This window comes from Pongo pygmaeus, chromosome 5 (genome assembly GCF_028885625.2).
Source record: "Pongo pygmaeus isolate AG05252 chromosome 5, NHGRI_mPonPyg2-v2.0_pri, whole genome shotgun sequence".
In the NCBI taxonomy this organism is placed as follows: domain Eukaryota; kingdom Metazoa; phylum Chordata; class Mammalia; order Primates; family Hominidae; genus Pongo; species Pongo pygmaeus.
Window position 1 is genome coordinate 34,809,359 of NC_072378.2, and position 126,816 is coordinate 34,936,174.

At 52.5% G+C, this 126,816-nt stretch overlaps 2 protein-coding genes across 4 annotated transcripts; one reads left to right on the forward strand and one right to left on the reverse strand.

The window, feature by feature from the left end:
- Positions 1 to 21,949: 21,949 nt before the first annotated feature.
- PACSIN1 (protein kinase C and casein kinase substrate in neurons 1) lies at positions 21,950 to 91,713 on the forward strand. 2 transcript variants are annotated; one of them, XM_054492773.2, is made up of 10 exons: positions 21,950 to 22,162; positions 82,730 to 82,855; positions 83,822 to 83,978; positions 85,132 to 85,367; positions 85,887 to 86,042; positions 86,155 to 86,330; positions 86,732 to 86,852; positions 86,949 to 87,076; positions 88,089 to 88,276; positions 88,915 to 91,713. In XM_054492773.2, the coding sequence occupies exons 2-10, from the start codon at positions 82,793 to 82,795 to the stop codon at positions 89,022 to 89,024; spliced, it is 1,335 nt and encodes a 444-aa protein (XP_054348748.1). In that variant the 5' UTR covers positions 21,950 to 22,162; positions 82,730 to 82,792; the 3' UTR covers positions 89,025 to 91,713. The 2 variants fall into 2 exon arrangements, with proteins under 2 accessions (XP_054348748.1, XP_054348747.1); XM_054492772.2 differs by lacking the exon at positions 21,950 to 22,162 and adding an exon at positions 71,280 to 71,506.
- Positions 91,714 to 94,253: 2,540 nt separating this feature from the next.
- On the reverse strand, positions 94,254 to 112,848 carry SPDEF (SAM pointed domain containing ETS transcription factor). Of its 2 annotated transcripts, XM_054491725.2 has the most exons (6): positions 112,447 to 112,848; positions 100,439 to 100,903; positions 97,431 to 97,628; positions 95,964 to 96,011; positions 95,700 to 95,846; positions 94,254 to 94,906 (listed from the first exon to the last, which is right to left on the reverse strand). In XM_054491725.2, the coding sequence occupies exons 2-6, from the start codon at positions 100,872 to 100,874 to the stop codon at positions 94,728 to 94,730; spliced, it is 1,008 nt and encodes a 335-aa protein (XP_054347700.1). In that variant the 5' UTR covers positions 100,875 to 100,903; positions 112,447 to 112,848; the 3' UTR covers positions 94,254 to 94,727. The 2 variants fall into 2 exon arrangements, with proteins under 2 accessions (XP_054347700.1, XP_063522212.1); XM_063666142.1 differs by lacking the exon at positions 112,447 to 112,848 and having other exon boundaries at positions 94,271 to 94,906; positions 100,439 to 101,068.
- Positions 112,849 to 126,816: the final 13,968 nt, after the last annotated feature.

Consider the following 126,816-nt stretch of genomic DNA (forward strand, 5'->3'; position numbering starts at 1 on the left):
ATGGGAGGATGGCTTGAGCCTGAGAGGTAGAGGTTGCAATGGGCTGAGATCGTGCCACTGCACTCTAGCCTGGGCGACAGAGTGAGATCCTGTTTCAATAATAATAATAACATTGGCCCGGCGCGGTGGCTCACACCTGTAATCCCAGCACTTTGGGAGGCCGAGGCAGGCAGATCATGAGGTCAGGGGTTCAAGACAAGCCTGGCCAATATGGTGAAACCCCATCTCTACTAAAAATACAAAAATTAGCCTGGCGTGGTGGCACACGTCTGTAATTCCAGCTACTAGGGAGGCTGAGGCAGGAAAATCACTTGAACTCGGGAGGTGTAGGTTGTAGCAAGCCAAGATCACACCACCACACTCTAGCCTGGGCAACAGAGCAAGATTCTGTCTCTAATAATAATAATAATAATAATAATAATAATAATGTACTAATATTAACTTCCGATTTTTGGTTATATAAGATACTAGATATTAATACTAAGCAAGCAGGTTGAAAGACATAAGGAAACTCTACTATGCTTGCAACTTTTCTCTAACTGAAAAACTAGCTCAGGCTGGGTGCAGTGGCTCACACCTATAATCCCAGCACTTTGGGAGGCCAAGGCGGGTGGATCACCTGAGGTCAGGAGTTGGAGACAGCCTGGCTAACAGGCTGTACTAAAAATACAAAAAGTATCTGGGTGTGGGGCACATGCCTGTAATCCCAGCTGCTCAGGAAGCTGAGACAGGAGAATCGCTTGAACCTGGGAGGCAGAGGTTGCAGTGAGCCGAGATCGCGCCATTGCACTCCAACCTGGGCAACAGAGAGAGACTCTGTTTCAAAATAAACAAACAAACAAAAGAAAAAACAAAAAGTCGTTCAAATAAAGTTTTTGAAATTCACAAGGCCGAGCATGTCTGTAAACCCAGCACTTTGTGGGGCCTGCGTGGAAGGATCGCTTGAGCCCAGGAGTTGGAGACCAGCCTGGGCAAAAGAGCGAGACCCTGTCTGAATTAAAACAAACAAACAAACCACAATTGTCATCTCAAAGCTTCCATGGGTCAAAAAGCTGTGGCACAGCTTAGCTAGATCCTCTGCTCAGGAACTTACAGGCTGAAATTAACCTGTTATCTGGGTTGCATTCTCATCTAGAGGTTTCACGAGGGGAAGAATCTACTTCCGAACCCATTCAGGTTGTTGACAGAATGAATTTCCTTGTAGTTGGATGACTGACGACAGCCAAATGTTTGCTGGCTGTTGGTTGGAGGCTACCCTCAGGTCCCAGAGTCCTAGAAGCCACCCACAGTTCCCTGCTGCATGGCCCTCCCCATAAGCTGGTCATGGCATGGCTGTTTGCTTCTTCAAGACTAGCAGGAGCATCTCTCCCCACAGTCGGTTAAGATGAAATCTATAAAAAAAGTGAGCACGTGAGTCACATCCCATCACATATGCCCTACTCTGTGAGCCAGGAGCAACTCACAGTTCCTGCCCATACTCAAGAGGAAGGGATTACACAAGGGCAGGATCCACTGGGGGTCAGTTAGGGTGTGTTGGTCACACTCTTCATTCCCTCCATTCTTTACAACAAATTTGTCAAAGTACCTGGGCTGTATAACCTGTAGAGTTTCCTATAGTCTGGATTTTGCTAATTGTACACTCCTGGTGCAATTCAGCATGTTCCTCTGTTCTCTGCATTTCTGGTGAATTGGCAGCTGGACACAGAGAACTGATCAGGCTCAGGTTGGATCCTGTTAGCAACATTTTAGGTGGTGGTGTGTGGTCTTCATGCAGGAGGCACATAGCATCTGTCTTTTGGTGATGTTAGTGGCTATTAAGACTTAATGCCTACATTAGTTAATTAACTAGGGGCAGCAAAATTATGGTATTCTAATTCTATTCTTTCTTTTTCTTTTATTCATTTTATTTATTTATTTATTTATTTATTTATTTATTTTGAGATGGAGTCTTGCTCTGTCACCCAGGCTGGAGTGCAGTGAAGTGATCTTGGCTCACTGCAACTTCTGCCTCCCGGGTACAAGCAATTCTCCTGACTCAGCCTTGTGAGTAGCAGGGACTACAGGTGCCCTCCCGAGTAGCTGAGACTAGAGGTGCACACCACCACGCCTGGCTAAATTGTGTATTTTTAGTAGAGACGGGGTTTCATCATATTGGTCAGGCTGGTCTCGAACTCCTGACCTCAGGTGATCCACCCGCCTCGGCCTCCCAAAATGCTGGGATTACAGGTATGAGACACTGCGCCCAGCCTGTAATATTTTTATAAGATGATGCTTTCCTTCATCTATTATTTAAGTCTAGTTCATATAGGGAAGGAAGGATAAATGTTTGATTCACTTATTTACCAGTTTTCAAGATAAATATATTGGTGACCAGTTGTTTTTTAACAGCATTGTGAACCCATGGATTTAAACCTCTTTGATTGACTTGAACTCATTGCAATTCTTGCCCTTATTAAAGCTCACATGGTCTAGTGGGAGCCTCTTCAAACTGGCTTCTGAGTCTTTTTGACGTTATCCTATTAGTCTTTGAGAGCTGCCTTGCAAGCTGGTATGTAAAGGTGATCCTGCTCTAGACTTGAAGCAAAGCATTTTGCCAAGAAGCCCTGATTGTTTTTTTTTTCTTAAGAGATGGGATCTTGCTCTGTTGCCCAGGCTTTAGGACATTATAGCTCACTGCAAACTTGAACTCCTGGCTTCAAGCAATCCTCTCACCAGGGCCTCCCAAAGTGCTGGGATTACAGGCGTGCCACTGTGCCCAGCCCCCAATTGAAACAATATTTCAAGACTACAATCCAGGCTCTGGGGATGCTACTGTCATTGGGTTAGCCTTTTTGGTGGACAAAAGTAGGAAATATAGGCCAGGCACGGTGGCTTATACCTGTAATCTCAGCACTTTGGGAGGCCAAGGTGGGAGGATCACCTCAAGTCAGGAGTTAGAGACCAGCCTGGTCAACATGGAGAAACCCCGTCTCTACGAAAAAATTACAAAAATTAGTGGGGTGTGATGGCGTGCACCTGTAGTCCCAGCTACTTGGGAGACTGAGGCAGGAGAATCACTTGAACCCCCGGGGTGGGGGGCAGAGGTTGCAGTGAGCTAAGATCGCACTGTCGCACTCCAGCCTGGGCGACTCTGTTTCAAAAAAAAAAAAAAAAAAGTAGGAAATACATATAATGTAATTATTTGGGAGCTCATCTGATATGAGGAAGAAGAGGGAGAGGTTGAAACCGAGAGGCAATAAATAACTGACACATCCACTGTTTTCTGGCCTTTCTGGCCTCCGTTTCTATGGTCCCCTTTCTGCTACTTAATTTTATTCCATGGCCAGCGGTTTCTGCCGGGTCCTGTCTGCACAGAACAGGGAGCCCTGGAGGGTCTGTTTCAGGATGTAGAGAAGCTTGATCAAGCCCATATGCTGCCTCAGCCCCTCCAAGCTCCCTGTGCTTGGCTGCACCCAGTTTCAGCTGCTCTTCGCAAACTCGCTGCATGTCTGCTGCCTATTTTAGGATCCTCCTGTTTTCAGGTCCACCTGATGCTACCCTGGTTGCCTCCCTCTCCTTCCTCCCCCACAAGTCTTGTGACTGTCAGTGTTTTGTCCTCATTCACTCATATTTTAGGCTTCGCGGACATAGCTTGTCACCAGTTGTGTTATAAACCTTGTCCAGTGGTTTCTGGAGACAGCTAGGCTCATTCACTCAGCTGGTCATTGGGTCAGGCTGGAAGGGCCACAAAAACTTCACTCAGCTTTCCCTGTCATGCAGTAATCTGAGCTTTTTAAAAGCATGGCGGTGGCTTTCCCTGAAAGCACAAAAGCAGAAGCTTCTGTTTCCTAAAGGTCAGGCGGTCACTCCCACCGCCTTCTGGTACTGAGAACAAGTGGCAAGACCAGCCCAGAGTCAAGGGCAGGGACACAGACTCCGCCTCCCAGTAGGAGGAGCCACAGGTGCACATAGGCAGAAAGGGGTGGATAGTGTCATCTTCAGAGATGCCAGCTCAGCCTTGTCTGACCCAGAGCCCAAGCAGGTGCCATCCCTTAGGAAGCTTGCTGCAAGACAAATCAACACTATACCTTAGCTGTTGCTAAGGGGTGGGGTGAGGGAGGGAAAGGATTCCTGGTGTGTCCACTACGGGATTCCACGTAGGTATGGAGTTTCCACCTGGGGCTATAGGGAGCACAGGGGTTGGCACAGGACTGGCACTGTGGAAAGGGATTAACTTCCATCTTTCCTCTCCACCCTTGTTGCTTGCAGGCCCTCCCAGGGCTGGCAGGGCATACGGCCCTATCGGTGGTAAGTCAAGCCGGGAGCCCTGCCAGGGAGGGCCAGATGGAGAAGGAGGAAAGCACAAATCAGCCCTGTGGCCGGTACCATAAATAATGCTCCTGGGTGTGGGTGGCAGCTCTGCAGACCCATTTGATCAGCCGTGGAGTGTCAGGGCCTCAGCCCTCCCTGTCTCTGGCCTGAAAGTCTTAATCCGCCTGGCATAACGGCTCCCTGCAGCCTGCGGTGGGAAGACAGATAATCTGACGTATCAGGGCCACTCCAAAAGCCATTCTTTTGTTCCCTCCTTGCTGGGGGGAGGTGCATGGGTGCCTGTGGGGAAGAGCCATCGCCTGGGGCCTTGACATTCTGATGGACCGAAGGGCAGGCATTTTCCTCTCTGATGCCTCAGCTCTTTTTCTGGGGCTGGCTAGGAGCACTGGCAAGGCTGATGCCATATGGCAGTTCTACTTCCTCAGCCACGGAACTGGATCTTTGCAAATTGGAGAGCAGGCGCTGAGCCTCACTCCTGCTGTCTTCTGTGCCTGACTGTCTCCCTTCAAGATGGAGATTTGACTTTCTGCCTCAGGTCAAATTCCACAGTCTGTCCCTTTTATCCTTAGGAAGCAGAAACAGGGAGTTCCACCTGCCAGAACTCCCCAGATATTTTTGCTGTCAGGCTCCCAGTGAGCCAGAGCGGATCAGAGGGCGCAAAGATGAGAGAGGATGAGGGAAGAAGTCGAGAGCTCTGTGCTGCTGGCATCTTGTAGTCCCCGTTCTCCCTGTATTTGGTGTCACTGCATTTTTTTGAACAGGAAAACATTTTAGAGCTCTGATTGTCAAAGTGTAGCCTGGGTCCCATCTGAGAATCACCTGGGGGAAGCTTTAAAAAATGGCAGGTTCCTGGGCTTCGGCAAGACCTGACTAATTCTAATCCCTAGAGAAGAGGCGCGCTGGAAGCTGCATTTTAAACAAGCCCTCTGGCGATTCCTTAACCTTTCTTGTCTTTGATGGCATTAAGAAAATGAGCTCCAAAACCAAACTGCCTAGCATGCAAACCAGCCTAGAAAAGCAACTAGTGTGGCCAGGTGGCTCATGCCTATAATCCCAGCCCTTTGGGAGGCCGATGCAGGAGGATTGCTTGAGCCTAGGAGTTTGAGCCAAACCTGGGCAACATACAGAGGTCCCTGTCTCTATTTAAAAAAATAATAAATAGGCCGAGCACAGCGGCTCATGCCTGTAATCCCAGCACTTTGGGAGGCTGGGGCAGGCAGATCACCTGAGATTGGGAGTTTGAGACCAGCCTGACCAACATGGAGAAACCCCGTCTCTACTAAAAATACAAAATTGGCCGGGCTTGGTGGCACAAGCCTGTAATTCCAGCTACTCGGGACGCTGAGGCAGGAGAATTGCTTGAACCCGGGAGGCAGAGGTTGCGGTGAGCTGAGATCGTGCCATTGCACTCCAGCCTGGGCAACAATAGCGAAACTCCATCTCAAAATAATAATAATAATAATAATAATAAATAGGCCAGGCGCAGTGGCTCACGCCTGTAATTCCAACACTTTGAGAGGCCAAGACGGGCAGATCACCTGAGGTCAGGAATTCAAGACCAGCCTGGCCTACATGGTGAAACCCCATCTCTACTAAAAATACAAAATTAGCTGGGCATGGTGGTGCACACCTGTAATCCCAGCTACTCAGGAGGCTGAGGCAGGAGAATCACTTGAACCCAGGAGGCAGAGTTGGTCATGAGCCGAGATGGTGCCATTGCACTCCAGCCCGTGCGACAAGAGCAAAACCTCGTCTCAAAAACAAAACAAATTAATTAATTAATAAGTTATATATATATTAAAAAGAAAAGCAATTTGTTGTTTCTGTGTGCCAATTTTCTCATCTACACAATGAGGATGATAACAGCACTTACCCACAGTGTGGTAAGGGTTAAATGTAGATAACAATCGTATATTATCATTATAATGGTCAAGCACTTTGTTTTGTCCAAAGGCGGAAGGAGGAGGCCAGGAGAGGGGCAGTGCCCGTCTAAGTTCTCTCATCAGTGTGGTGCCAGAGTCAGAGGAGGGCCCAGACACAGGTCAGGTGCCCGGCTCACCTGCCATGTGTGCTGTCCTGGGCCTCAGTCCCTCAGGGCCCAGCCTGGACTGGGTGGTGACAATGACAAACTGCAGAAAGACACAAACTGAACTCACTTGCCTTTCCCCAGGATGCTTCCAAAGTAACCCTGCATTAGCCCATTTCCCTGGCAGACAGAGCAAGGGCTTACTTTAGGAAAGTCGGGGACACTGGCGGTGGGGCTGGAGGTGCTGTGGGTATGTTGCCTGATGTCCTGGCTACTAGGGATGGTGTCAGCAGCATGGGATGGCACTGGTACAGAAGTATATGGAGCACAGCCTTCTGGGAGGCTCCCTGGTCCCATGGAATAACTGTACAAACAAATGCAACCTAAGGAAAGTTTAGTATAACACTAAGAACAACAACAGAACAGGTTGCCTGTATATTATATGCCAGCTCTGTTATGGTTATAATCCCATTTTACAGATGGTGAAACTGAGACATAAAGAGTTTAAGCAATTCACACCAAGCCATAAAGCTGGTAAAGTGCAATAAGCCTGGGCAGCATCCTGAGGCCTGGGTTTGGTTCCATCTTTACCTTGAGTAGGGGTGCAGTGAGGTCTATTGGAATGGCCTGTGTCCAAACCCCAGCTATGTTACTCACCACCTGTGTGACCTTGGGAAAACCACTTAGCTTCCCTGAGCCTTGGTTTCTCCATCTGTTAGATGGAAATAACCGTTACCTTGCAAGGCTGATGCAAGACTTAGAGTCTAGCATGGTGTATTAATTTCCTACTGCTGCTACAATAATTACCACAAATTTAGTGACTAGAAACAGTGTACATTCCCCTACAGTTCTGGAGGACAGATGTCCAAAATAAGTCCTACAGGGCTAAAATCAAGGCGTCAGCAGGGTTGGCTCCTTCTGACAGCTCCAGGGAAGAATCTGTTCTTTGCCCTTTCTGGCTTCTACAGACCTCTTGCATTCCTTGGGCACAGGCCACATCACTCCAGTCTCTGCTTCTGTTGTCACATTGCCATACTCTCTTCTGTACTCAGTCTCCCCCTGCACCCTTTACGAGGACACTTGTGATTACACTGCCCCCGCCCCGATAATCTGGGATAATCTCCCCATATCAAAATCCTTCACTCAATCATGTCTGAAAAAATTTTTTACCATGCAACATAACATATTCACAGGTTCTGGGGATTCGGACATGAACATCTTTGGGGGTCACCATCTGGCCCACTGCACAGGAACTAGCAAAAAGGAGAGTGAGACAGGTGGTCATTTTATATTCTAGCCTCAGGTCACTGCCAACTAGTATTGATTCTGGGCAAGGCATTTTACTTCCCTGAGTCTCAGCATCCTCCTCTGTAAAGTAGGGGCAATGATAGAGGCTGTCAAATGAGGGAACTGCATTCAGAGGTGAAGATGGCCAGTGGATATAATTTGCATGAGTTTGGGGAATGATGCTCAGACTCTGAGGTCCCTGTGCTTCTTAGTATATCCCCCTGGACGGAGAAGGGGATGCCTCAGAAGGGAGGCACACTCCATAGCATGGAAGAAAGGGGAAGGAACAGGGTGAATCAGAGGCCCTACTTCTGGAGGTGCATTTGGAGTGGTGGACATTGTCATTGCAAACCTGCTCCTGGTGCTTGTGATGGGGGCACAGTCAGGCACCGCCGGGTCTGATGGTTCTTGGCCCCTTGTGGTCTGATGGGTCTGGGAACTTAGCCACAGCACACCCCTGGTCTGGCTTGGTTTTTTTGTTGTTGCTTTGTTTTTTTTTAGATGGAGTCTCGCTCTGTTGCCCAGGCTGGAGTGCAGTGGTGTGATCTTGGTTCACTGCAACCTCCGCCTCCTGGATTCAAGCGATTCTCCTGCCTCAGCTTCCTGAATAGCTGGGACTACAGGCACGTGCCACCACGCCGTCTAATTTTTTGTGTTTTTAGTAGAAACAGGGTTTCACCGTGTTAGCCAGGATGGTCTCTATCTCCTGAGCTCGTGATGCGTCCGCCTCAGCCTCCCAAAGTGCTGGGATTACAGGTGTGAGCCACAGTGCCTGGCCGCGCTTCCTGATTTCAAAACTATGGGACCAGGTGCGGTGACTAACACATGTAATTCCAGCACTTTGGGAGGCTGAGGCAGGAGCATCACTTGAGCCCAGGAGTTTGAAACCAACCTGGGCAACAAAGGGAGATCCCGTATCAGCAAAAATAAAAAATAAAAAAATTAGCCAGGCATGGTGGCAGGCTCCTGTGGTCCCATCTATTAGGGAGGCTAAGGTGGGAGGATTTCTTGAGCCCAGGAAATCAAGGCTGCAGTGAGCCGTGATTAGTGCCACTGCAGTCCAGCCGGGACGACAAAGGAAACTCCATCTCAAAAATAAATAAATAAATAAAAATTAATTAAATTAAAATGCATACAATTCTCCAGGACGGTGGCTTACGCTTGTAATCTCAGTGCTTTGGGGGACCAAAGGGGAGGACTCCTTGAGGCCACAAGCTTGAGACCAGCCTGGGCAACATAGGGAGACCCCGTCTCTACCAAAACTAGGAAAAAATTAGCTGGGTGTAGTGGCACACAACTGTAGTTTCAGTTACTCAGGAGGCTGAGGTAGGAGGATTGCTTGAGCCAGGGAGGTTGAGGCTGAAGCGAGCCACGATGGCGCCACTGCCCTCCAGCTTGGGTGATTGAGTGAGGCCCTGTCTCAAAAAAAAAAAAAGTGTACAATTCAGTAGCATTTATTACATTCAGAATGTTGTGCAACAATCACCACTACCTGATTCCAGAACATTTCTATCCCCCCAAAAGAAACCCCATATTCACAGTCACTTCCTGTTCACCCCTCCCCTTAGCCCTTGGCAATTATGAATCCACTTTCTGTCTCTATGGATTTGCCTATTGACCCCATTTTTTTTTTTTTTTTTTTTTTTGAGATGGAGTCTCACTCTGTCGCCCAGGCTGGAATGCAGTAGCGCGATCTCGGCTCACTGCAACCTCCGCCTCTCTGGTTCAAGTGATTCTCCTGCCTCAGCCTCCTGAGTAGCTGGGATTACAGGTGCGCCCACACCTGGCTAATTTTTGTATGTTTAGTAGAGACGGGGTTTCATCATGTTGGTCAGGCTGGTCTTGAACTCCTGACCTCGTGATCCGCCCACCTCGGCCTCCCAAAGTGTTGGGATTACAGGCGTGAGCCACCGCGCCTGGCCTCTATTGACCCCATTTTTAAAAGTAGAATTTCAATCAGATTTATTTTCATTATCAATTTTCATTGAGAAAATATTTTCTAGAGTGAATAGTATTAAACAAGATAATTCCTTAAGTAATTTTCTATAGCATGCAGTAACTTTTTTTCCATTTTGATTTTTACCTTGCTGAGATTATTGTCACTAGGATCGATTCTTTTCTAACAAATTTTAAAATCCTATGTGACTTATTGACTTTTTGGGGGGCCTGGGGGGAGAGTACAGAGCAAGTTTCATTGTTTAAATTTCCTCTAATTGTGAGTATTTTTTGTGGCCATTATTTTTACCAGGTATCATTTCTCCAATCAAATTTTGCAGATTTGAATTTCTTTGAGATGTTTTGATTCTTTCTTCTGGCCATTTTCAATTTTAATGTTTTTATTTATTTATTTATTTATTTATTGAGGACAGAGTCTCGTGCTGTCATCCAGGCTGGAGTGCAGTGGTGCTACCTCGGCTCACTGCAACCTCCGCCTCCCAGGTTCAAGCAATTCTTGTCCCTCAGTTTCCCAAGTAGCTCAGACTACAGGTGTGTGCCACCACACACCGCTAATTTTTTGTATTTTAGTAGAGACGAGGTTTCACCATATTGCCCAGGCTAGTTTTGAACTCCTGAGCTCAGAGGCAATCCACCTGCCTTGGCTTCCCAAAGTGCAGGAGTTATAGGTGTGAGCCACCATGCCCGGCTCTTCCGGTCATTTTTATGTTGTATTGATGATTTCTTGGGAGCATTCACTGACTTCCCACTAAAGAATATCTCCTATTATTCTCTAGCTCTCCAATCCCCTGTTATGCTTTGTAGCATTTATCACCAGCTGATGTTATTTTATATTTATTTGTTTATCTGCTTATCATCTTTCTTTCCTTCCAGTCTGTGAGCCCCATGAGGGCAGGGATTTTGTCTGTCTTGTTCATGGCCATATTCCCAGCACTTAGAACAGTGCCTGGGACACAGTGGGCTCTCAGTACATGAAAAGAATGTACTGAATTGAATGACTTGAATAGAACACTGATGGTCTGAATTTGTCCGTTGGTTGGTCCATGGGTAAAATCACGAGGAAACTTCTTAGACACACAGAGAGAAACAATGCCAGACAGAGAAGGGTCCAGGGCCCAAATGATGGGGCCAAGCCATCCCACTGCACACTGAGGATGAGCCAAGTTCCTAGGAGTTCCAGTTTTGCTGGGGAGACACAGGTAGCCAGCAGAGCAGCTTCGGCTTTTGTATTTGATTTACTGATGCTACAAAATGGTGACTTATGGCTTAAGGGCAGCAGAGAACATTGTCAGTATGACCAGAAATGGTGTTAATGGTGCTACACAGACCATCAGGGCAAAAGGAGAGACCAAAACAGACAAGGAGGCGGAGCTTTGACAACATTTGAGCCAGCACCTTACAATAGCTGTTGTTGCTGGAGGTCGACACTGAACAGCCTGGCTGGGGTCTCTGCTTTCTCTCCCACCATTTTGCCCAGTTGAACACTATTAACCAACAGAACCACAGCCAAGACTTGGGACCCACAATGAGTGATCTCATTTTAAAAAAAATTTAGGTGGCCGGGTGTGGTGGCTCACACCTGTAATCTCAGCACTTTGGGAGGCCGAGGCAGGTGGATCACGATGTTAGGAGATCGAGAACAACCTGGCCAACATGGTGAAACCCCATCTCTACTAACAATACAAAAATTAGCTAGGTATGGTGGCATGTGCCTGTAGTCCCAGCTACTCAGGAGGCTGAGGCAGGATAATCGCTTGAACCTGGGAGGCGGAGGTTGCAATGAGCCAAGGTCGTGCCACTGCACTCCAGCCTGGGTGACAGAGTGAGTGTATGTCTCAAAAAAAAAAAAAAAAATTAGGGACAAGATCTCATTATGTTACCCAGGCTGGTCTCGAACTCCTACGCTCAAGTGATCCTCCCACCTCGGCCACCTGAGTAACTGAGATTATATGTGCTAGCCACCATGCCCAGTAAGTCACTTCACTTTAAAGCCTCCGTTTGGGCTGTCCCTTGCTGCATAACAAACCACCCCAAAGTTTAGTGGCATCAAACAACAATGTATGAGTATCTCTCCTGATTCTGTGGGTTGACCCAGCTCAGCTGGGTGGAGTCTCTTGTGTTTTTGCAGTTAGGTTACTGCTGGGGCTGGAGTCTCTGAAGGCCTGATGGGGCTGGAAGTCTAGGACAGCCCTCTCTCTGTCACAGTTGCTGGTTGGTGGTGGCTGTCAGAGGGCTGCTGAAAGGAGTATCCACATGAAGCAGGAAGCAAAAACTGCCAGCTGGTTAAGGGCTAGGCTGAGAACTAGCACAACATCACTCTGCCATCTTCTGTTGGTCAAAGTAGTCACAGCACCCTACTTGAAAGGGATGGAGAACAGAGAGAACAGACCCTCCTCTTTTTTTTTTTTTTTTTGAGACGGAGTCTCACTCTGTTGCCCAGGCTGGAGTGCAGTGGCACAATCTTGGCTCACTGCAACTCCCGCCTCCTGGGTTCAAGCGATTCTCCCAAGTCGCTGGGATTACAGGTGCGTGCCACCACACCCGGCTAATTTTTGTATTTTTAGTAGAGACAGGGTCTCACCATGTTGACCAGCCTGGTCTCCAACTCCTGACCTCAGGTAATCCACCTACTTCGGCCTCCCAAAGTGCTGGGATTATAGGCATGAGCCACCACACCCAGCCCAAAGTGACTTATTTTTATTTTTAATTAATTAATTAATTTATTTATTTATTTTTGAGACTGAGTTTCACGCTTGTTGCCCAGGCTGGAGTGCAATGGCGTGATCTCGGCTCACTGCAATACCTTTGCCTCCCGGTTTCAAGCAATTCTCCTGCCTCAGCATCCCAAGGAGCTGGGATTAATTATAGGTGTGTGTCACCACGCCCAGCCAATTTTTGTATCTTTAGTAGAGACAGGGTTTCACCATGTTGGCCAGGCTGGTCTCGAACTCCTGACCTCAGGTTATCTGCCCGCCTTGGCCTCCCAAAGTGCTGGGAATTACAGGTCTGAGCCACCACGCCTGTCCCTAGGTGGTTTTCAGGCTTCAGCTCCAACATATCATGCTGTGATCCACCTTCACTGCGTTGGTGAGGAAACCAAGGCTGAGAGGTGGTGTCCCATCCCAGGTCACGTGGTGAGTTGGCGGCAGAACCAGAATCAGAAGCAGCCCCTGGCTGTAAACTCTGTGATGTATTCCATCTCATCTGGGCTGGGCCCTCCTGGTTCTGAGAAGACGGGGAGCATGAAAAAGGGACAGAAGGCAGAAGGGCCAGGGCATGAGCAGGCTGATCTGCCTGAACTGTGGTTTTCTCCTCCTTGGCCTAATGCTTGGCTGCATGATGAAAGAGGCCCAGCTGGAAAGAAGACCCTGTGCTCCCAGACTGAAAAGCAGCAAAGAGATTGTGGGCCGGAAGGGGTGCTCTGCAGCTGTGAGCCTTGTAGGAGCAGACAGGTGTGATCTCTTTCCTCACCCATCCTAGGAATCAGGCCAACACTCTATAACAAAAGACAGGTTAACAAGACAAAAGCATACCACATTTATTTAATCAAGGTTTTATGTGACATAAAACTTTGTCACATAAAGTGACAAAGCCTTCAGACATGAAGGGCCAAAGACCCCCGGAAAATGGTCTGTTTTTAAGCTTAGGTAGAAAAATGGACAGCCGTGTAGAAATGGGATTGGACAAAGGGGCACGATCTAGTGGTAACAGACTGAAAGGGGAAGCCCAGTGATGGCAGTGGCTGCTGCCCTCACACTGGCTGCAGCAGGGAGGCACGGCTGGGGCTGCACACTCCATGGAGTTGGTGGGGTCCTACCCTTTCTGAGTTGTGGGGGGAGTTACCTGGGTGACACTGCAGCTGCCCAAACCGTGGCTGCAGACCCAGGCCTCCTGCTCTACGGAGCAGGCAGGAGTCCTTGCCCTCCTGGGCGGGGCTACAGTTACCCAAACTGCGGCTGTGGATCCCAGCCTCCCTGTGCTCTTGGAGGGGGCCAGGAACAGGCAAGATCTGCCCTCCTGGGTGCAGCTGCAGCCCCCTGACCAACAGCTGCAGACCTGGGCCTCCCGCTCCATGGAGCAGGCAGGAGCTGGGGACAAGCAGGAGCCCCGCCCCTTCCGAGCTGGTGAGGTGGGAGCTCCAGGGTGCAGCTGCAGCTGCTGCCCTCTCAGGCACAGGACCTGGGAGTCTCTGCAGCCTGCATCCTCAGGGGCTCCAGGAAGGCCCCCCAACCTCGCCCTGTCCCTGCAGGCTCAAGGGTGTCTGCTGCTTCCACTGCCTGGCCTCTCTCCTCTCCCAGCACCTGCTCTGGTCTCAGAGCAGGGTTGGGGCTGAGCCCGAGGGCCACGAATGGCAGCAGGAGGCCTGGGCAGAAGGGGGCAGGTTCCTGGTAAGGCCCTACCTTCAGGCTAGGGAGGGCCTGAAGGCTGGAGGCCAGGCTGCCGGTCCCTGCAAACTGGAGTGGAGACTCATGGTGCCTCTTCCGGCCTGCCCATGGCCACCCTTGGACCAATCGGCAGGCGCTTCCTCCCTTCTGAGGTCGGTAAAAGCCCTGGGCTCAGCCAGAGCAGGGCAGAGGACAGCCAGAGAACAAAGAGGGCAGAGATATTATGGGACACAACCAGCTGCAGAAAGGAGCTACCCTCTCTACTTACAGCTGGAGACAAGAGGAACTACCCTCTCAGCTGATAGCTGGAGATGACTCGATGACCAGCTGCAGAGAGGCGCTCCTCTCTCTGCTGAAAGCTGCTACCCCCTCCAGGGCCTCCTGTCTGCTTAGAACTGAACACTTGACTGAGGGATGCCCCGCCTACAGAGAGGAGCTACCCACTGCGGGTCTCTTCTGAGCTGTTGTAATACTCAGTAAAGCTCATCTTCGTCTCGTTCACCCTTCACTTGTCTGTGTACTGCAGGAGGAGAACTTGGGCAAAGGCACCATGTCTGGCCAGAAAATCAACACCCCCCAAAGATCCTGTAACACCAGCAAGTCCCTTCTGTTCAGATTCATCTTTGTCTCTCTGTGTAGCCTTCCTTCCCCCAGGGTCTGGGGCAGGACTTTTCTGGAAGGAGGGTCTTCAGGAGAGAAGGGAGAGAGTGACCTTTCTAGCTGTTACAGCTTGCTTTGGGGGAAAGGGGTTCTAGTTTCTATGTCTCACCTTGGAGAAGAGGAATTCTGGTTTCTATGACTTCCCTCAGGGGAGAAAGAGGGGAGACAGACGAGCGCACGAGAGGAGAGCGAGAGACAGGAGCGCCACAAAAGGAGGGCGAGAGATGTTGTTTCTGAGGCTGCTTTGGAGGCCTTTCCTTTAGTTCAAAGTACTTACCCTGCCAATGTGTCATACTCTGGGGTATCATTTGCTCAGCCCAACGACCTCATGGCAGTGCCTCTGCTTAACTCTTGTTTTCTTCTTGGGTGCATTTGCTTTGGAGGAAGCAAATGCTTCCTCCAAAAGGAGTAGAAGTAGAAGCTGAAACACAGCCCAGGATTGGAGAGGAACTCAGCCCTAAAATTCTGGAGACCAGGGCTTGAGGCCTAAGCCTGCCATGGACTCACTGGGACCCTTGGGCAGCTCACCCAGCCTCTCTGGGCCTGGGACATGGGAGCTTGACCCAGTGGGACCTCTCCAGTTACAAGATACCGGTTCTGGCCATCAGGCTTGAGTTCAAAGACCAGCTCAATTGATGCCCCTTGGATGAGTCATTTTCTCATTAAAAAAAAAAACAAGTAGGAGTCAAAGTAATGTTTGGCATGGTAAGAGTCAAAGGTAACAATGCACGTGGAGGCTCTTGGAAAACTGAAAAATCAATACTTTGTACAGATTCTCCCCTGCCACCCCACCATTAATTTTGAGGATGACATTACTAATGATGAACTCTGCCCAAGATCACATCTTAAATGTAAAAGATGATTATCGGCCAGGCACAGTGGCTCGCACTTGTAATCCCAGCACTTCGGGAGGCTGAGGGGGGTGGATGGCTTGAGGCCAGGAGTTTGAGACTGGTCTGGTTCACATGACAAAATCCCGTCTCTACTGAAAATACAAAAATTAGCCAGGCATGGTGGTGCATGCCTGTAGTCCCAGCTACTCGCGGGGGTGAGGCGGGAGGATTGCTTGAGCCTGGAAGGCGAAGGTTGCAACAAGCCATGATTGTGCCACTGCACTCAAGGCTAGGAGACAGAGCAGGACCTCGTTTCAAAAAAAAAAAAAAAGAAAAGAAAAGAAAAGAAAGTTAAAATTAACTGGCATCCTAAACAAGCAAACAAAAATTACAAAATCTGTCACATGTTGAACCTGCCGGCCAGCCTTCACTTAGGTATTCTGCTTGCGTTTAAGGGACAACGCCACTAGGTGGCGATGGTATCTGGGCCATGGAGGCTTGTTCCAGAGCTGTTACCCCAGGACAATCTCAAGCGTCCTCTCTTTTTATACTTGGAGAGAGGCACCCCTGAAGGACCCACTAAGCCTCAGTTTCCTCAGTTGTAAAATGAGGATAAGAGTACCTACATGAGGGAAAGTATGTAAACTCCTCCTGTGCATAGTAATGCCTTTAGTAAATATTTGCTTCTTTCCTAGCTGTATGATTAGGGACACGGCTTTTGGAACAAGACGGACTGGGTTTGAATCCCAGCTCTATCACCCACCAGTTTTGTGACCTCAGGCAAGTTATCTAACCTCTGTGGGCCTCCATTTTCCTGTCTGTGAAATGGGGGCTGGTAATCAGACTCATCCCTGTAGTTTCCATGTGTAAAGCTTAGAAAGTATCAAGGCTGGGTGCAGTGGCTCATGCCTGTAATCCCAGCACTTTGGGAGGCTGAGGTGGGCAGAACACCTGAGGTCGGGAGTTTGAGACCAGCCTGACCAACATGCAGAAACCCCTATCTCTACTAAAAATACAAAATTAGCCGGACGTGGTGGCACATGCCTGTAATCCCAGCTACTTGGGAGGCTGAGGCAGGAGAATCGCTTGAACCCAGGGGGCAGAGATTGCGGTGAGCTGAGATCATGCCATTGCACTCCAGCCTGGGCAACAAGAGTGAAACTCCGTCTCAAAAAAAAAAGAAAGAAAGTACCTGGTCCAGGAAAAGTGCTATGTTTGCCACAGTGTCTGTATGTCCTGGGGTGAGTAGCCTGGGTCTGGGTCTTAACTCTGGGCACCTTCCAAGACTGAGGGCCTTGTCAAGGTGAGATGTCATCTTCAGGGAGTTTTTAACTTCCCAGGCATGAGTCATGGACTGAGGAAGGCCCAATTCTGAGGCTCCTGACATCCTGGTTCAGGATTCAGGACACAGCTGGCAACAGCCTCTGTCCACCAGGCAGGTGATGGCACTCAATTTGCAAGTGTGAAGCCAGCTGGTGGGAGGATAAGGCGAGGGCAGAAGGAGCTGTAAGACTGTTTTTAAAGTACGTTTGTGCCACGGGGGTGTCCTGCTCACGACACTACGTGCTGCTGAAAGGCAGCTCATAAAATAAAACACCGCTGGGCCAATAGCTTTCCACGCTCTGACCTGCCCACCTCCATGCAGGTTTGCAGGGGAGGAATCATGTGGCAAAGACAGCACCTGACCAGAAGTCAGGAGATCTGTTTTTAGCCCCAGCTCTGTCACGGATGTGCTGTGTGACCTTGAATGAGTCACTTTCCCTCTCTGGGCTTCAGAGTCCTGCTCTGGCAAAATTCGGGAAAAAAATCCATGTCCTTTCTTTTTAACCCTCTGGTTAAATGTGGTAAGAATAGAGAAACTCCTCAAAACCCCATCTCCTCCTTGAAGCCTTTCATGTTGGATGGAACAAAAGGGAACCCACAGCGTTACCACCACCTCCTGCTCTCCTAGGCTAAACATGCAATATTAATTAGCATCCATTATTCATTTATTGGTTGGTTGATTTCACAGGCTTGTCCAGTGCTGGTCTGTCCTTTCCACAAGTTATATCTGCACGTGAAAACTCCTCTGGGGAGGTCTGTAGGCCTGCCTCATTGCCCTCTATGGTACAGACAGCCTAACAGAGGAGGCTTCTGATGGAGGGAGGGCTCGAAGCTGTCAGTGGGAAGGAAAGTACCATGGAAACTGAGGCTGGTAAGATCTTAATGAGAAAAAGTGCACTGAGGCCAGGTACGGTGGCTCACGCCTGTAATCCCAGCACTTTGGGAGGCCAAGGTGGGCGGATCATGAGGTCAGGAGTTCGAGACCAGCGTGGCCAACATGGTGAAACCGTATTTCTATTAAAAATACAAAAATTAGCCGAGCGTGGTGGTGAGTGCCTGCAATCCCAGCTACTCCAGAGGTTGAGGCAGGAGAATTGCTTGAACCTGGAAGGCAGAGGCTGCTGTTAGCCGAGATCGTGCCACTGCATTCCAGCCTGGGCAACAGAGCAAGACTTTGTCTCGGAAAAAAGAAAAAAAAAAGTGCATTGAGGAGAAAAAAGATGTGAAAAGTGCTTTGAAAAGTGAAAAGTGCTGTGCAAAAGGGAGAAAGTCTTATTCTCTGAGCGGGGCACAAAACAATAAGAGAAAGAGGTGAGAGGAGAGAGAGAGGGAGAGAGAAAGTTTATCTTTGATGAACGTAAGTTTTGCCGACAGAAAATCTAGAAGAAAGCTAGTTTAATTTTAGGAAGCATGGAAGTTGTGTCAATTCCTAAAATAACAGTTTATTTTAGATTACACAGGACAGGGGTGTGTGTGTGTGTGTGTGTTCCACTCTCATTTTTTCAGGGCTTGAGGCTGCTAAGGTCTGAATTCAGCTTTAGGGAAGCCTCAACTCCTAAAGGAGTAAGCCCAGCTCAGTCTTCTCCCTCACCCCTCTCCCCACCCACCTCCTCCCTCTCCCTACCTCTGCCCAATCAGGTCTGACCAGCCATTGCCCTTCCACACTGTCCCCAAGTGGCTCCGCCCCTGTGAAGGCAGAGTCCTCTCTGTGCCCTCTGCATTACACCCTGTCCCCTGTGAACATCCTCTTCCTGCTCTTGCCATCCTCCACCGAATGCCTGCTGCCGAGGAACAGCGAGTGTCCTCTCTCAGTCAGTGTCCTGGTGCTCTGGACTTCACTGCCTTTTCAAAACCTTCCAGGCCTGGGCTTCATTCCATCTACATCAAAGCTCCTGATTGACACACTGAGCCAGGCTAATGTATTAGTAGGGGAGGGGCCAATTGTTAGTCTATCCATCCTAGATTGTCCTTTAAGAGCCTCTTGGGGAATTAGCTTCTTTACATTAAGAAAGTCCTTGTAGGCCAAGCACGGTGGCTCATGTCTGTAATCCCTGCACTTTGGGAGGCTGAGGTGGGGGGCTCACTTGAGCCCAAGAGTTCGAGACCAGCCTGGGCAACATAGGGAGACCCTGTCTCTACAAATAATTTTTAAAAATTAGCTAGGTGTGGTGGCATGCGCCTGTAGTCCCAGCTATCCGGGAAACTGAGGTGGAAGAGGATCGTTTGAGCCTAGGAAGTTGATGCTGCAGTGAACTGTGATTTCAGCACTTTATTCCAGCCTGGTCGAAAGAGCAAGACCCTGTCTGAAAAAAGAAAAAAAAAAAGCTCTGTCTAAAGAGGGGTATTTCATACCACTGTGGTAGACCAAAAACGGAGAAATTTTGGGGTGCATGTAGTTGATGATAATAATAATACCATTATTTTGGCACACCTACTAAGTCCCAGGCACTATGCTAGGTGACTTACGTTCTTTGTCTAATTGCAATAACCCTATGAGGCAAGTGTAATTATCATCATCATCATCATAAATACAACAAAATTAACTGAGTACGTATGTGCTAAGCAGTTCACCTAATTGTCTTGTGAGGTAGGTGCTGTTGCCATGCCCATTTTCCAAGCCGGGGAACCAAGGAACAGATCAAGTAAGCAACTTGCCACACAGCTATTAAGATGAAAAGGCTGAATCTCAAGGGGTTGAGTTACCTGTCCATGTTCACCCAGCAAGCAAGCAACTGAGTGAAGTCAATGTTCCCCCGCCGCACCCACATGCTCATCACACCTCCTTCTGGGGCTACCGGGAAATTCTAGGTTGGGGTAAGGGCAGTTAGGACCAGGACCTGCTGGAGTGGGAGTGGGGGGTGGGGCTTCACCAGCCTGAAACAAACAGCATACCCCTTGCACAGAGGGTGTCCAGCAGTGCTCCACGACCCAGCCCTAGCCACTTGCCAAATGTTCCCTGGCCTTGCTGACCTTTCCCAGCAATCCATCCCTGCCTCTTGCCCTGTCTGGCTCATCAGAATCCCAATTAACCTTTGGCACCCTGTTGGAATGCTGCCTCCTCCAGGAAGCCTTCCTGGATGGCCCTAAACCAGAGCCTTATACTGACCTTCTCCAGAACATTGTCCACTCACTTGGCCGTCCTAGTCAACCTTGAGGTACATACTACCATCTGGCCTCCCCAGCTAGGTGTTGAGTTCCCCCAGGCTCCAATACCTAACATGCAGTCAGTGCTCAGAGAATTCTTATTGCACAAATAAATACTGCATTCAGGCATTGCCCTGGGTCACTGGGGCATGAATTTCAGTGCCTCTGGTGAAGTGTGTGGAGAGGGAAGTCAGGAAGTATAAACATGTGATTATCCCAGGCTCAAACAACGGGAGTAGTAAACTCTGTGGCAAACTAGAGTCTGCATGCCTACCTGAGGGGCTCACATTCAAATTCAGCCACCACCCCCACCCCCACCCCCCCAATCCCTACACATGTAAAGGGCAGGGACCCATTCTGGTCCTGAGCAATCTCACTTCTTTTCCCTTCCTCCAGCTTTATTTTTATTTTTATTTATTTATTTTTTCTTTTCTTTCTTTCTTTTTTTTTTTTTTTTTGTGTGAGATGGAGTTTCGCTCTGTGGCCCAGGCTGGAGTGCAGTGGCGCGATCTCGGCTCACTGCAAGCTCCGCCTCCCGGGTTCACGCCATTCTCCTGCCTCAGCCTCCAGAGTAGCTGAGGCAGGAGCTCACGCCCGCGACCACGACCCGCGACCACGCCCAGCTAATTTTTTGTTTTAGTAGAGACGGGGTTCCACCGTGTTAGCCAGGATGGTCTCGATCTCCTGACCTGGTGATCCGCCCGCCTCGGCCTCCCAAAGTGCTGGGATTACAGGAGTGAGCCACCGCTCTTGGCTCCGGCTTTATTTTTCTACTGTGTGCATACCACTTTAAAATACACTCTTGGTCCTGCGCAGTGGTTCACGCCCGTAATCCCAGCACTTTGGGAGGCCGAGGCAGGCAGATCACCTGAGGGCGGGAGTTCGAGACCAGTCTGACCAACATGGAGAAACCCCATCTTTACTAAAAATACAAAATTAGCTGGGTGTGGTGACTCGCGCCTGTAATCCCAGCTGCTCTGGAGGCTGAGGCAGGAGAATCGCTTGAACCCGGGAGGCGGAGGTTGCGGTGAGCCGAGATCGTGCCATTGCACTCCAGCCTGGGCAACAAGAGCGAAACTCCGTCTCAAAACAAAACAAAACAACAAAGCAACAAAAACAAAACAAAACAAAACACTCTTAGCTGCTGATATTGAGTATCTATCTTCCCTCACACATGTGAACTATAAGACCGCAGAGTTTTGGTCTGTTCTGTCCTCTGCTGAAGCGCAGCCCCTCATCAGTGCCTGATACAGAACAGGCCTTCAATAGGTATGTGCCCCGCTCCTCCCTGCAGCGTCCAGGCTCCAGGCAGCATTCAGGGCTCAAGTTCGGAAGAGTGAAGGCCGTTGAGGGTCCCGTTAGGCCCCAAGCGCCCTAGAGAGCTCCAACGACATGGCCTGCAGTTTGCTTTGGCGACAGCCGGTCCTGCTGGAACTAGGACATGAGGGTTAGCGACCCTGCCCCATGGGGTCACAGGTCAGAAGCTGCGGGCAGGGGTGGGCATCAGTGGGCGACCCTGCCCCATGGGGTCACAGGGCAGAAGCTGCGGGCAGGGGTGGGCATCAGTGGGGCGGTGGTGCAGGGGGTGTCCCTCCCAAGTCAGCTCACACGCACATCTTCAACACACCCACCACACAGGCACCCGCACGCACCAAGGGACGCCGAGGCTTGGGAGAGGAGGAAAGGCCAAGGCGATGGGGAGAGAGGCAGGGACCAATATCCCGGGCTCCGAGCGCACCAGCTGGGAGGGCTGGGGAGGAGGGCGCACGGGAGGGCTCCCGGCACGCGCGGGGCCGCGGGCAGCCCCCAGAAGAGGGAGCCAGGCAAGACTGCTGGGGCAGGGGTCGACTGAAGCAGCGGGGAGCCGGACCCCACCCGCCACCCGCCACCCGCCATCCCCGGCGCCTGCCAAACTGGTTGCTGCCTCCCCGGCAGCCGCGGCGCGTCCACCTGCGCAGCCACCGCGCCGCCCTGCCCGCGCTACCATTGGCTCGCTAAAAATGCCTCTCTAATCTGCGCTGCTCTGTGCACGCCTCCTCCTCATCCTTTCCCCCTCTCCGCCTCGGCTCTGACCTTCCTCCTTCCCGCAGCCCCGGCGAGATCCCAGAGCGACGCGGTGGCGGCGGCAGCGCCAGCCCCCTCCTCCCCCGGGAAGTCGGCCGGACTTGAGGCCGGGCCCCAGACGCCCCGCTTCGCCCCGAGGCGCCGCCGATGGTGCCCGGAGCTCCTGCCCCCAGGTAGGGGGTCTGGCCCTTGAATAGAGGGCGGGGGGGTTGTGTGTGCGGGTGTCCAGTTAGGGAGTGCGTGTTGGAAGTGGGCGCCGGGACTGACATCTCCCTGGGCCAGAGCCCGGCCAGGGTTAGGCAGTTGCCTGGAGAGAAGCGGGTGCGCGTCCGGGGATGACTTCAGGGGACGGAGTTCGCGGGCATCACCCAGGCAGTGCCAGGATGCCCCTGCGCTGGGTCCCTTGGGGGAGCGAGCCGGCAACAGAGGCCCTTACCCCAGGAAAAGAGCCGGAAATAGGTTCCTTGGGAAGCTGGGGCCTGGGCCCGGGCGGTCCGGGTCTCTGGACTGCTACCAGAAGGGGTGGGTGGGCTGGTGCCAGCTTGGTGCATAGGCTATTTATGGATCAGAGTGGGCTGGGGAGAAACACAGCAGCTGATGCCTGTCTGGCTTATGATTAAAGGTATTTCCTTCTGTCCCCTACCCCTTCCCCCACAGCTGGGATGGGAGCGGGGAGAGGGGAGGAGGCAAGAAGGAGGCGATGATGCTAAAAGACCCGCAGATACAGAAGCCATGGGCTGCTGGGCACTGCCCTCCCCTGCAAGCCCCAGGCCACTTGCTGCCTGTTGGAGCCGTCTCTGCCCCTTATTTTCACCTTACAAGAGGCTGTGAAAAGGTTAAAGGGTCATCAGGGTGTAGGAGACATGGTGGCAAACCCAGGAGCTTGGCCAGACCCAGCTTCAAGCCCCAGCTGCCCCTACCCACAACAGCCCAGCTCTGCACCACATAGGCAGTGACACATATGGCCGCTTATTTCTAGGCACAACCATAAATAACCCACATTGCCCCAGCCCCTGGCACAGCTGGGGTGCAAACAGGACTGTCTGTCAGTGATTTTGCTTCCATCCTCCATCCTGGCCTTTCATCACAAGTCCAAATCATCACTCTCAAGCCACCCCCTCCAGCAGCTTCCCTGATACCCCAGGTGAGATCCTTGCCCCCTGCCCTATGTTCTTGGACTGCCTTGTGGCTGGGTTATTTGTCTTGTTCATCTCCTTCTAGACCAGAAGTACCTTCAGGCTGGGAATGTGATTCATCTCTGTCACTGCCCCTGCACCAAAGCAGGGTTTGGCACCAAGAAAATAATTTGTGGAATGAATGACTTAGTGAATGAGTGAAGGTGAACTCTGGGAAATAGCTGGCAACCTGAGGGAGGGGGTTGAGCCCCCTTTTGGGCTTTCTCTCTATTCCCCAGGACCAAAGAGCCACTCAAACCAGGTGGTTCTCTTTAGTAGGCCCTTCCTTTTTTTTTTTTTTTTTTTTTTTGAGAGAGAGTTTCACTCTTGTTGCCCAGGCTGGAGTGCAATGGCACGATCTCAGCTCACCACAACCTCTGCCTCCCGGGTTCAAGCGACTCTCCTGCCTCAGCCTCCCGAGTAGCTGAAATTACAGGCATGCACCACCACACCCAGCTAATTTTATATTTTTAGTAGAGAGGGGGTTTCTCCATGTTGGTCAGGCTGGTCTCGAACTCCCGACCTCAGGTGATCTGCCCACCGTGGCCTCCCAAAGTGCTAGGATTACAGGCCTGAGCCACCACGCCCGGCTAGGCCCTTCCTAAGCCTGGAGTTGATGGGCAGCTATGCCTTTTGGAGGTAGTGTTGCAACCTGCTGGCTCCAGAGGGTCTTATGGGCCCCTGGTTTGAGTGTCCAGGCCTGGTCCTGGCTTGGGGGAAAGCCTGATGTGAAGGTCTGGCTCTCCTCAGGCCGCTGGGTTGGCACTTTCTTCCCGGGGTGCCAACTTTAGACCAGAGTCTCTGCCTCTGTCCCAGCCCTTAGGAAAATCCAGGTCAACGTCAGGGAAGCTGGGAAGGCCCAAGCCAGGCCTTCCTCAGCCTCTAGGGTCTTCATAGCAAGCTCTCAGGGGTCTCATGACCCTAGTGTGTGGAGGAGCAAACCCACTTCAGAGGAAGAGGCTGCCAACAAGGGTTCTGGCCTAGCCACAGGCCTGTGTCTATGAAGGACATAAAGATTTCCAGGCTTAGGAGGGGCTTAAAGAGAACTGTCTGGTTTGGGTGGCTCTTTGGTCCTGGGGAATAGAGGGAAAGCCCAAGAGGGGACTCAACCCCTTCTGTCAGGTTGCCAGCTATTTCCCAGAATTCACATTCAGTCATTCAATCGTTCATTCATTCCACAATGGCCCGCGTTGCTATTTGACAGCCATGCAGTCTCCGTAACGTGGCTCTGCCACCATTCCCACACCCAGGCTGACTCTCCCTTCTTGCTCTCCCTCTGCCCCCTGGCTGCCCTGAGCTGCTTTCAGTTCCTCAAGCAAGTGGGGCTTCTGTCACCTGCAGGCCTTTGCACAGGCTGTTCCTGTCTCCTCCTCTCCCTCTTCCTTCCCACCCGAATCTCTCACCCTCGGGAGTCCATTGAGACTCCTTTTCCCCCCAGAAGCTTCCCCAGCTTGGGCTGGGAGCCCCACCCATGATCCCCTCCCCACAGCCTGGCTGCCTCCCCTGGGAACCCTCCTATCATGCAGTGTCCTCTCCCTGCTGGGCTGTGGGATCTGTGGGGGCAGAGTCTGTGTGCTGTTTCCGGTGGCCCCATGGCCTGGCACAGAGTAGACCCAGCTCTGGCTTGTGGAGTGAGTGAGTGACTCTTGGTCCCATCATCTCCTTTCTCTCCTCACCAATATCAGGACATATTTTGCATTCTTCTCCCATTAGGAGATGAGGGACCCATTCAGAAGTTTGCAGGTATCCCCACAGCAAGAATGAGTTGGTGGTAGAAAGCCTTCCCTGGAGAAGTGAAACTGGCTACAGGTCTGGAAGGACAGAAGGGACAGGAGAGGACATTAGGGGAGGGGGCATTCACTGATTTGGGGGGCCCTCCCTAGGGAACCAGGTGGAGGGGTTGGGGGAGGAGTGGGTATACCAGATAAGAAGGATGCTGCTTGGTTTGGTTTTACATTTTTCTTAAAGAAAAATAGCTTTTATTATTTTTCTTATTACCAAAGTAATATAGGTTTGCTGTGGGCAATTTAGAATATACTGGAAAGCCGAATGAAGGAAGTCCATTAGCCACATCAGACCCACCTACCATGGGCACTTCGTAGCTGGTTTCCAGCCAGGGGCAGGATGGACCAGAGGGCAGGGCTGGGCTGGGGACTTGGGAGGCAGGTCAGAGTCCCAGGAAGTAGCCGTGAGGATTGGCAGGCAGGCAGAGGAGGGGTCCCGGAGCTTCACTGTGGAAAGCAGGGAAGGAAGTGGGATTGGATGAAGGGGAAGTGGACTCTGATGCAGTCCCAACAGGCAACAGGGTGCCCTGGGGCTACAGTGGCCTTTCAGGTCATGCCCATTTGCCTGTGAGAGTCAGGCCCTAGACCCCAGCATCCTGTGCCCATCAGGCACTGGGTTTGGGCGTGCCTTCCTGCAGGTGGCTCTGTAGTAGCAGCAGTCCCTGAAGCATCTGCCCACTGAGGTCGCCTGCTGACAGCACCCACCCCCTGGGGCAACAGATAGTGTTCACCACCAGGAAAGATGGGTTGGGAGGAACCCAGAGGTGGGCTGAAGGGACAAGATCATCTGGAGCCTGGCCTCAGCTGGCTCTGGGGAGACATGACCTCTAATGCCAGGGAAGTTGCTGGTGCCGTTTCCCAAAAGGGAGCGTGTCTGTGGGGAGCAATTTAGAATGTACTGGAAAGCCAAATGAAGAAAACCTATTAGCTGCTTCAGACCCACCTGCTGTGGACACTTTGTGGCTGGTTTCCAGCCAGGGGCAGGGTGGCCTGGAGGGGAGGGCTGGGCTGGAGGCTGGGGTCGGGGGCTCCCCTCCACCCTCCCCTGGGTGCTTACTCTGAAGACTTCAACCTTGGGTGTGAGGGGCTGCAGGATACCTGAAAACTGGGAGGGCAGGGGAGGCCTTGGCTATTATTATTATTATTATTATTATTATTATTTTGAGACGGAGTCTCACTCTGTTGCCCAGGCTGGAGTGCAGTGGCGCGATCTCGGCTCATTGCAACCCCCACCTCCCGGGTTCAAGCAATTCCCTGCCTCAGCCTCCTGGGTAGGTGGGATTACAGGCGCCCACCACCACGCCCGGCTAATTTTTGTATTTTTAGTAAAGACGGGGTTCCACCATCTTGGCCAGGCTGGTCTTGAACTCCTGTCCTCGTGATCCACCTGCCTCGGCCTCCCAAAGTGCTGGGATTACAGGCGTGAGCCACCGCGCCCAGCCTATCTTGGCTATTGTTTTAAAATCACTTGATATTGTTATTATTATTTTCTTTTTAGAGGCAGGGTCTTGCTCTCTCACCCAGGCTGGAGTGAGTGACACCATCATAGCTTGCTGCAGCCTTGACCTCCCGGGCCCAAGGGATCCTCCCACCTCAGCCTCCTGAGTAGCTGAGTGCTACCATGCCCGGCTAATTTTTCAATTTTATTGTAGAGATGGGGTCTTACTATGTTGCCCAGGCTAAAAATAACTTGATATTAAAATGCTGGGTAGGGGCTAGGGTAGTCTTTCTATATAAAATGCAGGATACTCAGGTAATTTTAAATTTCAGAAAAACAACAAATGTGTTTTTGTTGTTTTTTAGTCTAAGTATGTCCCAAACATTGCATAGGACATATTTTTAATAAAAAACTGTATTTGTCATTTATCTGAAATTCAGATTTAACTAGGTGTCCTGAATTTTTATTTTATTTTATTTTTATTTATTTATTTTTGAGATGAAGTTTTGCTCTTGTCTCCCAGGCTTGAGTGCAAGGCTGCAATCTAGGCTCACTGCAACCTCCGCCTCCCAGGTTCAAGCGATTCTCCTGCCTCAGCCTCCTGAATATCTGAGATTACAGGTGCCCACCACCACACTCAGCTACTTTTTTTGTATTTTTAGTAGAGATGGAGTTTCGCCATGTTGGCCAGGATGGTCTCAAACTCCTGACCTCAAGTGATCTGCCTGCCTCAGCCTTGCAAAGTGCTGGGGTTACAGGCATGAGCCACCGCGCCTGGCCCTGAATTTTTATTGACTAAATGTGGCCACTGTAGGCTGGGATAGGGAGGAGTGAAAAGAGAGGGTGAGAATTTTCTCTTCTTGAGTGTGGGGGAAGAATCAATAGATACTTGTTTGAAGTCGACAGTTTTAAAACATTAACACATCCATTTTTAGAAACAGGTGAGATGTTCCAAATTTCCCATCTGTTAACTTTCTATACTGGCTAGAGAGTAGCCCCTTATTTGTGGATTTTGGCTCCTTAGTGCTGCTGAGAAATAATAAAACAATAGTTTTCTCATTTATACAGGTGGGACAAAGGAAGATGTGGTGATCAAGGGTGGAATCACTAAATAGGGTTAATCCATTTAAGAAATAAAAGTCCTCCTCCTAAGAAAGCTCTCATTTGGCAGAGGGCGTGGGAAACTAGAACTCTCACATCAGTCGGGGAGCATACGTTAGCACTGTGTTTTTGGCAACAGCGGTCACAGTTTTGACTTGGCAATTCCACTTTTTGGGACTTTATCCCACAGGTACATTCTGAGCAGGGTGCAAAGATTAGCTGGGCAGAGACAGTCAGTGCAGCGAAGCTAGATGTCTGTCAGGAGGACCAGTGACAAAGTCAAGACCTCTTTGTACGCTGTGATTTCAGGCAGTTGTTCGTTCTGGGATTTAATCAACGGATCTCTGAATGTCGCTGCCTGCCAGGCACCACTTTAGGTGCTTGGGGACACTGAGACAAGATGGGGCAGAGCTTATTACCAGTGTGGAAAGATAGTCACCATGTACTGATAAGTTAAAGCAAGTGGCTTTGTAGAACAATGTGTGTAGTATGATACAATTTTTAAAGTACATGTACATATGTTCCTCTCTGTTCATATTTACATAACAATGTGTAGAAGGCTGCATACCTGATTGTGATTAGATCTTACCTCTGGGGGGAGGCCTATAGCCGGGATGGAGGGAGAATGCGTCCTCTTTATTTCAGCCATTCTGTGCTGTTTGCATTTTATAAACAAATATCATTACTCATGAAGAAAAAAATTAAAACTGCACTTGATGATACTGGGAATCTTTTTCTTAGAAAGCTAAAAAAATGAGTACGTAAACTCCATTCCCCTTAATCTGATGGCATTTGAGTCACATGCTGCCACGTGTGTTTGGAGAGTTTTTATTTGTGGCTGGTTCCTAACTGGTCCCCCTCATGGGCTTATTTCCCCTCTCCCTCCTCCCAGACCTGTGGTGCCTGAAACCTGGCGGGATGGGAAAGGGGGTAAGGTAAGGTAACATCTGGGTATCAGAAGGGCTGCAGAAGGAGTATGGCAGAAGTGGGGTATCTGGCAAAGTGGTGGTTGCATAGCACTGGGGAGTCTTGTAGGGGCACAAAGCAGGGGCCAGGGATCCCTGACATGTGCCAGGCACTCTTTTGTTTATCCATATTTATTAACTCATTTAGTCCTCTTAGTAACCTCATGGGGTTATCCCCATTTTACAGATGGGGCAACTGAGGTTAAGTGACTTGCCTGAGGTCACACAGTGAGTAAGTGGCTAAGCCAGATTCACAGCCATGCAGTCTGGCTCCAGAAGCTGTGCTTGTGAGCCTCTGTGCCTCAGCACCTGTCGTCGAGGAATGGGGATAATCTCTTGTCTCAGAGACTGGAGGCAGGTGTGTTCTGGAAGACTGAAGGAGGGTTGTCTTCTGCAGAAGGCAGACCTGGAAGGAAAGGCTGGTCAGATCCAGAGATGGGGAGGGGGGGTACATTCCAGGCAGAGTGACAGCAGTGACAAAGATGCAAAGGCTAGAATGTGAGTGGTGGGCTCAGGGGCTGGGGAGGAAATCAGCACAGGAACACGAGGGAGGACATGGACCATGAGGCTGGTGGGGCAGCCAGCTTGGATTGCTGCTGCAGGGCATTTTAAATGATTAGCCTCATTGGACCTTGTGGGACAGGTGGCCCAGGGCTGCTTCTCCTTGCAGAGCCTGGCAAAGACCCTGCATCCCTCAGCCCCACTCTGCCCAATCTGGGCATTCCCTGAGGTCACACATTTCATCACTGAGTTCCCGGGGTCTAGCCTTGACCAGCCACTGAGGACAAGAGGGGCTGGAGGGCTGGGGGTTGGGGGTCCAGGCTGAGGTCCTGGCCCTGACACTGACTCACTGAGGGGCCTAGGGCCACTCAACCCCCTCCCTTGGATTCTGTTTCCTCTTCTGTCTTTTATTTGCAAACTTTTTATTGTGAAACATTATAAGCATTTACAGAAGTACAGAAAATGTTATATAACAGTCATATACTCATGGCTTAGCATCAACAGATACCAACATATGTCCAATCTCATCTCAATCAAGATATTTCTCTAAAAGATAAGGACTTTTTCTAACGTAATCACAATACCATTATTATACCTAAGAAGTATTAATTCCTTTATATAGTCAAATATTCACTTAGTATTCACATTCCCTGTTGTCTCAGACATGTCTTTTTGTTTTTTAAATAGTTTGTTTAAATCAAGTTCCAGGTAAGGTTCACACGTTGTGATTGGTTGATATGTCTTAGTCTCTTTCAATCCACAGTTCTCCTCTCCATCTTTTCTTATTCTTTTGCAGTTTATCTATGGGAGAAAGCAGGTGGTTTGTCCTGCTGTGTTTCCTGCAGACTGGATTTTGTTGATTGCATCTCTGTGGTGTTATTTAGTATGTTCTTCTGTCCTCTCTGTAAATTGGGAGTTGCATTTGTCTGTCTCTGACACCTCATCTAGTCATCAACAAGTCCTTCAATTCTACATTCAAAACACCCAGAATCCACCCACTTCTTGTCACCTCCATTGCTGCCTTCCCTTCTCAGCCTCTACTATCCTCTCCTAGATGTTTGCAGCAGCCTCTACCTGGTCTTTCTGCCCCGTCCTTGCCTCACCAGCCAAAGGTCCTTTAAAACTTTAATCAGATCACATCTTTCCTCTGCTAAAGCTCTTCAACGACTCCCCTCCCATTCAGAATAAAGCCCAGAATCCTATAACAGGCTAGATGTGGTGGCTCACACCTGTAATCCCAGCACTTTGGGAGGCCGAGGCGGGCGGATCACCTGAGGTCAGGGGTTTGAGACCAGCCTGGCCAACATGGTGAAACCCCATCTGTACTAAAATTACAAAAATTAGCCAGGTGTGATGGCACACACCTGTAGTCCCAGCTACTCGTGAGCCTGAGGCAGGAGAATCCCTCAAACCTGGGAGGTGGCGGTTGCGGTGAGCTGAGATCATACCACTGCACTCTGGCCTGGGCAACAGAGCAAGACTCTGTCTCAGAAAAAAAAAAAAAAGCCCTATAATTGCCTACAAGGCCCTATGTGATCTGGCTGCCCAATACCTCAGACCTGCTCTCATACATCCCAGCCTCACTGATCCCCAGGTCATTTCTTGGACCCATCAAACACCCTGCCCCAGGGCCTTTGCACTCCTATTCCCTATGCCTGGAATTCTCTTCCCCAAAGGCCTGCATGGCTCATGATGTTCACATCTCCACCCACATCACCCCCTCAGAGAGGCCTCCCAGACCACCTCATCAAAAACAGCCCTCGTTGTCCCCCATCCCCTGATTCTACTTTATCATCTTCATAGCACTTATCCCTGACATTATGTTCTTGTTGGTTTCTTGTCTGTCTCCCTTACCTGCCCAAGCATTCCAGGAAGGCAGAGTTTGGGTGGGGGCAAAGCAGCATGACTGGCCTTCCCCTCCCCCTCACCCCCGCCCACAGAGCTGACCGCCTCCTCCTCTCACATTGCTAGCTCCTCTACTTTCAATGTTTCCTAAAATTAAAAAAAAAAAATTTTAAAAAACACGTATTTGTGCCTAGTGTGTCATTGTTTACAAAATACTTCCTGTCTCAGGTCTGGTCTTCTAGAAGCAGAGCTGAAACAAGGATTCCCAGGCAAATGATTTATTGCAGGCATGCTCATATTAGAGCAGGAAAAGTTTGCTTACAGCTAGGATCCCACGGAGAGTTCTAGATTATGAACAGCCAGTCTCACAGGGTTACCTTCCTCCAGACAAGGGGTCAGGCCTTTGTAGCCCCTTAGCGGGTGGTCATTGTCTGCAAGCTGCTCCCCGGGAAGGGCCTAGCCTCCCCCTGCATCTCCAGATGAGGCAGCTCCTATAAGCCGAGGGCAGCTCTCAGGGGAAGAGGGCAGCTGTGAGCTGTTATCAGCCAGCACCCACAGCTGCTGAGAGATGGGTACCCCACCTGATAGAACGACACTGGCAGTACCCCCTCTACTTCCATATCCATTTCTGCTTTGAGCCTTGCCACAAGCCTGTGGGGATGGTATTAATTAATGATCATTATTCCCATTTCCTAGAGGAGGAAGCTGAGGTTCTTAGGGCTGAAATGACTTGCTTGAGGTTGCACAGCCAGGAAAGGGTTAGATTTAAGATCAAATTCTTACTCGGGATCCTCTGATTAGCTGACAAATCGTCTTAGTGGCTGCCGGTTTGTAGTTTTACTCTCACGCATTTATCCTTTTGAATGTTAAATGAATATGTATTGCATGTGGTGTGCTGTGTGCTGAACTAGGCACCAGGCCATTCAGCAGTGAATGACATACACTTTGTCCTTGTCCCTGGAGTTGCCAGTCGGTGTATCTGACCAGTATTTAGCCGCCACCACCATGATTACCCCTACTGAGCCCTCAGGAGTCCCAGCTTCCATAATGACAACACGATGTCTGTTGAGCATGAACTATGTGCTAGCACTGTGCCAGGCTCCCCTTTACCTTCACAGCACCCCATCTTCAGATGGGTAAGCTGAGGCTGCAGAGGGACTTGCAGCTCCCAGCAGCTGATGTCTCTCGGCAAGCATGTGATAGAGCTGGGATTCGAAAGCACGGGGCTGAATTTGGCTCTCCCACTTCCTGCGGCCCCTTCCCCAGCCTTCCCCACACTCCCTCCCCCATCCACCAGCAGGATATCTGGTGTCACCTCTATCATCAGCTCCATCGGACACTAGGCTGCCACTGCTGCCTGCTCCCCGGGTGTTGGATGACTGGCCGCCATCTCACCTGCCCCACTTGGCCCTGCCCCAGATGGGGCACCTCTGATAGGAGGCTTCCCCTACCCTACAGGGCCCAGGATCCCTGCCTCTGCCCCCTTGCCAGCCCCTTGTCATTGGCCCTGACAGCTGGGTGGGCCTTTCTGCCAGCCCCAGCATGGCCTGGGTGTTGGTGGCCCCTCCCCCTTGCACCAGCTGGCCTGGTAAGCTGCAAAGATGGCTTGGCTCGGCTTGGGGGCCCCTGGACAGGGCCGGGGGCAGGTGGCAAATCACAGCAGACTTCCTTCTTTCCTGCCAAACAGGGCCAAGACAATCCTGACAGGGAGCAACCAAATCACAAAATTGCCACCTGAGGAATGTAAGGGTGGAGAGGGCACCCCCCAGGACTGCCTTGGTAATGGGCATCTATGAGGCAGTAGCTCAGGGGTGGGCACTCCAGGCCTGTGTCAGCTCGGGATTTCCCTCTTCTCCCTAGGACCCCCTCGTTCCCTGGCCCTCAGGCCTCTCTGACCATTGCTCATTTGGGCTGTGGCAGAGGAGGCCAGCACTCTGTTCCAAACCTCAGCCCTGAGGGCTTCCTCCAGGGGCTGCACTGAGGGACTGTGCCTCTCTTGGCAGAACTTCAGGAATCTTTGTGTGAATTTTGTATGCGAAACATATGCAAATAAGCATGTCCAGGCCAGGCATGGTGGCTCATGCCTGTAATCCCAGCACTTTGGGAGGCCAAAGCGGGAGGATCGCTTGAGTCCAGGAGTTCATGACCAACCTGGGCAACATAGGGAGATGCTGTCTCTATTTAAAAAAAAAAAAAAAGAAAAAGAAGAAAGAAAGAAAAAGAAAGAAAGAAAGAAATCAAGAAAGAAAGAAAGAAGAAAGAAAGAAAATCATGTCCATCTCACTGTGGGTGTGGCCTGCTGGGGTGCTGTGGTCCGCAGGGAACAGGCATTCCCTGCAACAGCTGGGGGACCAGGGGCACAGAAAGATGAGGACCCCTGAGGGCTCTGGCCATCTCATCTTTACTGCAAGCTCAAATCCGATTTCCATCATATTTTCTCCTCTCTAGATGGTTTTTTTTTTCTAATTTGATCATTTTGTTTGCATTTATGAGCTAGACTTCTACAAAGAACTATTCCTCTTCACCTATTTTGTTGTTCTGAAACATGGTGCATACTGGAGGATAAAAGCTCCATTCCTTTGCTTTATCCTTTTTTTCTTTGTTTGCTTTTTGAGACAGGGTCTCACTCTGTTGCCCAGGCTGGAGTGCAGTGGCATGATCTTGGCTTACCGCAGCCTCAACCTCCTGGGTTTGAGCAATCCTCACAACTCAGCCTCCCCAGTAGCTGGGACTACAGCTGTGTGCCACCAAGCCTGGCCATTTTTTTTTTTGTAGAGACAGGGTCTTCCCATGTTGCTCAGGCTGGTCTTGAACTCCTGGGCTCAAGCAATCCTCCCGCCTCAGCCTCCCAAAGTCCTGGGATTACAGGCATGAGCCACCATGCCTGGCCCCTTTATCCTTTTTTTTTTTTTTTTTTTTTTTTTTTTTTGAGACAAAGTCTCGCTCTGTTGCCCAGGCTGGAGCTCAGTGGCGTGATCTTGGCTCACTGCAACCTCCGGCTCCCGGGTTCCAGCGATTCTCCTGCCTCAGCCTCCCGAGTAGCTGGGACTACAGGTGCATGCCACCGTGCTCAGCTAATTTTTTGTATTTTTAGTAGAGATGGAGTTTCAGTATGTTGGCCAGGGTGGTCTTGAACTCTTGACCTCATGATCCACCCTCCTCGGCCTCCCAAAGTGCTGGGATTACAGGCACGAGCCACCACGCCGAGCCTATATATCTTCTTTTTTTTTCTGAGATGGAGTCTCACTCCGTCACCCAGGCTGGAGTGCAGTGGCATGATCTCAGCTCACTTCAACCTCCGCCTCCTGGGTTCAAGTGATTCCCCTGCCTCAGGCTCCTGAGTAGCTGGGATTGCAGGCACGCGCCACCACACCTGGCTAATTTTTGTATTTTTAATAAAGATGGGGTCTCACTATGTTGGTCAGGCTGGTCTCAAACTCCTGACCTTGTGATCCTCCTGCCTCGGCCTCCCGAAGTGCTGGGATTACAGGCATGAGCCACCACGCTCAGCCTATTTATCCATTTTTAAAGAAATGAGTTGGTGCTGTAGCAACCTCCAATGGTGACCAGTGAATATTTTTTTAAAAATATAAACATATATAAAATAGGTTGTACATTTGTCTTAGTCTTTTTTATGTTGCTATAACAGAATACCTGAGCCCAGGTAAATTAAAAGGACAAGGAGCTTATTTGGCTCACAATTCTGGAGGGTGAGAAGTCCAAGCAGCATGGGGCTGGGTCTGCTCGTCTTCTGGTGAGGACCACCTGGCTACATTCTAATACAGCAGGAGCAGGTGCCAGAGCGACAAGTGGGCAAGTGCAAAAGAGACACAGACGAGAGGCTGGGCTCACTTTATAATAGCCTGCTCTCATGGGAACTAATCCGTTCCCACAGCGCTCCAGCAAGGTGGCATTAACCTAGTCATGAGGGCAGTGCCCCGTAATCCAGACACCTCTCACTAGGCCCTACCTCCCAACACAGCCACATTGGGAATCAGATTTCAACATGTGTTTTGGAGGGACACACTCAAACCATGGCAACATTTTAACAAATTTAATACAAAGCCAATGTCTCCATCATGTAGGTAAAAAAAATCAGAACATTGCCACAGCACCAAAGGACCCCCTCAGACCTTTTCCCGTCACAAGCCCCTCCCTCCCCGACTGGAACCCAGCATTCTAAATAGTTAGGGTTATTCACTGCTCTGTTTTTTTTTTTTTTTTAACCAGGTAAGTATGCATCCAAAACCAAAGAGTTCTGTTTCTTTTTGAATTTTCTGATTTTTCTTTCTTTCTTTTTTGAGACAGGGTCTTGCTCAGGCTGGAGTGCAATGGCACGATCTTGGCCCATTTAGGCTCAACCTCCTGGGCTCAAGCGATCCTCCCATCTCAGCCTTCTGAGAAGCTGGGACCACAGGAGTGCACCACCATGCCCAGCTATCTTTTAAATTTATTTTTATTTTATTTTATTTTTTAGAGAGATGGGGATTCCCTCTGTTGCCCAGGCTGGACTTGAACTCCTGGGCTCAAGTGATCCTCCTGCTTCAGCCTCTCAAAGTGCTGGGATTACAGGCAGGAGCCACCACACTTGGTTTTTTTGAATTTTAAGTAATGAATTATGTATTCATTAAAGTCTGTTCTTTTTTATTTTATTTTTAATTTTATTATTATTATTACTTTTTGAGACAGAGTCTTGCTCTGTCGCCCAGGCTGGAGTGCAGTGGTGCAGCCTCAGCTCACTGCAACCTCTGCCTCCTGGGCTCAAGTGATTTTCCTGCCTCAGCCTCCATAGTAGCTGGGACCACAGGCGCACGCCACCACACCCAGTAAATTTTTGTATTTTTAATGGAGATGGGGTTTCACCATGTTGGCCAGGCTGGTCTCGAACTCCTGACCTCAGGTGATCCACCCACCTTGGCCTCCCAAAGTGCTGGGATTACAGGCATGAGCCACCCCTCCTGGCATCTAAAGTTTGTTCTTTTTTTAAACTAACATTTTCTTTTTACCAGGATCCAGGTTGTTATTTGTAGCATCAGTCCTTTCATTTTCTTTTCTTTCGTTTTTTTTTTTTTTTTTTTTTTTTTGAGAAAGGATCTCACTCTGTCATCCAGGCTGGGGTGCAGTAGTACCATCACAGCTCAGTGTAACCTCTGCCTCCCGGGCTCAAATGATCCTCCCACCTCAGCCTCTCGAGTGGCTGGGACCACAGGTGTACACCACCACACCCAGCTAATTTTTAAACTTTTTGTAGAGATGGGGCGCTCCCTATTTTGCCCAGGCTGGTCTTGAACTCCCGGGCTCAAGCAATCTGCCCACCTCGGCCTCCCAAAGTGCCGGGATTACAGGCATGAGCCACTGTACCTGGCTCATTTTTCATTATATAGAATAGTTTCTAATATGTGAATAAACCATGTTATACTTGTCCAGTCTGTTTACAGACATCAGGGTTTTTTTCTGATTTGTGTCTACTATGAAAAGTTCTGCTGGCTTCCATGAAGGGATAAGATAAGAAGTACTTAAAAAAAAAAGTTTCTGCTCTATACATATCCCCAGGTAAACATATGCATGCAGTTCTCCAGGGTTTATGCAAAGGAATGGAATCACTAGGTCAGAGGGTATGTGATCTTCAACCTTATAGATAATGTGAAACTGTTTTCCAGAGTGCTTGTACCAAATCACACCTACACAAAGCAGTGTGTGCAGAATCCCAATGGTCCACATTCTTGCAGGTATGTGGTTACTAGCAGACTTTTTTTCTTTTCTTTTTTTTTTTTAGAATTTAGTTTTCATTATCATTATGGATTATTATAAATTTGATGTGTTTTAGCACTTGCAGTCATTATTCTCAGTAATGCTCAAATTGTCTCATCTTTGGCCAGTGGGAACTTCTTCAAGTGGACTCTTTTTTTTTTAGACAAGGTCTCACTCTGTTGCCCAGGCTGGAGTGCAGTGGCCTGATCTCAGCTCACTGCAACCTCCACCTCCTCGGGTTCAAGTGATTCTTCTGCCTCAGCCCCCCGATTAGCTGGGACTATAGGCGTGCATCACCATGCCTGGCTAATTTTTGTGTCTTTAGTATCTTTAGATGGGATTTCACTATGTTGGCCAGGTTGGTCTCAAACTCCTGATCTCAAGGGATCCAGCCTCCTTGGCTTCCCAAAGTGCTGCGATTACATGCGCAAGCCACCTCGCCCGGCCTCTGACATCTTTTTCATATGTTCACACGGGTCTTTGAAAATGCCCTTGCTTGGCCGGGCGCGGTGGCTCACGCCTGTAATCCCAGCACTTTGGGAGGCCGAGGAGGGCGGATCACGAGGTCAGGAGATTGAGACCACGACGAAACCCCGTCTCTACTAAAAATACAAAAAATTTGCCAGGCATGTTGGCGAGCGCCTGTAGTCCCAGCTACTAGGGAGGCTGAGGCAGGAGAATGGCGTGAACCCGGGAGGCGGAGCTTGCAGTAAGCCGAGATCGCGCCACTGCACTCCAGCCTGGGCGACAGAGCGAGACTCCATCTAAAAAAAAAAAAAAAGAAAAAAAAGAAAAAAGAAAATACCCTTGCTTTCTGGTGTGAAGATGTTCCACGTTCCTCAGAGAGCTGGACTCAGCCAGCTCTCCAAGGAACTGTGGATCTTTTATATAAACACATTTTTTTATTGAAATACGATTCATATACCATAATATTTACTCTTTTCAAATGTACACGTCAGTGGCTTTTAGTATATTTACACAGTTGGGTAACCACTATCTAATTCCAGAATATTCCATAACTCCAAAAAGAAACTCCATATCCATTAACAGCTACTTCCCAATTCCCCCTCCCTCAGCTCTGGAAACCACCAAACAACCTTCTGTCTCTATAAATTTGCTTATTCTGGAAGATTCATATAAATTGAATCATATAAGCCTTTTGTGACTGGCTTGTTTTTTTGTTTTTTTTGTTTTTTTTTTTTGTTTGTTTTTTGTTTTGAGATGGAGTTTCACTCTTCTTGCCCAGGCTGGAGTGCAATGGCATGACCTCGGCTCACCACAACCTCTGCCTCTTGGATTCAAGCGATTCTCCTACCTCAGCCTCCTGAGTAGCTGAGATTACAGGCGCCAGCCACCATGCCCGGCTAATTTTGTGTTTTTAGTAGAGACGGGGTTTCTCCATGTTAGTCAGGCTGGTCTCGAACTCCCGACCTCAGGTGATCTGCCCACCTCGGCCTCCCAAAGTGCTGGGATTATAGGCATGAGCCATTGCGCCTGGCCTGTGTTTTTGCGTTTTTGAGAAGGAGTCTTGCTCTGTTGCCCAGGCTGGAGTGCAGTGGTGTGATCTCAGCTCACTGCCATCTCCACCTCCTGGGTTCAAGAGATTCTCCTGCCTCAGCCTCCCAAGTAGCTGGGATTACAGGCACGCACCACCCTGCCTGGCTAATTTTTGTATTTTTGGTAGAGATGGGGTTTCACCACGTTGGGCAGGCTAGTCTTGAACCCCTGACCTCAGCTGATCTGCCTGCCTCGGCCTCCCAAAGTGCTGGGATTACAGGTGTGAGCCACCGCACCCAGCCTTGGCTTCTTTCACTTAGTATAATGTTTTTAAGGTTCATCCCCCTTTGTAGCATGTAACTACTGCATTCCTTTTTATGGCTGAATCATATTCCATTGTATGAATATACTACATTTTGTTTATCCACTCATCCATTGATGGACATTTGAGTTGTTTCCACTTTTTTGGGTTTTTATGAATAATGCTTCTAAGAACATTTCTATGTAAGTTTTTGTGTGAACATATGTTTTCATTTCTCTTGGATATATACCTAGGAGTAGAATTGCTGGGTCATATGGTAACTCTATGTTTTTTTGTTTGTTTGTTTGTTTGTTTTTTTGAGACAGAGTTGTTGCCCAGTCTGGAATGCAATGACATGATATCGGCTCACTGCAACATTCCCCACCTCCCGGATTCAGTCAGTTCTCCCTACCTCAGCCTCCCGAGTAGCTGGGATTACAGGCACCTGCCACCACGCCCAGCTAATTTTTGTATTTTTTAGTAGAGACGGGGTTTCACCATGTTGGCCAGGCTGGTCTTGAACTCCTGACCTCAGGTGGTCTGCCCAGTTTGGCTTTCCAAAGTGCTGGGATTACAGATGTGAGCCACCGCGCCCAGCCAACTCCACGTTTAACCTTTTTTTTTTTTTTTTTTTTTTGAAACAAAGTCTCACTTGGTGGCCAGGCTGGTCTTGAACTCCTGACCTCAGGTGGTCTGCCCAGTTTGGCTTTCCAAAGTGCTGGGATTACAGATGTGAGCCACTGCGCCCAGCCAACTCCACGTTTAACCTTTTTTTTTTTTGAAACAAAGTCTCACTTGGTGCCCAGGCTGGAGTGCAGTGGCACGATCATGGCTCACTGCAGCCTCGACTTCCTGGGCTCAAGTGATTCTCCCACCTCAGCCTCCCAAGTAGCTGGGACTACAGGCGTGAGCAACCACGTATTTTTAGTAGATACGGAGTTTTGCCATGTTATCCAGGCTGATCTCGAACTCCTGGGCTCAAGTAATCTGCCCACTTTGGCCTCCCAAAGTGCTGGGATTACAGGCGTGAGCCACCACGCCCGGCCCAGACTTTTTGAATTCTAGAAGTCAGCCTAAGGTCCCATCCAATAGCCTCTGAAGCTCTGGACAAAGGACCTTGGGATGTAGGACCAACCTTGCCCAATCCCTTCATCTTACAGTAATGCTGCGGGACAGAGGAGGGGAGTGGCTTGTGCAGGGCCACGTAGCCGGTGGGCACCAGAGTTGGGTCCCAGTTCAGTTCCTACTGCTCCTCTAGGGGTCCTCACCCCAGCTGGTCGCATGTGCTCCAACCTCCAAACTCCACCGCTCCCTTTACGTGGTTTCTGGCGCCCGGATCTGTGGCTCTTAGCCACAGTCTCTCTCCTTCAAGGACTTTTTTTTTTTTGAGACAGAGCTTCACTCTTGTTGCCCAGGCTGGAGTGCAATGGTGCAATCTTGGCTCACTACAACCTCCGCCTCCTGGGTTCAAGTGATTCTCCTGCCTCAACCTCCCGAGTAGCTGGGATTACAGGCATGTGCCACCATGCCCGGCTAATTTTGTATTTTTAGTAGAGACGGGGTTTCTGCATGTTGGTCAGGCTGGTCTCAAACTCCCAACCTCAGGTGATCCACCTGCCTCAGCCTCCCAAAGTGTTGGGATTACAGGTGTTAGCCACCGCACTCAGCCCCTTCAAGGACTTTATGGGCTGCCCCAGCTGAGAGAGGGGACTTGTCCTCCTAGTATGAGCTCCTGTGGCACTCAGGAGGTGGGAGGTGGCACCTGGACAGATTGTCTATGGTCAAATTTGGGAAATTTGCTTTTGAGTTCAACTCAGGTAAAGGGTGCTCTTTAGGGTAGGCCTCATCAGGGCCTTTAACATGCTGCTGTGTCCTGTGAACGTCAAGACATTTCATTGCCAACATTTAGAAGCAATCAAGATGTCCTTCAATAGGCAAATGGTTATATAAACTGTGGCACATCCTGGCAATGGAATATTATTCAGTGTTCAAAATAAATGAGCTATCAAGCCATGAAAAGGCAAGGAGGAACCTTAAATGCATTTTACTAAGTGAAAGAAGCCAATATGAAAAGGCCTCACACTGTATGATTCCAACTAGATAACATTCTGGAAAAGGAAAAACTATGGAGATAGTGAAAAGATCAGTAGTTATCAGAGATTGGGGTGGGCAGGGAGAGGTAAATAGGTAGAAAGCACAGAGGATTTTTAGGGCAGGGCAACTTTTCTGTATGATACTACAATGGTAGATACATGTCATCAACATGAGTCAAAACCTATAGAATATACACCACCGAGAGTGAACCCTAATGTAAACTATGGACTCTGGGTGATAATGACGTATCAATGTAGGTTCATCGGTGCTAACAAATGTACCACACAGATGCACGGTATGGACAGTAAGGGTGGCTACTGTGTGGGTGGGAGGGGGTGTATGGGAACTCTCTGTACTTTCTGGTCAATTTTTCTAGGAGCCTAAAACTGCTCTAAAAAATAAAATCTATTAATTAAAAAAATATATATATATCCTACACACACATATATATTAGGAAGTGATAAGTGTTACAAAGGAAAAATAAAGCAGGGGTGAGGGTTTAAGTAAGGGGTGAGGGGCATGGGCTGGCTGTTCTGGATGGGGCAAAAGTGGGGGTCAGGATCATGAATCAGAGACTTAAAGCAAAGGAAATGCACCCTGCAGATGTCAAGGGAGGAGCATCTCGGGACAGGAAGCTGCAGGTGCTAGCCCCGACTCAGGGAAGAGGAAGCACAGGGGGTCTGGAGTGGAGTGAGGTGTGGGGAGTGGTTGGAGGTGAGGATGAGTCAACAGGTTGGGGCCCAGAGGCACGGTGATCCTGTTCTCAGATTGGTGAGTCACTCGCTGGAGGGTTTCAGCAGGGGTGTGATGTGTCAAAATTATATTTATGTTTTTATTTTTCAATTTTAAAAAAAGCCAGTCAAATTTAGCAGTGGGGGGTTGTGTATCAACTTTAGTGACATTATTTATGTTTTAAAAAGATGACTGCAGCTGCCGTCTGGCAGATAGACAGTAGGGGGCGAGGGTGGAAGCAGGGGGCTCATTAGGAGGCCACGTAGCCTTCTGGGTGGGAGAGGGGCTGGGGCAGACCCTGGCATCTGTGGCCGACAGGTGAGAGGTGGCTGGATTCTGGGTATATTTTGAAGGGAGAGTCAGCAGGGTGTGGGGTGTGGGAGATTCCTGAGTTCTTGGGTGAACAGTGGTGTTGTGTCCTGAGATGGCGAAGGCCAGCGTTGGAGCAGGCTAGGGGGCAGTCATCTGGAGACATGTTAAGTTGGCCTGTCCCACATCCAAGTGGGGCCGTTGAGGAGGTGGGTGGATTTGTGAGGCTGGAGTTCAGGGGGATCTAAGGCCACTGCCCCGATGAGATCCCAGAGGGAGTAGACGTGAGTGGAGAAGAGGCCCCAGACCTGAGCCCTGGCCATGTGAGGGCCCACCCAGGGAGACGGAGGTGTGACACAGAGTGGGAGTGTGGTGTCTGAGGAGCCTAGAGGCGGACAGCATGCTGCCAAGGAGGAGGACTGGAGACTGGCCATGGAGGTCAGTGGTGGCTGGTGAGGGCCAGAGGCCGACTGGAAAGGCTTCGGAGGGAGTGGAGATGGAGAGGATGGACAGGCCTTTCCAGGAGTGTCCTCTGCCACCAGAGGGAGGAGACACATGGGCCTGCAACGTGGCGGGCACTGGATGGTCTACAGGGCCCTTTTGACTTTCTCTTAAATGAGAGAAACAACAGCATGATTCTCTCTGGATGGGAAAGATTCCCATGTGAGGGAAAACCCATCATTCGGGAGAGGGGAGAGCACATCCCAGCCCTGCAGCAGGAGTGCCCAGACTAGGGGGTGAGGGATGGAGGGACAGGGGGCTTGGGAACCCAGGAGGAGGGAGGCAGGGCCTAGGGGTGGGGTGAGGTGGGTTTGGGGCCACAGTGTCTCTAGGTGCCTCCCTTTTTCTCAGAGCCCAGCTGTCAGCTGAGAGGGAGGGAGGAGGAGGTGTTGTAAAATATTTGTCTCCAATGTGGTTCTCACAGCTACGGGTGAAGTAGGTGCCATCACCCCCTCTTTGCAGGTGACAAAACAGGAAGGGGGCCAGGTAAGTTGCCAGCTAGGGCAGGACTGAGGTTTGAACGGGGCCTGGAGGGCACGGGGTATGGAACTGGGATTCGACTACATCCTGCCCCTCCCGCTTCCCATTTCAGTCCAGTGCTGCACTAGCAGGGAGGACACTGGGGTCCAAACAGGGAAAGTGATGTCCCAAGGCCAGACCGCGAAAAGGTGACGCTGCCATCACTGGTCCTCTTCCTCCCTCCCCTAAGTTCTATGGGCACAACACACCTGAGCCACTCTGTTCCCACCCCTACCCCTGTCACCCCTGCAGGGCTGCCTTCCAAGGCCCTCCTCTGTGGGCCCCTCTCTTTCTTCCTGCCTTGGAGCCTTGGTTCAGTTGCTCTGCATGTTAGGACAGTGCCTCTTCCCCACGCCAGCAGACCCCAGCCTAGGGTCTTCCGGATCCTGGTGAGGACAGTGCCTCTTCCCCACGTCAGCAGACCCCAGCCCAGGGTCTTCCGGATCCTGGTTAGGACAGTGCCTCTTCCCCACGTCAGCAGACCCCAGCCCAGGGTCTTCCGGATCCTGGTTAGGACAGTGCCTCTTCCCCACGTCAGCAGACCCCAGCCCAGGGTCTTCTGGATCCTGGTTAGGACAGTGCCTCTTCCCCACGTCAGCAGACCCCAGCCCAGGGTCTTCTGGATCCTGGTTAGGACAGTGCCTCTTCCCCACGTCAGCAGACCCCAGGCTAGGGTGTTCTGGATCCTGGCTGCGTATTAGGATTTTCTGATTTAACTGGGCTTGGGCCTGTTTTAAATTGAGATATAGTGGGGTGTGGTGGCTCAGGCCTATAATTCCAGCACTTTGGGAGGCTGAGGCAGCCAACTTACTTGAACTCAGGAGTTTGAGACCAGTGTGGGCAACATGGCGAAACCCCATGTCTACCAAAAAAAAAAAAAAAAAAAAAAAAAAAAAAAAAAAAAAAATTAGCTGGCTGTGGTCGTGCATGCCTGTAATCCCAGCTGCTTAGGAGGCTGAGGTGGGAGGATCAGCTAAGCCCAGGGAGGTCGAGGCTGCAGTGAGCTATGATTGTACCACTGCACTCCAGCCTGGGTGATGGAGTGAGACCCTGTCTCAATCAATCAATCAGTTAATCAATTAACTAAAATACAAAGTGCACGTCAGTGAACATGAGCCACTACACAGAACAAGATATACAACACTTCCCACATCCCGGAAGGTTCCCTCCTGCCCCCTCCCAGTTAATGTCTGCTCCTGGTAACCACTCTCCTGACTGTCAGGATCAGGTTTACCTGTTATGGAACTTCATAGACATGGAATCATGTGGAATGTGCTGTTTGGCGCTCAGTGCTCCATCTGTGAGAGTCCCCCGTGCTCCGGTGGGCTGAGTGGTTTGCCCTTCTCCACCAATGTGTAGTTGGCGTAGGTCTAGTCTCCGGAAAAATAGTCTGAGCTGAAGGTTTGGATGCAGGAGGTTGCTCTCGGAATCAACAGGATTGAAGGATGGAGGACTGGGCTGAAGGAGAAGTCACAGTAGAGGCCTCAGCTGACCCCACATGGAACCCTGAAGCTGGGGTGACTCTTGAACATCATACCATATTAAGACAAGGGCCTCGGCTTTGCACCCCCGCATTGACCAGTCACTGGATGCAGGCTGTCTCTGGGGAGGAGGCATAACCTTGGACGAGATGGCTCCCTTCAGCCAAGGGCAATGGCCAGAGAGGGACTCAGCCGTGGACCATGAGCAGGCAACACTCTCAACAGCTGGGGTCAAAAGTGACCTCACCCTGGGGAGGTGGCAAACCTACAGCATCCACTGCAGCCTGCCCCTCATGCTACTTGGAAATCTGAGCCCTTATAATAATTCATCCCACCTGGGAACAGCTTCTTCAGGGTCCTAGTTGGTCTCTTTTCCTGGGGAGGCTTATAGGGGGAAGGTCAGTGAGATGAGCGACAGTCCCGCTGCTGCAGCAGGACTCTGGGCCACAACAGACACTTGCAATCTCCCTCTTCAATGACCCTGACCTTGGCTAGCACCTACGTTGGTCTAGGTGGCTTCCCTTGTGAGGGGACCTGGCCCCTCACATCTGAGGGAGTCTGAGTCTCTGGCCATCCTGCTCTCCTCAGACCCTGACCATTGCCCTTGCCCATTTCCCATCAATACCAGGCAAGGGAGCACCAAGAGATGTCCCAGGGAATTACCTGGCTGCCAAGGCTATTACTCTTCCCTGCCCCTTGCCATACAAACAGTGTGAGGCTTTTACAGAAGGCCCCTGTGGATGATCAGGGCCAGTTATTCCTGCCAGGATGGTGACTCCGTGTTGTTGTTTTTTCCCTGCTGGTTTCTTGCCACAAGGGACCTGAAGGGAAGTGGTGGCAGTTACAGCTGAAAGTTTAATGTGACTCTTGCTGTCTCTTGGTGGAACGATTTCCCCTTTGGGAACCAGGATTTCTAAACTTGCAGTGCCCAGAGTTGTCCCTGGGTGTGGTGGTGAGTGGGGCTGCTCCTACTTCTACCTCGTAGTTCTTAGATGCATGTATTCTAGTCCCGTTAGGGATTCAGCACCATACAGTAGTCATTAGAGTGTGTGCCGTGTTCCAGAAGACAGCTCACCATCCTTGCAGGAGATCAGCTCCAAGCTGGCACCTCATCTGCATCTTTTTATTATTATTTATTTGATTGATTGATTTGTTGCCCAGGCTGGTCTTGAGCTCCTGGGCTCAAGCAATCTTCCCTCCTTTGCCTCCCAAAATGCTGGGATTACAGGCGTGAGCCACCTCACCCGGCCTATTATTTTTTAAAGTGACAAATAAAAATTGTCTATATTGGCTGTGCGCAGTGGCTCACACCCGTAATCCTAATACTTCGGGAGGCCGAGGCAGGCGGATCACTTGAGCCCAGAAGTTCGAGACCAGCCTGGGCAACATGGTGAAACCCTGTCTCTACTAAAAATACAAAAATGAGCCAGGTGTGGTGGCATGCACCTGTAGTTCCAGCTACTTGGGGGGCTGAGGCAGGGGGATCGCTTGAACCAGGGAGGAGGAGGTTGTAGTGAGCCAAGATGGTGCCACTGCACACCAGCCTGGGTGATAGAGTGAGTTTGTCTCAAAAAAAAAAAAAAAAAGTATATTTTTATGGTGTGCAACGTGATGTTTTGAAATTGTGGAATGGCTAAATCAAGCTAATTAACATATGCATGACCTCACATATTTTTATGGTGAGAACACTTAAAATCTATTCTTGTAGCAATGCTCAACAATACAGCACATTGTCATGAATTACAGCCACCATCCTGTACAGTAGAGCTCTTGGTTAGCTGCAACCAAAAGGCTATTGCATCACCCCATCCAGCAGCAGTGCTGGGTGGTGCGGTGTATGGTGAGACCGGCAGGCCCCCACGTCGAAAACCCACAGCCACACCTCCTTCGATGGCAGGTAGTTTCACAGGCAGACAGTTTCAGAGGCTTCCAAGAGCTATCATAGTAGCTGTTGTCCCGCAGGCCAAAGCACCAGTGTGGGGGTTCTGCAATGTGTGTCTATTCCAGTTATACACTCAGGGACCAGCGAGACCACCACTGGATGTCCTGTGGATCCACTGGACTCCCTGTGAGCCGAAGTTGGGCCAGGACTCCACTCATCACCTGCCCCCATATGCTTCCGCCCTAACAGGGGGCCATGATGCCTCTTTGGGTCCCCAGACCAATGTTCATGTGGACCCTATGTCTGACAGTCTTTGAAATGCCCGAGTATTCATCTTTCTCCCACATATGGTTACTCACGTAAAAGGCATGTAAGCCCTTCTTGGGAGGGACTGATGGAATCATCATCACATGTGCTGATTCTGGGGTTGCAGGGTCCTTCCTTCTGGGGACCTGGTCTCTCCTTCAGTCAGTTGGATCTGAAACCTTACTCAGGTCTGGGAACTTCTCAAAGGATCAGGACTTTCCATTGGGTTGCTGCCCTTAACCCCCATCATCAAGCCTTGGATGTTCTCTCTTTTTTGTTTTTTTTTGTCACCCAGGCTGGAGTGCAGTAGTGTGATTAGGGCTCACTGATGGCAGCCTCGACATCTGGGTTCAAGTGAGCCTCCCGCCCCAGCCTCTTGAGTAGCTGGGACCACAGGCATGCACCACCACACCTGGCTAATTTAAAAACTTCTTCTTTTTTTTTTTTTTTTGTAGAGACAGGGTCACCCTATGTTGCCCAGGCTGATCTCAAACTCCTAGGCTCAAGGGATCCTCCCACTTAGGCCTCCCAAAGTGCCGGGATTACAGGTGTCAGCCACCATGCCCAGCTCTTGGACTCTTTCGATTGCATTGAGTGGGCAGTGTCCTTGTTGGCTGTCCATCTGGCTTGCCCTGGGACACAGAGTCTATGAACCATTTCCATGGTTTGGCGGGTCCGGCAGCTCTGACCCAGCTGCTAACGGTGGTAACTGCCTCCACCTCATGACTCCTGAGCCTGCCCTTCTGATGACCAAGCGCCACCACCGGGCCTCTTTCTTCGGGATCCTGTCATCCGCACTATTGTCAGGGCACCCAGTTCTGTAACTGCAGCTCCAACTAGCAGGTCTTCAGAGGACATTCACCCGGGCTTCTTAGGGGCTTTCCCGTTGGCCCTGGTAAATGAGGTGCCTGCCCGGCCTTCCTGCAGAAGACAGATAGTGAGTGGGTTTCTGGCCAGACATGGCAGAAACCCAAGCATGCCCTCTTCTCCAGGCCTTTGGATCCTTTCTTCCACTGCCTGACATGGCAGCCCTGGTGTTTCTGCTTCTACTGTGGGCTTTCGTTTTCTCCAAGCAGCATGTTAAGGCCCTCTTGCCAGGGTGTTAATTCTCGTATTATGGGATTGACTCTCTTTTATCCCACTTGATGTCCCACCCCCGCCCTTGGGCCAGCCCCTGATCCTCTGCATAGTCTTTGAGTAGGGGGAGTGCTCGCCAGAGGTCATTTCTGCACCTCAGTCTTTCCCAAGCAGGTTCTGACCTCGACGCAGCCGACTCATCGTGGGCTGAGCATTGAACTTCTTCTGTTTTACGCTCCACTCATGACTGCGCCCTGGGCCCGCTCCTCAGCTTTTTCCTCTCCAGCTGCAGGAGAGGAGGATCTATTTGCTGCTAAGGAGGCCCTTGGCTTTCTCACTTGGCCTTAAATTAGTGATGAGTCACACTCAGCCTTGCGTTGTCTTTCTCTAGTGCACGCAGGCCCCAGCACAGCCATCTCCTTCCACAGGCTTTATAATTAATTACCACTCCCCCAGCCTCTCCAATTCGGGAGCTCTTGTCCCCGCAGTGCGGTTCCTTCCCTGCTACCTGCTGGGTTCCAGCTCTCCTAGCACCAGTGACAGTGGGCGACCCAGCTTCTGGGTCCCAGTGTTCAGAGGCTGCTTCCTAGAATCAGTCCTGACACCAACTGGGGTAGGTTAGGTTCTGACTTGGAGACTTGTGTGCAGGAGGGTCGCTGCTGGGAAGTGCTCCTTGGAACACCACGTATAAGAGAGGGCTGTGTGCTCCATGGTGTAAATGCACCACATTTTCTTTTCTTTTCTTTTTTTTTTTTTTTGAGGCGAAGTTTCGCTCTTGTTGCCCAGGCTGGAGTGCAACGACGTGATCTCGGCTCACTGCAACCTCCACCTCCCGGATTCAAATGATTCTCCTTCCTCAGCTTCCTGGGTAGCTGGGATTACAGGCACCCGCCACCATGCCCAGCTAATTTTTGTATATTTGGTAGAGACGGGGTTTCACCATGTTGACCAGGCTGGTCTTGAACTTCTGACCTCAGGTGATCCACCTGCCTCGGCCTCCCAAAGTGCTGGGATTACAGATGTGAGCCACCGTGCCCGGCCCCCACATTTTCTTTAATCCACCACGTTGATTCCCTTTTTTTGCTATTGTGACTAGTGTAAAGATGAACATACAAGTGCATGTTCTTTTTGGTAGAATGATGTGTTTTTCTCTGGGTATATACCCCAGTAATGGGATTGCGGGTCAAATGGTAATTCTGTTTTCAGTTCTCTGAGAAATTTCTAAACTGCTCTCCATAGTGGCTGAACTCATTTACATTCCCACCAACAGTGTATATGTGTTCCCTTTTGTCTGCAGCCTTGCCTGCATCTGTTCTTTTTATAATAGCCATTCTGACTGGTGTGAGATGTGGTATCTCACTGTGGAATACTATGCAACCATAAAAAAGAATAAAATCATGTCCTTTGCAGCAACATGGATGGAGCTGGAGACCATAATTTTTTTTTTTTTTTTTTTTGAGACAGAGTCTCACTCTGTTGCCCAGGCTGGAGTGCAGTGGCGCAATTTCTGCTCATTGCAACCTCCACCTCCTGGGTTCAGCAATTCTCCTGCCTCAGCCTCCCTAGTAGCTGTAGCTACAGGCACGCATCACCATGCCCAGCTAATTTTTATTTATTTTTATATTTTTGAGACAGAGTTTCGCTCTTGTTGCCCAGGCTGGAGTGCAATGGCACTATCTCAGCTCACCACAACCTCTGCCTCCTGGGTTCAAGCGATTCTCCTGCCTCAGCCTCCGCAGTAGCTGGGATTACAGGCACATGCTACCATGCCCAGCTAATTTTGTATTTTTGTAGACATGGGGTTTTGCCATGTTGGTCAGGCTGGTCTCGAACCCCTGACCTCAAGTGATCCACTCACCTCAGCCTCCCAAAGTGCTGGGATTACAGGCATGAGCCACTACGCCTGGCCTGGAGGCCACAATTCTAGTGAATTAATGCATGAACGGAAAACCAAATAGTGCGTGCTCACTTATAAGTGGGAGCTAAACATTGAGCACCCAAGGATATAAACATGGGAATAGCAGACAACATGGACTTCTAGAGGAGGGAAGGAGGGAGCTGTGGGTCATGAAACTACCTATTGGATAGTATGCTCACTACCTGGGTGCAATATATACCCATGTAACAAACCTGCACATGTACTCCTGTATCTAAAATAAAAGTTAGAAATAAATAAAAACCACACACATGAGAAAAGAGCATAGGGAAGTGGAATAGGGCAGAGAGTGGGAGAGGGTGAGCTAAGATGCCCTTTTAACACAGGCCTCAGTTGATCCCATATGGAGCGCTGGGGCTGGGAGGACACTTCAGAGTTGTCCCAAATCAAGCAAGGGATCCAGGCCGGGGTCAAGCACTTGTTGGATATGAGTTGCCCCTGGGAGGCGGCCAGCAAGAGCAGGGCAATTCTTGGAAAAGAACTCTCAGAATTGTCAGCAGTGAATACCCCCTGCAGCTGGGGGATGGAGTGTCTTCACCCTGATGCTGGGCTTTGGGGTGGCACAGGGCATAACATTGTACACAATTTATCTGCTTAGTCTTTCAGCTATTGGTGGACACGTGGGTTGTTTGGGGGCTACTATGAATATGGTTGCTGCAAGCATTCATCTGCCTGACTTTTGGTGGCCTGGGCACTCATTTCTGCTGCATGTAAACCCAAGGGTGGAAGTGCTGGTCTAAGGGATATGTGTGCTGAACTTCAGAGATTGCTGCATAGTTTTCAACATGGCTGATCCCATTTTACAATCCCACCAGCAGTGTTTGAGAGTTGTGATTACTCTGCATCCTCGTCAACACTTGATATTATCTGTCTTTTCATTTTAGCCACCCTGATGGTCCAGACATCACTGATTCTGTTGTGAAGCCTAGTGGGGAACCAGTGCTCCCCAATGGGTAGGAGGACGTGAGATGTGGGGAGCCCTTGGACCACCCCCACTTGACTACCTGATTCTAATCCCAAGGGTGTTCAAAACCAAATCCTGGCAGACACATTAAAGTATTATCAGATCGTAACATCCTCAAGTGCCCAGGCTTATCCAGCTCCTTTCAGCATGGGATTCCAGCTGTCAGATGTGGGAAGGGAGCAGGGGTAAGCTTTGCTGCCTGGGAGGCCAGGCTTCTGTGGACACTAGGAAGCAGCTGCTTTGACTTGCCCTGTCCAGCGTTTCATGGCCTCCAATGCACTTTCTCATCTTAGCTCCTTTGGTTCTCATAATAGCTCTAAAGGCAGCAAGAGAACAGAATATCAGCTCTATTTGACAGAAGACAAAACTGAGGCCAGTTACTTAGGCAAAGTCATACAGAAATCAGTAAAAGTGAGCCTGAAACCAGGCTGTAGATTCCAAGTCTGGGACACAAAATTTACCTACTTGTTAGTTTTATTGGCCTATCTTACCCTCCCCTTCCTTTAGAAAGCAACTCAGGCTGGCTCCTTGGTAGAGTTAACCTTTTCTGCCCATTTCCCCAGTGCCCACCCCCATTCTTTGTTTCATGGTATGCCCCTACCTCTTGCTCATCAATGTTCTCTTAGAAGCAGGTCATTCCCAGAGCTCTCTGTGCTTAAATGTTAGACCAGAGCTTCTCCAACTTTAATGCACACAGGTGTCTCCTGGGGGCCTTTTAAAAAGATTCTGATTCAGTAGGTCTGGTGGTCCTAAGAGCCTGCATTTCTTTTCTTTGTTCTTTTTTGAGACAGAGTCTTGCTGTGTTGCCCAGGCCTGAGTGCAGTGACGCATTCATAGCTCACTGCAGCCTCAACCTCTTGGGCTCCAGCAATCCTCCTACCTCAGCCTTCCAAGTAGCTGGAACCACAGGTGTGCACCACCATGCCTGGCTAATTTTTAAATTTTTTGTAGAGATGGTGTCTGGCTGTGTTGCCTGGGCTGCTCTTGAACTTCTGGGCTCAAGCAGTCCTCCCACCTTGGTCACCCAAAGTGCTAGGCTATGAGCCACCAAGCCCAGCCACAGCCTGCATTTCTAACAAACTCCCAGGTCATGCCAGTGCTGCTGGTCCTTGGACCATACTTTGAGTATCGAGGCATTAGATCACTCCCCCAGCTATCGGCTGTATAGGCAGGTTTTTATGCTGTACTCATCCCCTCCCTCAGAGCTCAGGCAAACACCGGTTGGTTGCTGTCTGAACTCTGGCACTAGTGCTAGTTACTGTAAGTCCAAGCCTCTCTCTGGTTTTCCCATTATGGTATTTGCCATTCAAGTCATTTGGCTCAGTTCAAGGCGCCTCACTCTTAACACCTCTCTCAGAAGCACCTCTGTTCCCTCCCTCTTCCGGCTCGCTTCTCTTTCCTCATCCATCAACACTCCTAATTCCTATCTTCTCCTCCTCCAAAATGGGCAGGATCTCAGCTAGGCATTAGGCAAAAAGCTAGCTGAGTGAGCTTATTTATACTAAAGTGTGAATGACTCACATCTCTTCCCTTAGCTCTCCCAGTGGTTATTTAGATGTGCAAAAGAAGGAGCTTTTGGTTGTTGGAAATGGTGACAGTGAAGGAAAGAACAAGAAATATTCAGGAATTCTTTCCTTTTCCACCTAACATTTCCCATATATGGGCTAATGATTGGAATCACGTGAAGGAACTTTACAAGTCAAAACTAAAATAGGGACACTTGGATTTTACCCTAGATCAGCAGAATCAGAATCTCCAACGTGGGGATCAGGAATATGCTTTTTTTTTTTTCTAGACGGAGTCTCACTCTGTCACCCAGGCTAAAGTGCAATGGCACTATCTTGGCTCACTGCAGCCTCCACCTCCCAGGTTCAAGTAATTCCCCTGCCTCAGCCTCCTGTGTAGCTGGAATTACAGGCGCACACCACCACGACCGGCTAATTTTTGTATTTTTAGTAGAGACAGGGTTTCACCCTGTTGGCCAGGCTGGTCTTGAACTCCTGATCTCAGGTGATCCGCCCACCTCGGCCTCCTAAAGTGCTGGGATTACAGGGGTGAGCCACCGTGCCCGGCCAGGAATGTGCATTTTTTAAAGGATATTTTGTTGCACATACAGGTTTAGAAACTACTTCCCTAAATCATACCAGTTGTGTTTCCATCTCCCCCGTTTCTAAAGGAGAGATTACTCAAAGGGTCCCTCTGTCTCGCCCAGGCCCAGGAGAATGTAGAGTGGGAAGAAATGGGGCGTAGGTGAGGTGTTAAGGTCTAACTCCTATCAGAACTCAACTGTTTACAGGCCCCTTATCCTTGGTGAGGATGAGCCTCAGTTTCCCCATCCCTACAACAGGGATGAAGCCAGCTGCCTGCTGCTCCCCTGTGTGGTTGTAGCTGGAGAGCAGAGAGGCAGCAAGTTGTGCAGATGCAGGTGATTGTGCCACAGGACTAAAGGCAGCCTATGATGGGGAGGGTGAGGGACCAAAACCTGGCTGGAGAGGCCCAGCACCTGGGCTGAGTGAAGCCTTGCTCACAATGGCTCATTGGGGATAATTGCTGCAGTAATTATGAAGATTACACAGGCAAATGGATTCTAGTTTACATTCTGCTCTCCTGCAAAGGTCATCTGTAATTGCCTGATTTCCTCCCCACAGCAGGGAGGAGGCTGCAGTGGGAGCCTGTCAGAGGGTCACTGGGCTGCAGGCCCAGGCTGAGGGGGGTGGGGGCTGGGGTCTTCTGGGGTGATCTCTGCCAGCCTGAGGCGGGAGGCAGATGGGTGAGCTCTTGGAGCAGACGCTGCTCGGCCTCCTCCTCCTGGATGGTACCCCAGCTCCTTAGTGCGCCTTCAGCTGCGCTGGCTGGAGATGGGAGAGGCAGAGCTTGCTGACTCCTGGGGAGACTGATGCTGAGGCTGAGGTCATGGCTTGTCCTGCCTGTCAGTCTGTTTAGAAGCCGCAGCTCCACACCCTCCTCCATCTGACATGCTCCCTTCTCTGGTCATCTTTCTGTACAAATGAAATGGTTAGACCAGACAAAATGGCTTTGAGTGGCCCCTTCCAACTCTGGATTCCTGGATTCCAGGACTCCAGCCTGTGGTCCCCAAGTTTTGTGGAAGATTTGCACATGGGCTTTGGAGCTGGATACAATAGAGTCTGAATCCTGGCTCATTCCTACTGTGTGACATTAGACAATTGACTTTACCTCTCTGAGCTCCAGTTTCAACTTAAAAAAAAATAGAGATAATGATATGCATCTCTTTCTCTCTCTCTCTTTTTTTTTTTTTTTCGCGACGGAGTCTCATCTTGCTCTGTCGCCCAGGTTGGAGTGCAATGGTGCAATCTCGGCTCACTGCATCCTCCACCTCCTGGGTTCAAGCAATTCTCATGGTTCAGCCTCCCAAGTAGCTAGGAATACAGGCGCCCGCCACCACGCCTGGCTAATTTTTTTTATTTTTAGTAGAGACAGGGTATCACCATGTTGGCCAGGCTGGTTTCGAACTCCTGAGCTCAGGTGATCCTCCCGCCTCAGCCTCCCAACGTGCTGGGATTACAGGCTGAGCCCCGTGCCCAGCCAATGGTATGCATCTCTTAGGGTTGTTGAGATTAAAGGAGATAATGATGGAATATACACCTGACATTATTGAGTGCTTGCTGTGTGTCAGGCACTGTTCCAGGTACTTTTCATGCCTTAGCCCAGGTATCCTCCCAGTCGCCTTGTGAGGTAGGTGCTGCTATCATCCCCGGTTAAAGATGAGGAGGCACCATGGAAAGCATGGGCAGATAGGCTTTCCGCAGAAGTCAGCTGCTGCAACAATTGGGAAGCTTCTCCAACGAGGCTCCTCACAGCCTCACCTCAAGCTCTTCCTCCTTCTTGGAATCCCCTCCAAGGGTGTGTGTGCCCCAGCCCTGCCCCCAGGCAGCCACACCTCTCTAATTCTGTGAACAGACAACCTGCCCCACACTGTCCATCACTCTGTTGCCATCCATTGTCTCTCTTGATCCCTCCCACGCTCTGCTGGGGCTGAACCCATGGTCAGTTCTTGTTCATCTTCTTGAATGCACCTGTCAAAGCAGTGGGCATGGCATGGTGCTAGGAGGCCCATTTATTTGAGAATTTCTAGGGCTAGAATCTCCCAAAGTCCTCACTGGGCCCAGTGTACACCCTATGCTATGTGTCCATGGGCCATGCCTCGTGCTAGAAACTGAGAATACAGAGACTAATACAATTGGGACTAAGATTTCAGTGTAGTAGACAATGGTTTCATTCCGGGCTGCCCATGGGAATCACCTGGGGAACCTTGAGTTCTGATGCCTGTGCCCCACCACAGAGATTCTGGGGTGCAGAAAAGTCCTTTGCCTGTTTTTTGTTTGTTTGTTTTGTTTGTTTGTTTTGAGACATAGTCTCCCTCTGTCACCAGGCTGGAGTGCTATGGCACGATCTCGGCTCATTGCAACCTCTGCCTCCCGGGTTCAAGCAATGTTTCTGCCTCAGCCTCCCAAGTAGCTGGGACTATAGATGTGTACTGCCAAGCCTGGCTAATTTTTGTATTTTTAGTAGAAACGGAGTTTCACCATATTGGCCAGGCTGGTCTCGATCTCCTGACCTCATGATCCGCCTGCCTCAGCCTCCCAAAGTGCTAGGATTATAGGCACGAGCCACCGCGCCGGCCCTTTTGCCTGTTTTTTAACTGGGTTGTTTGGTATTTTGTTATTGAGTTGTAGAAGTTCTGTATATATTCTGAATATTAATCCCTCATCAGATATATGATTTGCAAGTACTTTTTCCCATGCAGCAGCCTGATCTTGAGGAGTTTTAAAAGTGTCCCGGCTGGGCAGAGTGGCTCACACCTGTAATCCCAGCACTTCGGGAGGCCAAGGCGGGTGGATTGCTTGAGCCCAGAAGTTTAAGACCAGTCTGGGCAACATGGCAAAACCTTGTCTTGACTAAATACACAAAAAAATTAGTCAGGCATGGTGGCACACACCTATAGTCCCAGCTACTCTGCAGGCTGAGGTGGGAGGATCACCTGAGCCCGGGAAAGTCATGGCTGCAGTGAGCTGTGATTGCACCACTGCACTCCAGCCTAGGCCACAAAGCAAGACTTTGTCTCAAAAAAAAAAAAAAAAAAAAAAAAGTTTCCCAGGTAAGAAAACTGGATATCCACATTCAAAAGAATGAAATTGGATCCATACCTTGTACCACAGCAGTCCCCAACATTTTTGGCACCAGGGACTGGTTTCGTGGAAGACAGTTTTTTCACAGACTGAGGTTGGGGGGTGGTTTTCCACAGACCAGGTTTAGGGGAGGGTTGGGGGATGATTCAAGTACACTACAATTATAGGGTACTTTATTTCCATTATTATTACATTATAATATATAATGAAATAATTATACAACTGGCCATAATATAGAATCAGTGGGAGCCCTGAGCTTTTCCTACAACTAGACAGTCCCATCTGGGGGTGATGGGAGACAGTGACAGATCATCAGGCATTAGATTCTCATAAGGAGTATGCAACCTAGATCCCTCGCATTCACAGTTCACAGTAGGGTTTGTGCTCCCATCAGAATCTAATGCTGCCAGACAGGAAGCAGAGCTTAGGCGGTAATGTGAGTGAGAGGGAGTGGCTAAATACAAGGTTCCTTGCTCACCACTTACCTCCTGGTGTGCAGCCTGGTTTCTAACAGGCCACAGACTAGTAGCAATCTGTGGCCCAGGGGTGGGGGACTCCTGTTATACTATATACAAAAATTAACTCAAAAATGAATCAAAGACATAAATATAAGAACTAAATTTTTAAAATTCTTGGAAGAATATATAGGGACAGGCTGGACCCAGTGGCTCACGCCTGTAATCCCAGCACTTTGGGAGGCTGAGGCAGAAGGATAACTTGAGGTCAGGAGTTTGAGACCAGCCTGGCCAACATGGTGAAACCCCATCCCTACTAAAAATACAAAAAAATTATGCAGGCATGGTGACGGGCGCCTGTAATCCCAGGTACTCAGGAGGATGAGGCAGGAGAATTGCTTGAACTCGGGAAGTGGAGGTTGCAGTGAGCTGAGACGGTGCCACTGCACTCCAGCCTGGGCGACACAGTGAAACTTCATCTCAATTAAAAAAAAAAAAAAAAGAAAAGAAAATATAGGGAAGAATCTTTATGACATTGGATTTGGCAATAGTTTCTTGGATATAACACCAAAAGCACAGGCAACAAAAGGAAAAAAATAAATTGAACTTCATTAAAATTTAAAACTTTTGTACATCAGAGAACACTACCAAAAGGGTGAAAAGCAGCCCACAAAGTGGGAGAAAATATTTGCAAATCCTATATCTAATTAGGGGTTAATATCCAGACTATGTATAGAACTTCTACAACTCAATAGCAAAAAAGACAAACAACCCAGTTAAAAAACAGGTAAAGGACTTTTCTCCAAAGAAGATATACAGTTGGTCAATAAGCACAGGAAAAGATGTTCAACATCCCTGATCATTAGGGAAATGCAAATAAAAAACACAATGAGATACCACTTCACAACCATTATGATGGCCATTATAAAAACAGAAAGTAACAAGTGTTGGGAGTCTCTGAGCCTACTCTGGTTTGCGAGGCTGCCTGATTCGCAAATAAAAATAATAAAATAAAATTTAAAAAAGAGTGTTGCAGGGAAGTGTAGAAATTGAAACACTTGTATATTGCTGATGGGAATGTAAACTGGTACAGCCACTGTGGAATTGTCAATAAGCAGCAATATTTTGAAAGGAACCTTTTTTTCTGAGCAGTAGGTCTCAACAGTAGGCTTAAAACATTCAGTAAACTGTGGCATCAACCTGGATGTGCTGTCATCCAGGCTTCCAGGCTTTGTTGTTCCATTTACAGACACAGGCAGAATAGATTTAGCATAATTCTCAAGGGCCTTAGCATTTCAGGAACGGTAAATGAGCACTAGCTTCAACTTAAAATCACCAGCTGCTTTAGCCCCTAACAAGAGAGTCAGCCTGTCCTTTGAAGCACTGAAGCCAGGCATTGACTTCCCTCTAGCTATGAAAGTCCAAGATTGCATCTACTTCCATTTTTCATGGGCATGGAAAAATCTGTTGTTTAGTGTAGCCACCTTCCACAGTGATCTTAGCTAGATCTGGATAACTTGCTGCAGCTTCTACATCAGCACTTGCTGTTTCACCATGCACTTTGCTGTTATGGAAATGGCTTCCAACCTCTGCTAGCTTCAACCTTTTCTTCTGCAGCTTCTTCACCTCTCTCAGACTTCATAGAACTGAAAAGCATTGCAGTCTTGGATTAGGTTTTGGCTTAAGGGAATGTTGTAGCTGTTTCATCTTCTATTTAGACTACTAAACCCTTCTCCCTGTCAGCAATAAGGCTGTTTTGTTTTCTTATCATTTGTGTGTTCACTGGAGGAGCACTTCTAATTTCCTTCAAGAACTTTTTCTTTGTGTTAACAACTTGGCTGCACTCCAGCCTGGGTGCCTCCACTTCTCAAAGTGCCAGGATTACAGGCATGAGCCACTGAGGCTGGCCTCCAATTTTTAAAAAAATTACTTAGCATCTATAGTTTGGTAGACAAAAATCTTTTTCAAGACAGGGGATTCCTTGGGTGAAGAAATACCTAAAGGGTCCCATGGTGGTGAAGAGGTTAGAAATTGCTAATCTGGTTCAACCCCCTCAGTTTGAGGGGAGCAGACCTACACCCAGAGAGGGGAGTCACCAGACCAGGCAGCCTACCTAGGAGCAGATGAGGTCAGAGCTAGAAGCCAGGACCCGGGCTTGAAGAAGCCAGTTCTGGGCAGGTTTCTTGGGTCCCAATGTGTGCATGTCTGCCCCAAGCTGTCAGCTCCCCCAGGATGGTGACAGTGTCTGTAGCATTTTTTTTGATCAGTGACCAGAACAGGTGGGGAGGTTTAAAAGTCTCTTTGGTGGTGGTGTGATAAGATAGGACCTGTTCTCAAGGTATAGTCAATAGAACACCAATATCAGCATGGGGAACTTTCAGAAAGGTAGGTTATTAAAAAATGCAAATTCAGGTGGGTGCAGTGGCTCATGCCTGTAATCCAGCACTTTGGGAGGCCGAGGAGGGCGGATCAAGAGGTCAGGAGATCAAGGCCATCCTGGCTAACACTGTGAAACCCCACCCCTACTAAAAATACAAAAAAATTAGCCAGGTGTGGTGGCACACACCTGTAATCCCAGCTATTCAGGAGGCTGAGGCAGAAGAGTTGCTTGAACCCAGGAGGCAGAGGTTGCAGTGAGCCGAGATCACACCATTGCACTCCAGCCCAGGAGACAGTGCAAGACTCTGTCTCAAAAAAAAAAAAAAAAAAGCAAATTATTGGGGCCCACTACAAACTTGCTGGGATGGAGAAGTACATTGGTGTTTCTCACACCCACCCATGAACCCTATCACCCTGGTGCAGCATTTTCCACAGTGACACTAGGCTTGGCAATATGACTTGGTCTTGCCAGTAAGACACTGGCAAGCATGACACAGGTAGAGGCTTGACAGAGAAATGCTCACACACTGGAACTTGTCCTTTGGAATGCTCACTTTTGGAGCCCTGAGTTACCATCTAAGTGGGTCCAGCTATTGTGCTGGAGAGACCACAATGAAGGAGAAACAGAGAGGGAAACAGGGGAAGGGGCAGGGACAAGCATCCAGCCAACTGCCAGCTACTGCAGCCATCCCAGCTGAAGATAACTCATGTAAATGAAGAAGCCATCTTGGACATTTTAGCCCCAGCTGAGGGCATGTGGAAGAGAAGAGCCACCCAGCTGAGCCCAGTCAATCCACGGAGTCATCATAAATCTTCGTTGTTTTAAGTCACTCAAATCTGGTGAGCTTTGCTATGCAGCAATAGACAACTGAAACCCCTGCTGAATCAGAATATCTGTGGCTGTGGCCTGAATCTCCATTTTGTACAAACCTCCAGTTGGTCCTGGTGCTTACTAAAGTCTGAAGACCCCTGGAAGGGGCACTGCATATGGAATCCAAAAGCTTGATTCAGGCCAGGCACAGGGCAACATAGTGAGACACTATCGCTACAAAAAAACAAACCCAAAAATGAGCCCCGCGTGGTGGCACGCACCTGTAGTCCCAGCTACTCTGGAGGCTGTCCGTAGGAGGATTGCCTGAGGCCAGGAGTTCAAGGCTGCAGTGAGCTATGACTGTGCCACTGCACTCCAGCCTGAGCATCAGAGTGAGATCCTGTCAAAAAAAAAAAAAAGAAAGAAAGAAAAAGAAAAAAAAAGCCTGATTGAAATTCCCAGGAGCTGTGTGACTTTGGACAATTCCTTAGCTTCTTTCATACTCCAGTGCTTTGTGTGAGATGAGTAAAGACTCCAGAGAGCAATGGGGAGAAAAGTGCTTTGTGAATCGGAAACACCAGATGGAAGTGAAAGTGAGTATCGTCAGCACCGTTAGCCACACTGAAGCATGCATTGAACACTGCTGCATGCCCAGCCTGGTGCAGGCTGCTATGTTGGACTGTGGTTGCGAGTACCCTTGCCCTATTTAATTCCCCTCAGGTACCAGAGGTGAGAATGTGGGCTGGGGGTGCTCATAGAATTTGGGCTGGGAGTGCTCATGGAAGTCACTCCATCCACCTTACAGCAAACCCTGTGGCTCCATCTCCAGAGGGTGCCCTGAATCCACCCTTTGCCACTGTACTATCATTGCTCTCACGGACTGTTGCAACAGCCTCTTTTTTGTTGTTTTTAATTGAAGTGCAACTTATAATGTTATATTTTTAAAATTGAAGTATAACACATCTTAGCCATGCAATTCAATGAACTTTACACCCGTGAATACTGCCACTCAGATCAGAATAGAAAATATTTCCAGTGCCCCAGAGGCGTGCTCCTGCCTGTTGACATCTCCCAGAAGCAACTGCTGTTCTGACCTCAATCTCTATGAATTAGATTTGCCTGTCCCGGATTTATCTGTAGTGTTTTTGAGTGTATCTCTTTGTATAGATTTTTTTTAGTATTTGCTCTAGGTATTACCATACATATCTACATACCTATATCTATTTGTCTATATCCATGTCCATCTACCCATCCATCCATCCATTCACAGCCTGCTGGTGTCAGTGTTTTACCAGTTCAAGTGAAGTGCAGAAAACTTATTTCTCCTTAAGTTCCTTTACCCTCCCATTTATGGTCTAATTGTCATCAATATTTCCTCTGCATGTTTTGAGAAGCACATCAGACAATGTTATGTGTGTGTGTGTGTGTGTGTGTGTATATATATATATATATATTTTTTTTTTTTTTTAAACGGAGTTTTGCTTTTGTCACCCAGGCTGGAGTGCAGTGGTGCAATCTAGGCTCACTGCAACCTCTGCCTCCGGGTTTAAGCAATTCTGCCTCAGACTCCCGAGTAGCTAGGATTACAGGTGCCCAACACCGCACCCAGATAATTTTTGTATTTTTAGTAGAGACAGGGTTTTGCCCTGTTGGCTTGGCTGATCTCGAACTCCTGACCTCAAGAGATCCACCTGCCTCGGCCTCCCCAAGTGTTGGGATTACAGGCGTGAGCCACCACTCCCGGCCGTAATGTTATAATTTTTGCTTCAACCCTCAAACATAATTTGGAAAGCTCAAGAGAAGGAAAGTTGATCATATTTACCCATATTTTTACTCTTTCCATTTTTCTTTCCTCCTCCCCAATGTTCCAGGAGGATTCCTTCTTTTATCTTTCCTTTCAGTTTCAAGAACTTCCTTTAACTATTCTTTTAGGGTAGGTCTGCTAACAAAAAATTCTCTTAGTTTTCCTTTATCTGAGAATACCTTGATTTTCCTTCATTCCTGAAGGATATTTTGTCTGGATACATGGTTCTGGGCTGGCAGTTCTTTTCTGTCAGCACTTGAAAACTGTTTTGCCACTTCTTTCTGTCTTCTATGGTTTCTGATTTTAAAAATCTGCTGTAATTTGTTTTTCCCTTTTATTATTTTTTTTTTTAGTTTTAGTTTTTATTAGGAATGAGGTCTCTGTTGGAGTGTCATGGCACAATCATAGCTCACTGCAGCCTTGAACTCTTGGGCTCAAGTAATCCTTGGGCCCAGGAGGCCTCAGCCTCCCAAATAATCAGGACTACAGGGGCACGCCACCACACCCAGCTGGTTAAAAAAATTTTTTTTTGTAGAGATAGGGTCCTGCTATGTTGCTCGGCCTGTTTTTCCCTTTTAAATAAAGTGTCATTTCTCTCTCTCTTCTTTCAAGATTTTTTTCATTGTCTTTAGTTTTCAAGAGTTTGACCATGATGTGCCTTGGAGAGGATTTCTTGGGGTTTTACTTGTTTGGAGTTCACTTAACTTCTTAAATCCATTGTTTGCCTTTTGCCAAGTTCAGGATTGTTTTCAGCTACTATTTCTTTGAATATTTTTTCAGCCCCGACTCTTTCTCCCCTTCCTCTTGGACTCTAAAAACATGAATGTTAGAGCTTCTGTTTTAGTTCCACAGGTTCCTGAGGTTCTGTCCTTTTCTTTTTTTTTTCCAGGCCATTTTCTCTCTGTTGTTCAGATTGGGTAATTTCTATTGTTCTATCTTCAAGTTCAATGACTTTTTTTATGTCTTACCTCCATACTATTTTTTTTTTTTTTTTGAGATGGAGTCTCACTCTCTCACCCACCAGGCTGGAGTACAGCGGCACAATCTCGGCTCACTGCAACCTCTGCCTGCCTGGTTCAAGCGATTTTCATATCTCAGCCTCCCCGGTAGCTGGGATTACAGGTGTGCACCAACATGCCTGGCTAATTTTGCAATTTTAGTAGAGATGGGGTTTCACCATGTTGCTCAAGCTGGTTTCGAGCTCCTGGCCTCAAGTGATCTGCCTGTCTTGGACTTCCAAAGTGCTGGGATTACAGGTGTGAGGCACCACACCCAGCCTCCATTCTATTTAGAAAGCTCACTGGATGTTGAGCCCATCCAGTGAGCTTTCTAAAATTCTATCAATTTTGTTCTTCTTTGTAGTTTCTATTTATTTGCTTAGGCTTTCTATTTTTCATTTGTTTCAAACATGTTCATAATTACTTGCTGAAGCATTTTTACGATGGCAGCTTTAAAATCCTTGTCAGATAATTCCAGTATTTGTGTCTTGGTGGTGTTGGCATCTGTTGGTTGCCTTTTCTCATTAAAGTTGAGATTTTCCTGGTACTTGGTGTGACAAAATTTTTTCCTTTTTTATTTTTTTGAGACAGAATCTTGCTCTGTTGCCTAGGCTGGAGTGCAATGGCACAATCACCGTTCATTGCTGCCTCGACCTACTGGGCTCAAGCAATCCTCCCACCTAAGCCTTTAAGTATCTGGGACTGCAGGCATGCACCACCATGCTAGGCTAATTTTTTCATTTTGTAGAGACAGGGTCTCACTATGTTGCCCAGGCTGGTCTCAAACTCCTGGCCTCAAGTGATCCTCCTGCCTTGGTCTCCTAAAGTGCTAGAATTGCAGGCCTGAGCCATTGCTCATGGCCACAAATTAGTTTTGTATTATATCCAGGACACTTGGGGTATTATGTTACGAGATGCTGGCTCTTCTTGAAATCTGTTTCAGCAGGCCTCCTTTAACCCCGGGCCTTATTAATGCCAGGTGGGGGTAGAAATCCAGGTCCCCTACTTGACCTTGGTTGACACCCTGGTGGGGGTCAGGGGTGCCTCCTTACTTCTGGGCAGTGGTGGGAGTTCTGGCACCAGTGATCCCTCCCTGCGTGGGAAGGGAGGGTGCCTTGTTACTGCTCCTATGTGGTCTCCACTGACCTGATTACTCTTGAGTGGGGGTGAAGGTCAACCCAGCATGGAGAGGGAGGGGCACCTTGTTATTGCTGGACACAGTGGAAGTCCTGGCTCTCCCTCATTCTTCACTGTTGTCACCCTGGTGGTGGGGGATGGGGCTCCTAGTTACGGCCAGGCAAGGCTCCCCACCCAGCCTTTCCTCACAGGGGAGCATGGGCCTGGGGCTGTAGTTTCTTCCATGGTGTTTGGCTAGAGTAGGGAGGTCATTGTTTTAAAGGTTTTTGTCTTTCTAGGCTGGGTCTCTGCTGATCCTTTGGCTAAAGAGAGCAGGTTTTTTCTCCTTTTTGTTTTTGTTTTATTCTTTTTATTATGTTTTAGACCTATCAGCAGGAAACAAAGAGCAGGTTTTTCTTAGGGCTATTTTTGTCTATGTTTATTGGTATTTCTGGGTTGCTGACTTCTTCCAGCTCCAAATCTGGCATATATTGGGCAAAAAGAAAACCCAGGGAACTCACTGCTCTGTCACTGTTTGGTCTTGAGGTCTCTAGTCAGTCTGTCTTCTTCTCTCTACCTTTAAGAGTCTTCTTCTGTTTGTTTTATATATAGGGGTGGTTTTAGCAGGAGGAATGGGGAGAAGTGTGTATACTCCATCTTGTTCAGAATCTGAAGTCCAGATTCATCTATTCTTCAACTTCACATAAATAGAATATACTGTGTGTGCTCTTTTAAGTTTGGCTTCTCTTGCTCGGCATGATGTCTTTTCAAAAAAAACTTTTATTGTAAAAAAAAAAAAAAACCCACATAACATGAGATCTACCCTTCTAACAGAATCTTAAATGTACAGTATTAACTATAGGCCCAATGTTGTGCCGCAGATCTCTGGAACTTTTTCATCTTGCAAAGATGAAGCTTTATACCCATCAAATAGCAACTTCCCATTTCTTCCTCCCCTCGGCCCCCGGCAACCATCATTCTCCTTCCTGTTTCTGTGGATTTGACTACTTTAGATACCTCATATAAGTGGAATAATGCAGTATTTGTCCTTCTATGACTGACTTATTTAAGTTATCATAATATCCTCAAGGTTCACCCATATTGTGGCATGGGATAGGATTTCCTTTTTTAAGGCTAAATATTATTCCACTGTGTGTATATACCACATTTTCTTTATCCATTCATCCATTGATGGATATTTAGATTGTTTCCACATCTTGGTTATTGTGAATAATGCTGCGATGAACACAGGGGTACAAATTTGTCTTTGAGACCCTGATTTCAATTCCTTTGGATAAATACCAGAAGTGGTATTGATGGATCATGTGGTAGTTCTTTTTTTGTGTGTTTGTTTGTTTGAGATGGAGTTTCGCTCTTGTTGCCCAAGCTGGAGTCCAATGGCGCAATCTCAGCTCACTGCAACCTCCACTTCCTGGGTTCAAGCAATTTTCCTCCCTCAGCCTCCCAATTAGCTGGGATTACAGATATGTGCCACCACACCTGGCCAATTTTTTGTATTTTTAGTAGAGATGGGTTTTCACCATGTTGGCCAGGCTGGTCTCGAACTCCTGACCTCAGGTGACCCACCCACCTCGGCCTTCCAAAGTGCTGGGATTACAGGTGTGAGCCACCGTGCCCGGCAGTAGTTATTTTTTAAATTTTCTTTTTTTTTTTTTTTTTTGAGACAGAGTCTCGCTCTGTCACCCAAGTTGGAGTGCAGTGGCACGATCTTGGCTCACTGCAAGCTCCATCTCCTGGGTTCACGCCATTCTCCTGCCTCAGCCTCCCGAGTAGCTGGGACTACAGGCACCCACCACTACGCCCGGCTAATTTTTTGTATTTTTCTTAGAGACGGGGTTTCACCATGTTAGCGAGGATGGTCTCGATCTCCTGACCTCATGATCTGCCCGCCTCGGCCTCTCAAAGTACTGGGATTACAGGCATAAGCCACCATGCCCGGCCAATTTTCTTTTTTTTTTAATTTTTATTTTTAGTAGAGATGAGGTCTCGCTATGTTATCCAGGACGATCTTGAACTCCTGAGCTCAAGCAATCCTCTTGCCTCTGCCATCCAAAGTGCTGGGATTAGAGGCGTGAGTCACCGTGCCCAGCCTATTTTTAATTTTTTGAAAAACCTTTTTACTGTTTTTTATAGCAGCTGCACCATTACACATTCCCACCAACAGGGCACAAGTGTTCAAATTTATCCACATCCTTGCCAACACTTATTTTATTATTATTACTTTTTAAATAATGGCCATCCTGACAGGTATGAGGTGATATCTCATTGTGGTTTTGATTTGCCTTTCCACAATGATTAGTGATGTTGAGCATTTTTTAATATACCAGTTGTTCATTTGTATGCCTTCTTTGGAGAAATGTCTGTTCGAGCCCTTTGCTTATTTTTTAATTTTTTTAAGCTATCCAGTTATAGGAGTTTCTTATGTATTTTGGATCCTAGCTTGTTAGATATATGGTTTGCAATTTTTTTCCCCCATTCAGCAGTTTACGTTTTCACTCTGCTGTTTCCTTTGCAGTGCTTAGGCTTTTTAGTTTGATATGTAGTCCCATTTGTCTATTTTTGTTTTTGTTGCCTGTGCTTTTGGTGTCAGATCTAAGAAATCATTGCCAAGGCCAATGTCCTGAAGTTTTTCCCTATGTTTTCTTCTAGGAATTTTATGGTTTCTGGTTTTATGTTTAAGTTTTTAATCCACTTTGAGCTGATTTTTGTCTATGGTGTAAGATAATGATTCAAATTCATTCTTTTGCATGTAGAAAGCAGTTTTCCCATCACCATTTGTTGAAGAACTATCCTTCCTATCATTTCCCCACTGTGTATTCTTGGCACCTTCACTGAAGATCTGTTGATCATATTATGTGTGGGTTTATTTCTGGGCTCTTCATTCTGTTCCATTGGTCTGTATGTCTTTATTTATTTATTTATTGCTGGTGACCATAATATGCATATATGTCTGTCTTTATGATAGTACCATGCTGTTTTAATTACCGTAACTTAGTACTATGTTTTGAAATCAGGAAGTATGGGGCCTCCAGCTTTGTTCTTCTCAATATTTTTTTGGCTATTTTGGGGACCTTTGTGGTTCCTATGATTTTAAGATTTTTTTTCTATTACTATAAAAATGCCATTGAGATTTTAAGAGGGATTACATTGAGTCTGTAGATTGCTTTGAGTAGTATGGGTATTTTAAGAATATTAAGTCTTCCAATCCATGAACATGACATGTTTTTGTTTGTTTGTGTCTTCTTTAATTTCTTTCATCAATTTTTATAGTTTTCAGTTTACAAGTATTTCAACTCCTAGGTTAACTTTATTCCTAAGTATTTTATTCTTTTTTGATGTTATTATGAATAGAATTGGTTTCTTAAATTTTTTTCAGAAATTCAGAAATTTTAGAAAACTTTCAGAATTTGTCAGAAGTTCTTTGTTATTAGTGTACAGAATCAGCATGATGTCTTGAGATTTATCCACGTGATTATGTGTAGTGGGATTTTTTTCATTGCTGTGTAGTATTCCACTATATGAACAAACCACACAGTAGAATTTATACAATGAAATCCTACACAGCAAACTACCTCAACTATATGCAGTAAACTGCACAATTTGTTTTTCAACTCCTCTGTGGGTGGGCATTTGGGTTGCTTCCAATTTGGAGATATTAAGAATGAAGCTTCTATGAACATTCTTGGACATGCGTTTTCATGGCTATTAGCACCAAATATTGCAAAAGCTTCTTAACTGGTCTCCTTGCCTCAGCCCTGGTCTCCTTCTAATCACTTCTCCATGTAAAAGCCACTGTGATCTTCTGAAAACAAAATTTGGATCCCTTTCTCCCCTTGCTAAAAAATACCAATGGCTTCCCTTCATACTTAGAATAGAATTCAGAGTCCTCACCATGGCCTACAAGGGCCTCTGGGAGCCAGCCCCTGCCTGCCTCTTCTTTATCACTACCTCATTTGCCACCTCTCTCTGTCTGGCTTGCTCTACGTACCATCCATTCATCCGCCCTCCCATCCACCCATCCAACCATTCAGCTGTGGGCTGCTTTCAATGTGCTCAGCTTACTCCTACCTCTAGGACATTTGCCCTTGCTGTTCCCTCTGCCAGAACACTCTTCCTTCAAATCATCACATACCTCCCTTTCTCCCTTTTTTTAGATCTCTGTTCAAATGTCATCTCTTCAAAGGAGGATTCTAAAATGTTCCTGCCTCATACTCTCTGTCTCTTTAACCCACATTATTATTATTATTATTTTGAGACAGAGTCTTGCTCTCACCTAGGTTGGAGTGCAGTGATGCGATCGCGGCTCACTGCAACCTCCGCCTCCTGGGTTCAGGCAATTCTTCTGCCTCAGCCTCCCGAGTAGCTGGGACTACAGGTGCATGCTGCCATGCCCGGCTAATTTTTGGTATTTTAGTAGAGACAGGGTTTCACCGTGTTGCCCAGGCTGGTCGCGAACTCCTGAACTCAGGCAATCTGCCCGCCTCGGCCTCCCAAAGTGCTGGGATTACAGGCGTGAGTCACTACACTGAGACCACATTATTTTTCTTGGTAGCACTGCTCATCATTTGAACATATTTATTTATGATGTATCTCCCTTTGGCATGAAATCTCCCTGAGGTTATGGACGTCGTCTGTTTATCTGCCGTGTTCCACCCTAGAGCAGTGCTGCACATAGTTGCAGTCAGGAAATGCTTGTTAAATGCACAAAGAAACTAGCATGGGATTTAGTCAGACACCTCAGTATCGACACCAGCTTCATCTTGCAACTGTGTATTACAGTATGGGGCGAGCCCCTTAACCTAGGAGTCTCACACTCTGATCACCTGGGATCTTGTGAAAATGCAGATTCTGATGTGGGAAGTCTGGGGTAGGACCTGAAATGCCACATTTCTGACCAGCTTCCAGGTGGTGTCCAGGCTGCTGGGCCTTGGATAGCGAGGCCTTAACTGCCTGGAGCCTCAGTTTCCACACCTGTATAATGGCTCTTTGTGAAAAAACAGTGGATACGGTATAAAGCACCATGCACGGTGCCTAGATGTAGCAGGGACTCAGTGATTGTAATATTTGTTGCTCCTCCTCCGGGTGCCTGCCAGGGCCACTGGACGTTTTCTGCCCCCGATCTTCCCTCTCCCAAGTACCCACCCCACACGCTTAGCCACCTACACAGAATCCCACTAAAGCCTTTCCATTTTCTTTCTCTAGAGCTGGCCAGCCCTGCCTGTTGTGGGCTGGGGTTGGGGAGGATTCTGGCGTTTTGACAGTCATGGGAATATTATGCAGATGAGATGCAAAGCAGCAGCTAATGAGCACTGATTGCATTTTCCCTGGCTCTGGGGAACACGTGGGATAACTGTTCTGAGCTGGGGAGAGGGGGCAATGAATGCTTTTGGGGAGCTGGATAAGGAGGCAAGGAGGGGGCTGACAGAAGGAATAGGCATCTCCCAGGGGCATGAGGGCCGCTGCCCTGTGGTGTGGGCCAGACACCCTCCTCTGATCTCACCTGTGGGACAGGAACATGGCTAAGGTCCAGGAACAGGAGCTGAGGTTGGGCATGGAGTGTGTGTGTGTATGCGTATGTGCATGTGTGTGTGTATGTGTGTGCGCGCGTGTGTGTGTGTGTGTGTGTACATGATGTAGGGGGTGTCCCTGTGCTAGTGTGGGACCTGCAAGTGGGAGAGTAGAGGGCCTTCATTCCCAGCAGCAGTTGGGGCCAGATTAGGCTGACAGTGGGGGTGGGGTGGGGGTGGATGCTCTCTGTGCTGGGGAAGGATGGGGAGACAGAAGGGGTCGGCTTCTTCCACAGGGCCTGTCTGGAATCCGTGAGTGTGGGAGGACAGGACGTGGGGTCTGCCTGGCAGCAGATGGGGCTGGATCAGACTGACGGAGGGGTGGGTGGGAGGGCAGCTGTCTTTGGTATCCTTGGATGGAGCCCGGCTCTTTAGGAGAAAGATGATCCAGGGCTGGGGGCCGGCAGGTGGGCAGGGGGCTCTGCTTACAGCACCTGGGAATTCAATCCCTCCCTGTCCCCGAGCTGAGGCCTCCTCACTCGCTAGGAAGCCTCCGCTCTTGGGCACCGGGAGTCCCCACCCTCCTGGCCTAGTCCTTGACCTGAACTCCCTGCCAAGGACCTCCAGGCCTGGGGATGGCTGACATCAGGCTTCTGGCCCAAGGAAGGCAAGGCTGGAAGTCACTTCTGAGGTTGATTGTGGGGTCCTCATGCCCACCACTTGACTGGGACTTCGAGTACTTACGATCTCATCCTGCCTTTGATCTAAGGATAGAAGCAAACTTGGCTATGAAACTTTTAGAAACTGGGTGGCTGGTGCCGTGTTTCCCAATCAGATCTTTCTTAATGGAACCAACGTGAGGCACTGGAAAAGGCTTGGCAGGCCGAGGGCTCGAATCCCAGCCTATCCACTGGCTGCCTTTGTCATTGTGGACAAACTGCTCCATCTCTCAGAGCCTATTTCCTAATCAGTCCAGTAGCCTCACCATGCAAGGCCCTGTGACAGCCAAAGACTGCAGGAGAGCCCCTGAGACAGGCCCGGGCTTTCCGAGAACCCACTAGCTCATCATCTCCTCAAGGGCAGGGACTCTGTTTTGCCCACAGCTGTATCTCAGTGCCTAGAACCATCTCTGACACATGGTAGGTGCCTAGTCAGTGTCTGTTGAATGGATGAAATGCCCCATTTCTGTATCCCAAGATGATTTTTCTTTTATCTCCTGACATCTCTAATACTGGGATGCTTCATGCAGTTATGTCTGAGTTTCACTGGCAGCAGCCTTGTGATTGAGAGGGGTCTTGGAAGTGATGAATATGGAAGAGCTATTATTATTATTACAAGAGGGCCTTTTGCTTAATTTGTGGTGGCTTCTGGTTCCTTTCTGTTGTATCTGCCCTCTCTGGGGAGTGTGGGGTCCCTGAGAATTACCCTGGGGCACAGGGGCTACAGTGACCCTTGCCCAAGGCCTTGCAGTGGTGCTGGGCTGGGAACAGCACATCCTGTGGGGCATGCTGTGTGTCCTGGGCCCCAGTCCCCACTCTGGTCTCCTGCCACCCACCACCCACACTGTCCCTCCTGGGGGTGGCAGAAGTCTAGAAGCCTGTGTGAAGCTTGGAATTCTCCTCTCTGGGAGAGTCATTTTACTGTGCCCTGTCATAACTCCAAGTACCGATGCTAGAGGGGTGAGTAGGGATATGTGTGAGCCCCCTAGGCTGAGGGGGCTCTAGAGGGGATCTAGTGTGGATTTCCAGAATGAGAGTGAGGAACGGTGGCCCCTGTCTCCAACCCCACCCCATCCCCCTTCAGCAGCAGAGCTGAGACACTGCTGAGATCAGATTAGTGCCTGATCCCCAGGTGGGGCGGAGCAGACAGGCAAATCCTCCCCTGGGAGGCCACTCATTATTCAGCCCCTTGATCCTGACACTTCTCCTCCCATCCCTGAACCCTGCCCATGAGGCTAGCACCAGGGCTTGTGTGTGCCGCAGTGAGTTTGTGTAGGAAGGGTTTGTGTGTTACAGGTTCTGAATCCATGTAGATGTGTGTGCACGTGTCTTAAAGATGTGCATATGCTGATATTAGTGTCACAGTTACCTGTGTGTGTTATAGGTGCATGTGTAGGAAGATACACAGACTTGGGGAAATGCATGTGTGCAAATATATGTAATGCGCATTTGTATCTGTAAGTATGTTGTTGGGGTGCACATGTCCTGGACACACGAGTGCTTAGGGCCACCCATGTGTGTGCTTGAGTGGTGTGTGGCAGCCATGGCCTGTGGGAGAAGCGTCGGAACTGGCATCACAAGGTCTCAGTACCCACAGCTAGCCCAGGAACCTTGGACTCTCAAATTCTTTTACAGCTGTGGCCCTCAGCTTCCAATCTGTCAAATGGGTATGAAGTCTTATGGCACGAGGTTGTGCATGAGTATCTCTCGCACTCAGCCTGTCCTAGAAAAAACTCAAAATTTTGAATTTTCATCAAATGAGAGAATAAACGATTAAACAGATAGAAATGCTTCACAGAGCAGCACGCGCTTAGATTTTAAGGACCCAAGAAAAGTGCATGGAAAGGTGCAGCTGTCTGGAAGGATGGTTGGGAGGTGGGATCTTGGGGAGAAAGGGAAGAAAGGGGATGGAGCAGGGCTTCCCAGTCGAGGGCGGACACAGTCGAGAGCCTGTGTCCCCACCAGCGTCTCTGTGGCCGAGAAGTGTATGCGTGTGTGCCCATGTTGATGCGGCGCCGTGCGGGAGGCGGGCGTCCCCTGCTGTACATGGGAGGGAGGCTGTCTGTGCAGAGCATTGCCCAGTTGCCATAGAAACGAGCAGAAGGAGGTGGGTGGCTGGAGAAGGAGGCGGGTCGGGAGCGGGGAGTGGGGAGGAGGCAGCGGTGGAGGGAGCTGGCTCCTGCAGTTCTGGCGCTGCTGCCTTCCTGAGTGAGCGGTGGAGGGAACTCTAGAGGACAGAGCCCCCAGCCCGGCACCAGGCCCCCTCTCCGCCCGCCACCACGGAGGAGAAGGAGGACAGCCAGCCCCTCCGGCCCTGGCCTGGCCCAGCGGGGGCAGTAAGCTCCTATCTGCCCCCAGCTTGGTGCCCACACGGGCCCAGGTAGGCATTTCGATGGCTGGAAGAGGCTGTGTGGAGAGTGGGGAACGGGGCTGCCCTGCCTTCCTACCAGCGGCACCTGGTAGGAGCCAAACAGGCCAGCTGGAGGGGCCGGGCCAGGGACCAGGCTGGGGAGCGGGGTGTGGGGCGCAGCCAGCATCCTGAGAGGTCTCCTCAGAACCGTCAGAACCTTGATCCTCCTCATCAGGGGGACTGTCCCTGTTGCCTTTCCTCCTCTGTACCTCTTGTCTCCACCACTGCCACAGGTCCTGACTTTGTAGCCATGCCCCCTCCTTGGGGCAGCAGGCCGAGGGAGGCTGGAGCCTCCAGGGACCCACAGTCTGAAGCTAGACAGGGTAGGCGGCAGAGGGCAGGGAGGAGTAAGGATGCCCCCGCCCCACTCAAGGCACTGCTAGGCTCTGGCCATTTGGGATAAGCAGACTCACCTCCCACCCCCGATGACGCCAGAGCCTCCCTGCTGGCCCTGGATGGTCTCAGGCACTGGGCTTAGAGCCCCCTGGTCAGGTCAGAGGCATCTACCTCCTGCCCCAACCTCAGGCCCTTCCCCTTCCTCGTTCTCCCTGGAGACTTAGTGAACTCTCCCCAACCCCAGATCTCCCAAAGGACCCCCGTGCCCATCCCCAGTAAGCCCAGGGTCTCCAAGTTGGGATACCAGGGAGCAGGCCTCTGATGGGGTGGGAGTGCCTGTGGCCCTCCCTCCTGCACTCTCTGTCCCTCTGCTGCATTGCTCCTGGGGACAGACTCGCTGCTGCTGGAGGAGCTCTTGGGCACTGCCACTGTGGAGGAGCCTCTGCCTGCTGCTCAGGAGGGGGCAGGGTAGGGTGCAGGGGAGGAGCTGGGCCCTCTGCCCCAACTCTGGGCAGGGAGGGGGCTGGAGGGGGCCCACAGGAGTGCACAGGTGGGGCACACCTGGTCCAGGTTTGCCCTGGATGGATCTGAGCCACCTTGGGTGGCACAGGGAGGAGATGCTAGCCTGAGAGGGGCAGAAGGTTGACGTGTGCAACTATGGGCGTGCTTAAGGTCCTGCCCTTCTCCACCTGCTTTTTCTCCCGCACCACCTGAGAGCCCAGCTGGGTCTTTCACTGGACCAGTGTGGGGTGTCCCCTTCCCATGGGCACTCGGGTCAGAGGGCCTGGTGCAGGGGCTGAGGAGGGGTCACATGATAGGTAGGGGAAAACACGCTGAGAAGCTGGCATGGCTCTGCTCATTTCTGCAAATGTTAGATGTACATCCACAGAGTGCTGGACTCAGGGGCTCCCACTTTGGGATCAAGGGCCTAGGAGGGAGAAGGGCAGGTCTCGGGGATGGCAGAAATGGGATGCAGATTCGCACTGTGCGCGCTGACACTGCCTGCCCCTGCTCCTCCGAACCCTGCACTCTCCTCCTCCCCGACCGGGCTGGGGGAGCTGATATCTGCCCTGCCTCACCTCCTGCAGCCGGGCCTGCTGGCTTCAGTTGCCCATCAGCGGCCGCCCCCACCTCCACTGGAGCAGGGGCTGGTGAGCCCTGGAGGGCAGGTTCTTTGGGTGAGAGCTGAAGGAGCATCTGTCCACTCAGCAGGCCCTCCAGGCCTGGCCCCGACCTCCCGCCCCTGGCCTGCCTCCTCTAGGCCCGGGCCCCTCCCTGTCAGGTTGCTGCTTCATAGGTCGGCTCGGGGTTGCCTGTGCTTGCTCTTTCTCCCACATTCTTGCCACCAGATTCTGGGTCAGTGAGTCCGCCAGGATGGGCTTCTGGAACACATTTCCCTGGCCCACTTCATTGCACATAACGCGCCCACAGCCCAGGGCACCTGCCTGGAAGCCGGATTGAGACTTGACCTCCCCTGGCAGACCTTCTCATGTGAAAGGGAGCTTGAGGGAGGCCCCAGGAGCACTGAGAGGACTGGAGCTCAGCAGGGGCTGGGGCCTGGGACACAGGAACAATCTGGCTCCCGGCTGGCCCCTCCTCACTGCCCTCAACCCCCGTGCAGGAGCTGGCAAGGGTGAGGAGGTATCTCCAGCTGGCTGTCCATGGGCATGTCAGGGCTCCAGAACTGAGCTCCCATCCCCCCAAACGCCATTCCTCCCTCGGTATCCCCAGCTCAGCAAACAGCAGCTCTGTCTGCCAGCTGCTCTGGCAGGAGCCATCCTTGACTTCTCATCTCACCGTCACATCCAAACCTTCGGCAGATCCTGTTGGCTGGAATGCCACAGCACTTCCAGACTCCATCCTCTTCCCGCTCCTTCTAACATTACCTCCTCATTCTGAGCTCCCATCTTCCCTCACCCGGGGGACTGCAGCCACCTCCTAGAGCTTCCCTGCCCACTCTGCCCCACCATGGTCTGCTCTTCCCCCAGCAGCCACAGATCCTTTAAAACAGAGGCCAGATCACATCCCACCTCTTCCCAAACCCTGCAATGGCTCCTATCTCACTCTGAGAAAAAGCTAAAGGCCTCCCTCTGACCTACAAGGCCCTCCCCAGTTCCCTCCCCCAATCTCTCCAGCCTCACCCCTCCCCTTCCCTCATCTGCGCAGGCCACATGACCCCCTTGCTCCTCAACCCTGGCAGCCGGCTTCTGCCCCAGGGCCTTTGCAAGGGCTGTTCGGGCTGCCTGAGTGCTCTGTCTGAGTGCTCTGCCTGGCTCCCTCCCCACCTCCCTCAGGCATTTACTCCAAGGCCACCTGCTCAGAATGACCTTTTCTGACCATCCTCCATAAAAAAGCACAACTCCTCGCCCCAGTCTTCCCTCCCTGTCCCCTCCCCTGCCTTGCTTTCCTTTACAGCCCTTGATACCTTCTAACATCCTTGATTACCACTTATTTATCTCATTTCTTGCCTGCTCAGCCTCTCTAGAATGTCAGCCCCACAAGGGAGGGGGTTTTCTATCTTGTTCACTGCTGTAGCCCAGCTCTGCACCCTGAGAATCAGGGCTGCAGTGTAAAGCCAGGAGTGTCTCCCTCGGGGGCTGGCTCAGCGTCTGTGCTGTCGTGTGGGGGCCTATGATTCTGTCCTCACAGGGGAAGATGACGCCTGCCTACCTGTGCCATTGCCTCAGGGACATTGGGTTGGACAGGACGCTGGGCCTGCACTGGGTCCACACATCTTCCTTTTCTCCACTCCAGCTGTGGCCAGAGCAGCTCTGCCCAGCCAGGCCCGGGAAAAGAGCAAGCTGCACGCATCCCACCCCAAGCCACTGAAGCGGGAGGGCCACGGCCCCTTCTTCCTGGTCAGAGCTCATCCTTGAGTTCCCTGTGTTGCAAAAACGTGCTGCGCTCCCACCAGGAGTGTTGCCCACAGAGGGGGCAGCCTGGCCCCTGCTCTCCAGGTGGCCACAGAGGCAGTGGGCTCAGGACAGACAGACAGACCCCTGTAGAGTGGCCAAGTGTGTGCTGACTGGTCTTAAGAAAAGAGATGCCCCGGAGCAGACAGGAGGGGGCCCTGCCTTCCCAACAAACTCCTGCCCCTGCCTCCCCATCTGTGGGCATCTCACTTTGGGCTCCCCCAGAAGCCAACCCCAAGACAAGGATATGATTCATTTAGGAGGTGGCCCACAGAAACACTGAGGGTGGGAAAATGACACAGGGAGACAAAAAAGGGTGCTTTACCAAGCAAGTTACCACTGCGGGCAATTCAGCTCACTCCCGCTGGAGAGCTCTGGGAGGGATTTTGAACACACCTTTGACTCAGTCCAGGAGGGCAGGGGAGCTGGGGTATGTATACACTACCTTCCAGCGGCTCTCCACCACCCTTTGCCCTTTCCCTCATGCTGGCTGAATTTTCTCTGAACTGTTGTCACCACCTAATGTGGTGATATTTATTGTATTTTCTTCTTGGCTTTTTGCCTGCGCTGGAATGTAAGCTCCATGAGGGAAGGGCTGGTCTTACTCCCTGATGAGCCTGCCCCACCTGAAACAGGCTTAGAGGCCCTCTAAAGATGTGGGCTGTGCAAAACGGTGTCTTGTCTACTTGGCTTGGGAGCAGGGGAGGGACGTGGGCCTTTTGGGGTGATTTTCTGGAGGAGAGAGAGAGGGGGTCTGGGCTCTTAAGAGGGTGGCCAGAGGAGGAAGGGAGAGCACAGGGATGGTGAAGGGTGAAAGGTCAGACCAGGAGTGGGCTAGGGAGGAAGAGGGGCCAGCTACAGAGGCTGGGGTGCCTGAGGCTGTGTCTGACGCTTGCCTGTTCTCACAGGTGGGCCACCAAGGGGTGCCTTGGGCCCCTTCCTAGCTGGGATGAGCCCACCTGGTCCCCTCTGCCCTGGGCCTCTCTGGGGCCCTCCAGCCTTGAGTAAGGTTTGAGCTCTGCCTCCCTGAGTCTCCCCATTTGTGTTTCCATCCTCCTCCTTCCTCCTCACCTTGGGATCATCATTTCTAATGAGTAGGCTCCCTGGGGACTGCCTGGAACACGCCAGGTTAGAGGGGATGGAGGTCCAGGGGACTGGTTTTCAGACCCAAAGAGAAAGCAAGAGGAACCCAGGCCTGAGATCTTCCTTTCGTGGGGGACCTGGAGACCTGAAGCTCCCAGGTGAGGCCCAACCGTCCTGGAAGGGCTCTGGGGGTGTTAGCTGAGGAGGGGAGAAGGGGAGCCAGGTGATCCAGAGAGATGAGGCTCCTGTCATTAACGCGCTGTACCTGTTAATACCCATAATATTGCAGGTGAACTCTGGGCCTTCTGTGCACTGGGCACTCATTTCCTCCTATACCAATCCCATGGGGTAGGTGCTATCATCACCTCCTTTTGCAGATGAGGAAACCGAGGCACAGAGAGTTTAACTAACTTGCCAAGGTCAGTGGCAGAGCAGGGATTTGAACCTCATCTCCAGACATTCTGTCTGGCCCCTTGGTGCTGTTAGCTACTGTGCTAATCAGCTTTTTGGGACAGCAGGTTGCCACTCCTGAACCAGCAAGACTGTTTAGGGCAGGGCGGGGAAGGGTAGGCGAGGGCTGGGGTATTTGGGGAAGACTTCTTGGAGGGACAGGGACTGAGCTGGCCCTTGAAGGGAAGCAGGGGTTTTTTTGGGGAGGGGTGAGTGATGGGAGGGAGGACGGCATGCGCCCTAGGCTGGGTTGTGGGAAGACATGAGCAAAGGGGCAGAGGCTCTAGTGGACACGGTGCATCTCAGCTGACTCGAATCCTCCCCGCTGCATTGGGAGCCCCAGCACAGATGGGTCAGAGTCCCTGTGTGGCCCCAAGCCAGGCGCTGTGAGCCTGTTGGTCTATCTCTGGGTAAGGCAAGGAGTGGGTTGGGGGCACTGCTGGGAATATTTGTGGGACTTGAGACCCTGGGGGAGAGGCAGGCAGCTCTGGTTTCCCCATGGCCCTGTCCCTGAGCTGAGCCTGTTCCGTGGGGAGAAGGCCTTAGGCCAGGAGGGCTGGAGTGACACCCACAGAGAGCCAGGAGCAGGGGCAGGGGAAGGACCCACCCCTGGGTCTGAGTCTGGCTCTGACTCCTCCCTGCTGTGTGACCTTGGACAAGTTATCTAACTTCTCTGAGTCTCAGGTACTCATCTCTAGAACAGGGAAGGCAACAGCCATCTCAGTGGGCTGTGAGGTTTGGAGATAAAGCGTGTGAGGAGGCGCTCACAATGGCACACAGTAGGCGCTCAAAAATGGTTGTGTCGTTGATGCTGCCTGCGTGCTACAGCACTCCTGAGGACAGAGGGCACCATGCTGAGGGCAGGATGGTCCTGGGACCACAAGGAGGAGGAGACCCTGGAACCAGGCCCTGAGGGCTGACCAAGAGGAGGGAAGGGCTCTCCAGGAGAAGCTCGGCCTGGAGACAGAGGGCGGGTGGGACTCAGGACCCCCTCCTGGCTCCTGGCTCCTGGTTCTGGTTGTGTCATCATCATCATCATCGTCAACATTGGCTGGGCGCCCACTGTGTGCAGGTAACTGTGTCTGGCTCTGGGATAGAAAATGCATCATTTCTGCTGTTTATTAAGTGAATGTTCAGAAGGTCCTTGGCATTTATTCATTCATTCATGCAACAAAAGTGCACTGCACACTTACTGTGTGGCCGGCACTGTGCTGGATGCTGGGAATACGGCAGATAACCAGACAGATAAACACCGCTGACCGGACTGAGTGACATTCCTGTGGGAAGGAGGACATGCAACGTGATGAATGACGTGCTGTGGATGGCGTGTCTGGTGGTGACGAGGGCTATGGAGAATAATACGGCAAAGACAGGGAGGAGGTGGGGGCTCAGGACCTGCTGGTGGCTGGGAGCAGCTGGGTGACTCCCAGGCCTGTGGTTGGTGACCACTGAGGTAGGAATCCACACGGCGCCTTGGTCCACACCAGGCCTGGCCTCTTCGGGCTCGTGCTCTTAATTCCTCAGTCCCTTCCTCAAGCCAGGAGCAGATGGAACACAGCTGAGGGCCCTGCCCTCCAGGGTCTCCTAGAGGCAGCTGTCAGGAGATGCCTGGGCCTGAGGAGAGACGCCCTCCACCCTGGGGCTCCTTTGTCACTGAGGCCTCCATTACAGACTTGGCCCACATCTCACTGGTAGTAGTTGGGGGAGCTGGCTCCAGAGCCCTGCACCCCCCGGTCTGCACTTCACAGGCTGCATCATCCTCATGGACAAGAAAGGCAAGACCCTTCCTGGCTCCACAGAAAGAGAGGGCCACCCCTGAGATGGAGCTGTTGCCCCACTACAGGCAACAGCGGTGGCGGATGGATAGTGAGCGCCGACACCTGTGGAGAGCTCGCCGTGTGTCAGGCGCGGTCCAGTGGCCCGAGGTCTAGTGCTCCGTTTAATCCTTGCAACAGCCCATTTTACAGATGAGGACGCCGAGGCCTGGGAAGAGGGAGAGATCCACGCACGGTCTCACAGCCCATACATGAGAGAGCCAGGGTTCGAATCCAGATTATTTGGCTCCAGAGTCTGGGTTATAATCCTACTGTGTACAGCACAGGCCCCAGGGTCAAGTCTTCACTCTGCCACCTGTAGCTGCGTGATCTTGGCTTACCTCTCTGAGTCTTGGTCTCCGCAAGAAGAAAAAGAGGAAGTCCCTCTCTGTGAGGATTGCTGTGAGAATGAACGAGGTGCTGGGTGTGAGGGCCTGTCCTGAGGAAGTGCTCAGTAAGCCTTGCTTCCGCTCTCGCTCAGGGGTCCCGGGAATGAGGCTCAGCAGGGGCCATGCAGCAGGGGCTTCGGCTGGAGTGAGGATTCAATCCCAGCTCCGCTGTTTACTGTCTCAAAGGCCATGGGTGCACTATTTTAGTCACTCCGTGCCTCAGTTTCCCCATCTGTAAATGAAAATAAGGCACACATAAAGCATCTACAGCAGTACCCAGCACACAGTAGGCACTCGGTAAACGCTAGCTAGTGATAGCCAATGTTAATGTCAATACCTCTCTATGTAATGACAGTGTGGTGGTCAGGAGTGTGCGCTCTGGATCCGGACCCTGGGCTCAAATCCCAGTTGCACCTTTCCCTAGCTGGGTGTATTAGGCTCCCCAGAGAGACAGAGCCAATTGGATGGATGGGTGGATGGATGGATGGATGGATGACAGATGGATAGATAGGTAGGTAGAGAAAGACGGATGAGAGGGGATTTATTAGGGGAGCTGACTCACGTGATTGTGAAGAAGTCCCATGTTACGCTGTCTGTGAGCTGCTGAGCCAGGGGAGCCGGTACCATGGCTCCAAGTCCAAAGGCCTGAGAACCAGGGGGGCCGGTGGGGTAACTCTCAATCTGCGGCCAAAGGCCTGAGGACCTCAGGGGCTGCTCATGCAAAGTCCCTGAGTCCAAAGGCCACAGAACCTGGAAACCTGATGTCCAGGGGCAGGAGAAGAGCATCAGCTCCAGAAGAGAGCGAGAACTCACATTTCCTCTGCCTTTTCCTTCTCTCTGGGCCCTCAGCCGATTGGGTGGTGCCCGCCCACATTGCATGAGGGCAGATCTTCCTTCCTCAGTCCACTGATTGCAATGCCAGCCTCTTCCCGAAACACCCTCACAGGCATACCCTGAAATAATGCTTCACCAGCTTTCCAGGTATCCCTTAATCCCATCAAGCTGACCCCTGAAATTAATCATCACACTGAGCAACCTTTGGCAGGTTACTTCGCTGCTCTGTGACTCAGTTTCCTCATTTATAAAACAGTGCAACAGTAGTTCCCACATCTCCTGGCCATTACCTATTCATTGAGCTCCCACATGCAGTGCCGTGCACCGTGCGTGGGACATTCGGCCCTCACTGCCTGCTGGCCACTGTCATTGCTGTGATAGCCTTAAATCATAAGATCACACAGGGATGCTGTGATACCCTGGGCTCACTTCTCCCATGGTACCTGGACAAGCTCTGTCCCTGTTACATCCCTGAGCCCCCGGATTCTCAGCTACAGTGTGGGAGTGACAGCAGAATCTGCCTGGTCAGGTTGTGGTGAGGATTAGAGGAGGTAGATTCGACATGTGAATGGTATGTGCCCAATCAATGCCAGCTGTCATTTATTGGGACACTAAAGTGTCTTCAGGGCTGAGCTAGCCTCACAGCCACTGGTGAGAGAAGGCAGATGGGCCTTGTGCCCCTTTGAAGCGTTGAGGAAGGCTAAGAGCATGTTGAGTTTGCCCACAGGGAGTGCCAGGTGACAGCCACATCCCTTTCTGACGGTGAGAGATGCAGCCTTTTTAGTGACAGCAGGTACCGACTGCCCTTCAGGAAGGACATGGCATTTGTCCAGAGTTGAGCCTCCTGCCTGCCCCCAGGGTGGGAGTGTGAGGTTAGTTTGGAACAGGCAGAGGCAGGGTGGGAAGGTGTGTCTAGCCACATGATATGGGGGTCCACATGCTGTCTCCTGGCTCTTCTTCCTGAGCCCGCCACTGTGTGGGTCAGAACCAAGGTTGGAGTTGGGAGGGCCTAGAGTCTGCCATGGCTGGACACTCACCACCTCATCTAATCCTTAAGTCAGTCATATCATCCTCATTTTCCAGCAAGGCCCAGAGAGGCCTGCGAATTGCCCATGGTCACACAGCAGGTTGGTAGCAGAGCAGGGACCCTGAGGTTGGAGCTGTTTCACTACACATGCTCCCTCATCTGGAAGCTGGGAGACACATTACCTGCCAATACCAAGGGTGGACCCCAGCAAGTTCCAAGAACTCTGGGCCTGGCCTTTTCTGGACGAAGTAGAGAGTGGTCTCAGCCATCGGACATTTTGGCCTGACATACCAGGTCTCAGCTGCACTGTCCCTTCCCTCCATGCTGACAGCACACTCCATCCTGGTTCCCAGCTCCCTCAGCTCTCCCTCAACACAGGCTGGAGGGTTTAAAAAGTATATACATGAGGCACATTAAAAAATTCTTGCACATGAGGCAAAATTAAAAGGGCACAAAAGGACCTACAGAGAAAAGTCTCCCTCCCCCTGCGTCTCCTGGTCACCCCATTCCCCGAAGACGGTCGCCATCACCAGTTTCTCTTGTGGTCCTCCCAAAACACTCCCTACTTATGTATTTTCCCCAGTCTCATGGGTCTGCACCTTGCTCTTTTTGCTTTAGTGATGTGGTCTGGGGAAGGTTCCATTCAGGAGCAGAACTTCCAAGACAGGCCTGCACCGTAACTTATTGACCCAGCCCTCTGTGGACCGGTATATGGGCTGTTTCCAGCCGTTCGCGTTTACAAGTAGTACTGTAGTAAATAATCTTGTGCATCATCTGGCTGACTGACTGGAAGTAAATTCCTAGAAGTGGTGTTCCTGGGAGAAGGGTGTGTACCCCATAATTGTATCACTAACAATTGTATGGTATTAAGTTACTTCCCCATCACCGTGGGCGAGAGACAAATGGTTCAGGTTCTACCTTTGTTCCCAGGAGGGAATGTCTCTACCCTCCACCCAACTCCTGCCCACCCCCAACCAGCCTCCTGGCAGCTATGCATTACGGGAGAGTTCTGTGTGACATTAAGGGTTCTAGAAGGGACTGCGGCCCCAGGGATACCTATCTCACCTGGCTGACTACGCTTCCTTAAACATCCCTGCTTTTTACTTCTCTGTATCTAAATTTAAAACATTCCTTATGAAGCAAGTACTGCTTTATAAGTGAAAAGTGCCAAGTTAAGAAAAGAAAAATTCAGACTCATTTCTTTGTCCCTTGATGAAATCCAGCCGTCCTCCCTCTCACCCACCCCCACTGCGCATGAGTTTATGGGAAAGTCTGTCTGTGGTTCTCCTAAAAGGGAGGGAACAAAATATGTTTAGATGCCTGAGGGGTGCAAGAGGCAATACTGGGTTATTACTGGGAAAGAGCCCCAGGCCCTGGACAGATGGGGAGCCCTAGGGGGAGGGACATCCTCCACCAACCATTCTTACATGTTATTGCCTCTGCCCTGAGCCTGAGAGCCAGCTGCTGGTAAGGGCTGGGGGTCCTCTGGACCCCCAGGTTGGGCTGAATCTTGCAGAGGCCAGCCCTCTCTGAGCATCCCACACTGTCAGGGTTCACAGTCCTGGGACTGCAGTGCAGAGGCAGGGAGGCGTCCCCTGGTGCCGGGATCCAGCTAGAGGCTGCCAGCTCGTATCAGGGCCAGGCGCAGCCTGCACTCTCCTGCCTCTTTGAAAACCAGGCCCCTGGCCCTCTGAGTCCTGGCTCCTGACTACTGAGCCATTCTTGCCTGGGGTCACAGCGAGGCCTGGCTGGGGGAAGGGAGGAGGGGAGTACCCATCTCGGCCCTGGGGCAGCGCACGGCCTAGATTGGATAACCGTGATGCCTGCCGACAGATCCAGGGCAGACACAGCCACCCCAGACGCTCCCATAGATCTCTGTGGTGTGACCTGTGGGCCAGGACACCACACATTTGGGACTCCCAGGAGACTTGTAAAAAGCTAATGGGGGCTGCTGAGGTTGGGAGCAAGGGCAGCCAGAAGGGCATTTACAGGGTCCAGGGGCTCAGATAACTGAGGAGGCGCTGAGCCTGGGCTCCAACAGTCCAGGAGACAGAACCAGCTCTGGGGGCTGGGGCTGGCTTCTGAACGGAGGTGCTCATACTGGATAGAGGATGGATTCTAGGGAGGGGGAAGGAGAGATGGGGAGTTGGGCATGAGGGTGCTACAGGGCAACTCTTGGGGTTACCCTAAGTCTGGTGAGTTAGTCTCTGGACAGGAAGCTGGCATCCTAATGCAAGCCTCCTCCCATGGAGCCCCCATCCCATCGGGTTGGGGACCCAGGCCTGGAATAGGGCAAAGGGTGGAGGGCCCTTCGCTCATCTCCAGGGATCTCTCTCCTGCCCTCCCAGCGCATGAGCAGCCGAGCCTGCTGACCGCAGCTCCGCACTCGTCCATCCCCCTGCGGCTACACCATGTCCAGCTCCTACGATGAGGCCTCACTGGCTCCAGAGGAGACCACCGACAGCTTCTGGGAGGTGAGGCTCTCATGATCCCCAGGTTCTGGGGTCCAGACAGCCTGGCTGTTTGGAGGCCAGGCTCCCTTATCACTCACCCCGTGACCTCAGGGCCCATTCCCCAGTCCCCCAGGCCCCTCCAAAGCCCTGGGTGTCCAACAGGCAGCAGTAGCCATGAAGTGGCTAAGAGCACTGCCCACTGAGCCAGGAGCCCCTCTCTCCCCACAGCTGCCCCCAGAGAGAGCCTGTGGCATTTCACAATATGGGAAGAGGCCCTTTGTGACTCTGTGGCACTTCCATCAGGCAGGTACAGCACAGCCTTTCTCAGCTGTTCCTATTTCCCTCACTTACCCCCCATCCTGAGGTGGGCAGGGGTGAAGCGCTGGACACAGAGAGAGGGCGTGAGCTCCCAGAGCCCCACGGGGCCGCAGAGCGGGAGGCACAGCCAAAAGCCAGCATTTTCAGAACCTTCGGAAATATTTGAGACCTGGAGAAAAAAAAATTGCTATTGGCTCCGGAAACCCAAGACGAAAACTGCCAAATCTAAATTAATAAGCGTTTAATGAGATGTCTACAAAACATAATATTATGTCAAGAAGCTGCAGCTCAACTCAACGCTTATATGACTCTATATAAATATAATAGATTAACTCGCAAAAACAAAATGAATAATTCATTCCAGCCCAAGTCCAAATTCTAAAAATCCTTCTGCATTTTGTGGCAGCAAGGAAATCATGTTTAAATTGGGGTGAGGGTGCGTGTAGACGGTGGGGCCTGACGCGGGGTGCTAGATAGAGCCTCCGAAAGTTAGTTTCCCTGGTGCGTTGCCGCTGTGCCGCGGGGCCGGGGGCGGGGGCGGGGCCGGGGCCGGAGCCCGTGAGCGGGAAGGCGGGGCGGAAGACAGTGGGCGTGGCCGTGCTGGATGCGGCGGGCGGGGCTGGGGACTCTGGGAACCCGCGGGAGTGGTGCTCGCTGCTTGGCCGCCAGGTGGGGAACTATAAGCGGACCGTGAAGCGCATCGATGACGGCCACCGTCTATGCAACGACCTGATGAACTGCGTGCAGGAGCGCGCCAAGATCGAGAAGGCGTACGGGCAGCAGCTCACCGACTGGGCCAAACGTTGGCGCCAGCTCATCGAGAAAGGTGCTCCCCCAGGCTCACATCGTGCGCGCCCCCAGGCCGTCACCAGCCCCCTCGGTCTGGGTCCTAGGAGCCCCGGCTACTTGCATGCACCATGCCCTCCATCTACCAGACACAGGACCTTTTCAGGCGCTGTCCCCTCCTAGATCAAACCAGGCCTACCTGTTCATCTCTATTTTGTACAACTTTAGGTTGAATTAAAAAAAAAAACACTTTTTATCTTGAAATAATTCAAACTTTGTGAAAGTTGCAACAGTAGCACGGAGAATTCCTACATATCCTTCCCCCAGGCTCACTGGCCCCATGTTTGTTTTCTCACTGACTGTTTATTGATATGCATATTTTCTGAACCATTTGAGAGCCATTATCCCTGTTTACCCCTAAATTCTTCATGTATCTCCTAAGAACTAGAGCATTTGCTTAAGTAACTAGAGTTCAGCTATCAAATTTGGGACATGTAATACGACCCATATGCACATTTACCATGGCAATTGTGCTTGCTAGTCCAGGATCTAGTGCAGTCGCACTTTGCCTCTATGCATTGTGTCTTCAGGTTCCTTTAATCTAGAACAGTTTGAAGTTGCGGTTTACATATACTTGTTCGTGTTATTCTCTCGCAGTATGCTCTAAACCCCATGAGAGCAGGGGCTGCGCCTGCACCACCTAACACAGTGCCCTGCACAGAGCTGGTGCCAGTACACAAACAACAAGTCAGTGTGGAATGACTGGTCCCCAGTGGCCTCCTGGCATCTGTCACAAGCTTCAGCTAACATTCCTGGAGCACCTACTGTGTGCTTGGCGCTGTGCTGGGCTTGTCAGAGCTCACAGGGTCCAGGCTGCCCGCCTCCGACACCACTCCATGGGGCTCACACACTGACAGGAGAGATAAGGAGGAGGGAGGTACAGCTGCAGATACTGTGAGAAGAATGCAGCGAGGGCTGCTGGCCATGGCAGGAGGGCAGAGCAGTCAGGGAAGTCTTCCTGGAGATGGTGGCTGATGTGGGCCCTAGAGGATGGGGCCACGTAGAGCAGAGGAGGGCATTTCTGTTGCTATGGTTGCTACGGAAGGAAGGGCAAAGCCTCCGAGAAGGGAGGTGTGAGGGGGGCCTCTGGGCAGGGGCGGTGAGGTTCTTGTGACCTACTGCCATTCCCTCAGGCCCACAGTATGGCAGCCTGGAGCGGGCCTGGGGTGCCATAATGACAGAGGCAGACAAGGTGAGTGAGCTGCACCAGGAGGTGAAGAACAATCTGCTGAATGAGGACCTGGAGAAGGTGAAGAACTGGCAGAAGGACGCCTATCACAAGCAGATCATGGGTGGCTTCAAGGAGACGAAGGAGGCTGAAGATGGCTTCCGCAAGGCCCAGAAGCCTTGGGCCAAGAAGATGAAGGAGGTGCTCAGTGGGTGCTGCCACGGGCGGGGTGGGGTGGGCCTGTCTGATCAGAGGGTGCTGATCCCAGGGAGGGCATCTATGGATGGGTGGGCTGGGCACTGCCCTCTGGGATTGTGCCCACAGGGGAGCAGCACTGCCTTCCAGGAAAAAATATTCACAGATGGGTAGGCAGTGCCCATTGGGTAAGGAGACCCATGGGCAAAAAGGGGCACTGTCCCCAGGAAAGATACCAGCAGGGGCAGAAGGGCATATTGGCCCCTGGGTCCCCAGATGGGACGGGCACTGCACTGTCTGACAGGAGGGTATCTGCAGGGGAGCAGGGAGTGCCAAGCAGAGACGCAGCCACAAATGGAGGAGCGCTGCTCCCGAGCACCTGGAGCCAGGGCCTGCGTCCCTTCTGGCTCTTAAGAGTGTGGGCTCACAGCTCCCAGGGAGTGGGCAGGGGAGGAGTTAATGGGAGACCATGTTTGCTGCTGGTCACAAATGAAAACCCTACTCCCTATTCCCCCCTCCTCACAGCTGGAGGCAGCCAAGAAGGCCTACCATTTGGCTTGCAAAGAGGAAAAGCTGGCCATGACACGGGAGATGAACAGCAAGTCGGAGCAATCGGTCACGCCTGAGCAGCAAAAGAAGCTGCAGGACAAAGTGGACAAGTGCAAGCAGGATGTGCAGAAGGTGCTGGCGGGCAGGGATGGCAGCAGGGGATCTGGGGCCCCTTGCAGAGGGTGGTGGCTGGGAGCTGCAGGCCTGGCTAGGTGTCACTGTCTCTCCACTCTGGTGCTCACAGACACAGGAGAAGTACGAGAAAGTGCTGGAAGATGTGGGCAAGACCACACCCCAGTACATGGAGAACATGGAGCAGGTGTTTGAGCAGTGCCAGCAATTCGAGGAAAAGCGGCTGGTCTTCCTCAAGGAGGTGCTGCTGGACATCAAACGGCACCTCAACCTGGCTGAGAACAGCAGGTACCCGGGCATGGCAGGCACCGAGGGCACAGGCACAGCCAGCAGATGGTGTGACTGGCATGCAGGGCATCCCAGCCCTACATCACAGTGACGGGAAGGGGAGGCAGAGCTGCAGGGGTCAAGAAGGATGAGGCTTCAAACACAGGGGCTGTTGAGTGCAAGCTGACGCACACTGGGTACTCTAGAAACACATGCTGGATGATGGGTGAATGGCTAAGGTGGGAGGGAAAAGGAGTCCACCGAGCATGCCCGGAGCTTATTCTTGCAAAGCCCACATGATTCCTGGCTGGGCAGCAAGCCCAGCACCCTGCTTCCCTGAGTGGACTCTGGCCTCTCACCAAGGATGAGAAGGGGCCATGTTGAATCTGTGCCCTCCACCTCCCCCATCTCCCTGAGCACAGCTACATCCATGTGTACCGTGAGCTGGAGCAGGCCATCCGGGGGGCTGACGCCCAGGAAGACCTCAGATGGTTCCGCAGCACCAGTGGCCCCGGCATGCCCATGAACTGGCCCCAGTTTGAGGTGAGGATATGTGGGGATGGGAAGGGGAGCCTGAAGAGGCTGAAAGGTGCCTCAGGGCGTAGTCCCCCAGCCTGACTGCTCCACTGGCCCCACCAGGAGTGGAACCCAGACCTCCCTCACACCACCACCAAGAAGGAGAAACAGCCTAAGAAGGCAGAGGGAGTGGCGCTGACCAATGCCACCGGGGCGGTAGAGTCCACATCCCAGGCTGGGGACCGTGGCAGGTGAGTGCCTCCTGTGGAGCTTCCTGGGGCCAAGAGGGACCCACACTCTGGGGCAGCTGAGTTTTGCTTCAGAAGACAAGAAATGGTCTAGATCATAGCAACTATGTCTCCTCTCTAAAAGACAGTGGTAGTTCATCACTCTAAAGCAGCGGTCCCCAATCTTTTTGGGACCGGGGACCAGTTTTGTGGAAGACAGTTTTTCCATGGATGGGAGGGGGGTGGTTTTCGGATGAAACGGTTCCAGCTCAGATCATCAGGCATTAGATTCTCATAAGGAACGTGCAACCTGGATCCCTCACACGCGCAGTTCACAATAGAGGGTTGGGCTCCTATGAGAATCTAACGCCGCGGCTGATCTAACAGGAGGTGGAGCTCAGGCGATAATACTCCCTCGCCTGTCACTCACCTCCTGCTGTGCTGCCTGATTCCTAACAGGCCACGGACTGTCTGCAGCCCCAGGGTTGGGGACCCCTGGTCTAGATCACAGGAACCAAGCCTCCTCTCTAAAAGATAGTGGTAGCGTATCCTTCTAGAGCACCTACTGTGTGTGGCACGGTTCTATGCACTTTCCATATGTTAACTCACTCAAGCTCAAGTGCGTAAATATTACCATTTTGCAGATGGAGAAACTGAAACCCAGAGAGGTTAAGTGACTTGCCCAAGATCACATTGCTAGTTAGTAAACCTCAGAGCCAGATATGATGCCCAGGAGGTCTGACTCCAGGATCCTTGCTCTTAACCATTAGGTGGTACTCCTCCTCCCGGATGAAGGCTCAGATGTGCCCTGGGGTCCCCTTCAATGCCGTCTCCCTCGAGGGCTGAATAATAACGCAAATGGTCCTGCATTTAAACATCTGTTTAAAGAGCTCATGAGGGTCACCCCTCCTATATGGCCAACCCTTGCTCTAGCCTTGGTAGAATTCGGGGTCAGGGCTCTGATTAGGAGGAGCGGTTAGCCCTCGGGGTGCGGTGCGGGGAGACATTGAAGCTGGCTCCTTCCTCCGCGTCTCAGTGTTAGCAGCTACGACAGAGGCCAGCCCTACGCCACCGAGTGGTCAGACGACGAGAGTGGGAACCCCTTTGGGGGCAGTGAGGCCAACGGGGGCGCCAACCCCTTTGAGGACGACTCCAAGGGAGTGCGCGTGCGGGCACTCTACGACTATGACGGCCAGGAGCAGGACGAGCTCAGCTTTAAGGCTGGTAGGGCGGCTGGGCGGGGCAGTGCCTGAGAGAGGCTTGGGCCTGGATTGGGTGTGTGGTGGGGCAGGGGCGGTGCCTGAAAGAGAGGCTTGGGCCTGGATTGGGTGTGTGGTGGGGCAGGGGAGGGGAGGTGCCTGAAAGAGAGGCTTGGGTCTGGATTGGGTGTGTGGTGGGGCAGGGGCGGTGCCTGAAAGAGAGGCTTGGGCCTGGATTGGGTGTGTGGTGGGGTAGAGGCAGGATTTGAAGACAGGTTGCGAGGATTTGCAGGGAACTGAATGGGGCGTAGCCTGGGTTGTGGGCGTGACCTGGGCCCAGGATGGGAGTGGGGGCAAGATTTAGATTGGTTGGTGCCAAGGGCGGAGTCAGAACCTGAGAATAGTGTGGGTGCGAGGTCTGGTTTTGGGGGCGGACCCGACACCCAGATTAGGTGAATGGCTGAGGTAGGCCAAGACCCCTATGCCAAGGGTGGCACGTGAATGTTGGCGTGGGACTGGGGCTGGTTTCCAGGGGCGGGGCCTAAGAATCTAAGACCCAGTGCAGTAATCGGGAGGTGGGTATTGGAGGGATCCCCTAGCAGCCGGTGTGTTGAGGGAGGGGCAGCCTTCTCTCTGAGCCCCTCCCTGTGTTCTCTTTCCCAGGAGACGAACTCACTAAGCTGGGCGAGGAGGATGAACAGGGCTGGTGCCGTGGGCGGCTGGACAGCGGGCAGCTGGGCCTCTACCCTGCCAACTACGTGGAGGCTATCTAGAGGCCCCCTCCCTCCATACTCCCCTCACTCCTCCCCACTGCTTCCCCTCCCCTCCCACTCTCGTCTCCTTCCCCTCGCCATAGAGTTCCAGACATATTTTCCGATCAAGCTTTTATTTTTTTAAAAGTCAAAACAGAACAAAACAAAGTATGCAGAGACAGAGCATTTGCAGGGCCACCTGGAGGCTGGGGTGCTGGGGCTTGGGGTGGACCCAGGGTAGGTAACAGTCTTAGGACTTAGCCCAACATCACAACATCTGCTCTTCGGGTTCCACCAAAGAGTCTCCTGAGCCCTGAGGGATGGATGTCTCCTGACCCGTCCACCCTGCCTCACTCCCTCCGTCCCACTCCACTCCAGGCTGCCGGCACCTGCCCCATTCCCTGGCCTGGTTTCCTAACCTCTTCTTCCTCCCCTGCCCTGCCTCCCTTCCTCCACCACCCTGCTCTCAAAGGCCTCCTCTCCAGACCCCTGGAAGGGAGGCTTCCCCATCTTTAGTCTTCCACTCTGCCCCGGGGAGCGCCCTTCTACTCCTAGCCACGTCCCTTGGGACCAGTGGGACCGGAGGAGGAATGGTCACCCTCCTCCCCCATGGAAGTTTCCAGGGGTCCCGCAGACATGGAAGAGGGGTGAGCTGGAGGAAGTCATGGTGTCACTGGGGTACAGGAGGGTGAATGAAGGGCATGTAGGCCCTCAGCCCGGGCTGCGTCAGCCCTCCCAGCCCCAGGCCCATCTGAGGGACCAAGACCCTGTTACGCAGGCCCTTCTTTCCAGCTATCAGCACTTTGAGCATCGGCTCTTCAGCAGATCCAAACCCCCTCAGCAACTTGCAGAGAACCTGTCCCCTCTCATAAGTCCCCTGGCCTAGGGTGGGGACCCCTAAACCCACGGCAAAGCCAGCAACAGTAGCAGCCTCCTCCCATTTGCTGGGGAGGAGGTCATCTTGTCCCCCTGGCACCCCACGCTCCCTCCATGTCCATCCAAAACCCATAAAATCACTGGGTTCCACATCAGCCTCCATGAGGCCAAGCCTTGTACCTGCAAGGCTCTTGGCCTAACCATTCCTCTGTCCTCTTCTCTGGCCTGCCTGGGGAGCCCGTGAAGGCCGCATGGGTGCCTCCAGCCTGAGACATCAGGGGAGAGCCTGCAGCTGAGTTCGGCAGAAAGGAGGAACCCTGGCCCTCAGGAAGAAGATAGTCACATGTTTTTCTTCCTTGTCCCCACGGCCCCCAGAACAACATTCTCCCTGCTGGCAGCCCTTCCATGTCTCCAAACCTGGGTCAGAGTGAAAGGACCTTTGGGGGTGGGTAGGAGCAAAGGGCCCACCTGCTGGTTGGTGAAAGCAGTGGTGCCAGAGTGCTAGGTACCGCACGAGAGGGTGCGGGGGCTTGGGCAGCAGACCAGGGTTGGACAAAACCCCATGAAGGCGGGGAGCTGGAAGAAAAGTCTCTTGGGGACCTCTGGGGCAAGGAGCTGAGAAGTCCTGCAGCACCAGGTGAGACTTGCTTACAGTGGATGCCACTTCTAGGCCTCTGGACCGCAGATGCTCTCCTCCCTCCTGCACACCTGGCCTCCTGGGCCTCCAGGTAAAGAGAGAGAGCCAGCCCAGCCCTGTTTCCCCTGAGTCCTCCTTTGCTCCTGCTGCTTCTCCCAACAGCCCACTGTTAGGAGGTGGTAGACCCCAGTCTCAAGGCTCTGACCTTCTTCAGGTGAGCGCAGAGGGTCCTGACACTCTGGCAGGGCCTGAGCTGGGGCAGGCCTCCCTCAGGGCCAGGGGCGATGGCACCCCGGGGACAGGCAGACCTCCTTCCTGCCGTCAGCACCCCCTTCCTTATCACTGTCTGGTCTCCAGGCTTCGGCTGCAGCCTGAGGTGTGTCCTGGGCTCCTCAGAGCCTGTAGCAAGCTTTTGGAAGCCTGCAGTCCTCCCAGCTCCAGTGCAGAAGCCTCTCCAGCCTTTCCCCAGGCAGGAGTTGGGGTTGGGGGCCTCTGTCCCTCATCGCTTACCTTGGAAAGGTGGGAAGCTGGCAATCTGCACCTTGGGGCCTGGGCTCCCCCTCTCTGTGCCAGCGGCTTCCCAGCATCTGGGGAGGGGCTGCAGCCCCAGCTGGACTCCAGCCTGTCCCTCTTAGCACTCTAGCTGCCCACTCCAGGGCAGGGACTCGAAACCCCCTCCGTCCTGAGCAGGCACCTCCAGGGCCCTGTTTGGGACCACTCTCTCAGTCCCCAGGTCCTCAGGGCCCCAGAGCAGGAGGGTCTCCTACCTGGAAGTCCCCCTGAGCTCTGGGGCCCAGCCCTACCTGCCAGTGCTGGTGTCAGGGCACTCAACACCGAGCGTGGGGGCCACGCCCTTGCCATGCCCACGGCCTCCTCCTGTAGCCCCTGCCCGCACCCTCGATGCTGCACGGGCCCACCCTGGCGGGGCTCGGCGAGTAATGTGTTTTGACCCCAGTTAACCACCATTCCGCGGCCTGGTTCTGCAAGGAACCAGGGCTGCCCCACCGCCCGCCGTCTGCCGCCCTAGGCTTCCTGACTCCATTAGTTCCGACACTTGTGAAACTCCGAGAAGTGCTGTGGTCTCAGCAATGCACCTGTTTTGTACATGATTGTGTAATTTAAAGGTATATAAATACAAATATATATATATCTCAGTTGTGATTGTGTGACTGTGGATAAAATCCAGAACTGTGTCAACCTGGCTGCGCATTGTCATCTTGAGTCTGTGCACCTTCTTCAGTCCTGGGGGTTTCTGAGCCCTCTGAGAGCTATTTGTGGTTGGGATGCAGGGGGGTAGGGGTGGTGCCCGAGCAGGACTGGGTGCTGTCCTGGCCCACCATCCACAGACTAGGCCACTGAGGGCCAGTCCCTTCGCCCTGCAGGGGCCTGGGTCTTGTCTGGACTGGGGAGGGTGATACTGGAGGCTCCTGGAGCTCTGGCCCATTCAGGTTCCGGGTGCTTTGGTGACAGGCCCTGACCAGGAGAGCTGGGGCATTCAGGGTTCCACACTCATGGATCAAGAGTGAATGAGGCCCTCAAATAGGTTTTGCTTTTTAAAGCAGAATTCTGAAAGTGACTGCTGAGGCCCGTGGTTCCTGGCTGCCCACAGTGCCAAGCTCCCTGTGTGGTGACGTTGGGCCATGCCACGCCTTCCTGCATCTCGCCTGGCTCTGAATGCATTTCTGTGTGGGACCCATGGGAGGGCTCCTGGGGAAGAATTTCTCAGGGGCATGGGCAGGACCAGAGCTCTGGGTTCTCGGCTGTTCTGCCAGCCCCAGGCCCAGCCCTTGCTCCGGCTCCCTGACTCCTCCTGCACCCCAGCCCCAGGGGATCTCTTCTAGGGTAGCGCAAGAGTCCCAGGGCCAGTCCCAGTTCCGCCATCAGCTCACTGTGTTCCCACCCTCACCCGGGCCTCAGCTTCCCCAGTCTGGTGAGATGTCTCTCTGAGGGTCCTCTGGCCCTGGCAGCCCGGCAGGGCCGTCACACAAGCCCATTACTCAGGGCAAATATACCCCTGCCCCCTCCCGGACACCCCTTGCCCCCAACCTCAGGGTGTGCCAGGCAGGGAGAAAGGTTGAGATGGAGATTGAATCTATTTGCCACCCCATCTTCCTTACTCCTCCAAACTTACCTCTATGTGAAGCCCTGCTTTTAGCTAGACAGAGAAATCTTCAAATAAAGGCAAAAGATTGTTGTATTGTCTTACCTGCACAGGCTGTTCCATTTAGTGATGGGGAGCCCTGAGGGTGGGGTCCCATGGAGAAGGGTCAGAGAATACCCAGCCAGGTGGGGTTCTGCTGGGGAGGTGTTTGGAGGAGGGAGATCTGCAGATCGCTGCCAGCTCACAAGGTGTCACTGGATGGGCGTGTGCCTGCCAAGGTTCATGGGCAGGGAGCTGCCTCACCCAGGCCCCCACATCTACCCTTTCCAGAGCTGCTCCAGCTTTGTACTCCTAGCCCCTACTCCCCGTACCTATCCTCCTGTCCAACCCCTGCCTGAGATCTGAGGCCTTTCCAGGCCCAGGCCCAGCTAGGGACATACAAGCAAGTGTCTCCAGGGACTCAGTTGGGAGCAGGGCAGGCTGGCTGGAGACAAAACCAGTTCAGCAGAGCCTGGTTCTGGCCAGGGTCCCAGTCTCCCCCGCCACACTCCTCCCTACAAGGGAGTGAGACACAGCAGGGGCCCAGTGAGGCACAGGCCTGGGGCAGGGACCCCTCCTCCCTGCAGTGCAGTCCCAGCTGACAGATGCCAAGGTGCTATTTGCTCACTGCCAGGAGCAAACTTTCTTCTGAAGACAATAAAATTGCTGAGGGCAGAAGGCAGCAGTACAGGGTAGCATTTAACCCTTAGTGGTCTGGATGGTGCTGCCTCCCCTGCTGTTTCCTGGAAGCCAGGCCTCAGAGGATAAGGGTGATAGAGGACCAAGGGTGCTGACCAGTCAGAAAGCCAGAGGGCTGGAGGGGCAGAGAGAGCCCTGTCCTTGGGGAGAGACAGGTATGAGTTATTCTGTCGATCAGCTGTGTGACCATCCGCAAGTCACTTAACCACTCTGAGCCTCCGTTTCATCATCTGCAAAATGGAGGAGTAGCCCCTACTTCATAGTTTTGTTGGGAAGATAAATGACAAAGCACCTAGCACATAGTAGACCATAAGGACACTGAGCCGGGTGATAAATGTGAAGGAAGTGGGAGGAAGCTGGATGAGTTGCTTTGCCCAGGAGAGTGTGTGGTGGGTCCTGGTCACCCCCAGCATGCCCACAGACACCAATGCACACCCTCTTCCCATCACGCACGGGGGTCTCACACCCACTCACAGGAGCTCACATCTTCACAGACAGCACTGCTGAGGCCTTCAGGAAACAGAAACAGGAGCCAACCAACCTCTCTTCCACCCTGTTAGCTGCAAAGCCCTGCTCTGCAACAGAGCAAAAGGATGCGAAAGATGCCTTCCCCACTCCGGTCCTGCATGTAGAACCTCTTTAGCACCGGCCTTGCCGCCTGCCTCTCAGCCTGAACGGCGATAGGGAAGATGAGGTGGCTGTTGTAGCCCCTCCTTGCCTCACTATCTCTCTCCCAGAAGCATCTACCAATCAATTATCCCTCGCCCTTTAGGCTCAGCCCAAAGCCACCTCCTCCAGAAAACCTCCCTTGACTACTCCAGGCCTTGTGACCACAACCACATTTGACCATTGATGACCTCGGGGCTGTGCCATTCACTGAGCAGACACTGGGGACATGTCAGTTCTCTAGTATCTTTATTATCCATTCCCAGGGGCACTCCTGGCTCCCCAACTCAGGGCTGCAGATGTCTCCCTGCACCATGCCAGGTGTGGTGCAGAATGGGAGGCAGGGGGATGGAGCAGAGAGAGCCCTGGACTGCCTGTGGCCTTTGTCGAGTCACTGCCCTTCTGTAGGCTCTGCTCTGGAAATGCTGGGGTCAGAGGCAGGTGTTGGGGAGCAGCCCTGTCTCCCTCTGTCCTCCAGGGGAGCAACTGGGCCTGAGGAGGAAGCACCCCTGCCCCGGGATCCTGAAGGCCCCAGAGGGCCCATATCCCCCCGGGGAGCAGTTGGCTGCCCCTCCCTGACCTTGGGCTCTGGAAGGTCAGAGCAGCAGAGCAGACTGCCCGTTTTCCCCCAGCTCAGGGCCTGGCTGAGGCAGGGCAGGCAGGAGGGAGGCCCCTGAGGGCGGGTTTCAGGCCCTGGGCCAGGCACTCAGATGGGGTGCACGAACTGGTAGACGAGGCGCTGGGAGATGTCTGGCTTCCGGATGATGCCCTTCTTGTAATACTGGCGGATGGAGCGGCTCAGCTTGTCGTAGTTCATGGCGGGACGGTTCTTGCGGATGCCCCACAGCCGGGCCACCTGGGCTGAGTCCTCAATTTTGAAGATGCCTGGAAGAGCAGGAGGGCCCCGAGAGAGCCAGTGGTATGAGTGAGGTGGCAGGAAGGAGAAAGAAGCAGACCACCATGTCAGCCTCGTGGCGAACCAAGGGATCGCCTCCCTCTGCCCGGGCGGGGCGGGGTGTGAGGGCCCAAATGCCTACTCCCAAGGTGTAGTTGCGGTGAGGGTTAAAGAGACGTGTGCAAAGCAGGTGCCACAGGCCCTAGTGAATGGCAGAGAATACTCTGGAGTCACAAACCTCCCGGTACAGGTGAGCCTGTGTACCTTAGTGGGTTCCCTGGGGCCCTGTGGGCCTGGCCCTTGCCAACTCTTGCTTCTGTGTGGGGTTTGCATGACCTAATGCAAAGTCCTGTGTGGCTCCCAGCAGTGCCCACGGCTCACTTGGCAAGAGCGCCCCTCCCCCATTACAGGTGTCTCTGTAGTTCCCAAGCCTGAAACAACCTCTTTGCTATTCTCAGGCAGCTCGGCCTGTGCAGCCCTCTTTGGCAGGATTAATTAATATGAGATGGTGGAGGGAGAGTGGATTTGGAGCTCGTTCCAGGCTCTGTGCAGTATTAAAGCTCCTAAGTGAGACAGAGTCTAGCAGGAGACAGATGTGGACACATATTGCACAAAGACCCCCAGGGCTGTCCCATGAGAGCTACATATTTGGCACCTGGGACAAAGGTGGGGATCAGCTTCACCCCTCTGCCCCGCCCCCGCCCCCATGCACCGTGCCTGGCAGGAGCCCCCACAACCTCCATGCTCGCTGGCCCTGCAGCGCCCCTTGGGCACCCTGCTCACCCTTCTCCTTGTTGAGCCACCTAATGAAGCGGCCATAGCTGTGGGGCTTGAGTAGCAGCTCCTTGAGGAACTGCCACAGGTGGATGGGCTGCCCGGAGCACGATGAGTCCACCTCGCTGTCGGTCCAGCTCTCCTCACTGGTCGAGGCTGGGTGGCCAGGGAGGGTGGCGGTGAGTGGGAAGGGGAGGCCAGTCCCTGCTTCGCTGGCAGCCACCCCTCCATCCCACCCGAGCCCCGCCCCCGCCCTGCCGGTGCCTGGCTCACCGCAGTAGTGAATCGCCCCAGGTGAAGTCCGCTCTTTCATCCACGCCGCTGCAGGGCAAGGAGAGGGGGTTGGGGACCCAGGAGAGGCCCCGAGGGTGGAGGAGGGGAGGCATTTGGGTGGGACTGTGGGGCCACAGGAGCCCCTCTGTGGCTGGGGGTTGCCCCTGTGGCTCCCTGCCTCCTGCCAACCTGGGGAGGCAAGCTGGTTACAAGAAGCTGCTTCCTGGAAGAAAATTCAGGATTTCAGAGCTGGGAGGGGCCGTAGAGGGCTTGCATGCATCCCCTTGTTCAGATGAGGACATCTGACATGGGGGCTTGCCTGGACTGGGGCAGGGCACTGGTCTCTGACAGGGTCCTGTGAGTGGGTCCCGTTTCTTACTCCTTGACTCAGGCACCACCTCCTCCAAAGCACCTGGCCCTGTGCAGGCAGCAGTGGGTGCCAACTGAGATGAGACAATTTAGACACTCAGGGGCTGACACTAAGCCATTAGAAATTTAGGGCAGGCCAGGCGTGGAGGCTCACGCCTGTAGTCCCAGCACTTCAGGAGGCCAAGGTGGGTGGATTGCTCAAGCCCAGGAGTTTGAGACCAGCCTGGCCAACATGGTGAAAACCCATCTCTACCAAAAAATACAAAAATTAGCAGGGTGTGGTGGTGCACCGGTAGACTCAGCTACTCAGGAGATTGGGGTGGGAGGATCCAATGAAACTGGGAAGTCGAGGCTATAGCGAGCTGTGACTATGCCACTGTACTCCAGCCTGGGCAACACAGTGAGACCCTGTCTCAAAAAACAAAAACTAAAATTAAAACAGGGCCGCTGTGTACACGGACAAGGGCAATACCCAAGACATACTGTGGTGTGCAGAGCAGTGTAATACTCTGCTACTATTTATGTCAAAAAAAAAAAAAAAGAATAAGAACTGCATATATGTATATGTGCTCGAATATTCATAGACTTTCCCTGGAGAGATACTCAAGAAACTGGTAACAGTGGTTCCCTCTAGAGAGGGGGTTGGAAGCTGGGGGTCGGGAGCGGGAGGGGGAAACTGTTCATGGTACACTACTTTTCACTGTGGTCTATTTTATAATATGCACATTTATTACTTCTTTAATAATTAAAAAAAAAAAGAAAACAAAGAAAAACAAAATTTTAAAAGGAAAAAGGACTTCCTTGTATCCATGGTTGTCCCCAGCTCTGACATCCTGCATCCTCACAGTCTGACTTCTACCTTTTAACCTCCCAGGTGCTCTGTCCCAAAGCTCTGGGGCCTTGACCAGGGCTGGGAGTGGGTTGGGGTGAAGAGTGCACCAGGATCCAGGAGGCAGCTGAAACTGGGGCTGAGATTCAGAGTGGAGTCCATTTGGGGGCCAAGGGGCTGCTGCCCTAGCAGAGGGCAACCTCCTACCCAGCATCCTGTCCCTGGCTTGGAGACTGGGAGGGGCTGCCCCCAGCCATGCCACATCCTACCTGACTTCCAGATGTCCAGGTGGGCGTGCAGCACATCCCCGCCCAGGGGCGAGCGCTGGCGGAACTGCTCCTCCGACATGGCGCACAGCTCCTTGCCCGCCAGCTCCTGGAAGGCCTTGCCCACGGGGGGCAGCCGGTATTGGTGCTCTGTCCACAGGAGCCACTTCTGCACATTGCTGGGGCTCCAGTCCACAGGATCTGGGCAAGAGGCATCCCCTCAGCTCAGGGGCGGCCTGAGAGCACCACCCTGCTGTGATGGGGCACCCACGAGAACCTGTGGCCTGAGACCGACTGTGTGCTCCTGGGGATGGGGATAGGTCAGCCCCAGACAGGCTCCTGAGGGCCCCTGTGGAAGTGGGTACCCAAGAAGAGAGTGGGGCGAGAGGAAGGAACCAGGGCCCTAAAAAATGAACTTGGTTCAGGGCAGGGTAACCTGGTGCATCTGTACTGCCTGCCTCACCCAGGCCTTAGGTCCTCCCAGATCCCTCCAGCCTCTCCAAAGGACCTTTCGAGGGAGCCTCAGCCCTGGAGGGACAGTGACACTCTACCAGAAACACCTGGGCTTCTCCATCAGGTACTTCTTGCCTTTCCCAAACCCCTCAAGGAACAAGAGAATCACCTACCTGGGAATTAGTCTTAGAACCCCACCATTCTCTCCAGCCCCTGTATCTTACAGATGAGGAAACTGAGGCACAGGGCACTCCATCCCCTTGTCCTCCACGGAATAAAGGGCTAGGCACACAGGAGCTGCTCCAGGCACATGTGTTGAATAAGTAAATGGCAGGGCACAGAGTGGTCATGGCGCAGCCACAGGCCCCAGAGGCCAGGAGGGGAGCCCTTGGCTAGGTCCTAGATGTCCCTCTGGGGTGCTGCTCTGGGGTGAGCCTCATAGGCCTATAGGGGGGATAGGCTGGTGGGTATGGTCACAATGGGGCCTCCAAGTGAACACCGTGGTCCAGTCAGTGTCTCAGCTGGGTGACCTGCAGGCTGAGCTGCCCCCACTTAATAAGCCCATTTTCCTCCCTGAGGTCAAAGCCATTTGTTTCTGTTCCCATTGTTGAGGGAGCAGGGCCCTCCCCTCCCTAGCCCTGTGGGTGGGGAGGAGGTCTGTGGGAGAACTCCTGGAGTCGGCCTGGCATGGGCATTGGGAAACTTGGGGCATCGGCAGGAGCAGCTTCAAATGCGGACGTCAACGGGGCGGCTTTGGGGGCAGGGGCCAGGCCTGAGGGATGCGTGAAGACCCCTGCTTCCCAGGGAAAGCTGCACAGAGTTGAGTGCTGCAACGCCAGGGCCTGAAGACGAGGGACATGGGTCAGGACTGCCTGAAGCTGGAGAGGCGACAGCAGGACAGAGGACTAGAGACTCAGCAGCCCCGCCACCCACAGCATCAGCTCCATAATCACGCCTTCCAGGTCTGGCTGACAGACACATGTATGCCAGACCCTGGGAGGTCCCCTCCTCATCCGGGCCTTCCATCCCACCAGAACAGTGACACATTTCTCTATTTATTTGTGATCTGTTTCCCTCACTATCATGTCAGCCTTACGAACACAGGGACTTTGTGTTGTGTTCACCACTCAATTCCCCAGTCCTAGAATAAGGCTTGGCATATTAGGAACTGCTTTTCGGCCCAGAGAGGTAGCTCATGCCTGTAATCCTAGCACTTTGGGAGGCCAAGGCGGATGGATCACCTGAGGTCAGAAGTTCGAAACCAGCCTGGCCAACGTGGTGAAAACTCCGAAAATACAAAAATTAGCTGGGTGTGGTGGCAGACACCTGTAATCCCAGCTACTCAGGAGGCTGAGGCAGGAGAATCGCTTGAACCCAGAGGTGGAGGTTGCAGTGAGCTGAAATTATACCACTGCACTCCAGCCTCAGTGATGGAGCGAGACCCTGTCAAAAAAAAAAGAAGAGGCTGGGCGCGGTGGCTCACGCCTGTAATCCCAGCACTTTGGGAGACTGAGGCGGGCAGATCACAAGGTCAGGAGATCGAGACCATCCTGGCTAACACGGTGAAACCCTGTCTCTACTAAAAATACAAAAATTAGCCGGGCGTGGTGGCGGGCACCTGTAGTCCCAGCTACCCGGGAGGCTGAGGCAGGAGAATGGCGTGAACCTGGGAGGCGGAGTTTGCAGTGAGTGAGCCGAGATTGCGCCACTGCACTCCAGCCTGGGCGACAGAGCGAGACTCCAAAAAAAAAAAAAGAAGAAAAAGAAAAAAATAATAAATTCTTCTTGTTGAACAACTGTTTATTGAGCATCAATTATATTCAAGGTGCTATCCTAGCATCTGGGAATGGAGTGATGAGCAAAACAAATGAAAATCCCTGCGTTTGTGGAGTATACATTCTAGTGGAGGACACAGAGAGTGAGCAAGATCAACAGATATGGTGCGGCATGTCCGAGGAGTGTAAGTGCTATGAGAGGAAGCAGGTGAGAACAGCAGGTAGGGATGTGAGCAGAAATTTTTCTTCTTTCTTTTTTTTTTTTTTCATTTTTTTGTTTGTTTTCTTTACCGTGCCCTGTGCTCATGGGCAGCAATTTTAATGGAGGGGTCAGGGAAGACCTCATGCGGATGGTGCCATCTGAGCCAAGACCTGAAGGAAGTGAGCCATGCAGATATTTGGGGGAAGAGCGCTCTAGGCTGAAGAAGCAGCAGCGTAGCGAGTGTTGTGGGAACAGCAAACAGGCCAGTGTGGCGGGAACAGAGCGAATGAGGGGAGAGCGAAGTCCAAGAGGAGGTGGGGGGCACAGAGCTTGAATTCATATCATCCAGCACCTACCAGTGGGGACCCTAGGCTGGCATGGTTGGGACACTAGAGATGGATAGAAACCTTCCCGGCCCAGGCTCACAGCTGACTGTGTGTAGAAGTGCCGGCATCCCCAAAGCTGCCCGAGGCTGGGCCAGAGGTGGCCAGAGTCCATCCAGCAGTGCCCCGACCCACCCCAGCGACCTCAGCCTTGCCTGTGACCCCTCTTACGGAAGCAGGCACATGGAGAGGGCTCACCTGCGGTGATGTTGAGCAGCTTGCAGGCCGTCTCGATGTCCTTGAGCACTTCGCCCACCACCATGGACTGCACCTGCTCCAGCGAGTGCTCCTCCAAGGTCAGCCCGCCAGGCACCAAGTCCAGGCTGCCCCCTGGGGCTTGGCTGTCAATGACCGGGCACTGCTCAGGCTCCTCAGGTGGCTCCTCCCGACTGCTGGCCCCAGGGGCTTTGGCTGCCCAGCTGCTGTCCTCGGGGTACAGCATGTCAAAGTAGGAGAGGTAGAAGGCAGACAGGCCCTGCTCGGGCGTGGCGGGCGGACTGGGACTCCAGTCCTGTCTCTCGAGACCCACTGCCCCCGCTGCCACCTTCTCCAAGCCTGTCCGCGACACCGTGTCGGGAGGCAGCAGGAGGTGGCTGGGGGACACGCTGCTCAGACCCGGGCTGGCGCTGCCCATGCTGCTGCTGTTTGGGCTGGTGGCTGTGTCTACGGAAATGAAAAAGGACTCAGGTTTGACTGCTTCTCCATCCCTGTGGGGGCCGCTAAGCTGGTTATGGGGATGAGGGGCCCTGTGGACAGTGGGCTGGGCCTGGGACAGAGTTGGGGGCTTCCGGGTCATTGGGCAGCCAGGACATGGTTGGGCAGACAGGCCTTCTGGCTGGGAAAGACAGCGAGGTGGGAGTGGGTGCAGGACTGGAAATGGATCGCTCCCTCGATCCCCAAGGAAGCCAGGCTGGCTGGGAGCAGCAAAGCTCCACACATGTACTGTGCTTAAAACAGCCTTCTGAGGTTCCTGACCTCATTCAGCCCTCACAATGGAAGGCATGATTGCCCCATTTGGCGGATGAGCAAACTGAGGTGGGAACAAGGGGCCCTCAATGTCCAAATCTTTCCTGATGTAGCAAAGCTTGTTTTTATTCTGCCCTTGACAAGGATAGGAGTGGAAGTGGCAGGCAGAGGCCACCATCCTAAAGGTGGCCATCATCTTCACCAGCAGGGGAAAGAAGAGAGGAACAAGGCGGGGATGTGGTGGGGTAGAAACCCTCCCACACGCCGGGGAGTAGGCCAGCCCTTGCCCTTCCCACAGGGCTATCTGGGGGATCTAAGTAAACTCAACACTGTCGAGGTGGCCACTGGCAAGAGCTCACGGGTGTGCATCTCCCCATACCCCGGGCTGGGTGCATGGTACCCACCTCCCCTTACCCTCCCTTGGAAGGTGCTGCCCCCAGGGCCCCTTCCAGCTCCCAGTGCTCTCTACTTTCCCCGATGCCTGGAGGAGCATGCGGCCATCTGGAGGCAGTGCCACATGCCAGGCTTTCCAGGAGGAGCCGGGGTGGTTGTGAGATGGGGCAGGGCTCCAGGGAACACCTAAAACCCTTAGCAACTCAGCCACCTGCTCCTCACTGCTGCCCCAAGGCCCTCCAGGGGGAACCATCTGGCCTCAACACAAGCAGTCAGAGGCCTTGCTCCCCACAGGCTGCCCAGGCTTGGTTTTGCCCAGGCCCTTTTCCCTGAACCCCATAGCAGAGTGCACAGTTTGGGTGAGAAGGGGGACTGGAGAGGTGTACAAGCACTGAAACCCCAGGACATTCTGGGATGGCAGTGATGTGGGGGCCTGAGACTTAAGAATACATCAAGACAGGCCCGGTGCAGTAGCTCATGCCTGTAATCCCAGCACTTTGGGAGGCCGAGGTTGGCGGATCACCTGAGGCCAGGAGTTCGAGACCAGCCTGGCCAACATGGTGAAACCCCGTCCCTACTAAAAATACAAAAATTAGCTGGGCAAGGTGGTGAGTGCCTGATTCTCCTGTCTCAGCTACTCGGGAGGCTGAGGCAGGAGAATCGCTTGAACCCAGGAGGCGGCTGCAGTGAGCCGAGATCGTGCCACTGCACTCCAGCCTGGGTGAAAGAGCAAAACTCCGTCTCAAAAAAAAAACAAACAAAAACAAACACACACACACACACACACACACACACACACACACACACACACACACAAAGAATACCATCGAGCCAGAGGCAGAAGATTACCAACAGATATATGTTCCTAATAATACAGAGAACCAGTTAGGGAGGAGGAAAGGAGCAGATAAACCTGTTAAGGGCAAGTTAATTTGTGTCCTTTCTCGAGGGTTATTTATAGTTTCAAGCAGTGGTTCTCAAAATGTGTTGTCTGGGCCAACAGAACCAGTGCCACCTCGGAGCTTGCTAAAAACTTGGATTCTCAGGCAGTTCAGAGCCACTGAATCAGCAGCTCTCGGGGAGACTCCGCAGTCTGGTTTAACCGGCCTCTGGGTGATTCTCGTGCATGTTCAAATTTGAGGATCTTTGCTTTAAAGGCAACTGGCCAGTGGGGGGGGAAGGCTTTAATCAAAGCACTGAAATCCTCTCTAACGGTGACATTTATGGTGCCCTACTGGGACAGCGGGCGGGGAAGGGGGCCCCCTGATCCATCTCCAGTTACCCTGTGAGACTGACCCGCACAGCCGCCGTATGCAGCTGGCATTTGCTTCTGCAGGTGGGACAAGGGAAATAACTCAGTTTGGAAGACACCTCCACCTTGGTAGGGCCACAGCTAGCCCATTCAATTTCACACAACTCAGAAAATGACATCCCTTCCCCCTGGAGAGCATAGCTTGACGAATGGAGCCCAGGTAGAATTTCAGCCTCCTCTGCTCACCCTCCTTGTGCAGTGCCCAACCTTCCCAGTGTTACATGGCAGCCCTGCAGCTTCCTGTGGTGGAGAAAATGCCAGCAGGAGGGAAGGGTGTTCCCTTTGATTTCAACTCTCCCATTCAAGGGCTCCTTTAAGTGACAAGGAAGGAAAGGTCAGGGTGGGGTGGGGTGGGGTGGGCAGAGACCAAGGCGGGGCTGGGGATGTGGGGGACAGAGGGCAAACCTGGAATCATTTCAAGTCCTTCTGTGCAAACACTCGTGTGTGCTGTGGGCCCACATTATTTACTCAGGCAGTGCCAACAGCTCGCTCTGCCCCTGGGCCCCACCCTGCCCGGTGCCCATGCCCTACCCGCTAGGTGGCTCCATCCCTGGGGACCCCCCCGCAGCCCCCCACCCCTCCTTCATCACCCCCTGCCTGCCTCCTGCCCCGTCCACATCCCCAGAGCCCCCATGCCTGCCACGTTAGGACAGTCTCTGCCAACACCCTGGGCGCCATGCCAGGGAGACAGAAGCCTTTCCAAGAAGCAGAACTCGCTTCCCTTGTGGCCCTCCTGTTTGCTTGGCCTCAGCCACAGGTAGGACGGGAGGCAGCTGCTGTGTTTCAGGCATGGTTGTGTGGGGTCGGTGGGGATGAATGAGCAGGGCAGGTGGCAGCTTTTGCCAGGAAGGCATATAATGACACATCCTTGACACATTTGCTGAGTGCATGTGAAGCCCTCACATCCATCCGCTTGCCAGGAGAAAGGCAGCACAGGCCTTATTCTCTCTTTTTTTGAGATAGGGTCTCGCTCTGTCATGTGCAGGGGCGTGATCATGGCTCACTGCATCCTCGACCTTCTGGGCTCAAGTGATCCTCCTGTTTCAACCTCCCAAGTAGCTGGGACTACAGGTGTGCACCATCATGCCTGGCTAATTTTTTAAATCTGTTGTAGAGACATGGTCTCACTGTGTTGCCCAGGCTGGTCTCGAACTCCTGGGCTCACGTGATCCCCCTGCTTCAGCCTCCCAAACTGCTGGGATTATAGGCACAAGCTACCTCATCTGGCCCAGGTCTTATTCTCATCCCTATTTTGCTAATGGGGAAGTCAAGGTGCAGAGAGGTAAATCCCCAAATCCAGGTCTTCTGACTCCTGGCTCCGGCTCCTTCCCCCTCTACACCCCACATTCTAGCTTGACCTTGCCCTGTACCTAAATGCCAAGGAATCTACTCCCCACCAAGCCTCGGTCCTAGCTCCAACACTTCCCTGATGAAAAATAAGTTAATGGTTAACTGTGTGGCTGGAGGAAAGGTTCGACTCTCCGCAGATCAGGGATGGTGGGGAATGCTCCATCCCCAAGGCAGCCCAGGCCTGGAGTAGGGGGGCTTGGCTTACTGGTCAGGGAGCCAGGGCTGGTGTGCCCAACCTGCAACTAGGCATCTCAAGGTTCTGGACTGGCCTCGGGAGGGAAGAAGAGAGAACGGCACTGTGAGCCCCTGGCAGTGAGCACCAGTGCCACGTCCAGGCTTTCACCCACATCACCTGCTTTCCTACCCACAGCCAGGGTGACGTGGACTCCAGAGCCCTGCTTTATAGATGCAGACAGTGAGGCTCAGGGAGGCTGTGCAGCTTGTCCAGGGTTCTTCCTGGCCAGGCGTGGGTTCTGCTCACTGGACCACATTCTCTCTGAGGCGCATGCTCTGGCCAGTCCCATCTTCCTAGGGGATCTGCCCACTTCTTGACTGGGCTCCTTGATACTCTAAAGTCTGTCCCCACCTCTTGGCTCTTCATTCCACCCCACTGTTCATTTCCCTGCAGCACCCTTTCATCAGACACCCCTGTGCTCAAGAATCTCCCGTGGCTCCCCATTGCCCCATCCCAGTGGCTGGTGCCTACCTCTGAGTCTACCTCCTACCTAGCCCAGATAATCAGAGCTGGAAGGGACCATATATTATGTGATTGTTTCATAGAATGGGAACAATGAAGCCCAGAGTGGGGACGGGATTCATGTGCTTGTTAGCAGCAGGGTCCGGACCAGAACCAGGGACTGACATAGTGACTATAAATCCAAGCTCTAATGAGAATGGCATTTCATACCTGCCCCTGTGCTGTGGGCACAACATGGCTATTTTCTAAGATGCCCTTTCCTTCTCATCACAATTCATCCCAGAGCCCTCCTGCCCCAGCGAGCCCTCCCTAATAGCTCCCTCCTGCGACTTCCCAGGCTCGCCTCATCTGTGCCTTGCAATTCAGCCCAGGATTAAATCCATCAGTGATGGTCCGCCCATAGGGACACATGTGCACTGGAAAAGCTGAGGCTCAAAGAGTGGCAGGGAGGTGCCCACAGTCACACAGCACAGCCAGGGCCAGACCAGAGGCCTCCTGACACTCAGGCCCTGCTCCATAGGCCAAGGGTCCTGGGACGTGCCAGGCATCTGCCATGTCCAGGGTCCTCAGATGGCAGGCCCTAGTGTTCCTGCAGCCTTGGCCTGCCAGCCCCACGGGCTGCCGTCTCCTGAGCGATGCCTCCAGCTCCCAAACCTCGAGTTGATCTCTTCTGGATTAAGCCACATGTCTGGATTAACGCTCAGCGTGTCCTGGCTCCCTCCTGCTCCAGAGGCCCCGGATCCCACTCCAGACAAAGAAAGTTTGGTAACAGCTGGTGGAGGCCAAGGCCCAGAGACAGGAGCAGATTGGTGGGGTGGCGGCCAGGGGGATTAGCCACCTTGGGCCCCTTCTCTCAGCGCCTTCCATTCCCCCAGGAAGGAAGATTAAGGAAAGCGAGCAGAAGGACCCAAAGGAGAGATTTAGTGCAGCTTTTCCTGCCACTGCCCTGCCTACTCTCACCCCTCGGGGCTAGAAATGTGCCCCTTGAACCCTTTGCCTCCCAGGTTTTCACTCCCACACCCCAACTGGCATCAGCAAAAGATGCCCTCCCTGACAGCTCCTGAACCACAGTTTCCGGGAATGGAGTCACCTGGGAGGCCTTTGCTAAGGACCCAGGTCGCTGTGGGGGTTGGAGCCTGTCTTCCATATCCTGCTTGGTCCTGGCTCTCAGGCCCTATGTCCTGGGGGGATGGTGGTGTGGGGTAAATGTATCCTCACCCCCACCTCAATCCTGAGACCCAGTGCCAGCCCGCCCAGAGCCCAAGACCCCGGCTTTAGTCCCCATTGAGAAGAGCGCTGAGGGAGTGACAGAGATGGCCACTCTGGCCCTGCTGCTCAGCCCCCAGCCGGCCTCACTGCAGGAGGAAGAGGTCTGATGGGGAACATACCTCCTCTGGCTTTCCCACGTGGCCTACTGAGCTGTCTGTCAGCCCCTCCCTCCATCCATCCAAGCCCCTGGGCCCCCTTAAATGGGCTGGAGTCAGGGGCTGTGGAGGTGGGGCCAGGTCTTGGCCAGGAGCCATACAGAGTGGGCAGGGGCCACATGGGCCTGCCCCGGTCAGCACCTTGGAGAAAAGCTGGGCTACCCAGGCCTCAGGAAGTCCCAGCCAAAGCCATGACCAGGCCCAGCCACAGTAGCACGTCTGGCTTCTCCGAACACGCTGACCCCCTCCCTGCCCCATCCCCTTGGAGCCCCAGCCTCTCTCTTGCCCTGCCGTTCCTCCCACCCCTTCTCTGCTCCTCCAACCCTTCCACAGGGAGGACCTTGCTGCAACCTCGCCCTTCAAACTGCTCTTCAAACTAGCTGGACCCAAGAGAAGTGCCAGACCCCTTCCTTATGGCCCTCCCTTCACTGCCCAGAGCACTACCTCTGCCCGCTGGACAGACCACCCCGCTGCCCAGGAAGGGGGCCCAGGCTGCCACCTCTGGGCCAGCAGCTCTTGCCCTCTCTCAAGCACCCCACTGTGGCCATCTCCAAGCACCTGCTTCCCCAGGGTCTCCAAGGGCAGAAGAAGAGAGCAGGGAGGTGGCTGAGTGAGAGAGACCTTGCTTTCTTGGACTCAGCATGAGAGTAGAGAAGGTGGGTTTCTTCTAGACCTCCGGGCTTTCCCCACCTCCTCTGGGCACAGACCTGTCCAGGCCAACTGTCCCCCTAACTTTTGCAGGAGCCCTGATCTGTGTGAGTTTCACCTTGGGGAGCCAGCTAGTGGGCCCAGGAGCTGGGGTCTGTCGGGGGAAGTACAGGGGAGTGGGTGAGGCTTTGTGGGGCGGGAGGCAGGTGGAAGCTGGGGGCGGGGCCATGTAGCAGGAAGACGGAGCACAGGAAGCGCCAGGGGAACCCAGTGGTTTTGCTCTTCCCACAGTTCCCACGGGCAGCAGGAACACATGTTCATCAGTGAAGCCTCCTCTGTGCCCTGCTGCATGGGGAGCCTGGGTGTCCACACACACCCTCACTGGCACTACTTCCAGCGCTTTCTGGGACAGGAGGAAGGTCAAACTGAATAAACTGCTTTGCCGGGCCCTCCCAGCTGGGGCAGCCAGCATTATTCCCACTTGACGGACAAGGGCGCTGTGACCTGCTACGGCGCACCTGTCCATGCGTGAGCGAGCAGGGACTCGAACTCAAGACTCGGCTCCACCCTCCTTTCTGCTGGTGCTGGCAGACCCGGCACCTTCTAGCTCCTAAGGTCGCCCCTGTTGACCATCCCCTTTGCCTCTGCTCAGGCCACCTGCCAACTCAGCCCCACAGTGGTTGCCTTAGTGGGGTGTGGGTGGCACAGGTGCCCTCAGCCTGGAGGTACAGAGGCCCACCGCAGCCCCAAGTGGACCATTGTGGCTGAGTTTACTCCAAAAGGGGATGTGGACCGGAAAGAACTGAAGACCTCCACTTCAGGAGATGCAGGTGACGCCCTGCCCTGTTCCCTCCATAGGAGAGACCCTGGGTGAATCCCTGGTCCCTCCAGCCCTCAGTCTCCTGCTCTGTAGGCCAGGTCATTTCTGAGGACTTTTCTAGCCCGGGCTCTATCTGGATTCTACAATCCATGACCCTCATCTTGCCATCAGCCTGGCTTTGGGGACTTAAAGAAGGATGATGGGGACGCAGAGGTGGACACCTCGGGCTCCCCTTGTAAGCAAAGGCATACTCCATTTACAGCTGACACTTTTGGCAGGATGAGGGGTGTGGCTGTCCATGGAGTTGGTGTCTGGAGACTCTGAAAGACTCAGCCCACCCTTCTGAAGAAGCAGAGCTGGCTTCAGGCTGTCCTGCACCTCACGAGCTGCCCGTCAGGCCTGGCTCCCACCCAAGCAGCAGCGCCTCCCCGCCTCCTCTAGCCAGCAGGGATCCTGGCCCAGACAAACCTGGGGCTTGCAGTGAGTCGTGCTCATGGGGCGGGGACAGAACCCAGTTTCCCACCATAGCAAGTACAATTCCGCTCAACTTTCAGGGCTTTCCAGAAATTGCCATTCACGTCTTCCTTCAGCCCTGGTTGAGCCCATGTGTATATAAATATATTTCACTTCTCAGTGCCCCAGTCAGGCCTCTTAGCCACACCAAGGCTGCCATGCCCCCACCACCTGCACATCCCCGCTTTGCGACGATGCAGCCCATGTCACATGGCTGCCCGTCTTTGGCACAGTCTCGTCCTCACCCCCAAATTGCACGTACACTCCTCGAAGGGCCGGCCACAGCACCTTCCCTCTTCCCTACCCTCCTCCTGCCCCGCATATGCCGTACCTCCCAGCTTGCCACAGGACAGGGGCCGTGAGGTTTCCTGGGTCTCTTGCTCCCCACAGCCCTGCCCAGCAGGGTCGTTGAAGGCATGAGAACACATGGATGTCACCGGAGCTCGGCTGCTCCTGCCTGAGGCCCCTTGGCCGATCCTCTCGGCCTCAGCCTCTTCAACAGTGAAATGGGGACTCATAAAAACAGCTGTGTGTCTGGATTTTCAAGTCACCAGGCAGGACAGCGATGTAAGAAGGCTTCACTGTCTCCCAAGAGGTGTGTGTCCACAGTGGTGACTGCTGTCTCTATCTGCCGTGTTTCTGCGGCCCCGTCCAGACCCAGCACAGGCCAAGGAAGGCAGAGGCCCTCCACACACCTGATTGTTGATCTGTAAAATCTTGATGGGCTAAAGGGAAAAAACATTCCTGCGCCCTGATCCTCAGGCCCTGGAGCACACCTCCAGGCTTGGAGAGGGGTGTTAGGACAAAGTGAAGGACTCCAACATCACAGATGAGAAAATTCCAGAAAGAACTGTCCTGACAGGCTAAGAACAGAAATTGCTTCAAACAAGGTTGAGATGGGCGGGAGTGGGTTGTTAAGGGGTTATCAGGACCGGTTCCCACCTGTGAAGTGTCAGCAGAGACACATCCCCCTTTTGTCCTGGCACAGAGGTGGGGCAGAAGGAGCTAGATCCCAGCAGCCCTCAAAGCAACTTGCTACCCCAGGAGCAGAGAGGCCTGGGCCTTGCCCCGCAACCAGTCTCAGGTGCTGGAGCCCCGGGCTGGGCAGTCCCTCCAGCCACGTCTCCCCCGTGCCAGAGCTAGAGGGAGAAGGAGGGGGGTCTTTATCCTGGTGGTGCCCCGTCATAATCCTGGGGAGGTCCTGGTCCCATCCGACCCCCAGCAGAGTCACACTAAGGTCCCTGGCTGGGGAGGAAGGATGAGCCTCTCCCTCCCCGAGTCTGGAGGCCCCCTTCTACCCACCCCCAACCCCGGCTGCTGAGAGGTGGGAGAGCAGAATCTGGCAGGGGGCGCCTCCCAGGCTGAAAACATGCAAACTAGCCAGGAGAAGGAGCTTGGCATTAAATGTCAGGAAGAGCCCAGGGCAACTCGGCTTGTGCAAAGTTTGCTTTGGGAAGAGCTGTTCCACCTGACAGGCCACCCGCTTGGCTGGGGGCACAGGGTGGGGCCTAACGGGGTGGGGGTGGGGACGAGGGGAGGGTCCCAGACCGGGTTTGATCCCTGACTCTCTGCTCTCTAGCTCTGGGGCTGGGGCCAGGGACTCGGCCCCCTCTGAGGCTCATTTGTCTTGTCTGTTAAATGGGCTGTCAAGAGCATGTCTTAAAGGGGTTGTGGAGATTGAGATGGAGGGTGAATGGAAATCATTTATGATGGGCTGAGTGTACGTGAGGGGGGCCCTGGGCACAGGGGAGGGGATCAGCTGGAGAAGAGGAAAGAGAGAGGGAATGGGGTGAGGAAGCCCGGGAGCAAAGGAAGAAGCAGAAGGTGATGGGGAGTAGAGGGAGTGGGCCAGAGAGTGGACTCTGGGGGGAGCTGAGGATGGTGGTGAGGGAGGCTGGGGCCCTGTCCTGTTCTCTAGCCCAGTCCAGGCAGCTGCAGGCTTCACCCACCCTCCTTGCCCTCTAGGAGGAGCCAGAACCAAGAATTCCTGCCCCACCCACTTCCCCCCCCCCACCCCCCCACCCGCCACCACCCCCCAACACCCAGGAGACAGGCTGGCAAATCCAACTCCTACACAGCCTTCAAGGTCCTGCTCCAGGCTGTCTCCTCCATGAAGCCTGCTTTAATAGACAATAGCCTTGTCTAACCTTCTTGTTTCACAGACAAGGTGTTCCAAGTACAGTGAGGAAAAGTGACCCGCCCACGGTCCCACATGGCGGGCCCTCACCTGTTCCTTCTTGCCCTCCACCTAGAGGGTCTTTGTCCCCCTGTCAGCCTAAATTAACTTCCCCGGGTTACACTCAGGCTGCAACAAGTCATTTAGCACAAAACTGCTCTAATGGTTTCGGGGCTATTCACTTTATACTCGCAACAACCTCAGTGGTAAAAGGTGGGTTCTCCCGGTTTTTGCACTTCCTGCCAGCATCACACTTTCTGAGCATCGACTGAGCACCTACTGAGTGCAGCCCTATTCCCTCAGACTTGGTTGACAGAGAAGCCCTGTCTAATTCAGAGGGTCCTTGTGAACAGCAAAGTGTTTTACAACTGACAGTGTGCAATAAGCAAGTCTGGTAGTTTTCAGCTCTGGATACCCCCACGGGGCCTCACTCAGAGGAAATGCTTGTACATGCACTGTCAGCCTCTCAAAGGCAAGGGTGGGTCCCCTATGCAGTGAGACCACCTCCTCCACACAGCCCCACCTGGCTGGGAGCTCCGAGGATGCCCCCCACCATTTGTCTGTGAGTTTGGGGTGGTGGGACTCCAAGCTGGGGGTCCTTGGCTCTGGCCCCTCTTGCAGGTGGGTGGAGGGGAGCTCAGCCCAACTGGCCTGGCTGAACCATGGCCTGGGCCTGCCTGTCTGGTGGGGCGTCTCCTCCCCATCCCTGCCCACCAGCTTGGGCCTGGGGCAGCCTGGACGCCTGTTTGCTTTGTTACTCAGCTGAGCAGCTGGTGATGGGGAGACGCAGCTTTATTGGGGAGGTTGGGGCAGGAAATGAGGCAAGTCCCAGCCCTGGCCGAGGAGGAGGAGAAAGCCCATGGCCATCATAAAGGACACAGGCTATGCGGGGCTCGTGGCCTGGGTGTGGGCTGCTGGGTGGCCCCAGCTGATGGGTGAGGTGAGGGATCTTGGCCTGCCCATCCCCAACATGCACGCACACACACACGCGCACATGCACATACCACACACACATACTTGCACACACACACGCGTGCGCGCACATGCACACACCACACACACACATACTTGCACACACATACACATGCACGCACACACCTTCGCCAGCCTCAGGGGCACCCAGTCGCCCAGGCCCTTCAGCTTCCCACCCTGTCATCCCACCACCCACTTCCTCTCTCCACCGCAGGAATCTGGCAAATCTTAGAAATGAGCACCTTCGAGGGACTGCTACTGTTGCTTTCCTCGTGTGCCGAGACCAGGACCCAAGGCTCTCAGCTTCCCCCAGTGTCCAAGGGTTCAGAGGGTGTGCTCAGCGGTGACCCCAGCCCCCTGGTTCCTGTGTCCATCCCTGCCCAGCCCAGCTCCTGGGCTCTGGACCTGTCTCCCCTGCCCCGACCTGGACCCGGCCTTAGACTCAGCCGTGACCCATCAGGCTCCAGCAAGCCCCTGCCCACTGGTGGCCCGGCACCAGGGAGACCCTTTCCTCAGCAGAGCAGCTGGGCTAGCAGCAGCAGCAAGCCGCTTGTGTTTTTCCAGCCAAGCAGAACTGGCTGGGTCTCAGGGGCCGGGGCTCTGCATTTGCACAGACTGGGCAGACTGGGCTCAGTGTGGGCAGACTGGGCTCAGGCTGGGCAGACTGGGCTCAATGTGGGGTACCCCAGGCCTTGCCGGACAAGGGGGCTTACCCAGCATGTAGAGTTGGCCCAGAGAGGCAGTCTGGAAGGCATGAGGAGGGGGCAGGGAATTCTGAGGATAAAGGGACCCAGGTCACAGGGTCACTGATGACTGGGAGATGAGCTCTGAGCTGGTAAAGTGTGCCCCCTCCAAGTCCTGCCTGCAGTTGCCCACCCCCCAGCTGGCAGGGAAAGACCCCATGCCAGAGTACCCCCACCTCCCGTCGGACTCACCTGTTAGCTGCCTGGTGCCCAGGGAGCTGTCTGCTGCAGTGCCAACTTCAGGGGCCGGGAAGAGGTGTGGGCAGCTGAGGCCACTGGCGTGTCTCAGCCAGGCATCTGGGGGGGCCAGCGGAACCAGGGGCCAGCAGGGCTGGTGGCAGAGGCAGCACTCAGGTTGGCCACCGGGGGCCTGGCCACCCTCAAGGGGTGGCCCTCTGAGGTCTCAGGGCTGCGTGACTGTAGGGAGTCCCCTACCCCCAGCCCAGGGCTGCCTGCTGGCACCGTGGCAAGGCCCAACCTGAGGGGCTTACAGGGAGCTGGCAGCAGGCTTGGAGGACTGGGTCTGTGGGGCAGTGTGGACGCGGCAGAGTGCAGGAATGTGCTGGGAGGAAGTCAGACAGCCGCGAGATGAAGAGTTGGCCAGGGCCTGATTTCCCATTATAAGTAATCCTTCCTTATTTACCTGAACAAATACACTCCTTGCTTACCTCAGACCACAGGCAGGCTCCTGGTTAACCCTTGCAGGTCTCCCCCTCCTTGCTGGGGGATCCATGCCCTGACAGCCAGGGGACTCATTCAGTCACTCGCTCATTCACTCGTTCATTGGTTGCTGCATAGCCACTCAGCTCATATTACGTGCAAGGCTCCAGAGATACGTCGAGTGGGTCCAGGGCTGGGGTTCTAAGATGGATCAGCTGAGGGCCAGGGACAGACAAGTGAGCAGCGGTGGAGATCCAGAACCACCCATGCCCTGATGGAGGACTGAGGGGGCACTGAGGGTGGGCACCAACTAGGGAAATCAGTGAGGGCTTCCTGGAGGAGGTGCTGTCTGGCTACTCAGGCCAGGGATGGAGAGAGCTTCAGAGAACCCTGGGGAGGGATCCCGAGGCTTGTGGGCCAACCACGACCTGGTGGGAACTGTGTTCTCTGTGCACCACAGGGTCCTCATGCAGACCTGTCACACAGTGACGGTGAGGAAGGACTCCTAGCTCACTTTCCCAGGCCCGTAGTCGGGGGCCAGCCAGCAGCAACTTGCTCTCCCATAGCCCCAAAGGGTGATGGCAGGGATGCCACGCAGGACAGAGGTACCCACCACCAAGCGCTTGCTGCCCCAGCCCCTCCACCTCCATGAGCCCAGCGGGGGCCACACAGTCCAGCTTTTGGCTTCCTCCATGTCCCGCCAGGTGGGCTGAGGGTTGTCCCTGGAGGCTGGGCCTTCCTTTCTCCAAATCATCTCAGAAGGGCTCCAGGTAACTGCTACCTCCATTCTGACAGGGGAGAAAGTTCTAGGTAATGCTGATTTTTCTTTTGTTTCAGGAGTAACTATGTAACTGCCGAGAGCATGAGGATTCTGGGGCTGCAGGGGATCCCAAGGCCTTTAGAACTAACCCCTCACCTTCACCAATACCCACATTCTCCAACGTAAGGTTGCACTTTGCACCCCCAGGGAGCCCTGTACTTGGCTGTTATCATCACTGGCACCTTGGTTGAGGATCAGTTATCAGTCATTCCCCAGAGAAGGTTGAGGTAGGACGGAGCAGAGGAAGGGGAGGTAACACAAGGTCCTGAAATGGTACACTCGACCACTCCTAATCCCCAGTGGTCCAGCCCTCCAGGGTCAATAAAGAAAGACACGCTGCGTTTCCAGGTGGATCTCCTTCCCCTAGAGTGTGTTTTTGTGCCTGCCTCTCTGTTGGCCACTCCTCCCTCCTCCCCACTCTCACAGAAGCCTGGCTTATATCACAGCATTCTGATGCATTAATAATAATGACCACTGCTTAACAGGCACCTACTGTATGCCTGGCACTGTTCGATGCTCATGAGATGCTAAGCTATTAATCATACTATAAGTACTATAATGTGGGTAAGTACAAGGAATATCTAATAAATGTTTATTGAGGCCAGGCGTGGTGGCTCACGCCTGTAATCCTAATATTTTAGGAGGCCGAGGTGGGCAGATCACTTGAGATCAGGAGTTCAAAACCAGCCTGGGCAACGTGGTGAAACCCCGTCTCTACTAAACATACAAAAAAATTAGACTGGGCGCGGTGGCTCACGCCTGTAATCCCAGCACTTTGCGAGGCCAAGGAGGGCAGATCACAAGGTCAAGAGATCGAGACCATCCTGGCTAACACGGTGAAACCCCGTCTCTACTGAAAATACAAAAAATGAGCCGGGCGTGGTGGTGGGTGCCTGTAGTCCCAGCTACTCGGGAGACTGAGGCAGGAGAATGGCATGAACCCAGGAGGCGGAGCTTGCAGTGAGCCGAGATCGCACCACTGCACTCCAGCCTGGGTGACAGAGCAAGACTCTGCCTCAAAAAAAAAAAAAAAAAAATTAGCTGGGTGTGGTGGCGGGCACCTGTAATCCCAGCTACTTGGGAGGCTGAAGCAGGAGAATCGCTTGAACCTAGGAGGCAGAGGTTGCAGTGAGCCAAGATCGTGCCACTGTACTCTAGCCTGGGCAATGGAGCAAAGCTCAAAAAAAAATGTTTATTGAATGGATAAGTGGTCAAAGATAGCTGTCCATTCTCCCCTTTTCCTCAGTAAACAAGGCTTGATTTTTATTTTATTTATTTTTGTAGAGACAGGGTCTCTCTATGTTGCCCAGGGTGGTCTCGAACTCCTGGCCTCAAGCAATCCTTGTACCTCGGCCTCCTAAAGTGCTGGAATTATAAGCATGAGCCACTGTAACTGGCCAAGGCCTGGTTTTTAGCTGGGCACATGGCTACCTAGAATTAAGACTATCCCAGCCTCCCTTGCAGCTAGATGTGACTATATGACCAAGCAGAAGTGTCATGTGCCAAGATTTCTAGGAATCTTTCTTAAAAGTAAGCTGGCATGTACCATTAACTCCATTCTTATTTATCCTTCCTCCATCTTGCTGGGTGGAATGCAGCTATGATAGCTGGCATTCTGGCTGCCATCTTAGACCATGAGGACAAGATAGTAGAGTAGGGCAGCGAGCTAGAAGGAGCCCGGGTCTCTCAGGATTATGTAAAACCTCCATACCAGCTGCAGACTGCCTGCCTCAGGACTTTTATGAGAGAAATGGACTTTTCACTTTTGTTAAGTGGGAATTCTTATTGGTGTGGCCTCACTCAAGGCCCAAGGGAGCACTTCACAGGGGTCTCCTGAATGGATGGGCCCAGCTAAGCTGTACCGGCTGTGGACAGGGTCTCTACCCATTTAAGCCTGGAGTAGGGAAACAAATGTTGCCTCTGGAAGCTGGAAAGGTCCACCAAGAGGGATCAAGGGAGGGCTCCTCCATCTGCTCAGCTGGGCTCACACAGGCCTAGCCTCCAAGAGGTTGCTTGGGGTGGACATCAGTGGTGTGCCCAAGGTGGGTTGGGTGCCCATTTAAGGCAATGCTGGTGGGCTTCAGGGGAGGGAAGGCCAACTTTCCCAATGAGGGAATTCTGGGTGACACACATCCTCTGGACACCCTGATCCGCTGGGCATGGTGTCTTGGCACCAGCTTGGGATTTGAGCAAGTACATGTCCTGATTCTGTCATTTTCCAGCTTTGTGACTTTAGGCAAGTGTCTGAAATCTGCTGAACAGTCACCTCCCAAATCCAGAGAACCCTGAGAGTTACCGTGAGGAGGCAGAAAATGCTGGTCAAAGTGTTCTATGAAACTGGTTGCCCTATTCCAGGGCCTTGCTGACCACCAACCCGGCCACGTGTTTGACAAATGCCATCTTACTCCTCACAGCAACACTTACAGGTAGATGTTGCTATGCCCATTTTTCTTTTCTTTTCTTTTCTTTTCTTTTTTTTTTTTAAGACAGAGTCTCGCTCTGTCACCCAGGCTGGAGTGCAGTGGCGCAGTTTCAGCTCACTGCCACCTCTGCCTCCCGGGTTCAAGTGATTCTCTTGCCTCAGCCTCTCTAGTAGCTGGGATTCCAGGCACGCACCACCACGCCCGGCTAATTTTTGTATTTTTAGTAGAGACGGGGTTTCGCCATGTTGACCAGGCTGGTCTTGAGCTCATGACCTGAAGCTATCCGCCTGCCTCAGCCTCCAAAAACGTGAGCCACTGGGCCAGGCATATGCCCATTTTTTAAGTGAAGAAATTCAGGCTTGTACATTTAAAATGTCATGCCCAAGGTCACAGCTGGGAAGCAGATTCAAACTCAAATCCCTAATTTCCATGACTGCCCCATGCCCAGTAAAACCCTATTGCTACTCTCACGTCCTCTCGGAGCCAAGTCCCGGGTCCCTGGAACAGGTCACTAGGTCCACTAGACTTCCTGCCTCCAGCTCCCTGGGCTGGACTCCTCTCTAATCCTCCTCTGGCCAGCTCTCATCAGGTTAAATGTGCCCCCTCCTGTTTGCCCTCCATCCAGACCCCACTCATCTGTTGTGGGCGATGCCTGCTCCATGTCCACCCCTTCCAGATCTGGGGTCCAGTACACAACCCCAGTTGGCCCAGTGTGACTCTGTCCTGGAACTTTTCTCCAACCTACTGAGATAACAAATTATCTCTTGCCACTAGAGTTTCCAAGCCTTGACGTGTTAAGTCAGGAGCTGCTACCCCCAGGGAGAATAGGGACAGCCCAGAAGAGGAGGAGCCAGCGGGAGCCAGACACCCTCCTGATATCGCTGTGGGAACACCTGGATGAAGCCGCCATTCCCTTTTTCTGTCATTCAAATGGACTTGAGTCCCTCCTATTTTGGTGGAGAGAACCCCCATCCTTCGGAGGCCCATTTCAAGAGCTCTCTCCTCCAGAAAGCCTTTCCCTGTCCCCTCCAGTCCTTGCAGACCTCACAGTCCCAAGTCTTTGTTCTCTAATTCTTTCCCCAGTATTTCTTATTTCTTTCTTCCCAATATTTTAACTCCTTGAAGGCAGGGATTCTAGAGCGGCTGGCAGCATCAGACCCAACACACCAATTTCTGGAGCAGTTGGCCTGAGCTTCCTCCCCACACTGGTCCTCTCTGGACACTGGCCCACCAGAGGCAAGTGTGGAGAGCACCGGGTGGAACTCAGGGCCCACGTCTCGGTTTCTGTGCAGCGCTGCCACTGACGAGCGGCGGGATCACGAGCGAGTCTCAAGCACTCTGGGCCTCCCTCGCCTCCTCTGTGAATGGCGATAATAACACTTGCCCTGCTGACCTTGTGGGTGGAGCACTGTGATGAGCAAATGTCAAGTGGCAGTGGAAGCGGACATGCTTTGGAAAGGGCAGTCTGTCTGAGCCAGTCTGCTGGTCGGATTCCTGCCTTCCTAGCTTTCTTTCTGCCTCCATCTGCCTGCGCTCCCATCCTCGCTGCGTCCTGCTCTCTGATGAGCTAGACTGGGGATGGTGGCAGAGACAAGGCTGGGATGTATGCCAGCCACAGGACATGCAGCTGCCAGTTAGTTCCCGACTGACACAAGGCCCCACCCTCAGACCCAGGCTCTAGCTGTGAAAAGGCTGGACAGCCTGGGGGAGGGTGCCCTCTGCTGAGGCGTGAAGAGCCTGAGGCTGGTCACCTAGACAGGGCCAGAGGGGACAGGATGGGCAGGAAACCTGGTTGATGGGATCCCAGAAACCACCCAGCCGTCTCATGGTACAAAGACCTTGGGACCAGAGAGGCTAGGGACCAGGCCCAAGGACACACAGCAGGGCTGGGATCTGAATCCAGACCCTGATCTGTGCTCCCACATGACATGCGTTATCTCATTCAATCCTAGCGAGTCCACAGGGGTTCATCGCCTGCCTCACTCACAGATAGGGAAAAGAGGCTCACTGACATTCCTAGTCAAGCCTGGATAATGGCAGAGGAAGGATTCAGGCTGGATCTGTTGGAATCCTCTTGCCAGGACACCATGTTGCAGCTGGATGGTGAACAAAGGGCTGGGAAATAGCCCAGGGGGTGGCGGCTGTGTTCTCAGGGCCATACTACGAGGCACTTCCAGCAACTGCAGCATGCCAGGGCCCCTCTTGGGCACACTTGGGCCACGACACATTGCTCTGCCCAGACCAGCATCTTACTCTGTGCGGCCAGGCCCTAAACAGGCACTGAGGCCAGGGTGGCCGGGCACAGCGGCTGGGCACAACCCGCTCTTGAGGATAGTTCAAGGCCTGGTGGCCACAATTGCTCAGGGTCTTCTTGCCTCAGAGGGCAGTGATGACTCCCAAGGGTAGCCATCTGCGGGCTTACTAGTTTCATGAACACCTATTAGATGCTGTCACAGTGAGTGACCCTCTCCATTCGAGGGAAAAACGAAAGGTGGAAGAGCTTCAGGCCTCGTTTCATCAGTGCCATCTCCTACCCCTCTACAAACTGACTCCTCAGAGAATGACCCCAAGCTCCTGATGGGGGCCGAGCAAATGGACCCCAAGCTCATGATGGGGGCTGAGCAAATGGACCGTTTCTCCCTGTAGCCAAGGGCTAGCTGTACCCACCCCCATTGCCGATTCATACCTGGGAGGCCATCTGAAGAGGCCTCATCCCATCCCAGGGCCCCAGCCCTTGGGGTCCTCAGAGTTCCCGTGTGGACCCAGCCAGGCAGGGCTCGTGCCAGAGTTAGGCAACAAGCCTGAGAACCCTGCAGCCCTAGCTTGAGGGACAGACAGGACACACAGATGGCATCCTCTTTACCACCTCCACCCCGTGATGGGGAGCAGGGTGGCCTGTGCCTGCCCGCATGAATCCATTCCCTCCACAGGGATGTGCTGGAGGGCTACTGGGGGCCAGGCACGGGTCATTGCATATAGCAGAGCCTCATTGGGCTTACATTCTAGAGAAGGACCAGCAACAGCAAAGGTGCAAATGAGTAAATTGCATAGTATACTGGTGGGCGATGCATGCACGACAGGAAGGGCCTAGGATGCCTGGAGCGGTGGGTGGGGTGTGGGAGCAGCACTGAATACGGTGGTCAGGGCAGATCCCTTTGGGGAGGTGAGATTTGAGCAAGGCACGAAGGAGGCGAGGGTGTGAGCTCTGCAGGTCTCTGTGCATTCTGGGTGGCGGGAGGCGACGTGAGAAGGCACTGTGGAGTTAGATTGTGGGGGCCTTGAAGTTCTGGCTGCTTATTTCCCGGGTACCCTGGCCAAGCATCTCGCCTCTCCCGTGCTCACTGGGAGCCAAGTGCCACGCTGGTTGCTTCAGAACAGTTAGCTCATTTAATTATCTTGACGGCCCTTTGAGGTAGCACCCCTATCGTTAGCATCTCTATTTTAACCTCAGGGAGGAAACTGAGGCACGGGGGCGGTGGAGGAGCTTAGTACTTTGCACATTGAGGGGAGGAGCCAGGATCTGGTGCAAAGCCCCACTCTTAGCCACTACTGCTTATGGTCTGGTGTGTCTGCTGCCCCTCCCTGACCCACCCCCGACAGAGCACCAGGTGCACCCCCAGCCCGGCAGGCCCGTCGTGGGGGGTGGAGGGGCCCCACATCACTGCTCACACCCTAGAGCTGACCGCTGCCTTTCCCCGATTAATGCAGAGCCAGCCAGGCCTTACAAAACCGCAGGCCCAGATAAGAGCACAATCGGAACCTGTTTTGCTCACAGGCCAGCTCAGGAGCTGGGCCCTCTGGGTGGTGGGAAGTTGGGGGGGAGGCTGCTGGCAGCACTCTGGCCCTGTTATCAGTAGCCTTCTCCCCCCGCCCATTAGCCCCTTTGAAATTTACCCATCTTATCAGAGGTGCGAGCTTTCCAGCTTTTGGAGGGAGGGCTGTTATGCCTTTGTGTCCAGCCGCTGCCTTCCGCCTCTGCCCGGAGAAGACTACGTCTGAGGGTAGGGAGGGTAGTGGGGTGGAAGGGGTGGGGACTTGTAGGGGTGAAGGGCCTGGCCCTCCAACCCCTAGGGGGCCCCTGCAGTCACACACATGGACCTCGGCAGCCCCATCACTGCCAGGTGGGCACTTCCTGGGCACTCCTTCCCTCCTTGCCGTGAACAGTGCACACTCACCCTAAGCCTGCAGCACCCCCAACTCTCATCCTTCTCTTAGCCAAGCGGTGAGCACAGCTTCCTCCCACTCATGCCCCTGTCCAGCTTGCTCAGAAACTCAGGCCTGATCCTGGCACCCCCCCCGCCCCCCCACCCCCGTCACACCTTCAGCAAATGTTTATTGAGCACCTACTACACTCCAGGCAGGGCGGGCACGGCAGTCAACAGGACAGACCAATCTCGCTGTCCCTTGGAGCTGACGTGCTAGTGCTGGAAACAGGGTAAATAAACACAAATAAGTGGATATAGCGTGTCGGGAGGTGGGAACTGCTGCAGTGGGGCCAGAATGAAGCAGGAAAGGAGCATGGAAAGTGTTGAGGGCAATGTTAAGTGTGTTGGGTGGAGCGTGGGGGTGGCATTTGTTTTGTTTTGTTTTTTGAGACAGAGTCTTGCTCTGTTGCCCAGGCTGGAGTACAGTGGCGCCATCTCAGTCTCAGTTCACCGCAGCCTCCGCCTCCTGGGTTCAAGCGATTCTCCTGCTTCAGGCTCCTGAGTAGCTGGGATTACAGGAGCCCGCCACCACGCCCAGCTAATTTATTTTGTATTTTTAGTAGAGATGAAGTTTTACCATGTTGGCCATGCTGGTCTCAAACTCCTGACCTCAGGTGATCCACCTGCGTCCCAGAGTGCTGGAATTACAGGCGTGAGTCACCACGCTGGCCTTCAGGTGACATTTGATTCAAGACCCCAAGGAGTCTAGCCCTGTCCCACTGTGGAGTTAGAATCACAAACACAGGAGGGAAGAGCCAGGAGATGGAGATCCACCAGTCTAACATGCCTCCTTTTTTCTTTTTTTTTACTGAGGCTCAGAGAGTACAGTGAGCTGCCCGAGGCCACACAGCATGATGGCAGCAGAGCCAAGCAGGAGTTAGAGCCCAGGATTTCGGTGGCCCAAACAGGACCCTTCCCCCTATTCCTGCTGCCCCCAGGCTGGGGCAGTGCCAGGGCCCTGGGCAAGACAGTTCTGGCTGTTTCAGGATGAGGAGGGAGGGAACTGAGTATGGGGGTGCAAATGTCCACAGCCATTTGACTGCCTTTTGCAGGACTTGTTTGGAGCTGAGTTGGGGCTCAGGTGCTGGTGCAGGGACTGCACAGTGTACATGGATGGCGTTATGACCTGAGGCCTGGCTTCAGCACCCCAGCCCCCTCAGAGTCTCAGCAGCCCCTGCCTGGTGTCAGTCCTCTGTGCCCCTCACTTCTAGTCCACCAGTGGCCTGACCTCGAGGACTTGTTCTTCCAGGAGAAGTTCCTTTCTATGGCCCCTCCCTCCTGTCTCCCACCCTCTCACTCCCAACATGCACATGCCCTCCTGTGAAGGGATGAGTGGCCTGGAGGGGAGAAGGGAGCAGCCTTGGGCATGGTGGAGGGTGGGGTCATGAGCCAGGATGGATGGGCACTCCCCAGGGGCCTGGCTCCTGCTGGATGAGCTTTAAGGAGACAGATGAGAAGTGGGTGCCAAAGGGAGCTCGCTACTGGGCTGCTGTGCGTGCTGTCATCTCTGGGCCCTGGGGAGGTGGCGGTGTTCAGAGGCCCTCAGGACAATGTTCCTATTGAGATGGAGAAGCCTAAGGCAGTTAGGCTGTTGGGGAAAGAGCACTGAGTCTGGAGACTGAGTTCAAATCCCAGTTCTGCTGCGTTCTTGCTGAGTGTCCTCGGGCAAGTCACTTCCCCTCTCAGCCTTAGTCTCCTTTCTTGGTGAAAGAGGATCAAGGATCCCTTCTTCAAAGGGATACTGTAAGGAGGGAAGGAGGAGAAGCACAGCGCCTGTCACGCAGCCGGGACTCTGTCACCAGCAGGCTCTCTCCCCTCAGGGACCTCCGTCTCACCCTCACCTGATTACAGCCGGAGTTTAGGGCCACGCAGACTGGCACTCAGCAGGTGACAAGCACTTCAGAGGCTTTTTTCAGGACCTCGGGTGCACACTGGATTAACCATAACCCTTGGTTTATGACACATACTCCCCAGGATCCATGTGTGGCCACCTCTTAATTTTTAATAATATAATGAATACTGGGAACCGACTGGCAACCCAAGATGACAATTATTACCAGTAATGTCACATGTATCAACTCACTTATTTTTCTTCTCAGTCTTATAGTTTTGTGTCTACACTGTCCCCATTTTACAGAAGAGGAAATTGAGGCATAATTGAGAGTTCAGGGCATCCTCTCTGGGGGACGATGCTGAGATGTACTGGGTACACTCTTCCCACCAACTCCTCCTGCTCTGAGCTCCAGGCAAACGGAACCCTGAGGGATGACATCATCATATGACCTCCACTGCATCCTGCCATGTTCTGTAGCCCCTTCAAATCCCAGCCAGCCCCTCTCTCCATGCAGGGCCCCACCTTCCATAACACTGACCCCTAGGGTGAGGGGGCCTCAGGGAGGAGCCTGCCTGGCCCTGTGCTCCCTGCCTGCCTGGGCCTCCCCTGGCTCCTCTCAGCCCCCCAGTGACCTCCCAACCCTGCTCAATGACACAAGAGCTTGGTGCTCCTAACACTCTCATGTCTTCCTTCTAGGTGGTGCCCAAGAATAAATGAAAGTAATAACTAGGGGCCAGGTGTGGCAGCTCACGCCTGTAATCCCAGCACTTTGGGAGGCTGAAGCAGGGGGATGGTTTGAAGCCAAGAGTTTGATACCCGCTTGGGCAACATTGTGCGACACTCATCTCTACATAAAATTAAAAAATAAATTAGCTGAATGTGGTGGCCTGGGTCCCCGCTACTCTGGAGGCTGAGGTGGGAGGATCATTTGAGTCCAGGAGGTTGAGGCTGTAGTGAGCTATGATCACTACAGAGCAAGACCCTACCTCAAAAAAGAAAGAAAAAGAAAGGAAGAAAGGAGGAGGAAAGGAAATAAAGAAGGGAGGGAGGGAGGGAGGGGAGGGAGGGAAAGAAACAAAACAAATCAAATTAATGAACAAATAAATGAGCCAGGAGCGGTGGTTCACACCTGTAATCCCGGCACTTTGGGAGGCCGAGGCAGACAGATCACATGAGGCCAGGAGTTTGAGACCAGCCTGGCCAACATGGTGAAACCCCGTCTCTACTAAAAATACAAAAATTAGGCAGGCGTGGTGGTGCATGTCTGCAATCCCAGCTACTCAGGAGGCTGAGGCATGAAAACTGCTTGAACCCAGGAGGCGGAGGTTGCAGTGAGCCAAGATCACGCCACTGCACTCCAGCCTGGGTGACAGAGTGAGATCCTGTCTTAAATAATAAACAAACAAACAAACGAATGAATGAGGATGGTGGACGGGGGAAAGGGACATTAAAGGAAAAGAAATCACTGCGTGGCTCTGAGCACTGGGGTGGACAAGGAAGGAAGGTGGGACTCAGTGTTGAAAGACGCCCCTCTGCCAGCTGCCACACTCAGGGAGCATCTGTGCCCCTTTGGTTGTGTTGGACTGATCCTACTGCCCTTGCCCTGTCCCTGGCCTGAGACCTGCCCCTCCCCCACGGCGACTTCCCAGGCAGAGTGACAGCCAGAGTTCCCAGGAACCATCCTAAGCCGATACAGCTAAAGCTGCCCCACAGGGCCTGGGCTGGGCAGGACACTCCTGCCAGACAGCAGCACCACCACTACACGAAAGTGCTCAGTGCCGTCGCCTGCTGCTGGGGATTGGGTAGGGTTGGGGTCCACATGCAATGCCATGGAAAGCAACCTCTTCCCCACACATGCGGGTCTTGACCTGTATGGGTGGGTGCTGGTCACTTCAGAATCTGCTTAAAAGCTATGGAACCTCAGAACACACACACACACACACACATGAAATCCCAGGAACTCACAGACTGCCCCCCAGCCCAGCGGAAGCACCTCCACAAACCCCAGATGCAGAGTCCCCGTCCTGGATTGTGGGTAACGTGTGGGCAGGACTGTTGGACTCACCTCCAGCTCACAGCACAACAATGGCATGCAGTAGGTGTTTACTATGTGCCTATTTCAACAAATCAACAGATACTGACTTGTTGGATGAAGGAAAGGACAACTGGGAGGACCACGCGCTGGATCAAGCCAGAGTCAGGGGAAGGGAATGGAGGGTGAGGTGGGGGCTGCGCCTCTGCTAACCATCCCCCATGGCTCCCGCTGCCCTGTGAGAAAGCACGAGGAGTTTGTGGGGCAGGAAGGCCTTGTGATCCTGCCCCAGTCACCCATTTTGCTTCACTTTACAACCATGCGTGTTGGTTCAGCCCTAGAGGCTGCCAGCAGCTCTCGTCAAACATTTACTTATTCTAACATTTACTGAGATGTTCTAGGCACTGGAGATACAACCGTCAACAAAACAGGCCCTGCCATCGTAGGGCTGACAGCGGCTCTTGCTTCAAGACTTTTCTTTCTTTTTTTTTTTTTTTTTGAGATGGAGTCTTGCTCTTGTCGCCCAGGCTGGGGTGCAGTGGTACCATCTCAGCTCACTGTAACCTCCGCCTCCCGGCTTTAAGCCATTCTCCTGCCTCAGCCTCCCAAGTAGCTGGGATTACAGGCACACGCCACCAAGCCCAGCTAACTACTGTATTTTTTTTTTTAGTAGAGACGGGATTTCACCATGTTGGCCAGGCTGGTGTCAAACTCCTGACCTCAAGTGATCCACCCGCCTCGGCCTCCCAAAGTTCTGGGATTACAGGCGTGAGTCACTGCGCCCAGCCATATCCGGCATTATGAAACAGTCCTCCTTGTCTGATGGCCTCCTGGTCTGGGAGCCCATAGGGACAGGGTTCTTTCTCACGTGCCTGGCATCCTTGGCCCCCAGTGCAGTGCCTGGCAGATAGCTGTGCGTGGACTGAAGGAATGAACAGGATGGATGGACTTTGCTGGGGCCGGGGGTACCAATGGTGAGGCAGGAGGTGAGTCAGGGCTGGGGCTGAGGTGGGTCTGAAAATGTCCCTGAGGAGGGCAGCGGGTGTGGGGCTAGGTTCCCATGTAAGATCTGATTGCCTTGGGCAACAATGGCCACAGGCTTGTGGGAAGAAGGAGGATCGGGGAGGGGTGACGGGGAATAGGATTTGCTTCCTGGTGCGGGGTTTCTAACCGCTTCCACCTCACCCTGGGGTTCCAGTCAGGGGCACCACTCCCCAGAAATGACTCAGGCCTTGTGGAGTAGGAGCGGCAAAGGGGAAGAGGGTGATGCAGACCACCCAAGTCAGGCCCTGGGGCTGGGGGACACTGAGCTCTTACCTCCCTGGGTGGTGACTCCTATCACCAGCTCCACAGGAGGGGCTGAGACACAGCCTGCCCTGTGCTCGGACCCCAAGACAGGCTCAGAGAGAGTAAGGGGTCTGCCTGAAGTCACACAGCAGGGTCAGGGCTTGACTCATAGAATCTTTTCATTCTCAGGCAGCACCTGCCCAGCTCTACGGGGCCAGGGAGGCGGAGACGGCTTCTCTGAGGGTCCCCCCTCCTAAGGGAAGGGCAAGCCAGGCCTGCCTGTGAGGGCACCACCCCACTTGCAGATGAGCAGGGGCCTGGCCCAGCTGTGAGGACAGAGGGTACTAGTGGAAGCAGGAACAGGACGGAAGGCTGGTAGGAGGAAATCCATCACCTCTCCTCTCCCAACCCTACTGTCCCAACCATACGACCGACACCCACTACCCAGCTCCTTCACCACTAGGGAAGCCTCCCTCCTTCAGCTGCCATCCTTAAGGAGGGGAAAGGAGACAGGGAGAGGGAGGATAGAGACTGCGGGGGACCCTGTCCTCAGGCATGTGGGAACTGTAAAAATAGGAGGGGGTGTGTGCGCCCAGTGTGACTCCCCTCCCCAGAACTACCGACCTCAGAGCCCGGAGGAGCCTCGGGCTGAACCTGTCTAATGATTCATTTTACAGGGATGTGGTGGAGGCCCAGAGACGAGAGAAGCTTGCTCAAGGTCACACAGCACTGTGTCTGTTGAGCCTCTGGAGTGTTTTCTTTGTACAAGGCACTCTTCCACGTGCTTCACACATACTAACTCCAGAATCCTCCCCACAACCCTGAGACAGGTGCACTACTATGATCCCTATTCTACAGATGGGAACACTTTGAGGCACGGAGAGGTTAAGGAGGTTGCCTGAGGTAACACAGCTTGTGAGTGGGGCAGAGCTATATGGGAGCCCAGGCAGCCTGGCTCCAGAGCCTCATGCACAACCCCATGCTTTGTTGCCTCTAGCTGGAGTCACCAAGTAGGAGTCTTGGTCTCGCCTTGGCTTCTGCCTGCTGGGTGCCTTCAATTTGGTCTTTCGTGATCTCTGTGTCTTTATTAATGTAAGAATATTACTATTTGAATTTATCGAACCCTTTGTGGTGCAGGCACTGTGGACTCATGCTTTTCTACATATTACTTCGGATAATAACCCTACAGGGTAGGTATCATACTCCCATCTGCAGATGAGGAAACAGGCCCAGAGAGGTTCATTAACTTGCTCAGGGACACACAGCTAATAAGAAACAGCCAGAACTCAAGGCCAGCCAGG

Excerpts from the sequence above, each read along its gene's own strand:
- PACSIN1 (XM_054492773.2), top strand. The coding sequence starts at position 82,793 with ATGTCCAGCTCCTACGATGAGGCCTCACTGGCTCCAGAGGAGACCACC. Across the intron at positions 83,979-85,131 it reads GCGCCAGCTCATCGAGAAAG|GCCCACAGTATGGCAGCCTG; the intron begins GTGCTCCCCCAG and ends CCATTCCCTCAG. Across the intron at positions 87,077-88,088 it reads CAGGCTGGGGACCGTGGCAG|TGTTAGCAGCTACGACAGAG; the intron begins GTGAGTGCCTCC and ends TCCGCGTCTCAG.
- SPDEF (XM_063666142.1), bottom strand. The coding sequence starts at position 101,036 with ATGACCCGGAAGCCCCCAACTCTGTCCCAGGCCCAGCCCACTGTCCAC. Across the intron at positions 97,629-100,438 it reads GCTGCTCAACATCACCGCAG|ATCCTGTGGACTGGAGCCCC; the intron begins GTGAGCCCTCTC and ends CCTCTTGCCCAG. Across the intron at positions 94,907-95,699 it reads GTGGCTCAACAAGGAGAAGG|GCATCTTCAAAATTGAGGAC; the intron begins GTGAGCAGGGTG and ends CTGCTCTTCCAG.